The 144,179-nt window shown below is 33.5% G+C and overlaps 6 protein-coding genes and 2 pseudogenes across 8 annotated transcripts in view; 2 read left to right on the plus strand and 6 right to left on the minus strand.

Annotated features, from left to right (window-relative positions):
• Window positions 1–10,264: 10,264 nt before the first annotated feature.
• On the plus strand, window positions 10,265–13,998 carry LOC114410299 (ubiquitin carboxyl-terminal hydrolase 36-like). The gene is made up of 4 exons (XM_028374191.1): window positions 10,265–10,859; window positions 12,114–12,321; window positions 13,084–13,584; window positions 13,673–13,998. Exons 1-4 carry the CDS (start codon window positions 10,313–10,315, stop codon window positions 13,755–13,757), a joined length of 1,341 nt encoding a protein of 446 aa, XP_028229992.1. The 5' UTR covers window positions 10,265–10,312; the 3' UTR covers window positions 13,758–13,998.
• A 13,047-nt stretch (window positions 13,999–27,045) lies between these two features.
• Window positions 27,046–35,755, plus strand: LOC114410306 (annotated as a pseudogene).
• Window positions 35,756–42,782: 7,027 nt separating this feature from the next.
• Window positions 42,783–45,014, minus strand: LOC114410312 (UDP-glycosyltransferase 74B1-like). The gene is made up of 2 exons (XM_028374217.1): window positions 44,309–45,014; window positions 42,783–43,738 (listed from the first exon to the last, which is right to left on the minus strand). Exons 1-2 carry the CDS (start codon window positions 44,954–44,956, stop codon window positions 42,989–42,991), a joined length of 1,398 nt encoding a protein of 465 aa, XP_028230018.1. The 5' UTR covers window positions 44,957–45,014; the 3' UTR covers window positions 42,783–42,988.
• Window positions 45,015–59,435: 14,421 nt separating this feature from the next.
• On the minus strand, window positions 59,436–62,816 carry LOC114410316 (annotated as a pseudogene).
• A 289-nt stretch (window positions 62,817–63,105) lies between these two features.
• LOC114410324 (protein NLRC3-like) lies at window positions 63,106–83,523 on the minus strand. The gene is made up of 18 exons (XM_028374240.1): window positions 83,295–83,523; window positions 82,924–83,200; window positions 80,389–80,607; window positions 79,532–79,590; window positions 67,071–67,208; window positions 66,436–66,510; window positions 66,278–66,361; window positions 66,128–66,189; window positions 65,843–65,912; window positions 65,432–65,507; window positions 65,194–65,324; window positions 64,696–64,755; window positions 64,454–64,528; window positions 64,269–64,373; window positions 64,099–64,194; window positions 63,916–63,996; window positions 63,731–63,832; window positions 63,106–63,651 (listed from the first exon to the last, which is right to left on the minus strand). Exons 1-18 carry the CDS (start codon window positions 83,334–83,336, stop codon window positions 63,583–63,585), a joined length of 1,821 nt encoding a protein of 606 aa, XP_028230041.1. The 5' UTR covers window positions 83,337–83,523; the 3' UTR covers window positions 63,106–63,582.
• Window positions 83,524–93,300: 9,777 nt separating this feature from the next.
• Window positions 93,301–97,796, minus strand: LOC114410335 (chaperone protein dnaJ 16-like). 3 transcript variants are annotated; one of them, XM_028374259.1, is made up of 12 exons: window positions 97,293–97,796; window positions 96,342–96,465; window positions 96,094–96,176; window positions 95,836–95,947; window positions 95,629–95,733; window positions 94,909–94,959; window positions 94,623–94,712; window positions 94,421–94,529; window positions 94,174–94,322; window positions 94,044–94,097; window positions 93,735–93,948; window positions 93,301–93,595 (listed from the first exon to the last, which is right to left on the minus strand). In XM_028374259.1, exons 1-11 carry the CDS (start codon window positions 97,433–97,435, stop codon window positions 93,736–93,738), a joined length of 1,233 nt encoding a protein of 410 aa, XP_028230060.1. In that variant the 5' UTR covers window positions 97,436–97,796; the 3' UTR covers window positions 93,301–93,595; window position 93,735. The 3 variants fall into 3 exon arrangements, with proteins under 3 accessions (XP_028230060.1, XP_028230052.1, XP_028230069.1); XM_028374251.1 differs by having other exon boundaries at window positions 93,301–93,622; XM_028374268.1 differs by lacking the exon at window positions 97,293–97,796 and adding an exon at window positions 96,571–96,668 and having other exon boundaries at window positions 93,301–93,948.
• Window positions 97,797–132,031: 34,235 nt separating this feature from the next.
• On the minus strand, window positions 132,032–133,106 carry LOC114410353 (zinc finger protein 5-like). The gene has a single exon (XM_028374278.1). The coding sequence runs from the start codon at window positions 133,036–133,038 to the stop codon at window positions 132,313–132,315; it is 726 nt and encodes a 241-aa protein (XP_028230079.1). The 5' UTR covers window positions 133,039–133,106; the 3' UTR covers window positions 132,032–132,312.
• A 3,791-nt stretch (window positions 133,107–136,897) lies between these two features.
• The window catches only part of LOC114410363, a 7,299-nt gene continuing 17 nt past the window's right edge, over window positions 136,898–144,179 (minus strand). Inside the window, exons 1-7 of the mRNA XM_028374288.1 lie at window positions 143,765–144,179; window positions 143,143–143,288; window positions 142,982–143,022; window positions 142,322–142,869; window positions 139,065–139,166; window positions 138,240–138,302; window positions 136,898–137,236 (exon numbers count right to left, since the gene is read on the minus strand). The exon at window positions 143,765–144,179 is cut by the window's right edge and continues 17 nt beyond it. Coding sequence (XP_028230089.1) covers window positions 137,180–137,236; window positions 138,240–138,302; window positions 139,065–139,166; window positions 142,322–142,869; window positions 142,982–143,022; window positions 143,143–143,288; window positions 143,765–143,818 — 1,011 coding nt within the window. The 5' untranslated portion in view covers window positions 143,819–144,179 and the 3' untranslated portion in view covers window positions 136,898–137,179. The remainder of the gene's footprint in view (window positions 137,237–138,239; window positions 138,303–139,064; window positions 139,167–142,321; window positions 142,870–142,981; window positions 143,023–143,142; window positions 143,289–143,764) is intronic.

Consider the following 144,179-nt stretch of genomic DNA (forward strand, 5'->3'; position numbering starts at 1 on the left):
TAGCAAACATATGAAATAAATAGATGTTTTTTGCTCCTATTTATTCGTGGACTCGCAAGAGTGGATAACAAGGTAAAGGTACCCCGTGTTTCCAGACGTAACTTTGAATGGCCATAATTATCTATAAAATATATTGTCCTAAATTACTCAATATAATTATATGTTTTAAAATTATTTATTTTTTAATTAATATAAATATATTTCAAAATTATATAGTTTTACTTTTTGTCTTATTTTTCTTTACTTTTTAAAAATTTTATGTTTAAATTAGCAAATATCTACATATACTCACTATTATTTATAAAATCCATCAATACTCCACTTCATAGATTTCGTATGAAACGAGTATACAATGAATTTTCATCCAACGAAACAAATATCAGGAGGTTAGGTTACCACTCAAATCCACACAAATATCATTAACTTCTCGTCCCAAATATGTCAATTGTTAGTGATCCATTACGCGTTCTGCCTTCTCGCCTATTACATGCCGTCCTATTGCATTTATATCCTTTGCTAAATCTTTAACGGTTTAAATATAATGTAATGTATATCCCCTTTCATTTCTGTGAACGCGTTGTTTTACGGACTAAAAAATTAAAATATAACTTTTTTTTTGAAAAAATTAAATTATATTAAACTCAAAATGATACAATAATGGAACATCTTAACTATTTAGTACGTGTCTGAAAAAAATCAATGTGGATTACTGTTCTCTCTCCACGTTCATTTGAAGTAATAAACACCAATTTCTGGATCATTGAGGCCTTTGAATGTGAATTTTCTAGCAGATGTGATTGTGGTTAGTTTAATTTTTTTTGCACATAATAAAAGTCTATGAACACAATAACACTTTATATTATTGTACCAATCATTTAAATTTTTAGCTTTTTTAAGTTATAGTGATGTTTGAAATCATGTTAAGCTGTATTATATTTTTTAAAAAATTGGATTTAAAATCTTTTGTAAATAAATTTGCCATTGACCTTTAAATAATTCCATGATTTTCAATCAATTACGGGGGATCCTTAACTTTACAAATTAGTTTTGTATGATTTAATTATACCTATATAATTCACATACTAAGATGATATCAAAGTTTATCTAATGATTGTTTGTTGGACTAATTGTGTCACATGCTATCGGCCCATTATTAGACCATTCCTAAATGTTCAATCTTGCATATTTTACATTTGAGATGTCCAATCCTTAGTGTGTGGGGTTAGACATGGCAATGAGGCCTGAACCCGCGAGACCCGCCCCGATTTTGACGAGTAAAACTCAAGTTGACTTGGGTCGGATTCGGAATTTTCCCAACAGCCAAAGTCGAATTTGGAGTCGAGGATGAGATTATTAATACCCGATCCGAACCTGTCCTACTAATAATTAATTTACAAAAATATCATTACATATATATATATATATATGTAACACATTAAAACATGAAACTATTGGATTGGATTTTATACTACTTTGGATTGAATTTTATGTTGTCATGTACAATCTAAAAATATGTTATAATTATTATTTAAAATTGTAATTTTCATTTTATGAAAAATTATATTTATATAGAATTTTATAAACATGTCGAGGGTGCGGAACAGGGCAGCAAAAACCCGACCTCATCAGGGGCAGAGATAAGAGATAAATCTACACCCCCGTTGAGTTTCAGGAATAAGGGTAGGGGAGATGGGAAGTCAGGGCAGGAGCGGAGTAAGCAAAACCTGATCCCGATTCGTCCCGTTGTCATACCTATGTAAGATGTATTGGAGATTTCAAATCAACTAATAATAAACCAAATTAATATAATAAACAAAATAATTTTCACCTTCCAAGTAAGTTTTACAAGTTAAGTTGAAATCCACTTTCTTTTAAAAATTCCCAAGTACCAGATTATATTAGCATTACCTTGATTGTATGCAAGGAATATGTGACATAAATTAACCACGGGAAGCAGAGTGCAAATTGGCATATCGGTACGGCAAGAGCCGTGTTTGATTTCTCTAAGATAATGAAATGCGTGGCCACACAACACAGTTCTCACAATTGAGAATAAAATTAAAAATTAACCAAAAGGCTAGTAGCTGTAAAGAAGATCAACAAAATGATGGCACAAATTTAAAATGTCGCTAAAATATATTATAATAAATTTGATTTAGCGATAATTTTAAATTTAATTTATTATTAATTTTTCAATAAATAAAATGTTGTAATAGTAAATTTTTGTGGATTTATAATATGTTCTGACAAGGCTCAGACATGAGTGATCCAAGTGTAATTCAACTCATGCTGCAAGCTACCATCCTTGACTAATAATTAAGCAATTAAATGTTAGAGAATACATTTTGAGCATTTTGTTTTTTTGTATTTAGGTAAAATTAATTTTTATAGAATTAGTTTTGAATGGATGTATTTAATTAATACGTGTATCCAAATTAATTTTATATATAAATTTAAATTAAATGTATATTTTTATATTAGAAAAATACAAGAATTGATTTGTAAAAGGAGGACTTTGTCTATTAAAAAATATAACTTAATACAAAGTTCATACTAATTCTGTATTATATAGATGGTTATTAAATATTATAAGTACAAAAGTGTTGATACTTGGTATCAATTGATCCTATATATCAGTCCCATACACATTAAAACACATGTCATATGAGTTTCTAAAATATTATTTTTTTATGTTATCATGTGTTACTTTTGAATTTTTTAAATCTTAGTTGTATGACTCAAATATGTTCTGTTAGTACCTCTAAACCCTAAAAGTACTACTCACAATAATATATATGTTCGTATATGTATATGTATATTCACTTTTTGCTTTGGTGATGGTGGTAGTTGTTATATTTGAAGTGAAGTGAATCATTAGTAAAGCTACTAAACAGGGTAGTTAGGCCAAATAAATAATACACTATAGATAAGAAGCATTTATATTATTTATCAATATGAAAAATAAACGTGTTGTTAATAATTAATTAACTAGTTCACTATACGATCTGCTAGCTTGCAATAATCTACCCTATGGCATTATATATAAACATTGTAATGATTTTTACTCGATACAAATTTCTCAAATTTCATCATTAGATGTTAGCCCAATTTGATTGGGGAAATATATAAATAGAAAATGAATAGTCTTTCTTGTATATATAATAATTGCGTCAAGGTGATGTCATGGGCTTTTCATTATTTTTCCTCTTGTCATTTATTTGTTTGTTTGTTTTTGGTGTTATCAAAGTCAATATTCACGAGATATTGAAAAGTTTTTCATAAAGTTTGATTAAGCATTTAAAAATGTTGTACAATCAGTAGTGCTCGCCTAACCCAAAATAGAGTCAGCAACTCATGAGCATATTGCAGCCTATTCCTGGAGTAGATAATTGGGGATATGTTCCAATCCAACAAATCTCACATTTTTTTTATTTTTTATTTTTTATTTATTAAGGATATCAATTTCTTTGCAGTTTACAATGTATATTTTTCTCAGAAAATTGCCCTTGATCGAGTCTTTAACAGCTTCTAGCTAAGCCTGCCCCATACATATAGACTTTCACATATATGGATATCCATGGCACCACCTCTCTCTATAAATCATAAGTTTTTTTTTTTAAAAAAAAATTCTTTCCTTTTGCGTATTTTATGGTAATAAATATAGAAGTTTAAGAAAATTGAAAATTGAAATTGATCTTGACAGATGTTATCATGTTAAGATGAGTGCAATTGAGTCTGAAATAAGTGCTATGGGATTATGTTATTAGTTCCTATAGGGGCTAGAAAAAATATCCATACATAGGACCCGTTAATGTATGCTTTAAACTGATGGTGGGTGACATGGGATTGAGACAGTACTACTCTTCTTCAGCTATCTCTTATAATTCTAATTTGGATGCTAGATAATTAATGAGTTTGTGGGGTTTAATTAATTGTGTATAATTACCAATCTAAGGCTAAGCGTAATTTAGACATTACTAGGCTATTGAATGCCGAACTCATATTATATGATTCTCTTTAGCACGATTTAAGGTTTGTCCATTATGAAAATATGAATGTTTTCATAAATAAGAAGAATGATGTTCTAACTTGTCATTGATGAATATACACACACGTTTCAATGAGTCTAGATACGTGAAGGTAAAGTGCACAAATCGTAACTTTTCATAATAATGCACCGTTCAGATTGATATACTTTAATTAAAAGTATCACATAAAAATTTTATTTTTAACAAAATAAAAATATTTAAGTAAATTAGAAAATATAAAAAAAATATTTGTGTTTTCGCATAATAATTTTCATCCTTGTAGAAGAAAAATACCTAATCCAAATTGTTGTAGTATTGTTCTTCTCAATCACCCTCACACTCAATGTATCTTAGTAATAAACTTTCCTAATCCTAATTTGCATCTTGAATGTGAAGTCTCGTATCGAATAGAAATGAAAAGGTTGAGTACCATATAAATAACCATTAATAATTGCTATGCATATATACTTATTTTGTGCATTTAAATTACATAACAATTATCTAAGATGTATGAGAAATTGGAACAACACGTTCAAAGCGTTAGGGCACTCTCAATGCGAGAAGCCTAGCTAGAAGTCAACTATATCATGCATGTATGCTAAGCGTGCATTTGAAGGTCTAGTGTGGTGTCACTTAAGCCATCTATGCTATGCATGTGCACGCTTTTTGGAAAACAACAATGCATCGTTTTGAAGGATATAAAAGGAGGCAATGTGCTTTTTGGAGGGAATTTGTCTAGGGCATGCTTTGAAGCAAAAATATTCACTTGAGAGTTCTTTTCTTCCATTTCTTTGTTTCATTTTCTTGTTTTAAGTCTCTCATGATTATGAGAGACTAACTTACCCATTATTGGGGGTTTGGGTACTAAAGACTCTGAGATATAATAATTTTTAGTATTTATTTAATGTTATTTCAGTATTATTACTTCCTTTTCATGTTTATTGTTTTGTTTATGATTTGATCACTCATATATATATATATATATATATATATATATATATATATATATATATATATATATATATAAGTTATATTGTTTTAATCATTGAGAAATATTTTTACTTTAAGAACTAGAAGTAACTTCTAAGTAATCCATGTCTAGGAATAGAATGATGTTAGTTAGTCTTATTTATGCATCTTTATTCTTAAAGCAAGTACCTAGTTTAGCTTTCTAAGGGATCAAGAGTGAAATCAAGTGATTTAGACTTTTTTAAATGAGAGATCATTGTTAGAGCAATTTAGTTGATGAAAGTAATAGTTAGAATAATTTTAAATGGTGAAAAATCCTTAACATTACATCACGAATACTTTCAGTAGACCAAACACCTAACACTCCTACAAATCTGCACCAAGTATCATTTTTCACAGCCAAGTGTTTGTTTTTCTCGCCTTTTAGATTTTACTCAGTTTCTATGTCCTTTATTATTGTTGAATTTTACTTTTCTGCTTTATTAGTCTAAATATACTCGTTTTTAGTCATTTCATTGCTTAAAATTTGATATATACAAACTCTGAGTACAATCAAAGTTCCTGTGAAGTAGACACTTGGTCTTACAGTTTAGTATTGTTGGGACAAATTGATACACTTGCCAAGGAGTTAACAATGGTAAGTCCCACAAACCCGAACCTTAAGGTTTTGGGTTAAGGTGAAATGTTGAGTTCACTTATGTGATTGCTCATAGCACATTGGTGAAAATCTCCTTGATGTTTATCCCTTTGGTTTCACAACAATTAGTAGTTTTTGCTCGAGGGAAGACTATCATGTGGAAGAGGAAAGACCCATAAACATGAGTCTTAAGGTTTTTGGTTAAAATATGATGTTAGACTCACTTATATGGTTTGCTTATGACCCATTGGTTAAATTTTCCCTGTGTTTATCCCTTTGATTGTCCAACAATTGGTATCAGAGTCAATGGTTCAACTTAGTGACTGACTCAGACAAGTAAGATGAATTGGCGGTGGATCCATGGACATGAAAGTCCTTTGTATCAAAAGTTTTCCTGACAAGTGAGTTTATGTAAGGAGGCCAGACAGTGGGTCTCGTTGGTATTGCGGCGGTGCAAGGTAATAGGACATGTTGGCTACAATGGCTAGGCAAGCGGAGGCAACAACTGTTAAGCTCCGGCACCATTGGATATTATTGGATTGAAAATGGCTTCCGCTTGAGAGAAAAACTACCATATGGACAAGACTCACACTTGAGGAAAAAATTGTTGAAATACAAATGTGAATATAAAGCTCTACTTTTAGTGAGAATGAATAAGTTGAATACTATATAAGTGAGGATAAGATCAATAATTCTAAACTTTAAGGTTTTATGTTAAAATGTGCTATTAAATTTATTTATGTGATTACTCATGACCCATTGATAAATATCACTTCAATATATATTTATCCCATTTGCTTTCAAACAATTTCCCGCTCTCTATTTCTAAGGTCGATTGCCTTTTCTGATTGATGCCAAACTCCAGGAAAAAAAATAAAATAGAGGCGTCACATAAGTATTGATTAAGCAAATTACATGAAATTTGGAAATCCAAATGACAAATGACAGTGTGATCAAATTAAAGATATAATGTTGCAACAGTTTGTATTAGGCATTTTTCTTCTTCTGCAGGGACGAAGATGATTATGGTGAATGCGAGAATAATATGTTTTTATGTTTATATTTTAATTGGAAAAGTTATTTTGTTAAATTTAAAAATCTGATGTGACAATTTTAATTGAAAATTTTCAATTTAAATCATTTATTATTATAAAGGATTGAGATTTATGCAAGTACAGGTTGCACTTTAGAAAAGCCCGCCATATATATATGTATGCATGCATGCATGATATTTTTAAGGTTTCTATTCAACATATTATCTGGTATATATTTATAAAATCTTTGACATTTAAAATTAAAATATGTTATTAATTAAATTGTTAAATATTATTTTTAAATATTTTTCACATTATTTTTGGAGCGTATGTATATTGAGAGAGAGAAAATTAATAAATGTAATAAGCAATATGGTCAAAAGAAAACAATAAACAAACTTTAAGAAAAATCCAAGATAGTGATAAAAAGTCATTAGTATAGGAAATATCCTTTAACTAAATTAGAGTTTGGTGAATCTAATTAAAAATTATTTTTGTCAAAGATAAATCTAAATTTATCTGAACGATTCAATGTTAATCTTAATACATTAATTACTTGTATCAATTACTTAATTTGTTGAGAATTTAAAATAACATTAATAATACATTTAAAAAGTGTGTTAGTTATTACCAAATGATCCGATCATAATTTATATGACACGGCAAAAGGTTTCAAGGATAGAGTTGACAGCAAATAAATATGCTTTACTAATGCCTTCTTCTATATTTTTTTAGTGAAGTCAAGGTATCCTTTATTGAGAGCTTAAGACTAATTAATTTTTTTGAAATGAAAAAATTTATTTGAGGTTGATATCTTCTAATAGATATACTTTCATTGTCCTCTTTTACTATATATATATATATATATATATATATATATATATATATATATATATATATATATATATATATATATATTCGTGGCATTGGCACAGTGAACATGTAATGATTGCACATAAAAAGATGAATTGACTCCACCATATCTTCAATTTTTTTAACAAAAATTAAAAGAAAAAAAAAATATGACATAAACAACTTCAGAAGATCCGCAGTATGGGCTGCTACTGACTAGTGCATATGGATAGAATCTTTTTAAACTCTCATGAAAGTAAATTATATTAAGTTGAAGTATTTTACTAAAAAAAACATAGTAATATTGCATATGCCACATACCATAACCAATCTGGATGGATAAGGGAAACTTGGATAATAAATTCAAAGCTTGCATCATCTACAATTTGAGTAAAAGGTTGGGGTTTTGCTAAAAGGTACATATGGAATTGTCTAGCAGTACTACCAAACCAAGCCCAAGTGGGCTCACTATTTGATGGGTTTCTTAATATCTACCATTGACCCATACCATGCAGCAATATAATTCAACTAATTAAATAAAAATTATCAAACAGTTGATGTAAAACTCCACCAAACTGAAATTTATATATCCATGAATACATGAATAATAGCACCAACGCCCCCACAAACGTGCATAATTTGCGTGTATATATGGTGTCACGTATACATGTCGCTGTTTAACGTGCGTAAAGGGTAAGTGTCCAACTTTTTATTCATTAATTTTGATGAATGTGTTTAGGTTTCCTAAGATGATGACAGCTTCGGATAATGCATGGAAAGCCCTCTAAGGAATTATTACTAGCCTAATGTGTGATGAATCAAATCATGATAAAGGAGAGTTCATTATTAATTCGAGCAAGACACGAGACACCGACCAGGATAGTATTTGGTAGGGAGCAGAAAATTGTAAGTGAAATCGTATGGTATCAGCCGACAGAGATGCATGGCTGTTAAGTACTGATAAAATGTTATAAGAGGGTATAATCAGAAAATGGTAAATTGCAGACATGTGCGAAGGTACAAACTTATAGGTCGACTCAACCGTGAGTGACACTTATAAATTTTTTTAAATAAGAGAGTTATATGTTAAATCTTTTTACTAATATATGTAGTTTTAAATTATAATTGTGGTTACCATAGGATTGCGGCGAGTAAAAAAATCTCTACCTTGCTGATGCAATTATATTCGCAATCATGCCAACACATACAACCTTTTTGCTTTATGAAGTTTAATAACAAATGATATTTTTTATGGGTGAACTTAAAGCTAGAGATGCATTCAATTCCATAAGTAGCTAGAGTTAGATTTAGCTAGCTGGTGTGGTAATGGGCCTGTGATCAAAAGGGGTAGGCTATGAGGTTGGCAAAGGTGTGGAAGTCAAGATGGTGGTTATTGGGAGCACAGAAGGACATGGGTGAAATAATTAATGGCCTTATCACTTCCAAGTTGATGAAATGTAGGGTGTGTGATTATTTGTGGAAATAATTGTGCTGGCATCACTGAAACAATCCTTGGTGGTTCATATTTTGTCCAGCTTCAAAAAAACCCAAAGATTGATTTCTGGCCAATTATATTTGTTATTAGTGTTTGGAGAGTGTTGCTAGGTGCACCCAGCATGCACCAACAATAATGCTGGATGCACCTAACAACACTCGTGTTCGGGTGATTTAGCTGTCATAACAAGCCCACCTCTAAGGTTTTTGATTTAGTATGACCCAGTCCAGATTTAAATTGCTATATAATGGGCTTTTGGAAAATGATAAAAAAATACTTTAAATCAAAATAAAATACCAGAGCCCATCCTTCAATAATAAATCTATTTCTACTATTTTTTTCTACTATTTTTTTTATATAAATAAAGAAAAAATATTCATTAGGTTCTTATGACCGCACAAACTTTATCTCTTAGCTTCTATATTTAAAAATCACCCTCTTTGATCCTTCTACAAGTACTTTAAAAATTCCTTTTAGTTTTTACTGTTACATAAATATTATCTTGTAATTCTTGTCATTATGTAACGAGACCAAAAGAGATTTGAAAATACAAAGATTATAAAAGACGTTTTTTTCGTATAAAGGACTAAAAAATAAAATTTATACAGCTATAAAGTTATAAAAATTAAATGAGTAATGTTTAGAGAACTCTCTCACTCCTTTAATTAGTTCATTATTTGTATTTTTTTTCTGATTTTCATTTCATAATGATTGAGTATAAAAGTTTTCTCTTACTCCTTATTTTTGCATGACTTTTTTAAAGAAAATAATTTTAAATTATAAAAGATTATAATAAAAAATTATTAATGAGTTAGAAAAGTTCTTATTAATACAAAAATTAAATTTATCTTTATCCAGTATTATTCATCTCAATTTTTTATTTAAAATATATTAAAACAATAAACAATTTCTTAACATTATAAACATTTTATTTCCCTTTTATCTAAGACTATCCACTCATTTTTTTATTTTAATTTATAATAAATCTAAAATCTACTATAGTTTGAATGATTTTATTTAAAATTTAAACTAACATTATCTTTTAAATTTTTTATTTTTTATCTATAATTATTAATAAACACAATTATCTCATAAAAATCACCCATAATAATAATAAGTAATTACTAACTAATAACTTTTCAATATGATATTGACAGTTATTACAATCAATTCAAACAAAAAAAAGGAAGAGAGTAAAGACACGATATTTTTCAACATTTTTATATAATAACTAAACATCATTAAAGAGTTATACACACTTTTTGTAAGTGACTGTGGTGTGGGTAACAGCAGAAGAATGCTCCGTTCAACTCCAATTCCGGCACCGTACAATTCGGTGCCAGTTCTCTCTCGCGCCCGCACGTGTCACTCTCTAGCACCTGCACGTGCCGTTCATTCCCATTCCTCTTTCGTTTCGCGGCTCGTGTTCCCACAATTCCGGCAATACATCGTAAATGTTCCCGGCCGAGTGTTTGTCGCGGCAGCCGCAAAGAAGCAACGGCGCGGCGGCGCTGAACTCGCTGTAACGGACGACGGTTTCGACGATGACGAGGAGTACGACGACGACGATTTTTATGATGAGTACGATGATGATGATGATGATGAAGAAGAAGAGTTTGATGATGATGAAGATGATGAGGGGATGCTTTCATTGGAGAAGATGAATAAATGGTTTGAGAAGAAGCCGAGGGGTTTTGGCGAAGGGAAAGTTTACGACACTTCGGTTGAGGATAAGCTGCTCGAGGAAATGCGCCAGAGTAGAATAGCGCAGGCTGAGAACTTGAAGAAGCTTATGAGCAACCCAGTAAAACATGCTTCCAATGAAAGTGTTCAAAAGAAGAAAGGTTAGCCACCAAAAATCTTTTTTTTTTTTTATTTGGGTTGCGCCTGTCGTGTTGAAATTAGTTCGAATAAATGACCATTTTGGTCTGAATGTGTAAGCCGGTGATGATTTAATCCTTGAAAGAAAATTCTTATTTAGTCCTGAACGTGTAAAAAGTAAGACAATTGTTACGTAGTTGTTGCACCGTTTACATACTAAATTGTCTCCACTTTACACATTCAGGGACATTTACACATTTAGTTCCGAGTTGATTTGTTCGGTGAAATTATTCTGTAATTGACGTTGGGGTTCCGTTCAAAGAGTCATGTATTGTGTTTCTTTCCCGTGTATGTGTGAAGTGTTTTTCTTGTCAAGGGTGAAGTGGGTAATGGAGGTCTCTTTTCGTTAGTACATATCAGCATATGCAAGTATAACTGCTATAGTTTTGTCGAGTGACTACATTAGACAAGAGTCATGTAATTACTCAGGTGTTTTCGGGGCTTTTCTCCAATTAGAATTGAAGTTTAATCTCGATAACTTATGCTGACTTTTTAATGCAAACCTCTATAAGGTAGATTATCGAGGTGAAACTCAAATTTTGATTGGAGAATAATGTTAAAGTACTTAAGGAACTATATCCAAAACAACGTAAGCCTCTATCCCATGCAATTGGCTACATTAGTAAGTATATGCATGGAGGAATGCTACCAACAAATTCTTTTTAACACTGATTTTGGTGTAGGTCCCACTGATCTTGCTATTTATTTAGTGAGACTTAGGTGGAATAGGATCATTTGCAGTGGAAAAAAAAACATGACTTCTTGTAGTGTTTTAATCGCACCATTAATTTTTTAAAACTTCCATTTTATAATAAAACTTGTCATATTAAAAATATTTAATGAATGGATTCTCTGCCGTACCTAATGGGATCCTAGATCTTCAATAAATATTGTCAATAGATTAATATATTTCTATTAAAAACTTGAAAAGCGGTAAGATCATCACAGTTGACTCTCAAGTTTTTTGTTCCCACTTTAGAGAATATATTCCCTTCATTGAGGAGTTCACTTTCCAGTGATCGAAAAAAATTTAAAGACTTGTGAAAATAAATGTTAGGGTCCAATATCATATATTCTTCTTGTTGTTGTCTGTCTTACTTTTGGATGAATATGAAACCAATGTCAAAGACTATTGAGTTGCAAAGTATTTGCTTTCCATTTATACTGAGCCCATTATTTGAAATCTGACTCTTATCTATTGCCGTGCAACTTTGCAGATGCAGAACTTGTTCCAATTGGAGGTCGAGTGTGCTTGGTGAACCTACCAAAGAAAAAGAACATCCATAAAGATCTGAAATCAGCTTTGCAAGGGATTCCTGGCATAATTAATATAGTCCCAGCTGTTACTGGAAACAAGAAGACGAGGGACCCAATCTGCAAGGGTTTTGCATATGTTGATTTCAAGCGTGAAGAAGATGCAGTTAGGTGTGTTCTAACCTCAATCTTGTGTCTGCTTCGAATCTACAACCCCAAGAAAAATAATAATGAAAAAAAGGGAAGAGTAAGTTTAGCCTGAGATTGATAGGTTCAGAATTTAGAATAAACTAGAAATAAACAAGAATTCAAAATACAAGAGAGGGAGATCAAGAATGAATTATTATTTCAGAGTAATTGCTCTGCCAATGGACAAAATCCACTCTACATCTGAATGACCAGCTAGTTACAAATCAAACCCTATGCTCAGCTGTGACATAAGTTTTGCTGCAAGCTTCTTCAAATATTTCATTGAAGTCTCCAAAGTATACCCACTTGACTGCTAACCCACTTCGCTGCTTCTTTTTGGTATACATCTTCAATACCTTCTTCCCCTGGTCCCTAACTGATACATGCAGTGCATGACATCACTGTAATAAGAAATTATCAGGATTGGAGATTTTTTTTCATGAATTTTGAGGTTCGAGTCTTTTGACACAGAGGAATCCTTAGTTTAGCATTCCTTAAAAGTGTTTCCTTTGATTGGATCATGAAAATATGTGAAACAAGTACATGATAGTTTCTTTGCTTGGATAATTGATTCAAGCTTCTTCATGTTATTTTAATTGGCTTAAGTGAAATGAGTGCATGTATAGGATCTGTGCAATTTGATTATTGTGCTTTTGTTATTGAAAAAGTTTGCTGCTGGTACACACTGTTTAAATTGTTTTGACTGTGCTAGTATCTTACTATTTCCATTGTTCTCTCCCTTAGGTTCGTAGAGTTATACACTGGACAAACTATTACTTTTGGTAAAATTCAGAAGCAGATAAAATGTGAGCTTCTAAATGTACAGTCTTCATCTTCTCTGAAATTAAGCAAAAACCTTAGTGCTGCTCCGCAACTTGTGGCCGCTGCCTTTGAAGAAGATTCAAATGAGGATTCTAACTTGGATGGTTCTGCCCGTAGTTCCTGGGATGAGACCAATTCTTCAGATGATTTGGATGACCTGGACTATCAGATGAATGGAGAAGAACAGGAAGATGATGAGGATAATCAAGAGTCTGTCACTGCTTTGGGGGTAGATCATGATGATAATGTGGAAATGAGGATCGATCCTGAAAATATTTCACTTCCCTCAGAGCAGGTTGACAGAAACCCCGCAGCTGTGCAGAAGTCGTCTGCCAAGGTTAAACAGGAGAATGCCCGTAAGAAAAAACCAATTTCCAAAGAGAAAACCAAAAAAGTTTTAGATGTTCCTGGATCCTCAAGAAGGTGATTTCCCTGTTCATTTTATATAGCTTTAGCATGAATTGCATGCTTTGTGTTATTTTCTCAGTGTACTTGTTTGATTCTGGTGCAGGTTAAAGATCAGGGAGAAAGCTGTATTAAGTGAGGTTTTCTCCAAGTACGGATTAAAAGCTACACTTGCTTCAAAAGATAATTAGTAAATTGCTAATAGCTTGCCAGTGCAAATCATCACCCAGCACGTAGGTTCTACAATCTAAAATGTCATAGTACATGCAATGGGACCTTGTAATTGCCCATTGATGTCAGTTTTTGATTTAGTGAGCAATCAAATTGTAGCATAGTATTGCCAAAAAATTGATTATCCTATATTATTATTTTTATGAATATCAAAGCATTCTTTGTTGGCATCTCAATGCATTGGTGGAAATTGAGAGGTTTTACTATATAGTTTCATGTATGAGTTTAAATGTAAAGGGGAAGTATGAGTAAAGTATTCAAGTTTGACTTGGTAAATATCTAACCAAAATTGTTTTCTATAAGCCTACCCAAATTTGTTTAATTAAACAAACAAGTTTTAGCTTGAATTTAAGTTTAATTATATACATGAGTAAAAAGTTAATTTCATCATCGATAGCTTGTCCCTAATATTATATATACTAGATTATGGACCCGTTAAATATAAAAATTAAAAATATTAAAGTACTTTAAGATAAATTAAGAATACAAAGAGACACATGCAAATAAATAGTTATATTTTTCATAGTAATAAATAATATTAAAAGAATTAATATCAATGCATCGATTTTTATAGAAAACTACTAACCATAATAGTAATAAAAAACAATTTAAAGATAAAGCATGCAAAGAAACACACACAAATGAAATAATTAAAATCAACAAAGTTGAAATTACTAATTTAATACCGTACTATTTTTAGTTTTAAGAAAATATTAAATTTTTCACATTTTCTTAAAGATTTAAAATTTTAAGAAAGAATTTGCATGATTAAAAAAAATATTAAAATTAATAAATTTGAATTTAATTTTTTAATATCAATTGTTTCTGGTTTAAAAAAAAAATCATTTATAACATTTTTTAACAGTTAAAATTTCAAGACAAAATTTATTATAATGTATAAATAGTTAAAATTAACAAAATTAAAATTGCTAATTTAATCCCCATCTAACCTAATTTCTAGAAAAGTTTGTAATATTTTATTAAGAGTTTATTTTTTTTAAAAAATATAACTTTTTACAATTAAAATTAATAAATTTGAATTTAATTATTTAAATTTAGTTTTTTTTGTTTCAATTTTTTAATGTCTTTAAAATTTAAAATATCAAGAATTTAAATAATTAAAATTTGAAAATTGAAAATATAATTTAATCCCTAACTATTCCTAAAATTCAAGTATCAAGAAAGCATTATAACATTTTGTTAAAGTTAAAATTAAAAAAAAAAGGCATTTATAATAACTTTTAATTAATTAAAACCAACAAATTTTAAATGACTAATTGTTTGAGTTAAAATTATATAATTGTCTAAGATGAAATAATTATGATAGAATGAAGCATATTGGTATAGGGTTCATTAGTTTCTCAAATGGTTCTAATTTCCTTCAATCAAAACATTACCAATCTGAAACTGATATGGCACCCCACTTGTTGGTGTTTATGGCTACATAGAAATTCTATTATTTTTCAGAACAAGGCTCCTGATTTTGATGCTGTGGTGGAGCATGTCAAGCAAATATCTTGGTCCTGGTTTCCATGCAGGGGTCCTATTTCAAGTGGTCTAGCTTTCGTTAATTGCTCCCTTAACCCGCAAGCAAACATCTTCTGTGAAAACCATATTTAAGCAAGACTTGTTACATGAATGGTCATTCTAACATGTCATAGGCCTTGGATATATCCAATTTTATGATCACCTGGTCACTGCCATGGGCATTCTTTTTCTTCAATGCATGGCAGATTTCCTTGACAAACCGAGGAGAGAGTAAATGCTGTTGTGGATGAGGTGTTACTTAATTTATTTATGTTTTTGGTGATGCAGTAGAATGGGAATAGGGTTAAAGCTAGTGCATAAAATATATAAAATTGCAGCAAAAATGATTAATGCTTTCAGAGGTCACCTCCCAATGATTCTGGTAGAAAAAACCATTCAAACCATCTGGTCCAGAAGCTTGCAAAGACCCAGAGTTGTCCGTTGCAGCTTTGATCTTTGTATTTGAATCAATTGCTAACAAATTGTTGTTCATATATATCTTGTAACACTAGCTTAGGAACACTCTAACCTCTATACACTGTTGAACTGCATAAGTTCCTTCTGAGTATCTTCTTTCCATATATAGTTTTGGAAAATCAGAACACCATTGTCATAGGTGGCACCTCAGAGAATACCTGGCTAAGGTAACTTAAACTTTGTTCTGCAGATTCCACTTAATTTTCAAATGGAGATGCAAAGATCTAGCTTCCCTAGGCCTAAGGCACATAGGCCACAAAGGTTGAAATTCAACTTAAGTCAACTAGAAAAACACAACACCAAGATTGATTCAAGCACTGATAACGAGGGAATCCTTTTTGGGCCATGAAAGTGTGAAGTTGGTAGACCATTCGAGAACCTAGTAAAAGTTTCCTACTTAGAATTGACTGGGGTCTATATTCTCAATAGCTAGATAATTTAAAGAAATTATAATGTCCTAAAATTAAAATATAAAAAATAAATAAAAATGCTGTAATAAAAAAATAATTTAAGGAAACCCATGGTTCTTCTCCATCTAATTAATTATATATGTTACTGTAAAAATAATTCAACATTTTTAAATTAGATGAATTTATTTTTACTACATTTCTCCCTTTTCAAAGTCTCATAGGAAAATGCTGTAATAGTGTCATATATGCATTTTTGCTTTCGACGCAGATTCTATGATAACAAATTTAATACCATATGAAAAAAGAATATACAATTACGTAGATGTATTGAAGAATCGTGGATTTTCTTTTTTCTTTTATATATTAGATTCTTTTTTATTTTTATATTTTTATTTATTACGTGTAAATTTATAATTGGTTATGTGCAAAGATGAAGTGTTAGGATTGGCCTCTGGCAAAAAATTTCACATCATTCATAGAAGTAAACATCATATCATACAATAACTTTTAACTTCCAATATCATATTATATAATATTTTTCTTTCAATTGGTCGTTATTTGACTCATAAGTTATATTATCTTTTCATTATAATAAAGAACAATTAATTATAAAATCAATAAATAAAATAAAATATAATCCAATATTCATTCTTAAATAATTTATCGAAAATCTTAGAATAAATTTAATTAAACAAAAAGAAACAGTTTACTTTATTCTCAAGTATTTTTAAAATTTCAAAGATCACAAAAGAATATATTTTGAAGTTTAGTTGTTTCTCCTAAAAGAATTTAAAAAATAATGCCGCTGGTAGATTAACTACTCACTCTAAGAAAAGAAGACAATCAATGTCTTACAATGTCATTGAAACGATTAACCACCATATTTTTTTACAGGATTTATGTATTTAGAATAAAAAGAACAAGAGATTAGACAAAATTTCCAAATATAACATACATACGATTTTGAGGAAACCGCAATAATTCCTAATACTTAGTTTTCTAACCTTTCTCACACAACCCATTACTAAACTATGCTATAAAATACTCTTATAACATAATGGGTTATAAATTTACCTTAAAGAGATCAAATAAAAATTTTAAGAAAATGAGTGGGGTTCTATTTTACTCTAATCACCTTTCTATCCTTGAGGGTGACACAAAGATACAATAAACTTAAAGAATTTTGGAACAATTGAGGAAAATGAATGGAAGGTTAAGAGATGAAAAAATGGAAAAGAAGATGAAGGATTTGAGAAATGGGGTGGGTTATTGAAAAGACGAGAATTAGGAGAGGGAGGGGAGGGCTCTTGTGTTTAAAACAGAGGAGGGGAGAATTGTTTTTATTATTATTATTATATTAAGTGAAAGGGAGCGTTTCAGATTCAAGCACGGGTAACAAGGGAAGCCTTTTTTGGGCAACCAAAGTGTGAAGTTGGTAGACCATTCACCAAGCATGTTGGGCATGGTAACCAAGGTTCAACATAAAGAAAGTTTGACCCATTTTATGACCGAAGCCATCATAATTGCACAGATTCATTTTAATACTGTGTTCCAAACAAATATAAAAACTTACCATATATATGTGGTGGCAAACTAATAATAAAAATTTCCAAATGTCCCATATGCATATAAATACATGTGCATGTACATGCATTAAACTAAACAATAAATTAATTTCCAAATTTGATGTTTCCCACTGGCCGTGTTTGAAAATTTCAGTGCTTCTTCCTTTCAGTTAAGTTCACAATGAAGTATGAAGTATAATCAAGGTTTTACAAACATGTAACATTACAATGTTCAGAAATTTGTATTGTTTGCTACCCCCTTTTCAGCATAAAAATGTTGAGGTCTTGTGTTTGCATAATTTGAACGGTCAACTTCACCAAGACCGCTTTTTCTTCTTGGTAATGAGAATTATATTTACTCTTCAATGCTTTCAACAGTTACAACTTTCATATTCTCAAAAGTTGATTTGATCTTCTTACTCAGTAACTTCTAAGTATGGCTGAAATGATCAAATTAGTTTGCTCACGGACCACACTTGAGTATTTTCAATCACTAAACAAGAAAAAATTTCTAGCTATCCTGCAGCCATTGGTAAACAAAAACTTTCTACGGCAAGCATCACTAAACAAGAAAAAGAACAAGCATCTAAAAATGCATCTGTTTCTGGTAACATCTAAAAGCACATTTTGAACTTAAGTTAAAACAGAAAGCTAGCTTATACATTCCAAATGTGACTATAACACAGACCAAAACATTATATGTAGGTACAAATTTACAAAGCTCATTTTTAAACCACATTTTTTTGTAATTTATTTTATCTTAGAAATCACATAGAAAGATATTTTTGATCATATCTTCAATTATTTTTCTATTATTAATCTATTTTGTAATTCATTTTACATAGGAAATTACGTCCATCAATCTTTTTTGATTTGGGTGTTGGTAAATCAAAACCGTCATCACCAACTTGAAGTTGCTCATATATAAGAATGGTACTCCAAAACCCCTGCACATTTAAAAGGCGTGTCAGTACATATGCTGCTTTGACCTTGGCATGCTTACAAATTGTTCCAATAGTACCTTATTAATAGACCACGCTTTAACATGTTAAGTTCACACAAAACTTGTCCTTGTTAATCTTCTTGCTTCATACAATCCCTTTTACATTTCCATCTTGCTGAGGCTGTCCTTGAAATTGTGCTTAAGAATTTGAACTCACTAATTCAAAAGGAGTTGTGACTATTTTTGGGTTTTGATCAAGACATGAAAAGGCTTGTCAGCTTGCTCACTACAGTACAGTCAAGGCTATATGATACGTGTCTAAGAGGGGAAGATAAAATGAAAGCCAAATCAAAAGCTAAGTAAACTATTCTTACTGAAATAATTTTCTCTGCCACTCCATTTATTCATTAATGCTTATATAATAGCTTTTGCCTACAAGATATTTTGCTCGAGTTTGTTATAACAAAATTTTGAATTTAACAGCTGAAGGAACACGTGAGGAAATAAAACTAAGGAGTAGGTTCTAGAATGGCGCCAATGCTTCACACGAAGTCTTCCAGGTATGTGGGTCTGTGGGTCACCCTTTTGGGCCTGTTAGTGCTGTTATTGTTGTTGATATTGGGTGCCTTATTCTGCATAATGCTATCAACACCCGCGCCTCCAAAAACAACCTCGTCCTCAAGGTTGTAGGTTGCTTGCAACTCAGTCCAAGGTTCCCAAGACGTGTCCTCTGGGGGTAAACCTGTCCATTGGACCAGAACCATGTGCAGTGGCGGGTTGACTGAAGTGTCCCACTTCCAGTCCAAGATGGTGAGAGGGCTGACCACAGGATGATGGTCGACGGCCAGGGGGGGGAAGAGGAGCTTCGGTGGTGGGTGACGGGCCCTGATGGAGCTTCAAAAGCGACACGTGGAAGACATTATGGATGTGTGAGGTGTCAGGAAGTGCAAGTTTATAAGCTATGGGGCCGATACGATCAATTACTTGGTATGGGCCATAAAAGCGCTTAGCAAGCTTGGTGTATGACGGGGCCATCGATTTCTGGCGATAAGGGCGGAGGCGGAGGTATGCCCAATCGCCAACTGAGAATTGTGTGTCGTGGCGGTGCTTGTCGGCGTTGGCCTTCATAGAGGATTGAGCTTTAAGGAGGCGCCGCTGAAGGAGGGTGTGAAGCTCCGTTCGGTCAGATAAGAGGGTGTCGACGGCGTCAATGGAAGAAGAGCCGTGAATGTAGTCAATCGTGGTAGGGGGTGGACAGCCATAGATGATCTCGAATGGAGTGAAACCCGTGCTGGAATGAACCGTGGTATTGTAAGACCACTCCGCGAGGTGCAAATAACGATACCACTAACTGGGTTTGTGATGAACGTAAGCTCTGAGATATTGTTCCAAGGTCCGATTAACGACCTCAGTCTGTCCGTCGAACTGAGGGTGATAGGCGGTGGTCATGCGCAATTGTGTGCCACTGAGACGGAAGAGTTCCTTCCAGAAATGGTTGAGGAACAAGGCGTCTCTGTCGGAGACGAGACTTCGGGGAAAGCCGTGAAGTTTGTAGACGAGGTTGAGGAAATGGACTGCAACTTGGTGAGCTGTGTGATGGGTGGGGAGTGCTCCAAAATGAGCCCCTTTGGAATACCTGTCGACAACCACCATGATGACCGTGTGACCTTGTGATGGCGGGAGGCCGGTGATGAAGTCAATAGACATTTCTTCCCAAATTCTGGCTGGTATCGATAAAGGTTGTAGCAGACCGGAGGGCTTCTTTGTTTCATACTTTGTCTGTTGGCAGACAAGGCAATGGGATACGAAATGCTGAACATCAGACTTGATGGTTGGCCAGTCGAAACTCTGCTGGAGACGATGGAGTGTTTTTGCAACCCCGGTGTGGCCGCCGAGAGGAGAGGTATGAAATTCCTCGAGTAACGTTGATGTGAGTGGGGTAGGAACGGTTATCCATATGCGACGTTCCTTGAAGATGAGTCCATTACGGACCAAGAGAGCAGGATGGTCCGCGGGGGTCGTCTGAATTGCCTGGAGTAAATCACGATATTGAGTGTCGGCCATTAATGCTCGTCGGAGAGTGTCCAGGAAGTCACAGTGAGGTACTGTGAGAGATAGAAAGTCTCCGGTAGGGATGCGAGATAGAGCATCTGCGACAGTGTTGGTGGGGCTTGGTTTGTAGCGAATATTGTAATCGTATCCCAAAAGCTTGACTAAGTAAGTCTGTTGCTCCGACGTCTGTATGACCTGCGACATGAGCTCCTTAAGACTCTTATGGTCTGTAAGGATGGTGAAGGAAGCGCCCAGAAGATAATGCCTCCATTTGCGGACCGCTGAGGTAATCGCGTGCAACTCCCTGACGTAGGCGGAGGCGCGTTGCAATCGTGGACAGAGCACCTTGCTATAGTATGCAATTGGGTGGTCCTGTTGGACCAAAACAGCTCCGATAGCAACCGCGGATGCATCCGTCTCTACGATGAAGGGGAGTGTGAAGTCAGGGGTGGCCAAGACTGGGGTGCAGGTCATGTGGGTCTTTAATTGGAGGAAAGCAGAGGTGGCAGCAGGGGACTAAGTGAATTGGTCCTTGCGGAGGAGAGTGGTGAGGGGAGCAGCGATATGAGCGTAGCCTTTGATGAACTTTCTGTAAAAGCCTGTGAGGCCGAGAAACCCACGGAGGCTAGTGGTGGATGTCGGGGTGGGCCAATCCACCATAGCTTGAATTTTATCAGGATCAGAGGCTATACCTGCCGAGGAGATGATGTGGCCCAGGTAATTCAGCTTGGATTAGGCGAAGACATATTTGGATTCTTTCAGGTAGAATTGATAGGTGGTGAGTGTCGAGAGGACCGTGTCCAGGTGAGAGACATGAGAAGGAAGGTCGCGGCTATAGACGAGAATGTCGTCAAAAAACACTGCAACAAATTTCCGTAAGTATGGCCGGAGAGTGTCATTCATGGCTGATTGGAAGGTTGAGGGCGCGTTGCAGAGACCGAAGGGCATTATGCGAAACTCGTAATGGCCCTGGTGTGTGCAAAACGCAGTCTTCGGGATGTCGGAAGTTGCCATGCGAATTTGATGGAAGCCCTGTCGGAGATCGAGCTTCGTAAACCAAGATGCTTTGCCGAAATCATCGAGAATTTATCCACAGTAGGCATGGGAAATTTGTCCTTCACCGTAATGGTATTTAGTGCCCGATAATCAATACAACAACGCCAAGAGCCATCTTTCTTTTTCACAAGTAAAATTGGGGAAGAGAAAGGACTTTGGCTAGGTTGAATGAGACCAGAATTGAGCATGGCTGTGATCTGGGACTCGATTTCGGCCTTTTAGTAGTGCGAGTAGCGATAAGGGCGGACGTTGACGGGGGACGCATTGGGAAGGAGGTGAATGTGGTGCTGGATGGTTCGCGGTGGTGGTAGTTGGGTGGGTTCGGAAAAAATGGTGGAATAACGGGTGAGCAAGGCGGTGATGGGCTCAGGAAGGGAATGGGGGTGCTGGTCTAAGGGAAGGGGGTGTGATTGGGCCGGTAAGGGGGTTATGTGGAAAAGGGCTGAGATACTGTGGGTGTTGGCGATGCGTTTTAGTTGATGGGCTGAAGCAGGAGAAGGTGAGGGGGGTACATCAGCAAATAACGTTATTGGGCGACCCAAGGAATTAAAGGTCATGGTTAGGGTTGCAAAGTCTGTCGTGACTAGGCCAAGGAGTTTAAGCCACTGCACTCCTAGCACGATATCGACGCCGCAGATGGGGAGGTGAAGGAGGTCCAGGGTGAAAGGGTGGGTTTGAATGGTGAGGGTGATCTGAGGGGATACGGTGTCACAGTCAAGGGTGTGGCCGTTGCCGACCATGACGCGGAGAGGGGTGGTGGGGGCAGTGGGGAGGTTGAGGAAGCGGGCAATCCGTGTTTGGATGAAGTTATGGGAACTTCCTCCATCCACGAGGATGATGACACGGTGGTGGCCAATGGAACCGTAGAGGCGGAATGTTTGTGGGGTGGGAGAGCCTTCCATGGCGTTGAGGCTTATCTGGGAAATGAGGGTATGATTAGGGTCGTTGTCGGGGAAGGTGTCAGGGGTGAGGACGTCTTCGTCCACGATGAACATGTGAAGACGTGACTTGCATCTATGGCCAGGGGACCATTTGTTGTCACACTGGTAACAGAGCCCCTGGTCACGGCGGACGGCAAGCTCTTCGGCTGAGAGGCGCTTGATAGGGAGTCTCGAGGATGGCAGGGGAAGAAGGGAAGGGGATTTCGGGATGAGGGTACTCGAGGTGGCTGGGGAGGGGAAAGAAGAGGTGGGGTTTGGGGATGGTGGGTGAGGCGGAGGCCGGGGACCGCGGCGGCGGTCCAGCATTTTGTCTTCCTGGAGGCGGGCAAGTTCGATGGCTTGCGGGAGAGAGATAGGCCGCAGTGCCTGTACTTCGCGGCGGAGCTCCAGGACCAAGCCCGAGATGAAACAACTCAGCAGGGAGGATGGGGCAATTCCGATGGTGCGGTTGGCCAAGCGCTCAAAAGCAATGAGGTAATCTATGACTGAGCCTGTCTACTGAAGCTTGAACAGGTTTCCTTGGGGGTCATCGTAGAAAGAAGGCGCGAAGCGAGACTCCAAGGCCTACAACATCGCCGGCCACGAGGAGAAGAACCCATTCCGGTGCATCCACTGATACCAGGAAAGGGTCGGGCCGTCCATATAAAAAGAAGCGATGGTGAGACGCTCGAGCTCCGGGATACCCTGGTAGTCAAAGAACTGGGATATTTTAAATATCCAGCCTAGCGGGTCATGGCCGTCGAATCGTGGGACGTCCAGCTTGAGGTGATGGTGGCGAGAAGCAGGGGAAAGAGGTACATGTGTGGCGGTGTTTGGGGAAGGGGAATTGTTGGTTTGCAGGGTGATGGCAGCAAGGCGATCGAAGAGGGATTCGATTTGGGATGTGAGGGAGGAGTGAATAGTGTCTATCTTGGAATTGAGGGACTGATGGCCTTGGGATAGGGGCGTGTGGCTCTCCGAGAGGCGGTGGACAGCTTCTTCAAGCTTGTCGGTGGTGGTCTGGCGGGTATGGTGGTCGGGCATGGTGTTGAGGTGCAGGTCGGACCAGTTTGATACGTGTCTAAGAGGGGAAGATAAAATGAAAGTCAAATCAAAAGCTAAGTAAACTATTCTTACTGAAATAATCTTCTCTGCCACTCCATTTATTCATTAATGCTTATATAATAGTTTTTGCCTACAAGATATTTTGCTCGAGTTTGTTATAACAGAATTTTGAATTTAACAGCTGAAGGAACACGTGAGGAAATAAGACTAAGGAGTAGCTTCTAGAATGGCGCCAATGCTTCACACGAAGTCTTCCAGGTATGTGGGTCTGTGGGTCACCCTTTTGGGCCTGTTAGTGCTGTTATTGTTGTTGATATTGGGTGTCTTATTCTGCATAATGCTATCACTATACCTGAAGTTGCCTAGGAGAAACAATTCTCCAACAGAGCTATAAAAGCTCGATCACATCCTTTATGACATCATGGAAGAGTGTGGCACTGAAGCATTGGAGATGGAATATCAAGGAGTCAAATGTGGGGATTGGCTTTTGCAGCAGTAGCATTAGGAAGTTTTTTTCACTTTACAAGAGTGGAACAGGATTGGCTCTATGTCAGGGAAAGCAAGCTATGGAGTTTACAGCATGGGAATTCAGTCATGCCTGCCTTGAGATTAAATTATTTGAACTTACCAAGAAAATTGAGACAATGTTTTGCCATCTGTACATCATTGTACAAGGACAAGGGAAGTGTCAAGGACAACATACTGAATTTTGAAACAGGACTCAAAAGCCGTGGAATTCTGAAGTGTCTCCTGCAGCCATTGGTGAAGGAGAACTTTCTACAACATGCATTACTGAACAAGAAATAAGAATAAGGCATCTAGAATGGCAATTTTTTTTTTTCTGGTAACATCTAAACGCACATTTTGAACATAAGTAAAAACAGAATCCCAGCTTACACATTACAGATAATGTCATTGTAACACAGACAAAAAATATTATATAAAGGTCATAAATTACAAAGCTCATTAAACCACCTTTTTTTGTTGTTTATTTTATCTGAGACAGCACACAGAAAATTATTTATGTTCCTTAATTCTTCTTCTATTGTTAATTTTTTTTAATTTATAATTAATTTTAGATAAAAAATTACGATAACCAAACTTATTTTATTTGGGTGATTGGTACCATCATCACCATCATGGAATTGCTGATATATAAAAATGGTACTCTATACCCTTTAGACATTTAATACACATGTCAGTGCCTATGCTGCTTTGTGCATGCAGCTGCTTCCACACCTATGTATAAACTGTACCAATATTGCTTCATAGGTGATCCCTGCCTCAACTGTCAACTGTACCATGACAGCATGTTGATGAAAAGAGCACATTTTCTTTTGCCCAAATGATCTATTTGTCCTTTATTTTATTTTACTTTATTTTATTTATTTATTTAGTTATCTTTTATTTTAAAAAAAGTTTAATTTGGTGTCCTTTATCTTATTTTTTGTTCAATTTAATTTTTTATCTTTTAAAAAAATTATTTTGATTATTTTTTTTTTTCTAATTAATCCTTTGATCTACATTTAAGATTGACATCGTTAATTATTTAAGAATGAATTATTTTTATTAAAAATAAAGTGGAGGAGAAGAGAAAAAAATTGAACTAAAAAAGCTTATTTTTAAATAATTAACGACAATAGATGAAAGATCAAATTAATAAATTTTTAAGCAGATACAGGATTAAATTGGAAAAAAAAATAATAATTAAATTAAATTTTTAAAAAGATAAATAATTAAATTAAACTAAAAGAAAATAAAAGAACAAATAGGTTATGTGAGCTTTTCTTTTCTATCCCCATTACTTTTATGATTTACAACTTTCTATCCTGAGAAGATAATTTGATCTTTTCCATCTAATTTATAAGTTATGAAGCACGGACATTTCAGTCCCTTGTTGTGTCTGGTGTCCGACACGCGTCCGTGTTAGTGTCCGACACCGACATGACACCCGTACTACGTTCTATATTTTGGACATTACAGGTGTTCACGTGTTCGTGTCCGGTGTCCGTATCCGTGTCGATGCTTCATAGTTTCTAAGGATTGCTAGAAGTTCTTCAATTATATGTTCACCTGATTTAAAGCGTCATCCAACCATCGATAAAGGAGAACTCTATGAACAAAACATCATTGATCCAAAAATAATTAAATAAAGGCATGTAAAAATACATTCTGAACACAAAAACAGAAACACACAGCATACAAAATAATCAAGAATGTCGGTCTACATGAATCAAAGTACAACATAACAATTCTTAAAATAGAGCAGCTCAAAACATATTACTGATTAATGATTAAGACCCTTCAAATACCATTAGTAGATATCAACTTTGGTTCTTGAAAGATATACACAACCTGAGATTATATTAACATATACATCTTGTTAGTTGTTAGCCCTCTAAAGGTGTATAATGCCCTTAAGAAAGTGCTATTGAAACACCAATCAATAATGCTGATGAATGGATGGCCAGTAGAAATTAGGAGGGCCAAAATGGATGTTTTATGGATACTATTGTTATCTTTTCATCCCCATGGAAACAACAGTAAACTCAAGCACTCATAAATTACAGAAAGTTGAAAAATGATAACCCCTTTAAATGACCTAGATTTTGCAACATTGTGACAAGAGTGAGTAAAGTGTAGACGAATTACGTCGGAAAAAGACAATATATTACTATCGAATGGTACAAGGGGTACCAAAAAACCCATATACATGAGATTCAGAGGCAAGCTAAAGGCAGCACAAACAGAATAGTCCACATGCTTATAGAGTATTTATGCTCCACAAACAGCAAAAATTAAGTATAACCAAAGCTTATTTTATTTTATTTTGATGGCTTTTTTAATTATCATTGAATTCAATTGTTACTTCATCGTTTAAGAAATGGAAAGACCATATATATCATCTAATCAATTGGTTGTTGACTTCTTGTCATTTATTTATTTTTTGAAAAATATTTCAACTTATCATTATTATCATCCCAAATTATAGTTTAGATATTAATTTAAGTGACAAATTTTCCTTTATGAATTTCATGAAATGGACCTGAACTGTGTTTCCTTACTTTATTCCACTTCACGTGGAAAGTCCACACCAACAGTTGCCACTTTTGCCAGCCCGACGTGTGGATATATATAGGATTCGTAACCCAAATACGTGTACCCTATAGTCACCAGTCATACATATCCATTTTGTTTTTATTTGACTAATTACATAAGTTACATTTCAGCACTTAGATTTCAGCTTGTTGCATTTCGTGTGCCTAGTCCAACAATACAATTATTGTGGGTTCGTTGTTGACTTCCAGAGTCTATGCAAAACACTTCTCCTTTTTCATTGCCATTTCTGAACCTTCGAACATCTCTTGTATTTTCATTTTGAGGATGGCTGAGGCTGTTCTTGAGACTGTGCTTGAGAATTTGAACTCACTCATTCAAAAGGAATTGGGACTATTTCTGGGTTTTGACCAAGACGTGAAAAGGCTGGTCAGCTTGTTCACTACAATCAAGGCTACGCTTGCAGATGCTGAATAGAGACAATTCTCAGACAGATCTATAAAGGATTGGCTGCAAAAGCTTAAAGATGCAGCTCACGTCCTGGATGACATCTTGGATGAGTGTGCCTATGAAGCATGGAGGTTGGAGTACCAAGGAGTCAAGTGTTGTCTATCAGACAAGGTACAATGCTCTTGCCTGTCCTCTTTTCATCCCGAGCATGTTGTTTTCCGTTACAAACTTGCTAAGAAAATGAAAAGGATAAGTGAGAGATTAGAAGAAATTGCTGATGAAAGGACTAAGTTTCATTTTACTGAGATGGTTACTGACAAAAGAAATGGAGTCTTGGAGTGGCGCCAAACTACCTCATTCATCACTGAACCAGAAGTTTATGGAAGAGAAGAAGACCAGGATAAAATTATAGACTTTTTGGTTGGTGATGCTTCTCATTCAGAGGATTTATCAGTCTATCCAATTATAGGTCTAGGTGGACTTGGAAAAACAACACTTGCCCAACTCATCTTCAATCATGAGAGGGTAGTCAACAACTTTGAGCCGAGAATTTGGGTATGTGTTTCAGAAGATTTCAGTCTTAAGAGAATGACAAAAGCTATCATTGAAGTAGCATCGGGGCGTGCCTGTGAGGATTTGCTTTTAGAGATACTACAGAGAAGACTTCAAGATCTACTTCAAAGTAAAAGATATTTGCTTGTTTTAGATGATGTGTGGGATGATGAGCAAGAGAATTGGCAGAAGTTGAAATCTATATTGGCTTGTGGGGCACAGGGGGCTTCCGTTTTAGTCACTACTCGCCTTTCAAAGGTTGCTGCAATCATGGGAACAATGCCTCCTCACGAATTAGCAATGTTATCCGACAATGATTGTTGGAAATTGTTTAAACACCGAGCCTTTGGACCTAATGAGGTAGAACAAGAGAAACTTGTGATATTAGGGAAGGAGATAGTAAAGAAATGTGGGGGAGTGCCTCTTGCAGCAAAAGCACTAGGAGGTCTTCTACGCTTCAAAAGAGAGGAAAGAGAGTGGCTCAAAATTAAGGAAAGCAACCTTTGGAGTTTGCCACACAATATAATGCCTGCCTTGAGATTAAGCTACTTGAACTTACCAATAAAATTTAGACAATGTTTTGCTTACTGTGCAATATTTCCCAAAGATGAAAAAATAGAAAAGCAATATTTAATTGAACTTTGGATAGCTAATGGTTTCTTTTCATCTAATGATAAGTTAGATGCTGAAGATTGTTGACTCGTTGGCAAGTGTACCAAATCGTCACAAGTAGTAAAGTTCTCGGAAGTCCGAGTGTCGAATCCACAGGGACTTTGTTTGTACTTAGACTAATACAAACCCAATTTACAAGCAAGAGATAATAAATTTAAAATAAAAAAAATAGAAAAAGATAGAAGATAAGAAAAGATAAAATTAGAAGATAAAAGAAAAAAATAAAAGAATTAAAGATAAAATTAAAAGATAAAGAAAAAGGAAGAAGATTAGAAAAGTGAAAGATAAGAAAGATAAAAGATTTTGATAAAAAAAGATAAATTCAAGATAAGATAATGTTGGGAACTGACTTGCCTAGCCTGCCTAGGATGTATGAGTTTATGATTTTTTCTTTACCAATTCAGGTGATTTTATCCCACCAACATCTATTCATTTACTTGCCCCTGATGCCTCACGATGACAAGCTTATTTTACCTATCTATCCCCCAAATGTCTTTGCAAAGACTCAATAGATAAAATGCATGGAGTTCTAATTCTAGATGTTTGCTTTGACGCATGGGCATAATACAATCACTCTATGTCTTGCAATGATTATGATATCTTTTCTTCTTGTTCTATTAAGAGTTATCCTCTCCCGAGCGTCTAACTCCTAAAACTAATGCATGCATATCTTCTTTAAATCTTATTTAGGAGTTACCCTCTCCCGAGCATCTAACCCCTAACAGAATATAAATATGAGTATGCAAGGTAAAAACAGAAAAGAAAATAGGAAAGAAAAACCTGGTATTGCATTGATAAATAGTGAAGAGTACATCATGCATCACATTGGCTTCTAGGCCTGCCAGACCTTAACTAAGGGTTTAGCCACTCATGGCCATTGAGGGCTTTACAATGAGAAGGGGGTGAAAGAAAGAAAGGGAGTAAGTGAAACCCCTAGGAGAGGGGGTTCTGTCGTGGTGTGTTCTGTCCCTTGGACTGGCTCTCTATTTATAGCTGCTGAAGTGGGCTTTGGGCCTTCGTAGGCGCGCTCAGCGTGACACCCCCTCGCTCAGCGCGTGTAGATCGCGCGCTTAACGCGCATGTTGCAGGCTTAGCGCGTGCTTCTGTTAGATCGCGGGCTTAGCGCGCGTGTTGCAGGCTTAGCGCGCGCTTCTGTTGGATCATGGGCTTAGCGCGTGACGCGCGCTCAGCGCGCGTATTGGCTGGGCCTGCTTCAGATTTTCTTCTTTTCTTCAAATTTTCTGGCCTTTTTGCTTGTTACACCTCCAGTTTTTATATCTACAGCCAAAATTCAACAAAACATCAATTCTTTAATATTTAAGCGCAAATAACTGCTAAATAATTATTTTTAAAGACAATTTTGCCTTATTTTCTATTATCAAAATACAATTATTTAGCAGTTATCAAAATCCCCCAAATTAAAACTTTGCTTGTCCCTAAGCAAATCAAATTAAAAGCAGGCTTCGAATGCTTCAACACTTTCAATGGCTACAATTTCTCAGATTCCTCCAACTGGTCCTTTCCGCATTTGTCATAATCCCACAATGGAAGCATAAATTACATCAAGATGAAATTGGTTAGTATCGGAAATCAATCAAGTTGGTTTGCCTCACTTTCCTCACAAGGTTAGTGTTTATCTCTATGCATAAGTGTCTGGGGTGAGTGTTTAAAATTTATACGACCTGCAATTAAGATTCCCAAATTTTGCACTTCATCTCAATTAAAGTTATTCTTACTTACATTTGGTGGATCACTAAGGACTTTTATTGGCTTGTAATGGGGCCTGGCTAGACAAGAAATCATGGTTTTTTTGGGATTTCAAACTTAAGGTTATAAGAGAGCATTCATCCTAGAAAAACTTATACTTAGCCTAGGCTTTATTTGTTTTTCAGCCTTAACACATATGCAATCTATTTTTCTTATTTCCAACCTTAGCACTTATGGCACCTCTTTTTTTTTTCTGCCCTTATTTATTTTTTTATTTTTTTTTTTATTTTTTGGAAAGAGACTTTGGGCTTACAAGCTCTTTTTTTTTTTTGGTGCCTTATTATGTGCTACTTTTACATTCCCAAGACCATCTTCATTCTACCCATCCCCCAAATTAGGGGTTTATTATGACTAAAACCTTTATGCTCTCTTAGAACCCTAAAATAAGGTTAGAGATATCACAATTAGGCTCAGGGGTTTTTTTTTTAAAAAATAATTACTAATTTTGGCTCAACAAGGGTGCAAGGGATAAATTTCATCATAGGTTGGCTTTTTGGCTATGTGGCAAAAATAAAAAAAAAAACATGGCCTTGATCATATCCACCTTATGTAAATAATCTAACAGTCTAAGAATGATGCAAAATTAGGAATTTAAAAACAGACGTTCTCTCATAATTAAGTTCACACAGCTCTCCGGGACAAGATAAAGTTATCGGCTTACCGGAACGTGATCTCTTTCCATCAAGCTAACCTTTTCTCTCTTTGTGATTCATGTCTCATTGGTTGACTCACTTTTGCTTCCAGGAAACCAGTATTTTCACAATTGTCATGTAGCATTTCAAGTGTTGAATCCTTCAGAAAAAGCCTAAATAGTGACTTCACAAATATCATGCAATTTTTATTCAATGACTAAATTTAAACTACTGAAATTAAAATGCATAAAATCAAAATGCACAAATTCAAAATAAAGAAAAGAAATAACACAACTATCCTAAAAGAAACAAATTGCAATTAACTAAAAGAGATAAAGTTAGAAATCTTGGGTTGCCTCCCAGTAAGCGCTTCTTTAACGTCATTAGCTTGACGGGTCAAATGCCTTCAAGGTGGCATGAAGGTCACAAAGAACACATCTTCCTTGCATTTCCGTCTCTTAGCTAGAGACGCCATGAAACTCATGTATGCTGGAAACACCTTCCATATTGTAGCAAGAAAAGTGTTGGTGGTCAAGGAGAGAAGGACACTTAAGGGTTTATCATGTTTTCCATGTCTTTCTTCCTTGACAATCAATTGATGAGGAGTGGTATTGACTTGGAGAATACTTTCTTGTTGAATTTCTACTTGTGAGTATTTCTCCCATTGTTGTGCTTTCTCCTCATTTCTTTCTATCTCTTCCTTCTTTTCTTCTTCCACATCTTCCTCAGTTAAAATTACCTTGCACTCATTTTTGGGCTTCATCTCAGTATTTACCGTAAAGGTTTCGGTGGGCCTTTCAGCAACTAGCTTAGCTAATTGTACTTCTAGATTTCTGATTGCTGCATCAGTGCTCTTCTGATGTGACCTTGTTTCCTGCATGAATTGTACCAGCAATTCTTCTAGCCTACTCCTTTCTTCCTGTGGCCTGGGCTCTTGGTCACGTAGAATGACATAATCATTGGCCGCCATATTCTTTATTAGCTCAATAGCTTCTTCTGGAGTCTTTAACTCGATCTTCCCACCGGCTGAGGCGTCAAGGAGCTGCTTGGAATGGGGTTGCAAGCCATCCATAAAGATGTTGAGCTGGACTGGCTCACTAAACCCATGTGTAGGAGTCTTCCAAAGTAACCCATGAAAGCGATCAAGGGCTTCACTCAATGATTCATGAGGGTGTTGGTGGAAGGATGAGATTTCCACCTTTCCCTCAATGGTCTTGGACTCTGGGAAATATTTCTTCAAGAACTTCTCCACCACCTCGTCCCATGTCCGCAGGCTATTCCCTTTAAACGAGCGAAGCCATGTTTTTGCTTCACCGGCCAAGGAAAAGCAAAATAAGTCAAGGCGGATGGCATCTTCAGGCACTCCTACTATCTTCACTGTGTTGCAAATGTCGACGTATGTGGCCAGGTGTGCGTATGGATCTTCACTTGGTAGGCCGTAAAATAGATTCCCTTGAATCAGCTGGATCAAGGAATATGGACATGAGAAGTTGGCCGTCTGCACCTCTGGTCTAGCTATGCTGGTGAAGTACTGAGGTATAATAGGACTAGAGTAATCCTCTACTTGCCTAGCCTGCCTAGGATGTATGAGTTTATGATTTTTTCTTTACCAATTCAGGTGATTTTATCCCACCCACATCTATTCATTTACTTGCCCCTGATGCCTCACGATGACAAGCTTATTTTACCTATCTATCCCCCAAATGCCTTTGCAAAGACTCAATAGATAAAATGCATGGAGTTCTAATTCTAGATGTTTGCTTTGACGCATGGGCATAATACAATCACTCTATGTCTTGTAATGATTATGATATCTTTTCTTCTTGTTCTATTAAGAGTTATCCTCTCCCGAGCGTCTAACTCCTAAAACTAATGCATGCATATCTTCTTTAAATCTTATTTAGGAGTTACCCTCTCCCGAGCATCTAACCCCTAACAGAATATAAATATGAGTATGCAAGGTAAAAACAGAAAAGAAAATAGGAAAGAAAAACCTGGTATTGCATTGATAAATAGTGAAGAGTACATCATGCATCACATTGGCTTCTAGGCCTGCCAGACCTTAACTAAGGGTTTAGCCACTCATGGCCATTGAGGGCTTTACAATGAGAAGGGGGTGAAAGAAAGAAAGGGAGTAAGTGAAACCCCTAGGAGAGGGGGTTCTGTCGTGGTGTGTTCTGTCCCTTGGACTGGCTCTCTATTTATAGCTGCTGAAGTGGGCTTTGGGCCTTCGTAGGCGCGCTCAGCGTGACACCCCCTCGCTCAGCGCGTGTAGATCCCGCGCTTAGCGCGCATGTTGCAGGCTTAGCGCGTGCTTCTGTTAGATCGCGGGCTTAGCGTGCGTGTTGCAGGCTTAGCGCGCGCTTCTGTTGGATCATGGGCTTAGCGCGTGACGCGCGCTCAGCGTGCGTATTGGGCTGGGCCTGCTTCAGATTTTTTTCTTTTCTTCAATTTTTCTGGCCTTTTTGCTTGTTACACCTCCAATTTTTATATTTGCAGCCAAAATTCAACAAAACATAAATTCTTTAATATTTAAGCGTAAATAACTGCTAAATTATTATTTTTAAAGACAATTTTGCCTTATTTTCTATTATCAAAATACAATTATTTAGCAGTTATCAAAGATGATGGTGATGATGCGTGGAAGGAATTATATTGGAGATCATTTTTTCAAGATATTGAAAAAGATGAATTTGGCAAAGTTACATGTTTCAAGATGCATGATCTTGTTCATGATCTAGCACAATTTGTGGCAGAAGAGGTTTGTTGCATTACAAATGATGATTACGTAACTACTTCTTTTGAAAGAATCCACCACCTTTCAGATCGTAGGTTCACATGGAATACAAAAGCCAATTCAATTAAGTTGTATCAAGTCAAATCTTTAAGAACCTATATCTTGCCAGATTGCTATGGTGACCAACTTTCTCCTCATATGTTGAAATGTTATTCTTTACGGGTGATTGACTGTAAATAGAGAAAAATTGTCATCTTCAATTGGTCATTTAAAACATCTAAAGTACTTGAATCTTTCTGGAGGTGACTTCAAAACTCTTCCAGAATCTCTATGTAAATTGTGGAATTTACAGATATTGAAATTAGATCATTGTGAACGTCTCCAAAAGTTACCTAATAGTTTGATACACTTAAAAGCTCTACAAAAACTATCATTGAATGGTTGCCACAGACTATCAAGCTTGCCTACTCATATAGGGAAGTTGACTTCCCTAAGGAGTTTAACCACGTACGTTGTTGGCAAGGAAAGAAGATTATTTTTGGGAGAATTGAGACCACTAAAGCTTAAAGGAGATCTACATATCAAGCATATAGGGAGAGTGAAAAGTTCAATAGATGCCAGAGATGCCAATATGTCTAGTAAGCAACTGAACCAGTTGTGGTTGTCATGGGATGGAGATGAAGATTTTGAATTACAACAAAATGTTGAGGAGATTCTTGAAGTGCTTCAACCTGATATCCAACAACTTCAGAATTTGAGCGTAGTAGGATATAAAGGTGTCTATTTCCCACAGTGGATGTCTTGTCCTTCTCTAAAAAAATTATTAGTTAAGGGGTGTCGTAATTTCAATGTGTTGGTGGGTTTTCAATTCCTTGAGGAATTGTCAATTAGTGAATGCAACGAGGTGGAAGGTTTGCATGAGACTTTACAACATATGAGTTTCTTGAAGGAGTTAACATTGGAAAATCTTCCAAACCTAGAATCCTTGCCTGACTGCTTTGGAAACCTTCCCTTACTTCATGACTTGACAATTCATTACTGCTCCAAGTTGTCATGTCTTCCAAAGAGCCTAAGCCTTAGCAGTCTGGAAACCTTGTGGATTTTGGGTTGTCCTGAGTTAGAGAAGCGATGCCAAAAGGAAACAGGAGAGGACTGGACAAAAATAGCACACATTCCACATATTGAAGTAAGGCCAAGGCGATGGCTTTTATAATTACTGTGCAAGTGCAGGTAAACTATGGATCCTACTCCTTCCTTCCTATATATATCTACAAATCATGTTCCCCTTCAAAGTGTATATCCAGTTTATTTACAGGAAGAACAATGTTTTAAAATTAAAAAGAACAGTCTAGTTATTGTCACCAAAGTTTACAATTTTAATCATTCAAACAAAAATAATTTAGTACTTCTCTGTTTCATTCCTTATTATATATCTCATTTATCAATCAAAACTTAATAATCGCCTAGTGCTTTTCAATTAAGAATTTAAAATACTTTTTTCCTAGAATTGAGCTTCTTCCTTTTGTTTGTTTAAAAATAATCGCTTCAATTGATGTCATTAAGAAGTGAGAGGATTTGGGGAAAATTTCATTGTCTGCAGATTTCAGAATTTCATCTAATTCTGTTGTACTGCACAATGTTTTCTATTCTAAAACTGAAAATTATATACTTCATTGTAATCAGAACTCTTGCCACATTGAGATCCAAATTTGATTCTTCCTGCGGGCATATTTGGGGATTTCATTGCTTCTTCCTTTCATTTAAGTTCACAAGGAAATTTACTGTAATAAGCTTTCATAAACATATAGTTGTACAATGTTCAGATATCTCCATTGTTTATTTGACCTCCTACAGTCTTTTAATCAATGTATTAAAAAGTGGATATGCATTATTTACTGCTTTATTTATTTGATTTCTCATTTCTGCTTATCAATGTGTATGAAACTGTTCATTGAAGTTTGTTAACAACTTATAGGAGCTGGGACATGTAGTAAAGTGACAAGGTTTGATGTACACCCCCCATTCCTGGGCACCATTATAGGCCTTCCTTCTGCTAAGCACTTATAATGTAGTTCATATGCCTTAATGTATCATTTTTGCAGTGTAACGAATTGAACTTTTCTCCAACACGCACTTCAATGTTGTAGAAGTGAGCTTAAACTGCTATTTACAACGCAACAAACTTTGTATTGTTTTCTCCTTTGTTTATTTGACCTCATATGGTCTTTTTATCAATGTATTACACAGATTTTTGTTGTCTCCATTTCAGCATAAAAAAAGTTGAGCCCGGTGCGGCTGTGCTTGTGTAATTTAAGTTGTCAACTTCACAAGACTTACCTCTACATATGTTCAACAGTTTCCCAAATATGGGTTATGCTCATGTTTAGATCAGGTAGACAGGATGACATGGATGACTGCAAAGTGCACCCCATGTTAGCAGTGTTTCAACTTCCAACAAGAAGGAACAAATCTCGAAAATAAACTTATATATAATTGATAAGCACACTTGCATGTATGAATGTAAAATTAGACAGTTATATCGACTCGAAGTTAAAAAAAAAAGATATTGATTTTATTTCTGTTAGAAGCTTATTCTTAACAGGGGTATCTAAGGAAAATGCTTGTTGTGGAAGAAAAATATTGTTACAACCATAGGCAAGGCACAAAACAACACATAGGAACCAAAGGCAATAGCAGAACCACATTCAGAAACAATTCAAGGAATAGAATTAAGGCCAAAGAGGGCAATTGTCAAGCCTCCGTACCTAAGGGATTTCGTGGAAAAGTGAGTGGAGGCAGGGTGCCCTGCACTGACACGCAGCATGATCCTCAAATCCTCAAATTCTGTTTGTCTGCTGAGGTGGCACGTATCCGTTAAAATGCAGAATTCGTTTTGTTTGTTTTGTTTGTCTTTTTCCTCCAAGGCAAATTGCCAAAAGCACCATTAGGATTGTTAGAATCAGAGAAAAACTCTATATAAAGAGTAGCAATGTAACTAATGGAAGCAAGCAAATAATACAAATTTTCCCTTCTTACCTTGTTTCTGGAGACACCTAGGTCTCGAAAGCTAGGTTCTTTTCGTAGCACATAACATTTATGGTGCTTTCATTCACTTCTCCTCCCATGGCTTCGCACGATAAGTCAACCCTGGATCGTATTGAAGATGCAATAGCAAAACTCGTAGCCAGCCAAATCCAGGTCACTGATAAGCTGGAGGACTTGCTCCTCCACGTCGCGAACCTGGAACACACCGCCACCACCCACTCCCCTTCATCTTCTTCGGCCAACCCCCACCACACAAACAGCATCATCACCCCACCCAAAATGAAACTAGATGTTCCCCGTTTCGATGGCTCGGACCCCTCGGGGTGGATTTTTAAAATTTCCCAATTTTTTGCTTACCACTCAACCCCAGAATCCGAGAGACTCACCATAGCCTCCTTCTACATGGAAGGGCCAGCTTTAGCCTGGTTCCAATGGCTTTCCCGCAACCACCAACTCACAACCTGGGCTAGTTTTCTCGAAGCCATTGAGGCTCACTTTTCTCACTCCCCGTATGAAGACCCAACTGGGATTCTCTTCAAATTAACCCAAAAGGGCACCGTCTCTCAGTACCTTCAGCAATTCGAAGCCCTTGCAAACCGAATCGTCGGCCTCTCACCCTCCCTTCTCCTAAGTTGCTTCTTTTCGGGCCTCGACCACGACATTCGATGGGAGGTGCAAGCCCTCCAACCACTAACCCTTGTCCACGCCGCAGGACTAGCCAGACTTCAGGAGGAAAAGTTAGCCGACAACCGCCGCGCGTTTCGTGGCCGTGCCACCCTGACCACTGGACCTCCTCCACCTCAACCCCAACCACCCCCTACCTTACTCTCTTCCACAACCTCACCACATCCCCCGCCTCTCCCTCTGCTACCCACTCCACCCAAGCCCCCTCCCTTGCCTCTCAAGCGCCTTACTCCGACCGAAATGGCTCTCCGCCGTGAGCAAGGACTTTGCTTTAACTGCGATGACAAATTCACCAAGGGACACCGCCGTGCCTCCCGTTTCTCCCTTCTAATCGCGGACGAAGATAACCCTCCAGAACCCTCAGACCCTTTTATATCCAACCCTAACCCGAGCCCCGAAAACCCGAACCCACCCAACTCAAACCAACCCGAACAACCCCAGGCCCAAATAAGTTTTTGTGCCCTGTTGGGCCACTCTCCACCGGAAACACTCCGCCTCCTCGGCCAGGTGTCTCACCACGCCGTTGTCATCCTCGTAGACAGCGGCAGTACGCACAATTTCGTGCAGAATCGCCTTATTCATCATCTGGGCCTAACTCCACAACCAACCTTCCCCTTGCGCGTTCTTGTTGGGAATGGTAATGAGATTGAATGTCACACGATTTGCCCCAACACCATGATTCAAATCCAAGGATATACATTCACCACTGACTTGCATGTCCTGCCTATATGTGGGGCCGATATCGTTCTCGGCGTCCATTGGTTAAAGTCTCTCGGACCAATTTTAACTTATTGCACCAATTTGACGATGAAATTTGTTCATCAGGGAGCACTTATCGAACTCCGGGGTGACTCAGTCCAAGATCTTGAAGTGGTCTCTCCCCCGCAGCTCCGTCGTATGATTCAGACGGATGGTGTCAGTGACTTCTTCCACATCCGGGTCTGTTCCCCTATACACACTTCTCCCACCACACCCCCAGAAATTCAATCCCTCTTACACAAATTTGAGCCCCTGTTCCAACTACCATCTTCCCTACCCCCATCCCGGCCGACAAACCACTGCATCCACCTTACCTCAGCCTCATCCCCTGTAAACGTAAGACCATATAGATACCCTTATTATCAAAAATATGAAATAGAAGCCCAAGTTTCAGCAATGCTTCAGACCGGCATCATCCGCCCAAGTAACAGCCCGTTCTCTTCACCTGTGCTTCTTGTTAAAAAGCGTGATGGGTCCTGGCGATTCTACGTTGATTACCGTGCCCTCAACGCACTAACAATCAAAGACCGCTTCCCTATTCCCACAATCAATGAGCTGTTGGACGAGCTCGGTGGCGCCACATGGTTCTCAAAGCTGGACCTCATGCAAGGCTACCACCAAATCTTGATTAACGAAGCAGACATCAGCAAAACGACGTTCAGGATGCACCAAGGACACTACGAGTTCCTGGTGATGCCTTTCGGCTTATGTAACGCCCCCTCAACTTTCCAAGCTACGATGAACAACACCTTTGGACCTTATTTGCGTAAATTCATTATCATCTTCTTCGATGATATACTAATTTATAGCAAGTCCTTCTTGGAGCACCTGAACCACTTGAACACCGCCTTCGAGGTCCTTCGTGACAATCAATTCCTCCTTAAACTTTCCAAATGCTCCTTCGCTACTCAGCAGGTTGAGTACTTGGGGCACATCGTGTCTCCTCGCGGCGTAGAACCAATGGCAGCTAAGATTGAAGCGGTCCATCAATGGCCCACCCCTAACTCTGTTAGAGCCTTAAGGGGTTTTCTAGGACTATCGGGATTTTATAGATGATTTATCAGAGGATATTCGTCAATTGCGGCTCCACTGACCCTCCTTTTGACCAAGGATGCATTCCAATGGAATGAAGCAGCTGATAAAGCTTTCAATCAACTTAAGGAAGCCTTATGTCGCGCCCCAGTCCTCCGCCTGCCGGATTTCTCCATTCCCTTCGTCGTCGAAACTGACGCGTCCGGCGAAGGCATGGGGGCAGTATTGTCTCAACAAAACCACCCAATTGCATTCTTCAGTCAGCAATTTTCCCCCAAACTTCTCCGCGCGTCCACGTATGTCAGGGAGCTTGCCGCCATTACCGCCACCGTTAAAAAGTGGCGGCAATATCTTCTCGGCCACCCTTTTATGATCTTAACCGATCATCACAGTCTTAAGGACCTGATGACACAAGCGGTGCAAACGCTAGAGCAACATCGTTATTTGGCGCGTCTCTTAGGCTTTGACTACACCATTCAGTACCGTTCTGGGCATTCAAACACAGTGGCTGATAACCTGTCCCGGCGGTCGAAAAATTCCCAAAACACATTTTTTCTGCTAACAATTCCGAATTTCATTTTCTTGCAGGAACTACGAAAGGAACTTAACACCAACACTGAATTCTTGGCTCTACGCGACCAAATTCTCACTACGCCAGAGAAATATCCAGATTATTCAATTCATAGTGAGCTTATTTTGCAGAAGGGTCGCATATGGCTCCCCCGGGAGTTTCCATTCATCTCCGCTGTCCTCGAGGAATTTCATTCCACCCCCACATGTGGTCATATGGGCATTGCGAAGACCCTGGCCGAATTAGTGAGAATTTCGTTTGGCACTCAATGAAGAAAGATGTTCAGCTCTTCATCTCCTCATGCTTGGTGTGTCAATAAACAAAGAATGATCACAAGAAGAGCTCAGGTCTTCTGTGCCCACTTCCGGTTCCGGCGAGACCCTGGGAAGATCTTTCCCTGGATTTCATTGTCATCCTTCCCCCGTACAAGGGCCACTCTGCACTATTAGTCGTGGTAGATAGATTCTCGAAGGGTGTACACTTGGGGTCTCTTCCAGCTCATTACACGGCATTTGAAGTCGCCCGCCTGTTCATGGAGATTTCTGGGAAAATCCATGGTCCACCACGAAGCCTCGTTTCAGATCGAGACCCCCTCTTCATCAGCCACTTTTGGCAGGAGTTGTTTAAACTCAGCGGCACGACCCTCCGCATGAGTACTGCCTACCATCCACAGACGGATGGGCAGACGGAAGTGATGAACAGGATACTTAAGCAATATCTCCGAGCATTCGTGCACACTTCAGTCCACTCAACCATGGGCATGTCACCATATGAGGTCACCTTCGGTAAGAAACCCCCAAACTTCCCACAATACCTCATCGGAGATTCCAACGTTGATGTTGTGGATACATGGCTTATTGATCGCGACACGATGATTCAAAGTTTGACCAAAAAGTTACATAAGGCACAAGCCCGTATGAAGGAAATTGCAGATAAGAAAAGCTTGGACCTTCAGGAGGTAACTACACCAAGCCGGCAAAGCGATTCTACGGCCTCTTTTAGATTGTCCAAAAGCTTGGACCTGTCGCTTACAAGCTCGCACTTCCGGAATCATCAAGAATCCTTCTTGTCTTTCACTGTTCATTACTACGGCCCTACCACACACCAGTCACATCCACGATCACCCCTGCAATTCTCCCTGATTCAGCTGAGGATAATCAACCCCTTATAACTCCTTTCACCATCTTAGACACCAAATGGGAAGGCCAAGAACCCGAAAGACAGTTGTTTGTACTAGTCCAATGGGCGGGCCTTTTACCGGAAGACACGTCCTGGGAGCCATGGATGACATTGAAGGAGACTTACAACCTTGAGGACAAGGTTGTTCTTGATGCAGGAGGGAATGTTACAACCATAGGCAAGGCACGAAACAACACAGAGGAACCAAAGGCAATAGCAGAACTACATTCAGAAACAATTCAAGGAATAGAATTAAGGCCAAAGAGGGCAATTGTCAAGCCTTCGTACCTAAGGGATTTCGTGGAAAAGTGAGTGGAGGCAGGGTGCCCTGCAGTGACACGCAGCATGATCCTCAAATCCTCAAATTCTGTTTGTCTGCTGAGGTGGCACGTATCCGTTAAAATGCAGAATTCCTTTTGTTTGTTTTGTTTGTCTTTTTCCTCCAAGGCAAATTGCCAAAAGCACCATTAGGATTGTTAGAATCAGAGAAAAACTCTATATAAAGAGTAGCAATGTAACTAATGGAAGCAAGCAAATAATACAAATTTTCCCTTCTTATCTTGTTTCTGGAGACACCTAGGTCTCGAAAGCTAGGTTCTTTTCGTAGCACATAACAAATATTTTCACAAAATCTTCAGCCTTTGGCATATAGATCTTAATACTTGCTGCCTCATTTTCAGCACCAAGATGTTGAGGTCTTGTGTTTTCATAACCTCAACTGTCAACTTCGCAATGACTGCGTCTTGATGAAAAGAGGGCATTTTCGCTTCTATCATCATTTCTTTCATGATTTACGATTTCTGTATCCTCAGAAGATAAGTCTATATTTTTTTTATCTAATTGCCGAGGATTGCTAAAAGTGCTTCAATTAGTTGGTTCAGGGTCTAAATATTTCTCAGTTATTTATTCACCTTGAGGATCCAACTTCAGTACCAGCAAAAAGTATCATTAACCCAAAAATATGTAAATAAATATATAAAAGGCATGTAAAACCATATTCTGAATACAAAAACAGAAACCCACATTATGCTCTTCAAAGGTGATTATTGTACAAACTAAATAATCAAGTACCAATGTCGGTCTACATAAGTCATAGCACAACAAAACAATTCTTAAAAAGAGCAGCTCAAAACATGATTTAAGACTCTTCAAATACTATTTGTAGATATCTACTTTGGTCCTTGAAAGATATACACAAACAGAGATTATATTAATATATACATCTTGTTAGCCCTCTAAAATATAATGTCCTTAAGAAAACGCTATGAAACATCAACCAATATTGCTGATGAATGTAGAGCAAGTATAAATTAGGAGGGCCAAAATGGATGTTTTATGGATACTATTGTTGTATTTTCATCCTCATGGAAACAACAGTGAACTCAACCACTCATAAATTAAAGAAATTTACAAAAGATAATCCCTTTGGATGACCCTGATTCTGCAGTACTGTGTGTGAGACTGCGAGTCAAGTGTTATTTTATTTTCATCGCTCTTTTAGTTATCATTTAATTCAATTGTTACTTCATCATTTAAGAAATGGAAATACCGTATATATAATTTTTTTCAAGACTACAAGTATCCTCCACATAAGCAATCATGATTGAGTCTGGTAGAATATATCATTTAATCAATTAGTTCTTGTCATCTTTTTATTTTTTTTCAGTGTTATAGCTGATTATTTGCACACAAAGATTTTACAGTGTTATAGCTGATCATTTTGTAAAGTGAATTGCTTTGAAGTTTTATTATTACTTTTACTGTAAGGCTGTAATAAGTTAAGCGAATGAGTAGATTTCTTTACTCTGGACTGCCATATGTGATATACTGATATGAATGAAGTGATACATTTTTTAAATCAAGAATTTGTAACAAATACATGAGAAATTAGAAGAGAAAGGTATAATTGGTTGGCAAGAATGAAACTGAAAAAGGATGTCATACATTCACATAAATTTTCATGTTGAAAAAATGAACACAAATGCACCCAGAATACATGCTTCCACTAACAAATAACAACTTATGATGAGCATAGGCACTCAGTATACATTCAAACTTCCATTTTTATCTGCATTCATCAAATGATCCACAAATTGATTAATGTGCTTATCAGAGCTGCCTCCTTCACCAACTGCTTCCCTAGCCAACTTCTTCCATTTATTGGCATTCCTTCTAATCTCTTGGCTTCTTTGACCCTCCATCACATCCTTCAAACTCTGGACAAATTCTTGCTTCCTCACAATTCCTTTCTCATCCTCCTTAGGCCACACACCAACCTCCCAGATTTCATCCAAAAATTTAGCATCAGGCAACTGGTCAGCCCACTGTGGCAAACACACCACCGGAACGCCGAGGCTAAGACTTTCGAGGGTGGAATTCCAGCCACAATGAGTCACAAAGCAGCCAGTGGCTTGGTGAGCCAGCAATTCAAGTTGGTTACACCATGTCACAATTAGACCCTTATCTTTTACCGACTCTCTGTACCCACAGGGCAATTTTCCATGCTCAGATTCTCTTAAAACCCACAAGAAACTCACCCCACTTTCTTTCAATCCCCAAGCCACCTCTTCCATCTGTTCTTCTGTCAATGACACCATGCTTCCAAAGGAGATGTACACTACAGACTGAGGAGGCTTTGATTCCAACCAATTGCTGCACTCTTCAGTTAGCGGCTTCCATAGACTTGCTCCATACCCTTTGTCCCCTTTAATCCTCCCATCCAAGTAACCAGAAGGGACCATTGGTCCTATCATCTTTGCCGGAAAGAGCTCCGTTAAGCCTTTCAACACCTTTTTGAAAGGAAACCATCACCAACAATGTCAACAACTCATAATGAATCAGGCAAAGCAAAATATATTAAATCAACAAAGACAAAATAGTTAACCAATAATTTCTAATAAACCATTAAGCCGCGCCACAAACAAATAAAAAGACACTTAATACAACTCTCTATGCAGATGCAGAGTCAGAGAATAGATCTTAACTTTTTGCACCTCGTTGTTTGGGTTCTGTTCCACTTTTTCTCCCTTCATCACATTCTTTTTTTTAAAAAAAAAAAAAATTGTTTCCTCCTCTAAATTTAAAAGTTCCACTTTGATCCTTGAAGCGTTTCTCTTAGACCAAATTAACCATTCCGTCAATTTACCACACTAACGGTGTTAACACGTGTCAAACGTTTAGCACACCTTGATCTCTCACAATTTGTCACGTGTCATGGAATTAACCAAGTTAGTATGGTAAACTGATAGAAAAACCAACTTTAGTCTATCACAGACATTTCAAGAGATCAATAAAAGTGAAACATTTTAAAAAGTTTAAGATACCAAACCAAGACTATATGAACTAAATTAAATTCGTACCTCGCTTTCCAATGCTTCAAAGGTGTTGACGAACATCCAATCCGCATTGTTCAAGTTGGAGAATTGGCTCAATTTCATGGCCATGTAAGCAGGGTAGCTTTCGGGGAACCTGACGAAACTGGGGAGAGCGCGGGAATCCAAGGGAGGAAGCCCCGGAACACGAAGGGGAAGGTGTTCCATCTTAACAGGGAGCTGAATGAAACCATGGTGTAGGCGACAGAATATGTTGCAGACCGCAGCAGAGTTGGTGAAAAAGGCGGCTCCGTAAATGCCATGCTGCTTCGCCACGTCGAGAACCCAGGGGAAAAATGAGTCATAGACAATGCAGGTGACGGGGGAGGGAGTTTGTTGGTGTTTTCTGATGAGCTCAGACAAGGTCCTGGAGCCGTTTGTTCTGAAGGAGGCAAGGAAGAGTTGCACGTTGTTGTTGGTCTGGGCGAAGCCGGCTTGGTCGAAACCATCGGAGATGGCTTCGACCGTGATGTTGGGTGCATTGATGGAGTTGGCAGTGTAGTGGGTGGTGGCAACTGTGGCTTTGACACCCTTTGAAGCTAATCTTTTTGCGAATTGGACAAGGGGGTTGATGTGGCCTTGGGCAGGGTATGGAAGAACAAGAACATGGATGTTGTTTTGCCTCTGATGAACCATCTTTTGTTTCTGTTTTTGTTTTTTTTGAGTGATATCAAATGTTTTGGTGAGTAATGGTCTTCTCAAAGAGTCTTATTTATAGGGCAAAGCGAATTTGTGGGGGGTTTGGTTTGCTGGTAGATTAGATACACGGAATTGGAAGTCGGCTGGTTTTGGAAACTCTTTCTATATTTAGGGGGGGAATTAGTTTTCTGAGATACGGGAAAAAAGTTACTTTTCAGAATAAGTGTTATGGTTTGCTTTTTAATGTCACATTAATTATTTTTTTTATAAATATTTTTTATTAATGTCACATTAATTTTTGAATTTAATATTAAAATTAATTTTATTTAATAAGATTATTTTTGTAAGTTTATTATTTTATTTTCATTTATTTATTAGTTTTTCTTTTTATATGAAATAATTTAGGACAATACTGAGATAAGATGATGATATATATTATATTAATATTTAAGTTCAATTTCTTTTAAGAATTATTTAAAAAAATTTAATTTAATCTTTAAATTCAAACTTAAAAAGAAATTCTTTTACTATGATGACACTGTGGAGTAAAATTAGTGATTCCTCTATACCAAGAAATTCAATCGATCATCTTTAGTAATGTTTTTTTTAATTATATTTTTTCTTCCATAATATTTAAACCTGCAATCTTATTTAAGAAATTCAATCCAATTTTACTATGACTAGCAATTTATTGGTAAATGAAAGGAATTTGTAGTTAAATCTTTCGTCTATTTGGATTTTTCTAATTAAGTCTTTGGAATTGTAAAATCATAACAAAATTGCACTTTTTGATAATTTAAGTCACAATAATCTAATAATCTAACTCCATAGACTCAATTACAAAAGCTTTACAAAATTAAGGGTCCAATTATTAAATTTGTTTAATTTCGAACCTAATCATTTTTTAAAAAAAAGTCCAACAACCTACTAATATATTAAATCTTCTTTTCTTAAATTTGAATCATTTATCCATAAGAAATGTTAACAACGCATTTTTTTAATAACTTTTAAAAATTATAAAATGTATAATGGTCAAATCTTATTTAATAACTTTTATCATGATTTTATACATTTTAAATAAATTTTAACAAATAATGTAATAAAAAGAATGATGTATTAAGAAGTGTCTTTTTTATTAAAGAAAAAGGAAAATTCACGAGACAAATTTGCCTTTGTGGGACACTAGAGTGCACGCAGGGATGGCCGACAAGCACGAGAAAAACATTGTTATGAATTTGTCTTTGTATACTTTTAATATTTATTATGAATTTATTTATGTAAAAAAATATTTTCTTACACAATACCCAACCTAAATTTTTTTTTTATTTGAATTGGATTACATTTTCTACAATTTTAATATTTAATTTTTAATCCTTTTTTAGGTTGATTAATTACTTATTTTTGAAATTAAATACACTTAGTCATGTCGTAAATTTTAAATTTATATTTAAAGTTTATTGAAATTGAATTGATTAAATTTTTTTATTTAAAATTCAATAATTAAAAAATAAATATATTTTTGCTTCTTAAAATTATAATCTAATATCGTATATAACTCTCCAAGTTTAATTAAATTTTCACGCAAAAAACACTTTTTTAAATTATTTCGTATTTCAAAATTATTGTAAATTCATACATATATATATATATATATATATATATATATATATATATATATATATATATATAATTAAAAGGTCTACCTAGAAAAATTAATGTTTAAGTGAATTCGTTTAATTTTAAAATAGAAATATTTAATTAAATAAAAAATTGAAAGAAAAACTAAAATAATTCAAAGTAAATGGATGAAAAGTATATATAAACTTATTATAAGAATTAGACTAAAAGTGTATTAAGAATATTAATTATAAATACTTCATATATTGTAATAAAAGAAAAAATATGCAGTAACAATGTATAATTATTATGTATAATAAATATGTTAAATTTTATAATTAATTTAAAATTATTTTATACTATCAATTCATAACCAAAAAACTTTTGTAATAATTAAATACATTAATATTTTTGAAAAAGTATTAAGTTGTTTTATTTGATATAATATTTTTTGTTCTAAATCCAACGTTAATAAAGTTATTAACATTAACGTTTTCTTTAAATTCTAACATAACCTTCTATAAAATTCTCTAAATTTCTAAAAAAGAATCAAATTTTAAACTTCTAAAAATCATTTCATATATTAAGTACATCATAAAATTTCGAATATTTGAATAAAATAATAATTTAAAATTTTTCGAAGTTAAAATGTCACTCAAATTAAATCAAAATACTTAAAAAATTAATTAATTAAAAAAATCAAAAGGCTAATATGTATGTGTTTACATATGATCAAAATCTACTTTTAAAAAATATGAAAAACATGTACTAATCAGAGTGCTCGCGATTGGAATCAAATATGAAAATAGTATTTGTGAGAATTTTTTACTTTTTTAGTGAGACTTATACCTTTTTAGTTCAAAATTTCTCTTTTATTTTCATCTTTTAAATCAAATGCATCATACTACTTACAACCTTTCAATTTTATTCTTTCCAACTTAAAAGAAAAAGAATCATAACGTGATATTGATCCCACAAAATAAGATAGCCGACAGTGATACATTGCAGGAGTCGCTGTCGTTCAAGGTAGTCAATATTAGAGCCGTAGAGGTGAAGATTCTTGTAATTTCTTTGATTGGTATTATGGTTTTAGAGAAATACATGATGATTTTTACAGAAAAAATGGGTTTTTAATTTTTATATATTTTCAGTCAAATATGATTACAATCTCCGTTATTTAACATAAGATGAATTTGAACCTCAAATTTTAAAAAGTATCTTGCATGAGTCCATATTTTAAGTATTTTTTTAAAATTTCTCAAATAATCAATTAGAGACTAACTTAATGTGTTTTTTAAAGTTTGAAAATTAAATTTATCTGTATAAAAATACAGAAACAAATACGTTAGACAGAAAGTATAAAAAAATACACAATATAAACAAAATATAATTTTCCTACTTTTTGTTATGTGTGTGTGTATATATATATATATATATATATATATATATATATATATAATTATATTATATGATTTTACTTTTTCTGTAATGATTTTTTCATGAATACTTTTTTCTGTAATGATTTCTATGGAATTAACAAGTATTCTACGTATTATATGGATATTTTTTAATTAATCAAATAAAAATCATTATTACTGTGAAATAATAATAAGTTATATATTTTAAGAAAGATAAAAACATAAGAAGATACATATCCATCAACAATGATGAGATTTTTATTACATATGTAAAAAATTATAGTAAAAATGAAACTTTAAAAATTGCAAAGAAAATTATAAAAATAAACTATTTAAACAGAAACACATTATTTCAATGTCTGTTAATTTTATATTATGCATCAAATATTTAATTTTAAATTTAAAGAAGAATTAACTAAATTTAAGTAATAATAACTTACAAAATTAAAATAATATAAAAAGTATTATATTATTAAATATTTGATAAGAGAAATTCATCATGTAACTTATAACTCAATAAAAAAAGAGTTACATAATTTTTTAGTCCCTTAACTATTTTAAATTTTAAATTTTAATTTTTAATCACTCTTAAACTTTTTACCCAATTGTAGTTCCAGTCGAATTTTAGATAACTTTAGTTTCTCTAAAAAATTTGCTCAGTTTAATCTCTTATTTACATTTATTACTCAAATTTGGTTTCAGGAATACTAAAATTAGGAGGCAAAAAAGGATAAAATTCAGCCTCAAAATAATTATTTTTGAATAATAAGAATAAATAAGGAATTAAAAATATACAGAAATTTTAGAGAGACTAAAACTAGTTATCATCTGAATTATAACAGACAGTAAAAATGAACAATTTTTTTAAAAGAGGACTAAAAATTAAAATTTGAAATAGTTAAGAGATAAAAGCTCACTTAACCCAAAAAAAAAAAATACTAAAACATAAAATTAAGTTTCGTTAGTTCCGTCAGGGACTTTAATGATAATAAGTTATAATAAAAGTTAAAGACATGTAATGGTAATAAGTTGTTGTATATACCTAGTATTAAAATGAAACTACTCAATAGCGACTACGTTTGAATAGTATTGAGTTGCTTTCCATAAGTAATGTTTTAAATTTGAGTTTAGTTTAGGTATGAAAAAAATATGACTAAAAGGAAAATTATATTAAAAGTGATCATTTATAATAAGATTCTTCAGCCGATATGAATATTTCACACACTAATGTTATGATACCAAAAAAATGGAATTTTAAAGAATTATTTAATTTTTTGTTAATTTGAAAAACTATTATGAGAATGTCACTTTATAAATTAAAATGATAGTTTATTCATGCATAATTAAGGATAAAGTCAGATGCATTATTTTATGTAGAAAGGTCAAGTGCTTGAAATTGTTTATTTGCTGGATTAGCAGCACACATCAGTGTCGGCTAAAAGGTGTTTGATTATTCAAGCCAGTTACTTGAATTTGAATTCCTTTAAGTGTGTAATTAATGGTATCTACTTTCCGATTTCAATTTTGTAAGCCCCACATGATTACGTTCCACTTATGTCTATTCATTTTAAATATTTCAAACTCCAAAAGTTTCAGATCATTAGAGTTTCTTTTACGTTTTACCTACGCATGTTGTATAAATAAGGTAGTATTTTCTATATTAATTAGGAATTAAAGACTCAATTGAACACTAACATAATATTAAAAAAAACTGAACCATAATGATTGGTTCAATTAATAATGAGCGAACCCATATGAGTGCTACAAAAATGACTTCGATGCATTAATAAATATTAAATACAAATATTTTCAACAAACTCAAACAAATAGAAGCGATAAATTATTATTTTTCTCAAATAATAATTTATCACTTCTAAAAAAAAGTTTAGTTAGTAATTAAATTTACCTATCATTTTCTCTAAGGCAAGTTACTTGTCCACCTAAAGGTCAAAGCACCATCAAGATTAACACGGCATGTTATTTTTATGTGCATTTGTCAATTGTATATTTCATGCAAGTCTTATAGGTACATCTCGCACTCTTTTATTTAATCAATATATTTTATTTTTTCTGATAAAAAAAGTTGGATTATTAAATTTAACGTGTCTATTTAGTTTAAAGTTTGGTATAATAAATACTAATATTTTAACATTAAATATGATTGAGATGTGTGTTTAATTAACCTGAATCAAATATTTATATTAAAATGTAATGTATGTTTTTTCATCAAAATTATCAAGATTAATTTTCTAATTTTATAACAATTAATTATGCTTTGAATTGTTGTATGTAAGGAGTTTCATATTTTCCCAAATACTATAACTGACTAGCTCAGTCTAATGAAAAAAGGTTTGAATAGTTTGTATTTATAAGGTTTTAAATTTAAATTTTATTGTCTCTGTTGTACACACCAAAATAATACCTTTCCCTGTGCTTTTAAAAATCATCGTCAATTAATTGCTCGTTTAAACTTTAGAGTATATAATTATGTATTATAACTTATTTTCAATATTGTTTTGGTAATGTCAAGTTTCTTTTGATAATGTATTTTAAATATAAATAAAAATTAAGTTACACATATACTTATTATTCAATGAGAAAAAACCATTCCATATCCTAGTAAATTAAGCGTCTACAGTAATTCTTTTATAATTAGCTTTTTCTTTGATGGGTGAAGTGTATACATTCTCTGAAATAGAGATAAAAAAAAGTTGAATTAATCTATAGATATCTCTGAATTATTTGATAATTTTTTTAGGTTATTATTATTTTTTAATTGGGTTATTGAACTTGTTTTTATTTTTCAATTAGGTCATTGTCGTTAACAACATGATTTAATTATAAAAAAAATTAAGTTCAGGTACTCAGTTAAAAAATAATTAAATAACCCAAATATTTACAGTTTTTTTAAAACAATACTGATCAATATAATTTGTGATGAAATAAACTAGAGACAAATTAAATATTCAATTATTCATGAACCTAGCATGCAACTGAGGGAGCAGATCCACGTTATTGTACGTAAAGAACTAACAGAGAAATGATATATAGATTTTTGTACATTAGAATTTACTATGTAAACTTAATTATTATTATTATTATTATTATTATTATTATTATTATTATTTATTCTTTATTCTATTTCTATACCAACATAATTTATTATCACATGCATACGTGTATACATCATTCCGTGAAAATTATATTCTGCATAATTTGTGGCAGCAACAACTCGAGAGAACAGAACAATGTACGAAAAGGGTAATTAGAAGCAACTTTTGTGTGATGAATAATTGCTTTTAGGAATTGACGGTGATGACCAGTGGCCACATTTATTTGATGCAAATCTTTGAATGTGGTGTCGACTGGTTTACGTTGCCAGAATCGATCAAAAGGGGCCCCTTGACTATTATAGGACATTACCTACTTTTCTTTTTATTTTATGTCTCTCTGTTTATATTGTGGCTTAATTTTGGAGAAAAGGAAAAAGGGAAACTTTTCTGTGTACTACAAAAATTATGAATTATCACACTAATTCTTTGCAAAATTATAAAAATATAATGGTGTTGCCATAGGCCATTATACACCAGAAAATATATGCTTCGTTTGCTTCAAAAGACTGTCGAAAGATAATTATCATTTGTTGGGATTGAACAAGACCCATACATTATAAAACTGATGAGACATCGTGCCTAAAAAAATAAAGGAATTGCACCTCAATGTCGGTTTGTTTGTTAATTTGTTTGAGATTGAAGATATACTTAGAAAAAATGTAATTATGCAATTGCTATCTATTCCTATTCCTATATCATATTAAAAATAATATATTAGTATATATAGGATTGCTATATATGCATGTCCGGAAAAAATCCTTTAAAACTCACAATATATATATATATATATATATATATATATATATATGAGAATGCAATATTTTCAAGTTCATTCCAGAAAATAATTTTATAAAACTTGAAATAAACTCTTATAATCCTCCTGGAATTTTTTTAAAAAAAAATCACATAGTGAAGCAAAATAAACTCATAATCAAAATTATAAATTTTTTGAATCTCAACTCTTGAATCATTTCTCTATTCAGAATCAAATTTAAATATTTGCCATTTGCTTTATTTGATTTTTCCCATTCAATAAACCAATCCACGTTCACATCCTTCTAATTATTAACTTGCAACCATTTTTGGTATTACAAGTCAAAGACACAAAAGGTTAAATCTATTGACATCTATGCTGATCCTTTCAGTTGCCAGACAAGCTTGTTTCTAAGATGATCAACTTGCACTTTTGTGCTTAATTCCAGCACGGCAGTTGTCGTGTCAAATGTTCAAAATCAAAATCACTTCGATTTCATTGACTATTGTTCTTAGGCTGAGCTGTTTTATAAGGTAGATAAATTCACTTCTTAATTTATTTAATTAGTTTAAAAGGTTGGCTGATTTTATAAAATTGTTTGAATAATAAGTTTGTTTGACTAATTTATGTTTAACATGTTATTTAAATATGTTTGACGAGATAAATAAATAATTAACCTCAAACTTTTTGCTTTTCAAAATAGAGCTGTTTTTTTCTTAGTCGTAACTTTATGAGTTTTTAACTTTTTATTTTCACCATTTATTTAGAATTCTTCCTTTATGTTTTTATTGTATTGGCGTCATAATAAAAATAAAATGAAACAAAAAAACGAGAGACTAAAAATAGAAATCAAGATATAAGTAAAGACAAAAAAATATATTTTATGCTAAAATATAAAAAAAATCATTTAAAAAATATTAAATTAACATATTTCAAGTAATTAAAAAGTTTAAAAAATAGTGTGTTTTATATTATTTATATTTATTATTTAAAATTATTAAAAATTAATATTTAACGCCATCTATATACATAATGTTATATTTTAAAGAACAATTTCATTTTTTTTAACTTAATAGCCTTTATTTTAAAATACTGATATCAAAACACCAAATCTGGACTGCGGATTGCCTTTATCATTGTTTGGTTTAAACTTAGAGTTTAGACTTTAGACAAAAAAGGAAAAAAGTAAAAATGAAACACTTCAAATTGAAAGAGAGTTGATGACGTATATGCTGAGGCAAATAGCTGACGACATAAGAGTGAGGTGTATATTACATTATTACCTACGCGTATGGATTGGGTCACGATGATGAGTTGTCATATCAACATTCCATGTTATTATTTTTTTTTTCTTCTAATTATTTCATGTTGTTAACTTTTATATATAAACAAGAGGTTTAATCCTATCCCACTATGTCAACTCCTTTTCAGGTAAAATAATACCTTTAATTTTAACTTAATGTCCAAATCAGGAATCAAACATAAATCATAATTAAGTGATTTAAGTGTTAAATCACTTGTACGGATAACTTTTAATTATTTCATGTTGTTATTACTATCAATGTTAGTGCTTCTCTATATATAAATTATGGTTTATCAAGAATAAAAAAAACATTTTAAAATATTAATTCATTGTTAAAGATGACTTAAAATTAATAATTTATTATTTAATGAACTTTTTTTATCCTAATACTCTATCCGATAGTTATTAATATTTATCAAATTTCTTAGCCCTATTAAATCAAATGAAAAAAAGTAGAAAAACATATTTCTTATCCATTTCTCTCTTGTCAAACCGGTGAAATATCTTGAGAATCTGAATTTTTTTCCTCTTCATCTCTCTTCTTTGCTACTTCTTTAGTTTCAAACATAACCTTAATAGAAAAAGTTAAATTAAGATTTCTAAAAATTTATTTGAATAAATAGATGAATTTAAATATTTTAAGAAAGTCTATTTCACCAAATAAAATCAACTCCCTAATTATTAAATTTTAAATGTTTGAGTTAGACCTAAAATTATAATCCTTAAAGTAAATAACATATTTCTTTATCTTATATTTATATGATCATTTAAATATTTGATGCAAAATATATTATTAATGTAAATTTTATACAAAAATAGTTTAAAATTTAAATTTATTATTTTTTAATTTATTATATTTTTATAATCTTATATATTATCTTTTAAAATATCATGTATAAGATAAAATTCTATTTTTGCATAAATTAGAATATATATAATTATATAAGCTTTATTTTTATTTTATATTTTTATAATATTATGTATTTTTATCATATTATTAAAAACATATTTTATACAGTAAAGATATAATATAAATTTTATTTTTAAAGTATATTTTTTATATAAATTATAATTTCATAAAATAATAACATTTTATTATCTTTTAAAATATTTTTATATGTGCTTTAACAACAACATTTTATTTTATCTATATTAAGATATTCTTGTTATTTTTTATAATATTATTTTTATTTATATTTAACTTTATTTAATCAAGTACGTAATTCTTTCAAAGAATTAAATTATATGGTAAAGATACATAATTAAATAAAATAATAGTATTTTTTATTTTTTAAATTATTTATGTATGTGATTTATCGACATTATTTTTATCTATATTATAATAAATAATATGAATATCTTAATATAGATAAAAAAAATTATTGTCACTTAATCACAAGTATTATTTTAAAAGATAAATATAATATATAAAATTAAAATAAAACTTATATAAATATACATATTCTAATTTTAAAAGATATATATGTTTCATGTCATGCAAATATTACTATTGTGTGTGTATATAATTCGTGAGATATGATAAATTGTTATAATGAAATTATGATTGAGAATGTGTATAAGTGATAAATTGAGTATGTGTTGAATTTTAAGATAAGTGTATTGAGTTGTGAGTTATGAACTGTGTAATATCTCATTCTTCGTAAAATAAATTAAAAATGATTTTATTTAAAATAAATAGAATTTTACAAAAATAATGAGATTTTTGTAATTAAATAAATAAGGAGACATATTTTTTATTAATTAAAATAATAATTTTAAGGTAAATAAAATAAATATATGTTATTAGAAAATAAAAATGATAATTTATTTATTCATTTGATAGAGAGTAAAATAGAGTTTTTTTTTATAAAACAATAAAATAAAGAAGAATAGATAAATAATAGGCTGAGAATACTATACTTATAAATAGAGACATACTAAGTCAGTTTTACATTTACGATACTCTATGCTCTCTCATCCTCTCAAATTCGTTTTCTCTTTCCCCTCTCCCAAAATTCTTTTTTCTTTCTCATACACTCAAACATATCTTAGTAAAATTACGATCCCAGATGTTTTAACCGTTGGATCGTCGTAAATTTAAACACCAGCTTTGGAACTCATTTTCTCACATCTGCACCGTTGAGATTTGTGAAATAATATTTTCGGTGAGAGAAATATCCCTCGCATAGAGCTCTCTTTCTTTCTCGCTTACACCCAAATCTGTTCCAATAAAACTATGATCCCAAACTTTTTAATCGTCAAATCATTGTGAAATTTGAACACCAGGTTTGAAAATAAGTTTTTCTTATCTCGACCGTTAGGATATGTGAAATAATATTTGTGGAGGGGGAAATTCTCCTTGCACGCAAACAGTGAAATGAAGGTTTCGATCCCTTTTCCTTCTCTCTAACGCTTGAAAATCCTAACAGAGCAACCCGAGGAAAAGTTTGAGGAATCTTAGGAAACCGCTAGAGACACTGCTATCACTGCCGAACTACACATGTGAGCCCGCTTAGAGGTAAGGGATGAGTTTATCGCAATTGGAGTTAGAATGAACATGTGTAGGAATCCTTAGAGGATCAAATTGAGATTTATTTTGGGATGCTTATTGTATTGTAATTCTTCATGTATGATTATATTTTTTTTTTGTTTTGGATAAGACTTACTAGATTAGCGTGATAAATTGTTATATTGGGATCATGAAATTGTGATTGAAATTATGTGTAAGTGGTAAATTGAATATGTGATGAATTGTGAGATAACATATTGATTTGAGATTATAACATTGTTATTGAGATTGAATATAAGTGCAAAGTTGAACATGTGTTAATTTGTAATATACATGTAAAATGTGATGATAGATTTTGACATTGTGAGATATTAAATTGTGGACATGATGTATGATTGTGAATAAGTGTATGGTTAGCACTTGATGTGACAATTACTTGTGTGTTGTGAGTTATGAATTATACAATAACCCGACCAGTGTTTACCTTGAGAAAAGTGTTTTATGCATGAGGTGTTAAAAGTAAAGTGTAGGGTTCCAAGTTAGGAACCTAAGGTGTTAAATTGTAGCACAATGTGCGAGGTGTTAATAGGAAAGTGTAGGGTTCCAAGTTAGGAATCAAAGGTCTTAAACTGTAGTGTAATGTGTTAAACGTGTTTAAAAACAAGTGTAAGGTCGTGGATGTTGTATAATTCATGAGCAGTGTCTGCGTGCAAAAGTTGTTTTAGGGGTTGGACCTGAATCAGGAAGGTGAAGTCCTAACGGATTCTTCAGAGTCTAGACGTTGGGGGTAAATACACTCGGTTTGAGTGCTCCTTTAAGCTTATATTGATCCCATATGGTTGGAACATTCTTGCAAAACAGAGTGACCCTAACTAGTCACTTTATGATTTTACCTAGTGAGAGTGACCTGATATACCCATTGTGTGGTGTGTATTTTTATGTACTCCTAGGCGCCCTGATATTGTTTTTCACTGATATGGTACCACATTGCATATAAGATTGAGTCTTAGTATATCTGTTGCATAATGCTTGTATAATTATCATTGTGACTTGTTGTGTGATAGCGGGTAGTGAATTGTGTAAGTGTAAGATATTATGTTGTACTTAAGATTTATTGTTCTAAACACCCAATTAATGTGAAAGTGTGAAATGTAATTTTTTGATTAAATCCTTAGGACAAGTGATGTTACGAAATGAGTGATAAAATGATGTAAATTGTGCTAAGTTAAACTTGTTATACTTATATTATATGATATGTATATCTACATGTTGTCCCGTTTCTCTCTATAATTTGGAATGTAATAACTCACTCCCTATGTGATATTTGTGTTTGGATCCTGTGATGATTTCGAACATTGTGTTCGTGAGAGCAGATGGTTAGGTAGATGGCTTTAAAGAGCCTCGCACTAAAGGACACTAAGACACAACGCTCTGATAGAATGTGACATTGGGACATGATGTTCTGAATATGTTATTTTACTTTATTTTATTTTGCTGCTTAACTTGAATTCTTTTGAAAACTTGAACAACCTTATTTTGAGCCGAAAATGTTTCTGATAAGTTTTATTTGGTAACAATGAAGTGAATGTGAACCTCCTTTTACCCACGTGAATTTGTTTAAGCGATTTGAAAAAAATTGATTTAATAAAATTTCATATTTTTATATCTTTTTCTTGATTATATGTATGTCGGGGTAGAGGGTGTCACAAACCTTACAATCACATAACTGTAGGACCCTTTAAAAGCAACAAGTTAATGCGTGACGAGTATTATGATGGGATCTACTGTGGGAACCCGCCGAGTTGAATCACTTTGAGGCACAACGAGTTAAAATGATTTTAAAAATAATTAAGTAGTTGTGTGTATTGCATAGTTTATAGGTAAAGTCTATGTTTGTGCCATGTATATATTAATATTGTGTGATGTGTATATGATTCATAAGGTGTGATAACATGTAATTTTGGGATTATAACATTGTGATTGAGATTGAGTGTATGTGATAAATTGAATGTGTTGAATTGTAAGATACATGTGTATTGAGATATTATAAGCATTGAGTTGTGAGTTATGAACCATACAATCACACGACTATAAGACCCTTTAAGGACGACGAGTTAATGCGCGACAAGTATTGTGATGGGATCCACTATGGGAACCCGACGAATTTAATCACTTTGAGGCGCGATGAATTAAAATTATTTTGATTATAATTAAGGAGTCGTGTCTTTGTATAATTCATAGATAGAGTCTATTTGTTAAAATGTTTTTTGGGTTGAACTTGAATCAAGAGGGAGAGACCTTAACGAACTCTTCAGAGTCTAGGCCTTAGGGGTAAACACACCTGATTTGAGTACTCCTTTAAGCATGTGTCGATCCCAAGTTGGAGCATTCTCGCAAAATAGCGTAACCCTGAGTAGGCTCCCTGTGATTTTACCTAGTGATAGTGACCTGACTTACTAGTGGTTTTACTCTTAGGTGCCCGACGAAGTTTTTCAGTAACATGATACCATATTGCATATAGAATCGAGTCTTAGTGTATCTATTGCATAACATTTATGTAATGATCATCGTAACTTGTTACGTGATGATGAGTAATGAATTATGAGTGTGAGATGTTGTATTGTACTTGAGATGTGTTATTTTGAAAGTGATTAATGTGAAGGTGTGAAATGTGATCTTGTGATTAAATCTTTGGCACAAGTGATGTTACACAATGAGTGATTATACTCATATTATATATATGTGTCTTCGTTTATCTCTACTTGTTTAGGAATGTGATAACTCACTCCCTATGTGTTGTTTGTCTTTGGATCCCATGATGATTTCGAACCTTGTGTTTGTTGTTTGTCTTTGAATCCCATGATGATTTCGAACCTTGTGTTCGTAGGAGCAGATGACTAGGTGGATGACTTTAAAGAATTTTGTATTAGAAGACATTGAGACACAATGCTCTAATAGAGTGTGACATTGGAGCATGAATTTCTGTTTCAATTGTATGATGTTATGAACATGTTATTTTACTTTATTTTATTCTACTGCTTAACTTGAGTTCTTTTGTAAACTTAGACAGTCTTGTTTTGAGCCAGAGATATTTTTAATAAGTTTTATTTGGTAACAGTGAAACGACCTTTTACCCATGTGAATTTGTTTACATGATTTAAATAAAATTGATTTAATTAAATTCTGCATTATTATATGTTTTTCTTATTTACATATATGTCATGGTAAAAGATGTCACAATCTCCAATACAACTCCTCCCACACCCCATCACCATCATCTTCAGCATCTAACTTTCCATTTGATGAAATTAACCCCTTAGCCATCCAAAGTTCAATTCAATATTGCTTCCTTATTTCTGCATCTTTGGGAAATATTGAACAAAAAGCAAAACATTGTCTAAGTTTTATTGGTTGGATCAAGTAACTTAATCTCAAGATAGACATTATGGAGTTTTCGTTATCTGACAACTCCAAAAGCTTGCTTTGCAAAACATTGACCATCATGTTAGAATTAAGGGTTGACAAAAAGAGAAATGTGTGTTCCAATATTTTAAATCGTAAAATTTGGGAAAAAAAATAATTTTGATTCTTTAAATTTTAAGAACTATGTTCTTCCTCTGGTTTGCAAGAAGAAGTCTGGCAATGGCATCAATCGAAATTAGAACATTCAATTCAATTCTAACATCACTTCTCTAACTCCTGAACACAAATGTCAATAACAATATATATATATATATATATAGAGAGAGAGAGAGAGAGGAAGGAGTTGGATTCACAATATACCTGGACAGCCACACCAATCATAATTCTGAAATAGCTTTTCTAACTCCTCACATGTGAATAAGGGAAATGTGAGCTATTTTTGGCCAGTCTTCTCCCGTTTTCTTCTCAGATCGCTTCCTTAACTTAGGACAACAACAGATAATCCACAAAATTTTCATATTGTTAAAGCTTAGGCTCTCTGAAAGACATCTCAACTTGGGACACCGCAAAATTGTCAATTTGAGAAGCAAGGGAAGGTTTTCAAAACAATCAGGAAAAGATTCTAGCTTCGGAAGATCCTTTAATGTTAAGGACTTCAACAAGGAAAGGTTTCCCAAGCAGCCAGGCAAGGATTCTAGGTTTCGAAGATCATAAACTGTTAAATTCTTCATGGCAGTCAGATGTTGTAAACCTTCCACCTCTCTGTAATTGTCAAATGTCAAATCCTCAAGACAAGTCAGGCAATGAGAACTTGCCAACACATTGAACTTCCCACACCCATAAATTTTTAATTTCTTAAGAGAGTGCAACTCTTGCACCAATACTTCCTTCGCCAAAAATTTATGACATTCAAAAATATATATTGTGGAAAAGCGTGGGAACATGTTTTCCCCATTCTCCCTTGATAACCTTGTTAGATTTAGCAGAGAAGAGAGTGAAAGATATTCTAAAGTCTTGAAAACTTCTCTACCATCATAGCACTCCTCGTATATGTATTTTATATTAATCACCTCAGATATCCTTAGACTCTTTAGAAAAGGTAGTTTATTCAACACTGGAAGTTGTACGCAACTTTTGCAGCGCCACCACCATATAAGATTAATATTTAAGAGAATGACTAGACATCCATTGTGGGAAATGGGCACCTTTATATCCTTCCACGCTCAAACTTTGAAGTTGTTGGGCTTAGATTCAAGCACTTCAAGAACCCCTCCTCAATATTTTCTTGTAATTCCCACTCTTTTTTATTATATATTTGCCATGACAACGTCAACTTATTGAGTTGATTCATCGACATATTGGCTTCTTTGGCATCCATTACACTTTTTACTTTCTCCATATTCTCAATATGAAGATCTCCTTTTAGCTTCAATGGTCCCAATTCTGCCAAAAGGAACCCTTCTTTATTGCCAACTATGTAATATCTTAAAATCCTTAGGGAAGTCAACTTTCCTATACGAGGAGGCAAGCTTGATAGAGCGTGGCACTTATTCAAAGATAGTTGTTGTAGAGATTTTACGCGTATCAAACTATTAGGCAACATCTTGAGACAAGTACAATAGTCTAGAAGAGTTCTGAAGCAACCATGAGAAAGATTCAAGTACCTTAAATGTTTTAAATCACCAACTGAAGATGGCAACTTTTCTCTTTCCACAAAGTCAAGTACCCACAAAGAATAACATTTCAACATATCAGAAGAAACTCGGTAAGCATAGAAAAAGTGATCTTATAATATATAGGTCCTCAAAGATTTGACTCGATGCAACTGGACTAAATAAGCTTTCTTAGATGAAACATGGTGGATTTGTTCAGACAAAGTAGTTACATCGTTGTCATTTATATTGCAACAAACATATTTTGCAACCAGTTGTGCAAGATCATGAAAAAGATCGTGCATTTTGAAGCTTTCAACTTTGCCCATCATCTTTCACAATATCCTGAAAAAAATGATCTTCGATACAGTTCATCCCACACTCCATCACCATCATCTTCAGCATCTAACAATCCATTCGATGAAATGAATCCATTAGCCATCCAAAGTTCAATTAAACATTGCTTCCCTATTTCTTTATCTTTCGGAAATATTGCACAAAAACATTGTCTATGTTTTATTGGTAGGTTCAAATAACTTAATCTCAAGACAGACATTATGGAGTTTTCGTTGTCTGATAAATTCGAAAGGTTGCTTTCCAAAACACTACGCCGCTGATTTTATTTCTTTTAGAATGTAAGAGATCTCCTATTGCTTTTGTTGCAAGAGGCACACCTCCACATCTCTTTACTATCTCCCTCCCTATGACCTCGTGCTCTTCTTGTTCTCCTTATTTGATTCAAAGGCTCAATCTTTAAGCAATTCCCAATAATCTTTGTTAGATAACTTTGTTAATTCATGAGGAGGATGCATTATTGTTCTCATGATTGTTGCAACCTCTGAAAGATGAGTAGTAACCAGTATGGAAGAACCCTTTGCCCCACAAGCCAGTACAAATTTCAACCTCTCCCAGTTATATGGCTTATCTTCCCACACATCATCCAAAACAAGCAAATATTTTTTCCTCGAAGCAGATCTTGGAGTTTACATTGTAGTGACTCCAGACCCAAGTCCTCACAAGGTTGTCGAAGCGATGCTTCGATGATAGTTTTCATTATTCTATTCAAACTGAAATTTTCCGAAACACGCACTCAACGTTTTATTTCAAAGTGGTTGACTACCTTCTCATGATGGAAGATGTGTTGGACAAGTGTTGTTTTTCCAAGTCCACCTACTCGGAAAATAGGATAGACTAATAAATTCTCAGAGCAAGGAAAATTTGCATCACCAATCAAAAAGTCTACAATTCTTTTTGTATCTTCTTCTCTTCCATAGACTTTTTGATCAGTGATGGACAAGATGGTTTGGTGCCACTCAGGGACTCCAGTGATTCTCTCTTGAAATATGGAAGTCAAACCAAGCTGGTCCTTTTCTTTAGCGATTTGATCTAATCTCTCACTTATACTTTTCATTCTCGTTTTGCAATTTTGTAACGGAAACAAAGATGCATGGCTTGAAAAGAGGATAAGGAAGAGCTTAGTACCATTTCAGATAGACAACACTTGACTTCATATTCCAACCACAATTCTTCATAGGCACATTCCTCCAACACGTCATCCAGCTCATAAGATGCATCTGTTAGCTTTCCCAGCCAATCCTTGATAGCTTCATTTGAGAATTGTTTCTCCTCAGCATCTTGAAACTTGGCCTTGATTGCAGTGAACATGTTGTGAAGCTTTTTCTTTTCTCCATTGAAACCCAGAAGTGTTCCCAGCTCTGTTGCTGCGAGGGAGCTCAAATTTTCAAGCACAACTTTGAATACAGCCTCAGCCATCTTCCAAGTTGTATCTCACAAAATGAAAATGCAAGAGAGATTGTGTTGTGTGCTTCAGAAATAGAATGGTATGGTCAAGTAAGAGATAGCACTGCAGAGAAGACGTTTTGGATACACTTGGAAAGTCAACAATGCACCCAACCCGAGAAGAAATGTATTATTAGATTTTTTAATGTGGTGGGCCAACCGGCATGGCAGAAGAGTGGACATTGATTAGAAATTTATTTGAAATTTTATGTTTAAGTATTAGTTGAAATTACAAGTATAGGAAAAAAATATTATAGATATGGATTAAATAAACATACACAAACTAACATGTTACAAATACACCTAAAAAAACGTTACAAATGAAATGAAAACATATATGAAAATATTATAAATTTTAAGCTTAAATAATTTTTTTTCCTTGAAATATAATTGTATTTTGCTTTGGCCTCTAATATTTTGTTTGAATTTTAGTTCCTGTAAAAAAAAATCTTTCTGCTTTATTCCTTGTCAGTTTGTTTTAGCCATTCTAATATTGTTTTGGGTACTCAATAGTGTTTTAAAGAGTAACCAATATGAACAATGTGTCAGATAATGCATTCCTGAAATTTCATGTGTACAATAAAATTTGCCACATAATAAAATAATAATACAAAGTCTTCTCAAAACACCCATTAGACAATTCTATATAACTTGGCAACAAAAGGTCCAAAAGAAAAAATCTACCATTAGCAAAGGCAAACTACATGTGATGCCTCTTTGCTGACAAGCTATCATGCTTGTAACTTATAAAAACTATACCAAGAATGATAACAATAATCTTAACAAATTCACTTTTGTGGATGAGCTATATCATCCAAGAGATCAATAGAATATGCAACTGTTAACGGTTTCAACATCAACAATTTAAGGCTACAGTACACGAATTTCTATACTTCACTCACTGAATGGTCAGAACTCAAAAAAATTATGTGAACGAGCTCTTACCACTACCAGTACTTGCCGGCAGCTTATATGCAATAATAATAAACCTGCTCTAGTTTATATCAAGAATTTATCGCAGAATATAGTGTCTTCTAGAGGAAGATGTTGATTTCCTTTTCGGTCATCTCCAAAACATGGTCTCTCGCATCAGCCAAAGCACCCTGAATGTGAAGTATATTCAGATCCATGAAAACAAAATAAAAGGAGAGGTAAACTAAGCAATAGCACAAAATACATCACCTGCCCAAATTTTGTTAGGAAGTTACTGGCAATGTTTAGTGATGTGACAGCTACATCATCATTAGACTTGAGTGCTTGAGCAATAGCAAAAGCTCCATCATCCTGTGAATCAGACAACTATGGCATTAGAGATGATATAATTTCCATGGGTTATGAACCAAAAACACAAAAGAACACATTCATACCCTTATTTCATTAAATCCTAAATCTAGAGAGGTTAAAGCTTCATTAACCACTTTCAAGCTGCGAGCCAGGCTCTGTGCACCCTGCAATAGTTGATTCATAAAACAATAACATCCTAAGATTGACTGATGAAGATTTGAAAAAATGATTAAAGGGTAAAATGACTCAAGGTACGGATAACAAACTTCATCTCTTAGACCGTTTGCTCGCAAGTCCAAAATCGATATGGTGGTATTGTATTTTAAAGCATCTGCAATGCACTCTGCCCCTTTTGCTCCTATCTATAAAGTTATCCAATGTTACAAATAAAAGTTATTACAAACAATTTACAGGTAATTCATGGTGAAAAGGTTACCTGGCACCAACCAAGCTTAAGGGTTTTTATGTTCCCATGAAACTTGAGAACTTCAGCCAAGGCCTTGGCTCCATCTGGTCCAATGGGATTATAACTAAGTTCTAACTAAGAATGAGATAAAATCTGTCAGTGTATAGAAAAGACAAACAACAGAACAAAGATGAGAAACTAAAGTAGAGGCTTACAGTGGTAATAACTAAGTTATCTTTTAAAACTTGAGCAATGGCATTAACGCCATCAACGTGAATGTTATTTCCCCCCTGCAATATCAACTCAGGCAAGTCATGTCCCAAGCAATAGTATTACTGCCTCCATGTTTTAGTTCTTTCTTTAGTTAATGGCCAGAGCAAGGGCAGTGACATGGCAGGGAACGTACAGAATACAAACTAAAAGGTAAAAAAAAAAAAAAAAAAAGAGATCTTGTTACCAGATCCAACGTTGATATTGACCGATTTTCCTTTAAAGCAACTGCAATTTTTTCGGCTCCCTGACATGTTATACACAATCAGTTTAATGACTATAATCAAAACTCATTGTCCTCTTAAGAATCTATCTCTGCAGAACTATTAAATTTGTTGCAGTAGTTGTTACTGTTAATATAAAGGGAAAACGAAAAAGTAAGTTTTCTAAGGTACAACTACCAGCCATCAATCCTCCCTGACTACTTGTACACTTAAATGAGACAAAAGAGTGCACACATGGTTATTTCTGAGTATAGTATACACATCAATTTACTATTCAACTTGTTGCAGATACACAAAACTAGTTTAAACATCATATTCTAGATTACTGATAATAAATATCATGTATCTATTCTTAAGCATCTTAAGGATCCTATTCATTGCATGACTTCACACTGAAAATTTTGATAAGATTTATGATAATCACACTATGTGAAATAGGGGACAAGTTTGAGATAGAATACCTCATCACCAATGTCATTCATGTAAAGGTTCAACCATAAAAGGTTTCTGCTCTTCCTAATATACTCAGCGACATGGAATGAACCTTTAGCTGTTAATGAGTTGTTGCCTATGTCTAGAAGTGTAAGTTTCCCTTGAGAACAAATATTGCTTGTCAGTTAATAGTAAAATATTAAAGTGGAACATTACAAGCATAAATGACACATGATCAGTCAATATCAGAAATTAGTACAAGTTAACCTTTATGTGAAGATAACCCTGTCATCAAAGAACAGATTCCTTCATCTCCAATAGAATTCCCATGCAAATGAAGTTCCTGTCCATATACTGAGGTTCAGGGTAAATCATGCTTGTTTAAGGCTGCATACAACCAGATATGCTTCTAGTGGATGCAGCAGCATTGTCATTGTGATAAGAGAATACATCTTGAAAGGTTATTGCTCAATTTTTCTTAGATATGCTACAGAATTTGAGGTGTTCTGTAAGGAAATACATAATAAGTTAATAACACTGCTATATGAAACGTGTTTTGGAACTGGATAAGATAACAAGATCTAATGGCCAAGGTGGGAATTCTGAAAGCGATACCAAGAACTTAAAGGGATGAATGTAATGTTGGGCATTTAATTCAAAAGAAAATAAGAATAGTACCCTTATTGACTTGTTGCTCTCAAGTGCTTTAGCTAATGCATTAGCCCCCAAAGCCCCACCATAATTGCCACTAGAATAGTGATGATGTCAAAAGAATTCACAAAAGAGGAAAAGATTAAGTAATGAGCTGTTAAAGATTTACTCATGAAACAATTCCTAGGGTAAATGCAACATCAAAAGCATGAACATCATAAATCAAACTATCATTCCCTCAAAATTTCCCACAGGGAGAATTGGGGGAGAATTTTTTTGAAGAGAATACTTAATGTGACAATTCTTACTCACTTGAGATGTATATTTCGTATACTGTTATTCTCAAGAAGTGCCCCGGCCAGACTTGAAAATCCCTGCCTCCATTTCCAAGAAACAAATCAAAATAAGATTTAGACACTCAGGCAACTATGGCCTTAGAATAAGCTTAGGTAAATTGCATACAGAATATTCAATCATGTTATTGTTAAGTTCAAGAACCCGCAAACTTGAATTTTTCTTCAACATTTCAGCAATTGCTTTTGCACCCTGCATAACACAGTAAGCATTTCTTAGTGCCATATGGGAGGCATTATATGAAAAATACGGATCAGCAAGCTAACCACATCACCCAAGTCAGCACTGTTTAGCTGGAGCTTCTCAATGCTAGAGTTATTCACCAATATGTCACATAAGCACTGTAAAGAATGAATAGGATATTGATAGTCAATAGTTGAATACAATAGTTAAACCTAAGTGTATGAGAAAGATCAGCAGTAACTGTTAACAAATTTATTTTCTTTTATCTGTTTGAGAGAGGATGGAGGTGGGTTATAAACATATCTACATAATTCTAATAATCATCATGGTTAGTTAAGCCATAAGCTTCTTCGTCGTTGTTCTTTACGGCATAAAAAATGAATATATTTTAGCAAATACAGTATTATAGAGAGAGGAACATTGTGTAATAGCTATTCCAGTCATCCTGTATATGCTTGATATAGGATAGCCGATAATTAAACAAGCTGAAACAGTGAACAAATAAGCCTATAATAATCAATTGTACTCCTCATCTGCACTACCCCATCACCCAAACAGATAAAAGTGTATATACACACACGGCCTTTATAAAAATCATCCAAAAATATATTATAAGGACCTTTCAATAATTAGATAAAATAGAGGAATCCCAACAGTAATTAACTCAAATCTTGAATTCATAGAAGTGCGTAATACATCTAAACCCCTTGGAACTGACCTTAGCACCTTCATCTCCAACAAGGTTTCCTGAAAGATCAAGAGTCTTCAATGTGATGTTTGATTGAAGAACACCATCAAAAGCTCTCAATCCAGCTGCAGTTATACCATTTGCAGCAAAACTCACTTCCTCTGCAATCTTTATAACAATTTATATTTAGGATGTGCTCACAGACAGAACACAAATGGTAGTATTTTTTTTTTTTTCCTAATTATAAGAAACATATGATCACTTTTAATGTATTAAATAATAATTTTCTTTTATACAGTAAATTTATTGTGAAGTCTATTAATCAGATATTAATCATTTCCCATGCATTTATTGAGCTATTAAGAATATAACTCATACATTGGTTGAAAAATTATTCCTTGTGTTAACCAATTCTCTCTGTTGGAAATAGGAATATTTTAGGAGATAAGAGCTTCTTTAATGATTATTTTTCCAAGTATTAGCGTACGTAATTGTGCAACTGTGAAAACAGTTTTGTAAAATGATTGTAAGGGCTGTTAGCTTTTGCTAACAACACCCCTCTAGTGTTAGACAGCAGACTATATGTTTGTAAGGGCTGTTAGCTTTGACTAACTGCACCTCGCTAGGATTAGGGAGTCAGAATCTGTTAGTGTTAGTTTAGTAGGTCAGAGGTCTATATATACCTTTATTGTAACTAACTCTAACTAACATTTCAGATCACAACAATATCAGTTACATTTTTCTTTAGTTTTCTCTCCTTCTCTTTCTCATTTTATCGAAAATGGTATCTAAAGCCATTTTATTGTAATCATCGTCCCTTCGCAAGGTCTAGTTCATTGCTTTCATGGCTTCCGCTCCTTCGAACTTTGTTTCTCAGTCGTTTCCCAACTCCATTGCCAAAAAACTTGATGACTTGAATTATCTTCACTGATGTCAACATGTTGAACCAGTTATCAAATCATACAAGTTGCAGCGTTTCGCCGTCAATCCCATCATTCCACCTCGCTATCTCACGGAGGACGATCAAATTGTTGATTGCGTCAACCCTGACTATGAAGCCCGGGAGGTTCAAGATCAAACACTCCTTGTTTGGCTACAATCGACTCTTTCGAAATCTATATTATCATGTGTTCTTGGCTCGAATCACTCTTATCAAGTTTAGGAGAAGATTCATGAGTGCTTTAGCCTTCATACAAAGTCCCGTGCGCGTCAGCTTTGCACTGCGATGCGTGCTTTTACTCTTGACGGCAAATCGATGGATGAGTACTTGTGCAAAATCAAAGGATATGTTGATGAACTTGCCGACGTCGGAGTTCCTATTCGTCACGAGGAGTATGTTGATTTTTGGACAAATGGCCTCGGTTATCTTAAGAAGGGGGTGAATTAATTTCCCACAAACAAACTTTTGACCCCCCTTCTGAATGATAGGCTCAGAATGCAGAAGAAGAAGCAACAATCAATTTAATAATGTTCTTTAAACATGCAAGACAAAATTGATTGCAATAAAATAAATGAAATAAGGGAAGAGAAAAATACAAACTGGTTCAGCTACTTTCCGTGCCTACATCCAGTCCTCAAGCAACCCACTTGAGATTTTCCACTCTCTTTGTAAAAACCCTTTTACAAAGTTTGAACCACACAGGGACAACCCATCCCTTGTGTTCAGGAATCCTTACAACTTAAGAGATCCTCAATTCCTTAATCAATCTCTTTGAATAAGAAGAAGAAGAAGAAGAATTCTCTCTTTAAGAGAAGGATATTACAATTGAAGTTCCTGGATGAATTCTTAATAAATTTTCAAGTATTTGTCCAAGAGTTGTTGAGAGAGCATTTGACAATGAAGTTCTCTTGAAATATTTTTCCCTTGCTTTTTGAAGTCATACACACACATATATATTGACCCTTCGTGCCTTTTCAAAATGGTTTGAAGAGATGTGTCTTTTCAAAAAGTTTTTTCTGAATTTTTTCACTTGTAATCGATTCAGTAATGACTGTATAAAGAAGGGTCTGCTAGCAATTAAATCTCGTGACTCAATAATGGATGTATAAAGAAGGGTCTACTAGTAGTTAAATCTCGTGATTCAGTAATGGTTGTTACCTTAGGTTGTCATTCTCTGCTTAAACATCTCAATACTTTAAGCAATATCGAGGTATGATCGGATCCCTTTTTTATTTATCTGCTAGCAGACCTGATATAATGTTGTGTGTGTATGTGTGCTAGATTTCAATCAAATCCCAAACAATCACATTTTAGTGTCGTTAAAAGAATCATAAGATATTTGTTAGACACTATGAATATAGGTTTATGGTATCCTAAGAATTTCACATGCACTTTAATAGGTTATTCTGATTCAGACTTTGCCGGTTCTATAACGGATAGAAAGAGCACTAGTGAAACTTGTCAGTTCATTGGTTCTGCTCTAGTATCTTGGCATAGTAAGAAACAAAATAGTGTTACTCTATCTACTGTAGAAGCGAAATATATTTCTGTTGGTAGTAGTTGTGCTCAAATTCTTTGGATGAAGCAACAACTCTCTAACTATGAAATATTACTTGACCATATTCCTATAAGATGTGATAATACGAGTGTTATAAATCTTTCCAAGAATCCTGTTCAGCACTCTAGCACTAAACATATAGAAATTAGACATCACTTCTTAAGAGACCATGTTCAAAAGGGAGATTGTGTTTTAGAATTTGTTGATACAAAGAATCAGCTTGCTGATATCTTTACAAATTCTCTCCCTAAGGAATCATTCTTTGCTATTAGGAGAGAATTAGGTCTCTTAGATATCAATGATCTAGATAATAGGTAATCTACTAAGTTTTTATCCTCATCATGATAAATAGGATTACCTTGAGCCAAATTTCGTGTGTGTTATTAGTGGTTATTTATAATTGTTAATTTAATTAGTAGTATTTGTGTTTGATGATTGATTGATTGTAAGTTTTTGATTGTGTTTGATTGATGTGTTATTGTGTGATTGATTTTTGCTTGGATGAATTGAATGATTATCATTATTGTTGACTGATATAGTTAGATGATTTTTTAAGCATAGACATAGGTAATTTTAAAAGAAATGACTATTATGATGTTCTAGTAATCGATTACCATCACATTACCATCACATGTAATCGATTACATAAGAATAGGTGGCCTGTAATCGATTACCAGCAAGCTGTGTGCACCTATAATCGATTACAGCGTGTCATTCTCTATGTATATCTCACACTTCAGAAGTTGCAGACCACGACAGCCTCGAACGTGACGGCGCCCTTCTCCCAAATTCTTCAAATCTTCATAACTTCCTCAATTCTTAACCAAATCCCGTCCCACAAAGCTCAATCTTCATCTTTTTCAACCCTCTTTCGATTCCACCAATTGAAATTCGTCAAAAACTCATCAAATGGCAGAATCGTCTAAAAAGCGAAAGGGAACGTCCTCCACCACCGCCGCTGCTGGCCATCGATGCCACGGACCACCTAAAGCACCCACAGTACCAGTTCCTCCTCCCTTGTCATCTCCACGATCATCTACTTTATTTTCTTCAGATGATCAACGTCTACGGTACTCTTCTCAATTTTCTACTAAAATCATATTAGAGCTTTCTTTGATGATGAGACATTTGACTGCTATCAAGTGTTTCAAAATTCTGGATTAGTTGATTTTATGTTCTTAAAATTGCCTTATTATCCTGAACTAGTTAGAGTCTTTTACAGTAATTTAAAAATCCAGGATGGTACGATTCACTCTGAGGTGCATGGTATTTCTATGATCATTGATCAATCTCTGTTCTTTTTATTAACTAAATTACCCAGTCAAGGTGCACGTTTTGAGGATACCATTGTTGATGACTGGAAGTTCGATTATTCTAATCATGATGCTCGCCGTATGGTCTGTAATGACCAGGCTGATATGACCGGTAGATTGCTTGCCGGATGATTAACTCTTCATTGTTGCATCATCCACTACATCATAGTTAGAATTTTGTTTCCCCGTTCTTCTAATCTGGCTCAAGCCTCTGAGGAGGATTTGATTTTGATGTTGGCTTTCCTTATCGGTCGTCAGATCGACTGAGCTCACTTGGTTAGGTACCGAATGCATAAGGCATTACGGGCCAATGCACCTCTTCCATATCCTCAGTGGATCACCCTTTTTCTTCGTTATTTTCAAATTCCTCTAGATGATGAACCTTTTGTTCAAGTCAAAAGGTCTTTTGCCATTGGTGCTGGTGTAGTTCCTTCATTTGATTACTGTAAGGATCGTGATGGACAATGGCTTAGGAAACAAGACTTACCACATGAGCGTACTCCGTCACCTCCGCCACAGAAAGATGCTTCCTCTGCTCTGAAGTCCTTTCTGAACTTCGTGGGCTTCGAACATTCGTCGGTGACCGTTTCGATGCCATGGATAGTCGTCTGGATGCCATGAATGCACGTTTCGTAGTAATGGACACTCGTATTACTTAGCTTGAAGATGACATGGGTTTCATTCGCCGTTGCTTTGATCCACCAGCCGACCCATAGTTCTTCTTACTATTACTCGCAATTCTTTATTTCAGCCGTGTATTCTGGCTTTTATTGCTTTAGTTATAATTCTGTTGGATTTTATTATGGATGGTTATTTTTAGATTGTGTTTGCTTACTCTTAGATTTTGAATTGGTTGTTTACAACTTTGTGTGGTTTGCTTTGATTTATGAATGACTTTGTTTGATATTGATTGCATTACATAGTTCTTTTCACGTTTTTGGCTTTCTGATGTTGCCAAAGGGGGAGAGAACAAGAACATGGGTTGTTAGAAATTATTAGAATTTATCCACTTTATCAACTTAGGCACAAATTCTAAAAGATAGGGGGAGAAAGGGTTGTGTGTACGCATTATCAAAAAGTATGTTAGCTTATCTTGATTTCAGAATGTTGTCATCATCAAAAAGGGGAAGATTGAAGAAGCAAAGCTATCCTAATGTTTTGATGATGCCAAAGGAATGCGTTTTTCAAGTTTTATTCAAGACAAGAATCCAAGATATCCAAGAAATATGATCAAGATAATTTCTAGAGTTTTACTTAAAATGTTTTTGAAAGAGTTTTACTCTCTGGTAATCGATTACCAAAAGATGTAATCGATTACAAGTGGCCAATATGCTTTTTGAAAGGGTTTTAAATGGTTTCAAATATTTTTGAAAGCATGTAATCGATTACACAAGGCTTGTATTCGATTACCAGAGGTTTTGAACGTTTTAAAACAGCCTTAAGAAATTTGAGTTTAAATTTCAAATTATGTAATTGATTACAATGAGTTGGTAATTGATTACCAGTGTTTAAAAATTCAAATTTCAAAAGAGAAGAGTCATAACTCATCAGAAATAACGGTGTAATCAATTACACCATTATGGTAATCGATTACTAGTGGAGAATTTTCTGAAATAACTCTCAACAGTCACATCTTTTCAAATGTTTTTGAATGGCCATCAAAGGCCTATATATAAGTGACTAGGGATACGAAAATTCTTCAGAGTTTTCACTGACCAAAAAGTCTTATCCTCTCAAAAGAACAAATTGTCTTATCTTCCAAAAATTCTTTGGCTAAAACACTTGCAATTCGATAAGGAATTATTTGAATGTTTCATTGTACAATCTGTCTCTTACAAGAGAGATATCTTTTTCTCTTTCTTCTTACTCAAGAAAAGTGATTAAGGGACCGAGGGTCTCTTATTGTAAAGTGATCTGAACACAAAGGAAGGATTGTCCTTGTATGGTTCAGAGATTGTAAAAGGATTTTACAAGATAGTGGAAATCTCAAGCGGGTTGTTTGGGGACTGGACGTCGGCACAGGGTGTGACCGAACCAGTATAAACTAAGTTTGCACTTTCTCTTCCCTTAAACTTCTTTATTTATTGTCATTTATCTTTTGCATTAAGGAAGTTTAGTTTGAATTGTCTTATAATAACTCATAATAAGGGTGCATTGAAATTTTCATTAAAGAAGAGTAAAATTTTTAATTGGGAAAATAGCTTGTGATATCTTAATTCAACCCCCCCTTCTTAAGATATCTGAGGTCACTTGTCTAACATTGATGCACTTCTCGAAGGACTACCGTCAGATTACACGCTGGTGATCTCTGTAATCGAGAGTAAGAAGCACACTTCATCTTTCATACCTTAATTTTGTCCGGGAACTATCATTTGAGCAAGGTTACTTCAGGTTGAAGCAACAGCTCACCTGGGCGAGCTGCCATGACCCCAAATGTCATCTTTTGCTATAAATAGGCGTTAGGGAGACTGAGTGAATGGTTTCAAGGTCCAACATTGAGAGAAATTAGAGAGAAGAAAAAGAAAGAAGAGAAAAACGAGACTGAGGCGCTACCGAATTGCAACCGTAATCGACTTCTGCATCATTCTTTGTTCATTCGTCATCCGGTTAGTTTTTGTTTTAAGGATTTGAATGTGATCTATACACCCTTAGGGGTCCTCTTTCTTGTTTTGTGCATCTTCATCTCCTTCTTCTATGATCAGTAATTTCATTTTCTTCTTGTAAAGTAAGTTTTAACCGTTCATTAGTATCGTAAGTTATCTTTAAAAAAGGATTGAAGGTTAATAAGCAAAACCAAAATAAAACCAACTCATAAATTTCTTCATTTCATCAAAATATATCACTTGAGATCGTTTCAAGGTTCAACGCCTTAACGATTCTCTCCGCTTTTCATCAAGCATCACTTGAGATCGTTTCAAGGTCCAACGCCTTAAACGACTTTTGTTCGCAATTAAAATCAATCTTTCAAAAAACATAAAATCCATTTAACACACAAAACTTTCAGACTTAAAGAACTATATAGGTCTGAATTCCTCATCGCATCTAAGGATACATAGGAGCAAGGGCAACACCCCTTGTTGTCCCAAAAAAAATAAACAATATAAAAAGAAAAAATACATAATTTCAAAGTCACGCTTTTGCACACTCGATTAAAGGTTGCCATCCCTTGTAACGGATATAAAAAAAAAATACATAATTTTGAAGTCACGTTTTTGCACACTCGATTAAAGGTTGTCGTCCCTTGTAACGGGCGCGTGGGGTGCTAATACCTTCCCCGTGCGTAAACAACTCCCGAACCCTTATTTTCAAAATTTGCAAACCTTCGTCTTTTTTGGTTTTTCTAATGTTTTTCCTCAAATAAGTGTTGGTGGCGACTCCACGCATTTCCTTCATGAGAAGACGCACTTTTTTATTTCTCTTCGCCCTCTTGCCGAAGGGTAGGTTGCGACACCATCCATTGCAGAGATAGAAGTTTTACTCTATGATCATGAAACTCGACTTACACGTTACAACAGAGATGCACCGGTGATAAGTTTTGCGTCATTGAACTACACTCAAGCCTATTCGCACCAAAACTCTTCTAAAACTGGTGATTTTGGTGGTTCTCGAAGTTCATATGGTCGTGGTGGCGGTCGTGGTGATTTTTCTGATCGAGGTGTCGGACACGGTGGTGGTGGCTCCAGCAGAGGACGCAACGATGCTCGATTCGCTAACTTCTAGTGTCAAATTTGTCTTAAATATGGACACACTATCAATGTTTGTCATTTTAAGACTGATATGAATTTTCAGCCCCTTGAATCTCTAACCTTTGATCCTACCACACTTCAACCCGTTCCTAACTCCACTGGTTCAGCCAGAACCTCCAATACCTGAGTTAATCTCAATTCTAAGACTATTGTTCTAGGCCCCAGCCAACCAAGTGCCATGCACACAAATTCTTCATCTCGTGGAAATGGTCCTACTGGCTCCACCTAGATTCCAGACTCTAGAGCCAGTTTTCATGTGACTGGTGATTCGTAGAATATTAAACAGTTCACCCATTTTGATGGACCCGATCAGATTTTCATAGGCAATGATGAAGTTTAAGTATCTCTAATATTGGTTCCTCATCCTTTGTGTCCCCTAATGATGTTGGCATAACATTTAAACTTCACAAACTATTACACGTTCCTTCAATTTCAAAAGATTTGTTTAGTGTGAGTCAATTTGCCAAAGATAATTTTGTTTTCTTTGAATTTCATCCTCATTTATGACTTGTGAAATGTTAGGAGACCAATAAGACCCTTCCTCCAAGAGTTGTTGGTGATGACGGGCTTTTACTCCATTCATAATATCAAGCTTCAAGACAACCCCTCTCTGCTGATGTCTACCTCAACCTTTGTTTCAAACACTGGCTTCTCTAGTTCAACTGCTACTGTTAATAATAACTCTAGTATAGTTTCCAGTTCTGTTGTTTCTTCTTCCAGTGTTGCTAATCTCTGGCATGCTAGGTTAGGCCACTCTAATGGTCATGTAATGAAAACTGTTTTCACTCATTGTAACATTTCTCCATCGAATAAAAATGTCATAGTTTTGTTCTTCTTGCTGTATGGGCAAATCTCATAGATTACTATCTCACAATTCTGCTTCTGTTTACTCCCCTTTAGAGCTTATTTACACAAATTTGTGGGGACCTTCTCATGTTACCTCATGCTGGTTATAAATATTATGTCTCCTTTATTGATGCCTTCTCTAGGTACACCTGGATATTTCCCATAAAGTCCAAGGCTGAAACTATTTCTGTTTTTCAAGCTTTCAAGTCAATGGTTGAACTACAACTTAACACCAAAATCAAGAGTATTCAATCTGATTGAGGGGGTGAATACAGACCTTTTTCTACTCTTCTAACCTTTTATGGCATCTCTCACAAATTAATTTGTCCCCACACTCATTACCAAAATGGTTTGGTTGAAAGAAAACACACACATACAGTTGATTTGGGACTTACATTGTTGCATCATGCCTTTTTACCCTTGCAGTTTTGGGATTATACCTTTACTACAGCTGTCTATCTAATTAACAGGCTTCCCACTACTTCCATCAACTTTGCTATTCCTTTTGTTACCCTGTTTAATAAGGATCCTGATTATCATTTTCTTAAAACATTTGGCTGTGCCTGTTTTCCTTTACTGAGACCATACCATACACACAAACTGAAGTTTTGATCTCAAGAATGTTTATTTTTGGGATATTCCTCTTCCCACAAGGGTTACAAATGTTTGTCCTCATCTGACAGAATTTACATTTCCAAAGATGTTTTGTTTAATGAATTAAGATTTCCCTATTCTGATATGTTTCCCTCTTCCTCTAACTCCACTAAAAATCTTGATTCCTACTTTAGTCTCAATCCTAACCTTTCTCCACCTTCTGTTACCTCTATCCCTCGGTCATCTCAAATGTCACCTTCTAATTCAGCTTTTGTTCCTCTTGTTCCCCCTGATTTTTCTCCTATACCAGCTCATTCCCCCATCACCTCTATTTCTGTACCTCAACCATCCACTTCTGCACCTACCTTTATTCAGCCTCAAATTTCAGAGTCTACTACCCCTGCTGCATCCACCTCAAAGTCTATTTCATCACCTAGTTCAATATCAATAAATATACACCCTATTCAAACAAGGTCTAAATCTGGAATTCACAATCCTAAACTACATCCTTCCTTATTCCTTACCCATTCTAAGCCTAAAACTATGAAACAAGCTCTGGAAAATACAGACTGGCTTACAGCTATGCAGCAAGAGTATGATGCCTTGCTGAATAACAATACCTGGGACTTAGTTCCCTTACCTCCTAATAGACAGGCCATTGGTTGTAAATGGGTTTTCAGGGTAAAGAAAAATGTTGATGGTTCCATTAACATGTTCAAAGCAAGACTGGTAGCCAAGGGATTTCATCAAATTCATGGTTTTGATTTTGATAAGACATTTTCTCCTGTGATCAAGCCTGTCACCATTCGAATTGTTCTCACTCTTGCTCTGTCCCATGGGTGAAAATTGTTCCAGCTTGATGTGAACAATGCTTTTCTAAATGGCTCTCTTGAAGAATCTGTTTTAATGATACAACCTCCTGGTTTTGAAGTTGAAGATAAGTCTCTAGTCTGCAAGCTCAACAAAGCTCTCTATGGCTTGAAACAGGCCCCAAGGCAATGATTTGACAGACTGAAATCTACTCTGCTGCAGTTTGGTTTTGTTGGGAGCAAAAGTGATTCATCCCTATTTATCTATTGGAAACAAATGCATATTGTTTACCTTTTGGTCTATGTAGATGATATAATTCTCACAGGTAACTCAACCTCTCTAATTCAGCAGCTCACAAATAAACTACACACTGCATTCTCCCTCAAGCAACTTGGTCATTTGGATTATTTCTTAGGTCTGGAAATCAAGTATTTGTCCAATAATTCTATCTTGATGACTTATAGAGTAAATACATTCATGATTTTCTTCTCCAATGGTCTCCAACTGCAAGTTATCTCGACATGGTGCGGATGTTTTCTATGATCCAACTCTATACAGATATGCAGTTGGTGCATTACAATATGCTACCCTTACCAAACCCGAAATCAGCTTTGATGTCAATAAGGTTTGTCAATTTATGGCTGCCCCTCTAGACTCTCGTTGGGCAGTGGTGAAAAGGATGTTGAAGTATCTCAAAGGCACTTTGTTTCATGGCCTACTTCTTCAGTCTACTTCTGTTACAAAGCCCTTGGTTATTTGCGCATTCTGTGATGCTGACTGGGCATTTGATGTCGATGACAGGCGCTGCTATATATTTCTTGGTCCAAATTTAATATCTTGGTGGTCTTGCAAACAAAAAGTTACTTTCAAATCCAGTACTGAAGCTGAATATCGCAGCATTGCTCAAACTTCCACTGAGTTAACTTGGATTCATGCTCTACTGACAGAATTACAAGTTCCATTCACCACTCTTGGGATCTTTTGTGATAACCGGAGTGTTGTCTCTATTGCTCACAATTCAATATTTCACAGTCGTACAAAACACATGGAAATTGATGCATTTTTTGTAAAGGAAAAGATTATGGCCAAGTAGCTCTCTATTGTCCATATTCCATCTTTGGATCAGAGGGCTAATGTATTGACTAAGCCTTTTTCTGCATCAAGATTTGAAGTTCTTAGAGGCAAACTCAATGTGAAGAGTGTTTCTTCTGAAAACTCTTCCCCTTGAGTTTGAGGAGGGGCATTAGAGTATGTAATTGTACAGCTGTGAAAACAGTTTTGTAAAATGATTGAAAGGGCTGTTAGCTTTTGCTAACAGCACCACTCTAGTGTTAGACAGAAAACTATATGTTTGTAAGAGTTGTTAGCTTCGACTAACTGCACCTCACTAGGATTAGGGAGTCAGAATCTGTTAGTGTTAGTTTAGTAGGTCAGAGGTCTATATATGTTGTAACTAACTCTAACTAACTTTTCAGATCACAACAATATCAGTTACATTTTTCTTTAGTTTTCTCTCCTCTTTCTCAGTTTATTGAAAACCAAGTAGCCTAGATACTTGATATAGCTGCTCATTGCATCATTGCATCTTAGGAAGTAGCAGTATCTTAATTGTTCTCCTGTAACTTTTTTTTTGGCATTAATTATCTTTGTAATACTCTTGAATAAAAAAGTCCATTCTACTGGGTGGATAATACAGTCGAGCAAATTCAGAAAATATTTAATTCTCTTTTCTCAAACTCATTTTGGAGCATATTTCATAGACCAAAAATGGAACCTGTGTCCAATCTCATTAAGTGGGTGCTGCTGATACTATTAACTGACCATCTAACCCAATGCATTCAATCATAAAAACACTTGCCCTTGAAAGGTTACAACTTACAAGGTTACATCAGTAATAAAAATTGGTTAAGCATTTAGGTAGAATAATTCATTCTCACAAAAACAGATGCCATGCCCAGCCATTGTAAGTTGCATAGTGGTTTCACTAACTGGTATCTCAACTTTCAACATATTTGGTTGGACTTATTAGCCCTACTGACCTTTACAGATACACTCTCATGCACTATCTAATCACACACCCTTTTACTTCATATTACCTGCAGACCAACTAGCTAAAGGTCATAGATGGATTTATTTTAAAGTAAATGTTGAAATATTCCACGTTAATTACATTGATTAAGCCATGATGGCATTCTGATTTAAGTTATACTTTGAGAATAGATATACTTAATAATTTAATGTGTTAAAAGGATAAAAAAAAAAGTATGGGATTTTCCATCATGTCATTGTGTAAATGTGCCATTTTTAAAGCAAGTTGTTATGTTCCACATATCCATACTTGCACTTCATGACTAGTAGCTGATAACAAAACATTTAAATTTACAATTATAACTAACAAGAATATACTTGCTACCACTATTATTATGTTTCGATGAGGGGAGAAAATTGTTACATTAACACTTATGTTTGGCTTTCAAAGATGTTAAAATTGATTCAACTGTTCAGTAGATTTCTTCCATTAAGTAACTGAAGGAATGAACACTCAATAATTTCGGCATATGCCTGTACAGAAGGTAACATCACAACATATCTTTCAATAACAGTATCAAAACTGGCAGCTCCTCTATAATCAGTAAATATACAAGAAAATATGAAAGCAATGATAAATGAAGGATATTTGTTACCTGGTTGAATGCCAAGCTCTCAGCAAGGAAGAATAATCCTTCATCTCCAAAGTTGCGCCCTGCCAAATTAATGTAAGATAATTATTTTTCCTTTTATTTATCCATTCACTTCAAAAGTACCCACACTTTAAATAGTCATGTCAATAGAGTCTGCAATAAAGCAAGAAATATGTTATGTTAGGAATGATTAAAATATGGAATTGATTTGCTTTGTTTAGGATAGAAATAATTGGATTTACCAATCAAATCATATGTTGTGATCCTAATATAAAAATATGGGTTAAATTGATTTACAAATCAAATACATGTTTGGAATACATTAGCAATAAAAGAAATTCATTTAGTTAAGTAATTTACTTTATTATCCGTATTAAGATTGTGGTAAAGTGGGTAAACAAATACAAGGTAGATTGTCAATCAAACAATTAAAACTAAAATGACATCAAACCCAATCAAAAATTGATACAAATCGAAAGGATTTCAAAATTAAATCATTTTGTATTTCATAAATTTCCAAACAAAGAATTTCATTTACAAATTAAATCAATTCCTACAAATTTGAAAGGAAAATTAAGTTGAAAAGAAAGAAAACATAATGAACAGACCTTGAACTGAAAGCATATTAGATTAAGTTGGAAGGATATCATAGATCAAGGGAAGTACAATATCAAATAGATTATTGTCCTGTAAAAATGTTGGTATTCAAGAAAAAATGGATCAGGTTTAGTCCACAAATGATAAAATAATGGTTATTTTGAAAAATTATCAATGGAGAATCTTTACTATGAAATTTGAAGTGTATTAAATTACTGTAAATATCTTTTTCATTTATCAAATTATCAATCCAGTCAGCATACCTGACATATCAATACTAGGAAATGACCTCAGTTCCCGTGCAAACTCATTGAGCTTCTGTCTAGATTGTCTCTCAATCTTCTCCCCAAGCTGGGATAACAAATTTGTACCAGCAGCAAAAGACCATTTCAGTCCTTGTGAAGGGGATTGACTCTCCCCAGTTGAATATTTCAATTGCTTTGGAGTTGGAACAAGAAGTTTCTCCACTAATTTCCAGATAACTGTAAGCTGAAAACAAATTAGTACAGCCACTATTATGAAATCTAACAAATAACACATGCTTGCAATCACAACAAAAATAAAGAAAAAGACAAACCATACTAATAGTGGTGAAACACTGCTTAATTAAGAAGCATCAATATTTCAAAATGTCTACCAAACTAGAGTTACATATATCGGATACCCAGTAGCAGAGCAAGACATGAGGATTTTCGGTGTTTAAGTCATGAGAGCAGGGGTTACAGGAAAAATACTACAGAAAATAAAGTGTATGAGTTTCAAAACTTTAAAGGGAACAAGGGCTCTCCAGGTAAACAAGGGGCGCCCAAACTCAGGAAGACTTGGGCAAACACACATAGGCTCCCAAAATGCCCAAAACAGCACTGTTTTTTTTAGTGTTCCTTGATTTTTTTTCCTCCATTCTGTGTTTTCCCAATCACCTTCATGACACATTTCTCATTTGCCTCATTCACAACCAGCCCCCACCATTAATCTTTTGCATTTGCTTCTTGTGACCCACCTCTGGCGAACACAACAACTCTTTCAGTGAGCCTCAAGGCAGAGGTGAACCTATGACAACCACGATCTAAGGATGAACCTGCAAGATGCAGCCACCACGACCTGCAAAAGATGCTTGTGTGCCAGGTTGGAGCTGCCTGTGTAGTCTGAAACTGCAATGAGTGAAGAAGGTAGCCTCTTCTCAAACAGCCCTCTGCATGAACATGATGGCATTCCCATCGGATGCTCTTTTATTCTTCGTCTGAACTTGCAATATTAGTTGAGAACTTCATAATTTGAGATCATTGTAAATGGAAATCACTTGTGTATTGTGACAATAGATCACTATGAAGTAGGAATGTTGGATATTTTTATGGTATAATATTTTGTTGGATACTATCATTATGTTTTTTTAATATTATTATTTTATTAGGTAAACTATTAGGGAAGGGGAGAAATTTTTTCCTGTCCAGGAATGAATAAAATTTGTTTGGTTGGTCATTGAGGATCTTTAGATAAGTTTTCTAGGAATAAAAAAGTTACATGTATTTTTACCTATTATTTAATTATTTACCACATTATATAATTTAATAAAGTATAACATGATGTTTTTAATGTAGTAAAAGAAAAACTAAACTCAGGAGAGTAAAATTTCCACCTCTCCCGTTGGAAAGTTTCCGTGGCAAACTGATCAAAAAACATTCCCGGGAAACATCCTTTCCCAAGAATATTATTTTTTTGAAATGAATACCAAACATGGGAAAATAAGGGGGTGTTTGGTTTGGTTGTTTTCTGTTTTCATTTTTACTGAAAACATTTTCAGTGAAAATGAAAACAGGAAACAACTAGAAAATGAAAACAATAAATTCTCGTTTTCAGTGTTTTTAGTTGAAAACAGAAACCTCATTTCGGGTAAAATGAAATTGCGGTGACAATGAATGTAATTTTAAACAAATCTAAAAATACAAAAAGACAAGAAGTTAATATATCATAAATTTTTAGTATTTTTATTTCATGAAAACATAAAACAAGAAGTCAAACCAAACATGTTTTGAGAATTCTAATCTTTTGAAAATGAAAACAGTTTTCAAAAAATGAAAACAGAAAATGAAAATGCAAACCAAACACACCCTAAGTTTTTCAACCTATGATTCCCAGAAAGCAAAAACTTCTCTCCTACCAAACACCCCCTTAAGTTTATGGAGCCTTCACAAGCTTACATAAGCTCTCAAGTTTGACTCATGACATTAAATTAAATTTCCCTATCATGAAATATCTTAAACTATACTATCCTTCCCTCTAATTTATATGCTTAAATTATACTATTCTTCCCTCTAATTTTAAAAATTACACTGTGTTCCCTTAACAGATTAATATGTGCTCAGTTTGGTGCATATTAATGTCAAGGAGTTTTCCAGGAAAATTTTATGTTTTTTTTCATTGTTACGATTAGAAGAATTATCGACTGCTGGTTTTGAACCTCAACTATCGAAATTAAGCGGTAAGAAGATGAAATAAAATTTTTAGATAAAGTTTCAAAGCTTATATTACAGGTGTTTAAAACTTCATTTAATCTTTTTAAAGTCCTAAAATCAATAACAGAATGCTCAAAATTCTCAATCATTGATACTGAAAGTCGTGTAGAAAGTAAAAAAAAAAAAAAAAACATCCTTCAAGGGTTCGTACATAACTGGGACGTACCAGTATCCATGCATCATAGAGTAGACTAAAATGCAGGCAACGATACGAACAAACAACTAAAGAGAAATCTATTTAAAATAGCGAAAATATAAAAAAAATGAAAATTAAGCATTGGATACCAAAAGTGAGGGCGAAGAACGCGGCGACGGGAGCAACAACGTTGGCAATCTGTTTCACCGGCGCACTGGATAGCGGCGCGTTGGCCTGAGACTGGCGATAGACTCTGCGAGAACCACCGGCACGCGCGCGACTTCCTTCCACGCTCGAAGAAGCCCTAACCACGAAGCTTCTCGGAGAACACGTTCTCCGGCAGTTCAGAGGCGGAAGCGGCGCAAATTGAGCGACGCCGGCGGCGGTGAAGGCCAGCGATTGCAGCCGCTGGCAGCGGAGGCGAACCTGCACCGAGAACGAGAAGACGTTAGGGTTTCCAAGATGAAGAACGAAAAAGAGGAACGGTTGTTAGTTAGCGGTTTCCGAGGGAGTTAGTTACCTGCGGGTGAGAGTAGAGAGAGAGAGTGGAAGTGAAGGCCATGGCTTATTATCGATGAAGGAGCATAGAACAATGGATAGGTGAATGAAGGAATCAGAGATATGAATAAGGAAATGGCTTTGTGTGCGGATTTTGGCGGAGAGTGAGAGAATTGAATGCAGAGAAGAATGGAGGAGCTAGCTATGAAGTCTCGGTGGTTCTATTCCCTTCTATTCTATCAACTAACAACTCTACTACGACTATTGCTGCCAGGGGCAGTGTGTGTCTGAGGGGATCAATGGGTTCGTAAGGCCCAATTGAAGGGCTCTAGGCCCAAAGCTCGATTAATTTTTGATGAGTGTTGCTAGGTGCAGCCAGCATTATTGCTGGTGCACCCAGCAAAGCTCTTAAATGGCATATATCAAAATTGCTTTTTGCCCCTTCAAAATTGCTTTTTGCCCCTATCATCAATGTGCAAATATCAAAATATCCTTTGTCTCATTTCCTCTAATATTGGCACCCACTATTTCCCACCTACAATGTCGATAAGATTTCATTGTATTACACAAATTACACACCACAAAATCATGATTCTGTTATGCTATAGAAATTGTGACGCAATGAAATCATAATTCCGTTAGGTTACAAATTATGCAATTATTACCTAAGTTATTTTTATCTTTCAAACAATAAAAAAAAAAAATATATATATATATATATATATATATATATATATATATATATATATATATAATAAAAATATGATTCCGTTGTACAATGGGCAACGAAACATGTTAATTTTCATTCTACATTTTTTGTTAACTCCCACTTAGACAACGAAATCATGATTCTGTTATGCATTTTTGTTATGCAATTATTACCTAAGTTATTTTTATCTTTCAAACAATAAAAAGAAAATGTACAATGGAATTTTTGTCACACCGATTAGTACAAAAGGAATCATGATTTTATTATACATTTTTCACATCTTATTATATATAAGTGTATTTTCGTTGTGTATTGTGAAAAAATATATTTTTGAAATTTTTATAAGATGATAAGAACCAATGATAATTGTGTTAGGACTATGGATTTTGGATTTTCTATTACACATAGTCACCTACCATTTTAAAAAAAAGTTGTTATCGAAGGTAATTATGGATCAACTTGTTTAAATATATTTGTTGAAAAAAATACTTATTTTAGAAAAATAAGTAATTTTTTATTTTTATTTTTAGTGTCTACTTTAAAAAAATAATTTTCTGTTTATTTTAAACTACAAATCATGTATGTTTATTAAAAAAATTTAATTATCAAGTGTCTCTAACTACATATAATTAAAATACTTAAAATATTGTATTAATAATTAAACAAATACTAGTATATTTTATTTATTCAACGGATATATCTGCATCTACATATTCCGAGAAAAAATCTATCCTTTGATCACGTGTCGTGCTCTCTTCCTCTCATTTTTTTTAACATTTTCATTTAATCATAAATTATTGTTTAAATAAATTAACAAACTTATTATCTTATTAAGTAATTATATAAAATTTTACTTTTTATATTTTTCTTGCATAACCATTTTTCTAAGTAACCCCTCAAGTATCGGAAACCAGGTTTAATAGTCCCTATGGAACAAACCTTCAAATAGTTCCCTTAATGTTAGCAAATTATTGTACTTCGCACAAATTAGTTGTACTATGTAGTACTGCATGTCATTGACCATGTCTCTTCTTTTGCGTACTTCACCAACGTCTATATTTTAATAATTATTTTTTTTCTTTGTACAGTTAACCTTGCAATTTTTTATTTGTCAAATTAATGGTTCCTAACTTTCGTTCAATATATAATTACAACAAATCAAGCCACGGACATTGACGAAACATTTTCTTTGGGTGGAAAACATGTGTTTTGTAGAAATTTATCATTTAGAAAGCAATGTTTCTTCTTCCGTTTAAACGACAATTTAATTTAGCACAACTGTACAAGTATAGTAAACACATAAAATATTTAAGAGCCATTAATGGCATGGGTTACTTTCGTTGAAAATATTTAAGATCATACAAGGAGTATTAATTATATAAACATCAATTATTATTATACAAACTATAAACATATAGTACAAACAGTTGACAAAAATAATGATAAATAATGGTAACTTATATTCTTTAACTAATTTGTTAGGGTTTGAATTCTAATTATATCTCTTGTATGAAATAGATTTTGTTAGGAGAAAAATATCTATCTTATATGTCTCCAACAAAATTAATTGTTGCTTTTAATAAAGATTATTTCATGTATGATAAAAAAAAAAAAAACAAATTTAGTAGTTACAACTCTTGAATTGTAAAAGTCAACTGGCCATGCTACTATATAACATAGCCCATTTAAACCAATTATGTTGAAGGCAGAAGCAACTAAAGAATTATATAGCTTCAATCATCTGATCGAGGGCATTGCTAGTATGGCTTCAGGAGTCAAATTCTCATTCTTCATAGCTCTTTTCATTGTTTTGGTTGCAGTTGGAGCTGCTCACGAGGGGCATGATCACATGGCTCCAGCAGAACCACCTTCTAATCATGCAAGCAGCCTCAAAAACCATGCAGTGGTTGGTGGACTCTTTCCCCTTCTGCTTACACTTCTCATTGCCAGAGAGAGGCTTTGAAAACTCTCAGTTTGCCTTAACAGTTCCTTGTTTTGTTTGTGCTTGTTAACTTTATTATTGATATATGCCATTTACACTTTTGTCTTATTATATTCTTCTTGTATGTTGGTTGGATTTTTGTATTAATAAGCTGTGTTCTGCCGGATGTTATAATACACACGCAGTATTTTTCATTGTTCACGTGAGAATCTACTTGTGATTATGCATGAGTTTTCATGTACTTAATAATCGGAAGACATACACAAATGTTAAACTATTTAACGGTGCTTGTTTACAAAGTCAAATTCCACTTATAGCGACGAGCTTCTCAGATTAAATATAATTATTTTTCCTCTTATTTGTATCTTGCACACTTGGCAAAATTGGGGCATGCTAAAAGCCTTAGATGTTTTTCATTGTGGCATAAGGGGGAATTGTTCTTTGTACCGGTGGCAGTGTGGCACCACTTAGTGATTGATGGTTTTGTCCCTAAACTTGTGGCAGTGCACCACTTTGTTATATGAAACTTGAACCCTGGCTTCTTTTAGTGTTTGGTGAGGCAAAATGAGTAAACTTTTCACATGTTGACCATTTTTTTAATAAGAATACAATTGAGGCAACTTAGCAATGGTGGGTTCTTGTTTTGGAAAGAATAAGACAAGAAAATTGGGATTTTGATGCCTTTTTGTGTAGATTTAGAGAATGTGAGAGCCATCGTGCGTCGTCACTTAATCCCCGACTCTCTTTTTTTTTACAAGTTGCTCAATAATTTACATAAATGAAGTTTTATTCATTTTACTTTACTTTTTTATTTTATTATTTTGTAAGTTTTTATTGATAAATATATTCAAATTCAGTCTTACTCTAAATCCAAAAGTTTGAGCCAAAAAATAAAACTGTCCTTTAATATCCTTACTATTACAGAAATTATTAAATGAGGGCATAGTTCAATATCTTTCAATCTTTCTACTAATCATTCTACTTCCTTTGCATAATATTGAATCCTTTTTATATCTTCAAGACATTAAATACATTTATTTTTAATTTAATATTTTTTTATATAAAAGGAGAGGAGGAATTGTACAACGATTTATTAGAACAGTGTTAAGTTACTTAACTGAGCTTTTGGTAGGTCCTACACACCACACATGTATGATGCTAGCTTAAGAACTTTTACTATTTTTTTTCAAGGCGATGAGTTGCTTAAATGGATCCAATTGAAATTATTTGTTATTAAGAAAATGCTAAGCAACATTATTTAAATAAGCAATTTTATCAAAATAAGCATGGACAACTCATTTGCTTCAATAATAAAACCAGTTAAACACAATTGCTTAACTCAAACAAACTAATTTTGAAAAGCATTACTCAAGTGAAGTTGCTCTTAGAGGATATAACATTACTCATTTGTTGTAAAACATTGATAATTTTGAAAGAAAAAAACATAAATAAATATGAAATATTTTACACTTATCTCAATAAATATATTTTTATTTAAAGTTCTTGAACGAGTGCCTTAAAACACTAGTTATTATTTACCTATTTTATAATGGACTAAACATATGTTTGTGCCATGGAATGCATTTTAACATCCCATCCATTTTTGGCAATTGCTTCTTGTATCCTTTTTTTAATTCTTGCACCTACAAAAAGACTCAAACAAACAACAATATCCCTTCACCCAACCACCCAACACCATCGCATCCCACCTCCACCCAACCACTCAACACCACGGCTACAGGTAAACACTGAGGTGTGGTGTTGAGTGGTTGGGTAGTTAAATATTTTGGTCTGTTTGGAGGTGAGGAAGGTGTTGCTTCCATTTTGTTTAGGATATTTAACTCATTCTTGGCAATTGAATTCTACACCTACCTTATTGCATCTTGCTCCTTCCAATTTTTAAAAAACTCCAACCTACCCATTCTATCTCCTTTTGATCATTTGCTTCCCTTCTTTCTCTTCTTTCTTCCATAGTCAGGACAAGTCCAAACCTTTCCCTTTCCTATTCTTCTCCAACTCAAATGTTATTCTCGACTCAACTCAACTCTTCTTTCTAGAATTGGCATTTCTATTTTGAGCTTTGGATATGTTTTTAGAATCGGTGTTCCATAAGGATATAAATACTTTTACAGAATGACCCTTTTGAAAGGAAAAATCTTATGAAACACCTTTTTTATAAGCAAAAATAATACTTTTGGAACAACCATTTTAGAAGATACAAAATGCACTTTCCGGAAAGGGCATTCTGGATTGCAATTTTTGCTTCCAAAATGGTTCTTCTATAAGCTAAAATAGTATTTTCTAGAACAGTTTTTTTTTAAAAGATATAAAATACACTTCTAGAAAGGCTACTCCGTATTGCAGTTGTTGCTTTTGAAATGGATTTTCCATAAGCACAATAATAATTTTTGGAACCCCCTTTTTGGAATAAACAAAATATATTTCCAAAAAAGGTTGCTCTAGATTTATAAAAGTTGTTTTGAAATGACCTTTCTATAAACAAAAATGCTTCCAAAACAATCGAATATAAGCATTTTTTACTTATGAAAATACTATTTTGGAAGCATTTTTTGCTTACAAAAAGGTCATTCTAAAAGCTTTTTATAGTTAATTAAATTTGATAAATAGAGAAGGAGGAAGAAAAGAAAAGGAAAGAGGAGGATGAAGGAGTCACTTTCCTAAAGGAGGAAAGAGAATGAGGGGATACAAAAGGAAGAGTCATCGCAAGAAGGAGGGGTGTCGTCTCTGTAGGTGTGCCGTCAAAGGAGGGATGTTGTAGCAGGTTGAGCGAAGAGAGAAGGAAGGTGTTAGGATTGAGAGATGAAAAATAAAAATTTCTTTAAGAGTATTATTATATTTTTACTTAATAATGAAAGGTGCATAATACATATTGGGAGGCACGGGATTCTAGTCCTCTGGCTCTTCTGACCAGAGGCCACAATACATGTTTGGGCTTCACAATGGCCAGCAAATTATATATGATTGGGCTTCCATAGTATCAATCTCTTGCTAATGATGCAACGGTGTCTCGTTAATTATTTTATTCGGGCCATTATCTATAGTTTGTGTCCAAACATGATAGGGAAGATGTAATTAACTTGCAACGTTAAAATGTACACCAATTCATCAATCAATCATCATCACGATAAGCAATGCACAACGATTAAAACAAAGCACCCCTTTGTTGAATTCAATTCATAATTCATCGATTACATACTTTCCATTTTAAACAAGAAATAACAGGAGCCAAGTCCAAGACCACCTTTGTTCATAACCAACTGGCCGAAGCAGTGCACCACCCTCAACTGTTCACTATTTATATCCAAAAAAAACATAACAAATCTTCAAGTGCAATCAGCAAGAGCAAGAAGGGTACCTTAATTAGATATGGCTTCACCACTCAAGTTCACTGTGTTCTCAGCTTGTGTTTTGGTTTTGTGTGTGGTGGTTGCTGCTCAATATGATGGGCCTGGCAATGGCTCTGACATGCCCAAGGACATGCCTATGGGTCCTGCACCACATTCCAATGCTTCTCTTACTTGTCCTGCAATCATAACTATTCTCCTTCCCTTTATGCTTGCCTTTCTTGCTGCTAAGGAGAGAATTTAATTAACTACCTTCAATTGTAATAAAGATTGCCTTGGCTTCCTATTTTTTATGTTCTCGTTTTAGTGAGCACTACTTGTTGTGTCTATGTTGGTTGTACTAATGTGTTAAGTTTGTGTTGTGTACTTGAAGCTATACTCATGTAATAATACAAATCTTTATCTTGATAGCCACCGTGCTGTATCTATATCAATAATAACTTGGATTTGGTTAATTATAATTTTCATTCTTGTTTTATATGTATTGGTGGAAGGAGATTATTGATATAAAACAAGGGATAAATAGTTAACCAAATCCAAGTTATTATTGATATAAGATATAAGATGAGTTAAATAGTTAAAAAATAAAGAAATAAGATAAAGGTTGCAAGTTTGATCCATTCAATTAAGGAAACTAACATTTCACTAGATTAACATTTGTTAATGAAAAAAAAATAAGGAATTAAGTCCACATGATAAGCAAGTCAAACAGCCTAAAACTTAAATTTTGGAAGATGGGTGTGATAAGCATTTAAGCAAGTCACACTCGTCTCAAGCTCAAATTCTGTACAAGACAATGTTTAAAGGACTTCATGGTGGTAACAAGCCAACAATGTCCGAGAATCTAGTGTCTCTCAAGGACCAAAAGAACAGATTTCTCGTTTGAAGTCCGCAAAAATTCCAATTAGTCAATTGCTTATATATAGTTCGAGTGGATGGAAAAAATTAGAGACTCTTCCATGAGTTTAATTTTCATATATTTTTTGTTGTCAACCAATTAAAAATCAATATATATATATATATATATATATATATATATATATATATATATATATATATTCTTTTTTTACCCTGTACTTGTAATTATAAGTATGAAAGTTTCACTAATTTTATAAATAATTAATTTTTAAAAAAAATCTAATTGATTGCTCTTAATAGGGTCTCTTTTTAATTATATTTTTTTATTTATAAAACTCAAACCTTAGACCTTTTAAGGAATTTGATTTAGTTCTATTAAGACAAAAATACAGTTGATATTTTATATATAATTTTCAAAACAGTTGATATGAAAGTTAATAAATTTGATGAAAATCTTGGATAATAATATAAAAAGTTAATGTTTACATTTTCAATGTAATTCAATTAAATTCCCCTTCTATATTCAATGGAACAATTGTTTGTTTTTCAGTCTGCATACAGCATGTGTTAACACCAGCGAAATCCATTCAGTAATTTATAGTCATTTTCACCTTTGCATATGCCCCATATATTGCACAGCAAATAGGAAGGTGTGTATAACCGAAAGTAGAAGAATGCAGGGTCACACACACAAGACTCTACATTAATAACTGTCACCTCCCTCTGTAAAAAGTGAATTCTCTCTTTCACAGTCCACTGTTCCACAATAATAACAACTGTACCTGACCCTCCAATTCTTTAGATACTTCAACATTAACTTCACCATTAGGAGATATAAGATTGATTAGTTAGTCAAGAAAAAAAAAGTTACGAATTCTATTCCTCCTGTTAAGAAAAACTAATAAATTAATAATTAATATTTACTGATAAAAAAAAATCATTCATTTCTCATAGACTTGACTCGAGTCAGTCCCTGCACAAAAAATCATCTAGTATATATGCTTTTTTTTTTTCTCAATTGTTTTCTTTTTCTCATACCAAAATGGATTATCTATAAACCCTGCTTATCAAAGAACTCGTGAATCACAATGACAGTGTCTCAATTCATACTCATAGCAAAAAAGTTCTAACTCCAAAGTGTTCTCTGAGCAAGAAATGGTAGTTCTGGTTGGTGAACACTCCTTTGGGTTCTCTCACCGCAGATTTTTTAACCACACATGCTCTTCAACTGCAATTCAGCTACATATATCTCACTCTGAAGTTCACAACATGTATTATTATCGGAACTTGTAGAGAAAGCTAGGGTGCCGTTGGCCACAGACAGTGCCTTGTAGGTATTGTGTTATACAAATGTTGAGTTATATTGTATAATACAAACTTTTCTACAATACTTTATAATAGCATTGTTTTTCTCAGTACCTCCATCACATCATTATCTTATTCTACACTTCTTTCTCTTTTTACATTGTACATAAACTTTATAAACTAGTACAAGTACAATTTCTCAAAATTAAGTGTTTGCTTTCAACGTTAGCATCTCCTTTCATATTTGTTCATGCCAAGCATGTGTTTTGTTTTCAACGTGAGCATGTCCTTTCGTATTAGTTTTTAGTTTTGCAGGTCAAGTCGGACATGAGGTGAGGTAAGGCAATGCCATTCTTTTCTTCTTTTTTTATCATTGATTTGCAAAAATGACATTCTTTCAACAAGATTAATATTTTTTTAACAGATCACATATATTATTATCCATTTGAGACAATCTTATTACTCTTCCCACTTAAAAAATCTACAACATAATATATTTTTTTTTTTTTAGAGAAACAAGCTTATTACATTTCATTCATAATCAACTATAAACCAATACAGCCTGGAACATTAGAAAAACATAGAGAATGGAGTCACTTTTACAAGTGCACGATCAACTCTTTCATATATATATATATATGAATGACAACTTTTTTATCAATTAAAACCTTAGTTTTTACCAATATTTTTAGTTAATTTACACATTTATCATGAAAGTCAAAATAAAGAACTGATATGTATATTTATAGTGGAGTAGAAATTAAAAAACATACAATAAGAAATTGATAACTATTTTATCAGAAGGAAAATTATTATATTTCTTAGTTCTTCTATTAAAAAAAACCTTAAAGCTACGGAGAGAATATAAGAAAGGATTATGCAATACCTTGTATTATACCATTAATTTTTCAATACTTATAATTATAGTCATACATAGTAGTACTGCCTAACATAATTTATTTAAATAAAAAAATACAGCCAAGTTACATTACGTTTAACGGGCCCCTCTTTAAATTTGAAATTGAAACAACAAATGGCAACAATTAAGAAAAACCTTGCCAGCTAATGATCTGGCTCTTAGTATCGGGGACAGTAGTATTAAGTCTCTTTTTAGTTGTCGCTTCCAGTTTGGCTGCATCCTTTTTCAAGTTATTAAATACGGTGTCCAAATAACATAAACACCTTTTCTATTGTTGCACCCAGTTAGGTAATAGGTTGATTCTTCACCTCATTGGGTTATTATTAACAACCGCTCGATTGCAATAGGTTTTAAAATTAATCATTATGATAATGCATCATTATCAATACCGTAAAGCCAAGCTTAAACTTGAATGTCAGTTAGAATAACATCTCTCTACTTGGTTTTGTTGCAATTTTACAATGGTTTAAGGGAAGCATTGCTATTCACAATGTTAGCTGTAAATTGTCTTCTAGAGACATCATTAGATGTTTGCAATGCTGAGGTAAGAGGGGTCAATATTTAATTCAAGCTATCTTTTGGGTATTAAAATAATTAACGAGATCAAACCACCAAAGCTCCAGCTTGGCACTTGTCCACCAAGAATAACGACAATAAATAAATAAAATAATAAAATAAATAGGCCCAGCTGCCAATCATTGCACTAGCAAGTTATAATTTCAAGCAGAAGTCAAGGTTCTAAGAAAGAATCGAATGCTTCTTAAGCATACGAGATGAATCATTATGCGAATTTGTGATGGCAGGTACAAAACATAAAAGTAAAATAAAAGGCTAACGTGAGAGATACAAGGTTATAGGTTAAAAGGTATGCTGCAATAATTAGATTTAGCCCAACTTCAGCAATTAAAATTTAGAAAAATGAAAGTACCATTAAGCAAGAAATTACCTGACCCTACTATCCTCCAATACTTTGCCATTACTTGTAAACAAAAATTACAACCCGCGCAGAGTTAATCATGCTTCATCAATAAATCAAACAATTTACAAGTACGAATTCTGAAGATGAGCTACTTAGAGACAAATAAAAAAGGGGGGAAGGGATTATACATAAACAATGAGGACTTGTCATTTTTGGCATGCTTGAGTGACAGACATAAACGAAATCTTCCAACATCATTTGGTTGTTGTTGCTTTGGCAAAGCCTTCCTCTTAACTTGCACAAGTGCTAAACAATCAAAAGGGTGCTGATCAACTGGTAATAGTTTTACCGTGGAATTCAGAGTTGACAACCAAATGATAAAAAAATTCATTACTTATATCAATACATGAGTGACAGAAGAACTTCTTAATTCTCCAATTCTCACCTTAGCAAGCCTTTCTCTTATCAACTCTTAAGTGGAGGTTATACCATTTCTTCTTCTTTGGCCGTTCTCTTGTACTCCTCTTTTCCTTTGCTTGGCCATCTTCTTTTGCCTCCTTGGCAGAATTTTTACTTCTGCTCCTACTTGTAGTCCGTTTTAAAGGAGCACTGGTGTATGATGCCTGTATTTCATTTCTATTCTTCAGTAGCTCATCAATCTGCACAAGAATAAATAGCACAAATTCAGTGGCTTCCATTTGATGAATTTTTTAGGGGGGGGTTGCTTAGAAACCATTGTAATATAAGAACTCACTGCTTGCATTTCATGTGCATATCTGTTTGTCATATCTGAGAATTGTGCCAGAACCTACAAAGACCCAGCATGAGAACTGATGAAAAGTAATGTAATTATAGCCATACAAATGTTGTATCAAAGTGCACACCTCTCGATATTCTGCCTCAAACTTTGATATTTCTGCCCTTTTAGACAAAATTTGAGCTTCTATGTTTCTTAAATTTTCTTTTTCTTCACTAAAAGGTGCAGCACACAGGGCTTCTATTGTATAGTTTGCACTTTTGAAAAAGTTGTCACCTAGAAGAAATTTGGCAGTCAACTCCTATGAAGCATAATTACAGCATACAAACATAACAAGCAGCACTGGACAACTGGGCATAAGTGTAAGCATTTACCATAAACAGCAAATACATGGGTACCAGCCTTCAATTCTGTTAATTCACAGGGCTGAAACGCATCCAGCTTTCTGAAAAATGACGTATCTGGATCCTTAGCAGCAGCTATCTGTAGATAGAAATAATTCCACAACCAAATTTTCAAATGAAAATAGATAGACAATATTAAATTAAATACTATCCTTTTACAGTAGCTACTCACAGAGTTCATTGTTTGATCTAATCGATAAACAGGAAACCCAAGAAAATACATCCCAGCAGAGGTAACCTTCCCTGTTTTTGCACTGTCTTCCTACAACAACAATTAGTAATGTACTAATGTCATAGAATGTTCAAAAGTCAAAATATATATAAAAAAGTATGAATATGAAACAATTACCAGAGAGCCATTAACATCCAATGAATAAACATTACATCATAAATAATTAATTCCTCCGGGAAAAATAAATCATTACTTTCACACATATACAGGAGAAAAAGTATAATACCTGGAGTGCAAGACTTAAACCACTGTTGTCTTCCTGATCGAAATACAATAACTGTTGAGAGATAATCAAATATCAAACACCATACAAAAAAAAATCATTTATAAACCTGACAGATTAATGTTTTTTAAATATAAAAGTTATATGAAAATCAGCTAGAACAATAGTATAAACCCACACATCAATGTTTTACAATATACAAGGAAAAATAATATTTTTAAACTGTACAAACAGAGCACAAATTACACAGCCAAGGGATAGTTCATTATTTTGCAGTGAAGTAGGAAACAGAATTATTTTGCTAAGAGTTCAAGTTCAAAGTTCCTTAAGAACAAATCAGTGTAGTGAAATAGAATCCATTAGACCTTGCTAATTGAGTGCATCTTAGAATCTCAAGTAAACCTCAGCTTTCTAACATGCCTTAAATTAGAAACAACTTCAAAAACCAATTAGTCTTGTAGTTGCATAGAGAAAAAATTGAAATTCTCGGATAGCATTATGTATCAACGCCCAATTTTTCTTTAATTTTCTTAAAAGAACTATTGATGTGTCGAAAACATCCACTCCCAAAAAACTAATCTTACAAGAAATCAAATATTTTAAGAGAATTCCGTGAAGAAATCAGTGTCTATAAGGCATAAACAAAAATCTAAAAATCATCCAGTTGAGCATAACCAGTATGCATTATGCAATCTTTATTGAATGATCGATTTAAATTCTAACCTTGAACTTGCTTTTGTCTGGCGATTGTACTCGACAAACAAAACCAGCTTGTGCTTCCTCTTCTGTTATTGTAACTGAATAGAAGTGTGCACATTGCTTCTCAACCTGTAAGATGAAGGCACCAAAACAAAAATAAATACAAGAAAATTATGACTAAAAAGGGATCAACAAATTAAAAAAAATAAAGAAGAAGAAGAAGAAGCTCACCCTTTTAGCTATATTATGTCCCAATGGAAGTGGTCGAATGGTCACTAAACCATTGAGTGCCTCTTCCAAAACAGTTGCAGATACAGTTGTCTTAATTGGAACACCAAGTTTACTGTCACGCATGGAGAAAGTAAATGATGAAAGGGAAAAGGGAAGAATTAAAATAACACAAGGAAATATCTACTAATGTTCTAAGCATTCAACATAAGAAAAGGACTTGAAAGTGGAGAGCAAGTGAAGCACATTCAATCTTGCTACCTAAAAAGTGCTGCAAACATTGTATTGACAGCACCTAAACTTGAAAGATCTAACTCCAACTCTTGGTTGTCTGATTCAACAGCCTACACGCAAACAGGACATAGTTCATTATTGATGATCCCCGTATAGAGGTTCAAGATTGGGGACAAAATTGGAATCTTCAAAAAGCAATGACAAATGCAAATCAGAAGGATTGACAACCCTCCTAAAGTCTTAATGATTCTTAATAATAACAAATCTTATATCACCTCAAAGCCAGCTGAGTCGTACTGACGCCGTTTATCAGGATCTGACAGGATATTATAAGAGAAGGTAGCCTCTTTAAACATATCAGCTGCTTTAGGATCATTTGCATTCTTGTCCGGATGATATCTGAAATCAAATTGATTTAGCTAATTAATAAATTAATCAATCCTGTTCAGAACTTCAGATGAAAACAAAACAGCAAGAACAGTCAATTAGAGTAACCCGGTGCACCTGAAAGAGTACTAAATCATTCAAGTAAAACACCTTTAATACATTAAGTTTTACTGTAAGCTGTTATGTGCTTTGTATCAGATGCATGATGGCATGATCAGTGATTCAGAGGCTTCATTCCTACATTATTTTTGGAGGGTTATTTGGGCTTTATATAGATGAACAATTTGCAAGTATGAAAAAAAATGAAAAAACAAACAGGTGCCCAGGATAAAATCAAATCAAATGAATGTAAAATTGAATTTTTTTTCCAAAGTTCTAGTCTATGATGCTTAAGAGCCCTTTCTCTTTCCTTTCATCAGATCAAATAAAACGACCTTTGGTGCACCTTCTTCCACATACAATAGAATTACCACCAAGCAGATATCATTTAACACTTACAATTAAGTATAAGTAAACAATATCAAGCACTGACTACTTCTGTCAACGCCCAGCCACAACATGAAAGTTAAGAAGACTAATTTCTCCTATCATCTACACCACAATCCCTTGAATACAATAGATTATAGCATATATAATTTTGAGGGGTGAAAAGAAACATATAACTTATATGTTATATAATTATATATAACATTTTTCAAACACGGTAATCTCAATATTGAAAAAACTCAATCCAATATATGGCAGCAGAGACTCCACTACAATCTTTCCTTCTTCAACACCGCAAACTATAAAAAAAAAAATACAGAAAGCAACACGGCAAGAGGAGAATCGAAACGCACTTGAGCGCCATTTTGCGGTAGGCGGTTTTGATTTCCTGATCCGTGGAGTTGCGCGAGATGCCGAGGACCTCGTAGGGGTCCCGCCGGAGCGGCTTCTCGCCGCCGCCGCCATGCTTCTCCGATTTCGAGCGGTGCCCCGGCATCTTGCGCCGCCCTCAAATCAAACGACGCCGTGTAAGTGTGTTATCCTTCTATCCGCAAAACCCTAGAACTCGGACACAGAGAGAGAGAGAGAGAGAGAGAGAGAGAGAGGAGTATCAGGGAGAATGGAGATCGAAATGAATGGGTTGGGGAGGGAGTGATATCTTCCCGCGCGGGTGAGTCACGGGGAAGGAGAAAGAATGAAGGAGGAGCATTGAGAAGAAGGTGTGGCGGTGACGGTGAGATCCAGAAAGTGGACCATGGACCCTCCTCCAAGCTGGAGCTGAGCTTCGAGGGAGGAGAGAGAAACGAGAAGAGACAACAAAGAGGATCAGAAATTGAAATTGGAGGGGAAATTAAATTAAAAAAATATATATATATTAATTTAGCTTTTTCTTAAAATTCTTAAATTTGGATGTGAGTTTTGAAAACGAATGGCGTTGCTGGTAGCGGTCGACGTTTGACAACTCGGTTTCAACTGACATGGACTTCTGCAGCTGTGGATTTGGATTGGGTTGCCCAGAGATTCATTTCTGGCATTAATTAAATAAATTTTGTATGTAAAAAGCATTTAATAAGGTGGTGTTATTAAGTTCAAAAATTGATGCTGTCATAATTGGCCTTCTATTTTTACACACTGTCGTGACCTCTTTTCTTATCTTCATTTTCTTTAGCAAATAGAAATTTAAAAAGGTTGCTAATCTAATCCACTTTAATCTAAAATTTAAAAAGTTTTTGATTTAGGAATTAATATTAACATATTTTTAAATACTAAAATGAGTGTGTAAAAAAAACACTAAAATGATAATAAGGAGTAGCTCAATTGATTTGCTGTAAATCCCATGATATTTATCTTCAATTTTTACGTATTAAAAATATTAAAATGATAAAAAAACAGATAAATTTAGAAAATAAAGTGACAATATGAAGATTTATTTCAAATTGTCTTACTTTCATATACTAAAATGATAACGTTTTACATCATGAGAACCTAAAATAATAATTTAACGTTTTATTTTTCTATTTGAAAAGGAATACATGGAAGAGTATTTATCTTTGATTATAATTGAACTTAATTAGTAAAATAGATATACATTTATATAAGTTTTTAAATTGTTATCTAATTATATAATGTTGCATGTGGATAAAAGTATTTGATTTTGAAAAAATACTTTAAAATTTATATTTAAAATAATTTTTAATTGTTTAATAATAGTATAATATTAAACTCATTATAAAATTTGTGCTTTAATTTTAAATAAGAGTATTTATAAGAATTATTATCATTTTTATTAAGTCAAATAAATTTCCTTGAATTGAACAATTAATTTATATTTTTCATTTATAACTTTTATCTTTTCAAATATTATTTCTAAAATTTAATTTAACTTTTAAATTTTGATATACTATTTCAATTTAAAGATATGTTTAGTATTTTCACAAAAGAGTTTAATAGGCATACACAAACAATATACAAGATTGTATACTTTGATTCATTTACAAACAATTATTGATATGATAATTTTTAAAGTAATTATTATTAAAATTAACAAACTTATCATACATGATGAGTTATGATTTGATGAATAATAATATAAAATTATTTAACATTATCGGTGTATGATTTATTTTTTCTTTTGATGAACTAAATTTAGGACTATAACAAAATTAATTAAATTATAATTTGAATTTGACTTTTAAATTGTCAATTATTTTTTTAAAAAAAAATATAGATATAGCCCCTCTAAAATGAGTAAATGTATCCATTGTAGATTAAAAAAAGTCAATAAAATAGTTCTCAACACTATATTCATGATTTATTATGCTTTTTTTTTTTTTGCTAAATGGGTTGGGTGTTAACTCATGAACAAGTACATCAAATTATCTCAAATAGTAAAATAAAGAGGTGATGATAAAAAGATAATTCAGAATGCAAATATGTTTGGACCTAGCATGCCAAAACTACTTGTGATGCAATGTTAATAATTTTCTCCATCTAATGATATCTCTATTTCCACCCACATGTACTAAGACACTCTATCTTTGATTTCCCGCATGAAGAGTCTACTTTATCTATTCTTTTCTCCCAAATTTCATTACAAAGATAAAAATAATAAATCACATTAAGATTAGATATTCATGAAATAGACTAAATGAATATCAATCTATTTCTAGCAATGATTTCATTTAAATACTCTTTCTCAGTTCTTTAGAAAATAATCATTTTTCAATGCATTATCCCCTAAACAATATATGGATGGACAAACCATAATAAACAATTAAGCACACAAAATAGCAATAGAAACAGGATTGCATTAAATGGATAATAAGAAAGAGTTACATTACAAGAGTTGCCTTGGGAAACTCCCAACAATGAGGTTTAGCCTCTCATTGTCACGAGAGGTTGTACACTCTAGGGACTGATGTGGATAGAAGAAGAGGGATGAATAGAGGAAGAGAGAGGGATAATGGACATAAATAGAGGGTTTTCCTATTAAAAATGTTCAGGCTTAAGATGTATTCATTAGAGAGCTCTGAGTCTCTATGTCCCGATGTGTAGGGAATGATGTCTTTCTCCTTTGCTTCCTACTCTTATAGGTCTAAGGTAGCTTAATTTTCTTCTTTTAACTTATGCTAATAAAAAATTGCAAAGATATTAATTTTTTTATTATTTCATTAAAAACAACGGTAAAGTAAAGAAATTATAATCATTTTTAGCCAAAATTGACTATCAAATTAACTCAAATTTCGCAGTTATCACTGTGGCAAGCACCCCTAAACCATAAAGCAATTAATGATTATTAGAAACAAACACACATAAGCTATCACGCACTCCACTATGATGTGCTTGTTTGGAAATCAAGGGGGACAAACATCGGAGAAATTTATATCAGTGATTCATGAACAATCACATAAGTGAACCTGACACTTTAACTCAAAACCTTAAGGCTTAATTTTATGTCTCTATCATTCACTTATATAGAGTTCAACCTTCTCATTCTTGCACGATGTGAGACTTCACCTCACACTTGTACTCTAATAATCTCCCCCCTCAACTGTGGGTCTTATCCACATGATAGTCTCCCCTTAAGCGGAGGCCATTTTCATTCACGAGTATTTCCATAATGGTCATTAAAGCTCGCATGCTCTAGATACTTGCACCACTGCTCCACCCACGAGACACGCCGCCTGGACCCACTACTAGGAAGACTTTCGTACAAGGGATCCTTAGGCCAAGGATCCATCGCCACCATCCTACTCGTCGGTCACCAAGTCGAATCAATCATTGGCTCTTATAACAATTGTTGGGGAAAAAAAACACTCATATCTTTATTACACAAAAATCACACAATCAAAAACAAGAGACAACACCATAAACAAAATAGAAAAATATTCACAAATTTATTTAACATGGTTCAGATCCTCACCCCTGCATCCATAACCTTGACCTCAATTTTTTTAACTTCGGACTCTCATCCATACATCCACTATCTCCTCAGAACAAGTTTTTAGGACAAGTTGGACAAACTTGCAAACCTTTCTTTAACATGATCCTCCTCTCTCGCCTAGAGTGGTGACCCCTCTTCAGGTTGGATAATTCTTCTCATCTTAAGAACCTTTATATATAGACCTAGCATCATAATCTTAAAAAAGGAAACAAAACTCTAATTTAACAAATCTTTAATTCTAAAGAGCATCCTAGGAATAAGACAATATCTTTTTTTAAAAAAATCTAAACAATATCCTAAAGATTTAAAATTACAAATTTGAATTGTTTTGTAATAATCCTTCCCTCAATTAAAATTTAATTTCATCTTCAATCTTGTTGGATGCTCGTCATGCTTTAGCTTTGCTTGCACAAAATCTGGTATGCTTTCCGATTTACTTCACAAGTATTGAATGGTAACACTTTCGGACTTGTACCACCAACTACCTTCATTGAAACACGCCACTTCACTATCACATTGTCAAGTAGACTTTCAACACAAAGACCCCACACAGATCCACTATCAGTTTTCGCTTTCTCAAACTTCTTCAATACTCTTCTCTCTCTGGACACCAAGCTCGAAGATCATTCAGTTCTGATACCAATTGTTAGAAAATCGGGCGGGGTGAACACTTGAAACATTCATACCAATGAGTCATGAGCAATCACATAAGTGAACATGATATCACATTTTAATCCAAAACATTAAGACTCAAATTTATGGGTTTATCCTTTACTTATATGATGTTCAACATTTTCATTCTTACACAATGTGAAATTTCAGCTCACACTTGTACTCAACAATACTACTGAACCCCACAATCTTTGGCAAGTTTCATTCCATACAAAGTGAGACTCATTAGACATTAAGATGAAGAGTGAGACTCGATTTTTCTCTCTTTTAGGATGCAATTCATTAAGATGAACAAAATGAGGGACATGTACGTGTATGAAGTAGCAATGTTCTTAACTTGTCAAACGAGGAAAAGGACAATTTAACCTCATATTTTACCTTTTGAAAAGTGAGACTCATTTTTGCGCTCTCTCTCTCTCTTTTTTTTTTTTTTCTCAATTAGACATTTCCAATATCTAGTCCTATTTGGACATGCATTTCACAAAGTATCCTGCCTACCCGTCAAAACAAAAACTCTCAATTCTTTCTAATTATTGTTTTTTATTATTTGTATATTTGATCTCTTTAATTGCACATCTCTATCTATTTATCATTTTTTATATCTTTATCTCTAATTTTATCCAAAACATAATTTTTAATATTTGAAGATATTTTTTGTTGTAATTTTTAATAATAATATAATTTACATTTTAGAAAATATTTACAATATATTTACTGATATATAATAAATAGGATGTTTATATTTAGTGTCTGACATATCTTAAAAGCAATTTCCTTTTGAAAGAAAATATTTACGAAAAAAATTACAAAATGATTTTTTAAACAGTAACATTATTTTAAAAAATTATCACAATATATTTAAAATAAATATAAAATAAGAAAAACGTCTAAAATATAATAAATAGGATAATAAGTTTAATTTTAATGATATCACTATGAATATTTTTATACTGTCATTAATATAAAATTATTTGGATATGATTTTAAAGTAACTATTAAAAAGCAATAAACTCATTATATATAATATTTTAATTAAATTCTATAAAAGCTGTATGAAAATTTGGTATTGATGCTATTGGACCGTCCCTTTCCACTTTTGGACATCCAATTAATTAAAAGCATATAATATATTGGATTTAATATAGAATAGCAATTATTTAATCCTCCAAAAATATTAAATATTATTATTTAATTTAATTATTAATTCAAATCAATATTATTGTATTAGGTAAATAGATTCTATTTTATTAGAGTTATATTCAATTATTATTCTATTAAATACAAATAATTCTATTTTAGATTTTTTATTCTTAATCAATTAATTCATTCTTCTTTTAATATTTTAATAATAATTCTAATATTTTTTTAATAATATATTACAAATAATGATGATCAATTTATTTTATTCTTTTTAGTATTTTTTTAGTTAACATTATATAATTTTTGGACAATAAGTGTTAAATTATATCCATTTTGCAGAGAGTAAGAATAAACTCATAATTTTGTATCATGTAATTAAAAATTATGAGAATGAAATATAAAAAAAGAAATATTAAATTCATCAACTATATTTAAACATTAATTGATAAAAATATATTCAAACATTAATTGATAAAAATATATTCAAATGTTAAAGAACATTTGAAGTAATAACATTCACCCATTTGAAATAAATTTTTAGTTCAAATCAAACTTTCCCTTATATGTTCCATTAAATAAGTTTTTTATATTTTAAATTAATTTATTTGATTAATGTTCAAATTTATTCGATTAACAATAATATATAAATTTATTAATATAAAAATATAGAAAATATATATTAATACAAAATAAAATTCATCAGATACAATTTTTTATGAAGTATGAAATTTTATAAAAACACAAATTTGATGCATGTATATGAAAATATAATATATAACATACAAAATTTTGGTGTGATTTTTATAACAATTAGCATTTTATTGTATATTAATATTGTTAACTATTGTGTATATATATAGTAATATATATATATATATATATATATTTATTCATATATTTTTTATTATTTAAAACATAATGTTTGTTAAAATTATTTTTTCAAGAAAATATTAAAATAAATAAAAATTACAATAAAAATGTTTGTTAAAATATTTTAAACTATTTTTATTTTTGCAAAAATATTCATGGATACCTGCGGATATCCTGAATATTAAAAAATCTATAGGTATTTGATTAACAGATATCATACAAATAATGAGCGATCACATGATAAATATTTATATGACGAAACGACTAAAAGATGACTACTACATGCATTTGTCTCGTCCATTGTCATCCGTATGCATAATTTCATATGCATTTTTTTAGAAAAATAATTTAATATCGTAAAACTATTTATATATATATATATATATATATATATATGTGTGTGTGTGTGTGTGTGTGTGTGAGAATATTCATAATTATCTTATATATATTTTTTACATATATAACAAGTATAAAATTTTAAAAAGAATTGATAAATATATTATAAAAAATATAAACAAATCCTAATTATAAACTCAACAGCGGTGCAGAGCATAAGGTATTATGCTAATTTTTTAAAATATGTCTTTTAAAAATAGTACAATTAAGTTACAAAATAACATTCGTTCTCATATTACGAGAAGCTATATATTTATATTTAATATTTTTTTAAAAAAATTATATTGAATATGACTATATGAGAATATTGTATATCTAAATTCATTTTTAAAAAAGTAAATTGACGATTCTTAGTTCTTACATCAAAAGCACCTTTCGTAATTGGTGTATTGGTTTCTTGTTCCATATAATAAGGTGCGTAGCGTGCACCCGGTGAATGGAAAGATTTCTTCGGTGTTGTTAAAATCATTTTGCTCCACCATCAAACTTTCAAGCTTAAGCCTGTAATGAGATGGCTGAAAAATGATTAGCAATTGGCTAATAGCCATAATTGGTGTTACGAAGCTAAGCAATTGAGAAAACAATAAGTATTGCGGGACTCGTAATGGACACAACGATATTCACCATTTTTACTATGATTCTTAATTAATTAATTAATTAATTTGCCTTTCCAAGGTGTAATTGAAGGAGATATATACACCTTTTGAGCATTCGACAGATATGAAAGACCTTCAATTTTGAGAACATTTATCTGATATTATCTTATATCAATGGTGGACACCATATGTAAGTGACATTATTGGAGTCCCCACTTTGGTAAGGTAAACTGAGTATATATGATTGGGATGATGCTAAAGAAGACAAGCTAGTGAAGCTATGGGCACAAACTGGTTGCAAATCTGAAAAGGTAACTTTTAAAAGTTTTCTTTTGTGGGTTCAAGAAATGACATAAAAGCTATATTTGAAACATTTGTTGTTGTCACGTATAAAATTTGTGATTTACTATTGTCCAAATTATTAATTTATTAAAGCTATTTTTTTTAAAAATATTACAGCTAATTAGTGTGATGTTACATAAACTGTACTAAAATAGTTTCATGCATATCTATTAAAATATTATTTTTTTGTGGCATAGATTTTTTAAATTTTAAGAGGGTATCATTCCTTTCCATTGTGAACCAATAAAACTTAATTATATGTGCATTAAAATATATAACATTATAAATAAGTTAGAATTTATTTTCAATGATGTTTTAAATTTTGTAATTGTAAATAATTTAATCAAAGTTTGTTTTAATTTTTTAAAAATTTAATATTAATTAATGATGGAAAAAATACAAATGTAGTTCGAATGGCTAATAAAAGTAACCTTTCGGATCATTTAACAGTTAAAAAAGATTTAAATATATTTTAGTTTAATGTAAGTTAGTATTTTCTTTATTTTTGTCTCTGTAAGTTAATTTTTTAATTTAATCCTTGTAAGTTGATATATTTTTTTAATTTTGATTTCAGTAAATTTTTTGTTCATTTTTAGTTCTTATAAATGTATGTTTTTTCAATTTTTATTTCTTTTAAGATTTTATTTTTTTCATTAATTTTATTGTTCTCATAAGTTTATTTTTATGAGGACCAAAAATTTAAAAAATATAAACTTGTAAAAACTAAACTAAAAAATAAAAGACAAAAAAATGTTAACTTAGAGAACGAAAAACATTGTTAAACCTTAAAAAAAATACCAAGATCCTGAAAAATGATTCATATTATTAGTTTCATGTTACCTGTACTTTGAATATTACAAGTGCATACATATATTTATAATTTATTAGTCTAAGGGTATTGATACCCTTTAAAATATGCAAGCAAAATTTGTCATTTTTTTAGAAAAATATAGGATGGCAAAATGTTGTCTCAGTTCAAGATATATAAGAAAGACTTCATAGTCAAAAATGATATATTTACAAAGGTCACATTTATCTCCCCCAGAGAGATGAGTGAAAACTTGAATCTATAACTTGTTGCAATCCTCTATCAACATATTTTATTTAAATTAAATTCTAAAATAAAATTACTTATTTTTTATTTTTTATAATATAAAAATTAGAAAATAAATAATCATTTCAATAAGTTAAACCAAACGTGTCCATATATTTTATTTAACTGTAGGAAACCTACGTCATGTTCAGATTGACGACTTAAAAGAAATTATATTTGAATATTTAAAGAAGAATGAAATTATAAAATATTTTATAGCAAAATATAATAAATTATTATTTGATTATGTAAAATTTTATGATGAAAGGACAAGAAAAAATTCTATTATTTCACACTCTTAACTTAAAAAGAAATAAAGAAAAATATTCGATGAGTGTAGCCCAGTGAGCTATATATGTTAGATTTGTGGAAGAATGACTTGAATTTGATTTACATATAATATAATATACTCATAAAGAAAAATAGTAAATTTTAAGTGTGATTAAATTTTAAAACAAAAATTAATTTTATAGTCAATCTATTTAGATTAAAACTTTTCTGATAAACTTTAGGATCCCATCGAGCCAAAAATTCTAGTGGTGATTAAAAAAAATTGTATGGACTCAAATTAGTAAATATTTTATGCATTGCATGAATTATATAAGTTTTGATATCTGCATCAAATTAGAGAAAACTTTCTATTAGTATGATATCATTCCACTGCCTTTAGTCGTTATAAATCCATGAAAATTAAGTAAAATATGTGAATTATTGTAAAGTACTTTTATAGAAAAAAAAACGTAATGCATAATTTTTATTCTCTTTCTTGTATGGAGAATATAACATAAAATAAAGACAACTTTGAATAGTTTAACCTACTTAAATTTTGAAATTATTCACTTGAAATCAAATTTGAAAACGTAATTCAATATTTAAAGAAGTATTTAATTGTCCATTGAAGCAACCTGAGTGTTTACAAATAATAATTAATTATGGTGAATTTGGCTTTATTATGATGTCTCCTTATCTCTGTCATTAATTCGTTAACTATTATTTTAATAATTTTTCAACCACATGACTGGTTAATCAGATCAGTAACCTAACTAATGGATGTTTTAATTAAATTTATTTAAAGTGACAATGCAGAATGATGGAAATGATATTTCAACAAATAAGTAAAAAGAAGACCTCAATTACTGAAGAGTTTTGGTGGAATAAACTTTATTCTTTTTTTGTTTGGATTTGAATGAATATTTATTCTTGAAATTAAGTATATTTTGAGATGCTAAAACAAGAACAAAAATTGCCCCCTAATTTAGAGGTAGGCTCCATTTGAGTCTGTTCTAATGGAAGCATGGAAACTTCAAACAAAAACTAGACATCAATCATTATCTTCAACACTATCTTTCTTTGTTTGAAGCTCATGTACGGTTCTCTAATTAGTCACCTAAATGGACAGCACATCCTTAATTTCTTAAAGCATATCTGAAACTAAAAATAAAACAATAAAATACTTAACAAAAGTTGAACTGCATCGGAAAAAGATTGAACTCAACAAAGTGGAGCATAGTATAATAATGGTGAGATCCACTTTCTCTATTGCACTTATCAAGTTATCAGTTTTGTAAACATGTTGGTTAACGTATTCAAATTCAATAATCAACAAAAATGAATCTGAATAAATGAATTTGTTAGACTGTTACAATCGATTGATCCTAATAATAAATACAGAGTCAAGACATGAAACAGGATCATCAGGTGTTAGACTTAGATATGTTACCGACATTTTCCTAATTGTGTTACTTTCTATCTTTTTAGCACAGTCTGATTTACTGTTTCTAAAAAAGGCATGGTGTCAATCTTTAGAAAGTTCTTCAACAAGAACTCAATGGCCATAAGCTTGCCTTTGTGTCTGCCGATATTGATTCCATTATCTAAAATGATTCTTGTGAATAGCACCCCATAAAGAACATTTGCTTTCTTTATCTTTGAAACATTTAATCATGTATTGTAGAATAAGACATGAAAGATGGATCAATTGGTATGAAATTATCATAAATTATCGATAGTTTTGAATTTGAATCTTGAATATGCATGTGTTAAATATTCAAAGAAAAAACTTTTGATCCACAATGATGGTTCAAACAGCATTGCCTCGAGTAGAAGATACGGGAGCTTTATAAAAAAAAAAGGAAAAAGAAAATAAGGCATGACAAATTCACTTATTCCTTGTAAACAGATGGTATATAACAAGTATTTCTTTGCCTTGGTCACATTATCCTTAGATCTTACTTTGAGAAAGAACATATGCACAAGTAGAGTGTGCAAAATATTGTCGTGTACAGTCAACTTGAAGGCAAATTAAGGACTTTGGTTTTTCACTTTTTCAGAAATCGTAGAGGGGTTCTATCAATTTCCATAATTCCCACCATATTTTCCCACGTGTTAAGAAATAATAACTTGCATTCCTATGTCTTTACAACCCGTTGTATTCTATACTGAACTTAGGGAGACAATGATCGATGTTCCTTCCTTAAATATGGTTCCAATGACTATGTTTTCCACCTTGTGGGCCAAGTTGCAGAATTCTAAAAGCAACTTAAGAAAGTTCTTGTGCAAATCAAAGAACTTTACCGAAATAGCAGCTTGTACTTCTGATCCCACCTTTTTTTCATGTTCTACATCAATTACCCTCTCTAGACACAAGAGATTAAGTTCTATCAGTGAATTGACAAACAAAAAACACATTATAACTAGTTCCAGATAACATTTTCTTCGATTAAAGCAACATGCTAACCAACATTTCTTAGGACATGCTAAATTTGTAGCAAAGAAATGAGCAAAACTACCCAATTCCCAAAACATGAAGCAGAATCAGACTATAAAATATTAGAAGCTCTAAATTGTCATCAGATGGATTTAGGAAGCTCATGACCTGTTTAGATTAAAGAAATGTTTTCCTTTTTGTCTATAATTATAAAATGCCACTTGAAAATTACTTTTTGATAAAATTATTAATTTAATTTTCAAATATTTGCATGACATTGATTTTTTGTTACAAACTTCTGTGATATTCAATGAGGAATTTGAACATGAAAAACAAAAAAAAAATAACTTTTTTAGTTTCCAATAGATATCTTTATAAGTTAATCTCAAAAATTGATTAGAAATTAAATGTATATGAAGCATACTGCCTTTTGGACTGAAATATAAGAAGAAGAAAAACTCGAATCATACCCATAAAAAATTTAGTTAATATCATTTAATTTTAAAACTCTCAACACAAAAATTAATTAATTTTCTAAAGTACTCTCTATATTATTTGCATAAGACAAAAAAAGAGAAAATTGTTGGGAATAAAATTTCAATTAAGCAAAGGGTATTTAAAAAATACTATCATTAAATAGGAGATAATTAGTTAAAATTTATTTATATTTTAATCCAACACATTGAGTGTTTTTTCTTATATTTTTATATTTTAGTTCAGAGGAAATATCTCTTGATAATAGTAATTCCTTTGTTCATTATAATTATAGTCTCTGCTTGTTTTATAAAACAAAAAAAAAGAATAATAATTTTATAAAATAAATCTCATCATCATTAATTCCTTTTTTATTTTTTAACTCATGTGATTAATATTTAGGGGACATATATAAAGAAAAAAATAATTACTATTACATTGAAAAATTAAAATAACATTTATTTTACTATAAATTATTTCTTCTTACACAATGATTATTATGAAAGGACTGGAGTATTAAATTTGTGATGAGTTATTTTATGAGCAATTAATCCTTCTTATTAAGCTTAACTCGGACACAAAAATTTATTTATTAATAAAATAAAAAATTAAATCAAACACATTCTTAATCGAGAAGATCACGTGTTAAAATCCCTACATTTCCCCAAAGAAATGGACCACGATATGACATGTGCCCTTACCTCCACAAACAAACGAGGTAGCATACACCATGAAAGTAGCACCAATTGTCTTCCCCAAACGACAAAGGAAACAACTATTGTAGTACTTACTCTTCTGGTGACTACGAATGTGAACTCAATGGCAATCTTCCTAGTGTCGGCATACAAGTCAAAATGAAAAAAAAATGTAATTTTATTATAATGCACTTAAATTAAATTTAACACAAATATATGATAATTAAAATTATTCTTACGTACGCACTCATATTTATATTACGTACTAACTTTTAGTTTTTTGTTTTTTATTACAAACTTTTAGGTTTAAATATAGTTTTGATTTCTTTATTATGATTAATGTATAATTTTTAATTGAAATTTAGTCTTTAATGATTTTCAATAATAATAAAGTTATTTATTTTTTAAAAACTCAGTGATAGTAATTAACATGTCCAATGGTCCATGATTTACCAATTAGTTTAACACAATTGATACATAATTGAGTTTTTTAACCATTTTGACACTGATTTGATTTCTTGATGGTGTATATGAAAAAAAAATTATTGACAAATATAAAATTTACTTCAATGATAACTTATTTATTGATTAGTTTCATGAGGGTGATTAAAGGAATATCTAGCTTTAGAAAAAAAAAAAAAACACCCATGATTTCGTCATCATACCTTACGTGGGCTTTAGGCAAGAAGTCTTCTACAATTAGTAATTAGCACAGTGACTTAAGCCTTAATATATGGTCAAGTCTTCCTTCCTCTTCTTCTGTATCTGAACCAGAATTCTCAACACACACATTAATTTTGTTATCCCCACCATCGTTTTCGCTAAATTAGAATCTTGCTCATAATGGTTTGAAGTTTGAAGAAACTCTCACTGAGGATAAAAGTAAGAGAACCTCAATGTACAGAAAATTGTTTAAGGGTTTTTCGTCAACTCCTAAAAATAAAATAGCCTCTTTCTCCATGTGCGAATCATCACGATTCACGACCATTTTTTACTCACTTTCAATTTCTTGTTTCTTTGCTCTAATTGATCTTTCTCGCAAGAAATTAACCTCATATGGGCTAGTTTCATTATTTGTGATCCTCTCTATACGCCATACATATATACACAAATGTCAGTATATCTTTTGTGAATGTTAACTTTCATCAATAAAAAATCATTGTTCATTTAAAGTTCTCATTAATTAATTATATTAATCATAAAAAGAATTTATACAATTTAAAGACTATTTGCTGTACTTCATCAATTAATTTTACTTTTATATATAATATTTTTTACACATTAATAAATGTCCATTATAAAAAAAATATACTTATAAATATTTATTTTATTTAAAATTTTATATACAATCACTGAAATAATATCACACAATTTGAAGATTAGATTTATTAAATTCATGAATTTGATTCACAAGAATCGAGTAATTAGTTGTTTTGAAAATATTTTTTGAAATCAATTCCATAATACTTAACAATAAATTTCTCATTCAAAATCTACTATGTTTTGCAAATTATTTCCAAAAAAAAGTGTTTTATAAACAAAAATAAAAAACGAGATGCTATTTTTTATCTTCTTCTTTTTTCTCTTTAAGTGCTTTGTTCAAGTTTTCAGGAAACAAATGTTTACAAAACAGAAATCTGCTCAGAGAATAGATACTTTTAAATATATGCTCAAAGAACAAACAAATTTTAGAAAATAAAAAATTAATTTTGAAAACATTGAACACACTAGACCTGAGTTTTTAAAACTTTGTCTTAATAAAGTATAATATATTATTTTTTTCGTTTTTTAATTAAATTTAAAGCTTTATCTAGATAACTTGCACAATTTTATCCCAACTTATATGCATTAAACAAGTAAAATAATAAATAAAACCGTATCTCACAAAATGAAAATAAAAAATGAATGATGTGTTGATGTTTTGGAAAATTAAATGAAAGGGGGATTTCAATCTACAAACTAGCTTTTGGAGGAAATGAGGCCGTTCACTTTTGACTTTCAAGTTTCAACACATCTAACACTTCCCTAAATTATAAATGAGGATTATGATAAAAAAAAAATTATAAAGGAGGATTTGAATCACTTTCAACTAAGATGTTTTTGAAATTAACGGACGAGACATGTGTGTTTTTGACATCAGAAAATGTTTTAACTTAAAAATATTGGAGATTTTATTCAGAATGGTACTAGCTACCTAAGGAAGCACTAAAATCCTCTCTTCCATACTAGCCATCACATCCGACAGACAAGGAAGCAACACCTTAATTAATATCCATTTTATACAAAAAAAAAATGACAAATGCTCTTGATTATGCATTTTTTTAATCAACAAAATGTGCTATATATTAATATGAGTAAGTAGAAAAGATACCCAACCCTATATACACAGTAAATAACCGTAAGAGGTATACCAATCCTAAATCCCGGTTACCAAATATTAATACACAATGCTATAAATATTAGGTAACCAAGAGTATTCCCAAAAGAAATGATAATCACCAGCAACCAATTAATTCTTAAGATCCACCATGAATTTTAGAAAACGATATAGATTGAAAGAGTCATCACTCTAACATTTGATATTGCACTCTTCAGAATTATCCTTTGCTTATAAGGTGGAAAAATACAATTTTGATAAATGGAAAAATATGAATAGAAAAACCATGTGGAAAAAAATTATGTATATAGTGATTTATTTAAGATGGGTTGAGTCACTTGTCCGAGATGTATTGTTCACAGGGAGCAAACTCAGGTACAAATTGGAATATTGTTGAGTTGGTTGAGATTAGAAAGTCTTCAGATGGTAAGAAGCTTTTCAATATGGATGAGACTCTGAAAATGAATTAAGGATGAATATCATCGAAAGACACTTTGATGTTAAAGTTGGTAAAGATTTAACTAGAGTGACGATATATAATAAATGCTTACCTATATGGCTACAACAGTTACATTAATTGTCTTTACAGAGGTTTGTTATAGGTTTGATTTTTTGGTTCCAAAACCATGCCATGATTAAAAGGAGAAGTCGCAATATCAAATTATTTGAATTAAGTCCATTTTGGAAGGCTATTATCTTTAAGTGTGTCTCACAAACTCAGCTTGATTTTAGGTTTAACTGTATTTTCTATACCTAATTTTTTAATTTTTGGTGAATTTTACTCTAAACTTTTAAGGAATTTGTGAATTTTACTTCAATCATTTATCTATTAATAAGCACAAAAATTGAGGGTTAAATTTGTCAAATAAAAATTAAGGGCAAGAAGTGCAATTATATTAGAAATAAAATAATATATGATAAAATTTGTAAGTTGATGATAAAATACGTCAAATTAATTTATTTGGGATAAAATTTGCAAAAAATTATTAAATTAAGGGGAAAAATACAATTAAGCATGATTTTATCATATGTCTTTCTTAAATTTATCTTAACTAGAAACTTAAACACCCATTTTTGGTTGCTCAAAGATTAAAAAGTTGAAGATAAAAAGTGTAATCAAGCCTGATTTTATCACATGCCTTTCTTAAATTTATTTTAACTGGAAATTTAAACACTCATTTTTTATTGCTCATAAATATTTTTCTACTAGGTTTTTTAAACTCATTTTCATAAAATAAAAATGGGCTCCACTAATATAGCCCAGATCACATCCAATGTCCAATGATCATCCAATAAAGTCCAAATCCAATATGGGCCAGAAGTTACCAGTCTAATTGCGAAGGTTAATGGATCCGTAGCCTTTCAGTTGGACCTTAAAAACCAGGCATCCAGTATGAATTTGATATTTGAATCCTCCACTCCCTTATGAGTAGGGAGTTGCTACGTGCACCCAGCATTATTGCTAGGGCACCCAGCAAACAGTGAAGTGGCGAAACTGCCCTTCAGCAATTATTCTTCCGGAAGAAGGTTCTTCCGGAAACTTTCCGGAAAAATTTTTTCCGGAACTTTTCCGGAAGAACCTTCTTCCGGAAGAATATTTTGTGTCTTCCGGAAATACTCACAGACAATTTCCGGAAGAACGTCATCCGGAATGTTTCCGGAAGAAGCTTCTTCCGGAAGAATTCCATTGTCTTCCGGAAGAAGCTTCTTCCGGAAGTTAGTTTTTTTTTTAATGCGTATGTAATGACGATTTTGCCCTTGTGTAAATTTCTTTAAATTAACGTCTTCAGGCTGTGTTTTACTGCGCTTTCTTTGTTTCTTCTTCCGTTTGCTTTGTTTCTTCTTCAGTTTGTTTTGTTTGTTTCTTCCGTTTGCTGTTGTTTCGGTGGTGGTCCCTTCAGCAGTCTGTTGGTGGTCCCGTGAAGTGAAGTATTTGAAGATTTGGTGGTCCCGTGTTCCGTATTTGAAGTTTTATTAGTGGCTGTTGTTCCTATTTTGTCGGAGGTACGCGTTTATTTCGTTTTCCGGTTAGCTTTTAGAGAAGAAAAACGGTAAAAAATGTATCCGGAAGAAATTTTAGCCACAGAAGGAGGAAGGTCCAGAATGACCACGTCCGAATGAAGGTCTTCCGGAAGTTACGAAGGCCAATTCCGGAAGAAGGTCTTCCGGAAGTAGTTTCTGGAAGGACTTCTTCCGGAATTGGCCTTCGTAACTTCCGGAAGACCTTCATCCGGAAGTGGTGAAGGCCAATTGCGGAAGAAGTTCTTCCGGAATTGGCCTTCGTAATTATTAGTAATTTATTTTAATTTCTGTTTTATAATTTTTTTAATTTCTGTTTTATATATATTTCTGTTAGTTAATAATGAATTATTGGTTTAATTAGGTATAATGATATATATTGTGGATTAGAATTTTTTTGTTTTATAATGGTATATATATATATATATATATTTCTGTTTTATAATTTTTTTTTTATTTCTGGTTTATATATGTTGTGGATTATTGATTTAATTAGGTATAATGGTATAATATTAAATGATTTAGGTAACTTAAATGTATAATGGTACAAAAATGTTTTATTAGTTGTTTATTATAGTGATAAGTTTAGTTTAAGTAAATAATGTAGTTATAAATTTAGAATATAGTGATAATTTTAATATAGTCGTGTATGATGCATATATGTTTGTTATTTAAGGTGTAGTAAATTTTTGGATGTGGTTATATGATAATTTGAATGTACTTGTGTATGATGCATATGTCCTTAAGATGGACGAAGATCAATGGAGGTATGACTTTGCGATGTCACAAGAAGTTCATATGGATTATGATTATGATAATCAAGAAGAATGTGGAGTGAATGAACGACATGTCGATTGTTCAAATGCTTTTAATACATCTCAGGTAATCATAGATAATTTGAGTCATTGGTTGAATTGATGGTTTGTACGAAAATTAATGTGTTAGGGTTGCGTTGTAGGTATTCGCTACTCGAGATGATGTTTTGCAATGGGCTCGAACAGTTGCCCATGAAAATGGATTTGTTGCAGTGATTATGAGATCTGACACAGAGACCGGTAGCAGAGGAAGAAGTTCATTTGTGTTAATTGGGTGTGAAAGGAGTGGTACGTACAAGTGTAGAAATAAAGAATTCGTTAGAAAAGACACCGGGAGTAGGAAATGTGGTTGTCCCTTCAGGCTTTGTGGGAAACCAGTGCGTGGAGGGGAAGGTTGGATGGTGAAGTTGATCTGTGGGATTCATAATCATGAATTGGCGAAGTCCTTAGTTGGACATCCATACGCCGGGCGATTGACTAAGGAAGAAAAGAAAATTATTGCTGATATGACAAAGTCGATGGTGAAACCGAAAAACATCTTGCTAACGTTGAAGGAACACAATGCCGACAGTTACACCACGATAAAGCAAATTTACAATGCAAGAAGTGCATATCGTTCTTCAATAAGAGGAGCTGATACCGAAATGCAGCATCTGATGAAGCTTCTCGAACGTGATCAATACATTCATTGGCATAGATTGAAGGATGAAGTTGTGGTGCGTGATCTGTTTTGGTGTCACCCAGATGCAGTAAAGTTATGCAATGCATGTCATCTGGTGTTTTTTATAGACAGTACCTACAAAACAAACAGGTACAGACTCCCACTACTTGACTTTGTTGGAGTGACACCAACGGCGATGACATTCTCTGCTGGGTTTGCATATCTGGAGGCTGAGCGTGTTAATAATATTGTATGGGCTTTGGAACGATTTCGAGGCCTATTTTTAAGACACGATCGCCTCCCTCTTGTTATTGTCACTGACAGAGACCTAGCACTGATGAATGCAGTGAAAACTGTGTTTCCCGAGTCTACTAATTTGTTGTGCAGGTTTCATATCGATAAGAATGTGAAGGCGAAGTGCAAATCTTTAATCGGGGAAAAAAATGCGTGGGACTATGTAATGGATAACTGGGGTACTTTGGTTGATTGTCCGTCCGAATACGAGTTCCATGAGTCATATCAGAAGTTTCAAGTTGCTTGTTCGACTTGGCCGATGTTCGTTGACTATGTTAACGACACATGGATTATCCCTCACAAGGAAAAATTTATTACAGCATGGACGAATAAGGTCATGCACCTAGGCAACACAACAACAAACAGGTATTAACAACTGATTTTATTTGTTAGTAACGATTAATATTAAATGGTATTTAATTGTTGTATATTTTCATGTTTGTTGTGTATTTTAAATGTAGGGTTGAATCAGCTCATTGGGCTCTCAAAAGAGTACTACAAAATAGCGTTGGAGACCTATGTAGTGTTTGGGATGCCATGAACAACATGATCACGCTGCAACACGTCGAAATTAAAGCATCCTTTGAAACAAGTACGCATGTGGTTGACCATGTATATAAAAAAACCTTATACAAGAGGCTTCTTGGGATGGTTTCGAGGGATGCTTTAAATCAGATTGCTTCTGAGATTGACCGTCTACGTTATCTCGGCAACAATCTCTCTTCTTGTGGTTGTGTGATGAGAAGCACGCACGGGCTTCCTTGTGCATGTGAGCTTTCTAGGTATACTGCTAGCAGCATCCCATTGGAGTCAGTCCATCTTTTTTGGAGGAGACTTTGCTTTTCAGACCAAGGGTTATGTGAGACGGAAGTCACCATCAAGGAAGAAATAGAGGTCATATCTAAAAGGTTTGATGAACTTGATGTGGCTGGCAAAGTAAATCTGAAGAGTAAACTTCGAGAAATCGCATACCCTGATCATAACTCTATGTGCCCTCCTCCATCAAAGGTGAACACTAAAGGTGCACCGAAGAAACCGATGAAAAGAAGTCAAACATCCACAAAGCGTGATCCGTCTTACTGGGAGTATGTTGATGCTTTTCATTCTGTTCAAAGCAGCAACTCTCCAGTGAAACGAAGTGCATCATGTTCTCAACCGCGTCAGCCAACAAGGATCATCCCGATGTTGGATCAATTTGCGTCATTCTTTCAAGGTTTCATTCGTGACGTTGTGGATGTGAAAGCGGACGGTAACTGTGGATATCGGTCCATTGGCGCTTTATTAGGTATGGGGGAAGATTCGTGGCCGTTAGTGCGTAATGAATTGCTTAAAGAACTTGGCAGGTGGTCGCATGAGTACATGAACCTCTTCGGTGGCACAGAGAGATTTGAACAATTAAAGTTGTCCCTACTTGTTGATGGATTTTCAAAGGTATGTTTTTAGGTTAATTTTTTTTAATAACAATGTTTAAATTACTTACATGTGTATGTTTGGTTCATTCAGGTTAGTGTGGACAAGTGGATGGATATAACAGACATGGGATATATGATTGCTTCACGGTATAACGTAATCCTTGTATCGTTGTCCCAACAACAAAGCATGACATTTTTCCCTCTTAGAAGTCAACCACCACCTGACTCTTCTGGCCACCGCATCATATGTGTCGGTCACGTGTTTGGAAATCATTTTGTTCAGGTACATTGAATATAGTTAGTGTAACAATTATGCAATGACTTCGCTTGTTCGTTTGGCACGGTCAGCGCATGATATAATGTTTGTTCATGTACAACAGGTTTATTTGAAAGACCATTGTCCGTTGCCGCCCCCAGCGCTGTTGTGGTCAACCAATTGTTATTCTCAGGCAAAGCAATGGGCAATTCCATATATTAGTAGAATGCAGGAATACACAAGCTTGATGTCATTCAAAACACACTATGTAGACCTAAATGAAGACTAAACCTTCATTGTTTATTTATTTGTATTCATTATGCGATATAATTCGTTGTAACCCGTCACTAACCAATTAATATTATCAACTACTCGTTTGGTTAAGCAAGGAAATTGTTGGTCCAACAAAAATCATTTACGCGTACAGCATACATCATTGTCATAATTGACAACACATAATGACATGCATGCGTGTTACAGTTTGAGCGTGACAACACATTGGTTGACTTCAGTACACATTTTGAAACTAGCAGTCGCTCAACAACACATTGGTTGACTTGACTACACATTAGCGACAACACATTGGCTGACTTGACTACACATTTACGCGTGTCTATTTTTTTGTAAACAAAGTTAAACAAAGGCTCGATCACAACCATCTATATATATGGCAGACTAGGCTACTAAATCACACATTATCTTGCTTTCAAATAATCTCCCAACTGATACACAAACTATGGCATTTCTAGGAGAAACTAGCAGTCAGACGATTGTCAACTCAAGGTTGGCTTTCATTTATCCAAATGGATCGATTATTCACAATGATACTGGGGTTTACTTCCAAAGTTCAACTCCGGTGCCCATTCGAGTACCAAATAGGTGTGATTTTGCAAGCCTAAAAACCAGAATACACAATACCCTTCAGCTATCCGACAAACAATTTTTGGATGAAATTCACTACCGGAAGCCATTCACCGATACAGGTAACCAAATTCACTTTGAGTGTATCAAATTGATAAATGATGACGATGTCAACACAATGTTAATGTGTAATGATCAATTTTCTTGTGTTGGTCCGATTGAGTTATTATGCACCGTTGGAAGAACACCAGATGGAATAATAAACTTACTTGAACGCACTATGCCTCGTATTCATGACGCGATCCTGTATTACAACGGCAAATGGAACATGCCACCGCAGAACAAATTTGTTGGTTGCGCGTTCACAGGAAAAAATCCTAAGAAATTTCAAATTCCTTCAACATGTACCATCGATGAACTGAAGAATTTAATCAAGCAAGTTGCACCTAAAGGGATCCCCCCTCTTGGAATTCACGAATCACAAACGGTAAGACGATTGTTTTTCCGCCAACCAGCTCGGTTTGAGTATTCAGATACGGTTATAAAATATGAAATAAATGAGCTGATCACCAACGAAGAACTGCTGAAGGTGTTAGTACAATCTAACTACTGGAAAAAATATGGACCAATAGAAATTTTAGCTGTCTTTACTAAATATGTTGAAGACGAGGTCAGTGGGACGTCGCTAAACAACTGAATGTCATGTTTAATTTTTTGTTTTTTTGTTGATGTAACCTTTATATGTTTACGGCGTGTTTAATTCCCATAATAAAGTTGAATGCGTTGTTTCAGTGGTCCAAAAATTTAATTGTTAAAAGGGTTCATTTCGTAGTTTTTTGGATTTTGAGACTTTGTTTTGACGTGTTAGTTGACGGAACTGGGGAACGGGACTATTTTTTTTGGATTCTTTGACGTCCAAACATGAGAAATGGCCGCCCTCCATTGTCTCAGAGCACAGACACACCCACGCAAAAAAATCCCAAACATGGGTACTTGAACATGGAAAAAGGGTTCATTTCCTATTTTTTTGGATTTTGAGGCTTTGTTTTGACGTGTTAGTTGATGGAACTGGGGAACGGGACTATTTTTTTTGGATTCTTTGACGTCCAAACATGAGAAATGGCCGCCCTCCATTGTCTCAGGGCACAGACACACCCACGCAAAAAAATCCCAAACATGGGTACTTGAACATGGAAAAAGGGTTCATTTCCTATTTTTTTGGATTTTGAGGCTTTGTTTTGACGTGTTAGTTGACGGAACTGGGGAACGGGACTATTTTTTTTGGATTCTTTGACGTCCAAACATGAGAAATGGCCGCCCTCCATTGTCTCAGGGCACAGACACACCCACGCAAAAAAATCCCAAACATGGGTACTTGAACATGGAAAAAGGGTTCATTTCCTATTTTTTTGGATTTTGAGGCTTTGTTTTGACGTGTTAGTTGACGGAACTGGGGAACGGGACTATTTTTTTGGATTCTTAGACGTCCAAACATGAGAAATGGCCGCCCTCCATTGTCTCAGGGCACAGACACACCCACGCAAAAAAATCCCAAACATGGGTACTTGAACATGGAAAAAAGGTTCATTTCCTATTTTTTTGGATTTTGAGGCTTTGTTTTGACGTGTTAGTTGACGGAACTGGGGAACGGGACTATTGTTTTTGGATTCTTTGACGTCCAAACATGAGAAATGGCCGCCCTCCATTGTCTCAGGGCACAGACACACCCACGCAAAAAAATCCCAAACATGGGTACTTGAACATGGAAAAAGGGTTCATTTCCTATTTTTTTGGATTTTGAGGCTTTGTTTTGACGTGTTAGTTGACGGAACTGGGGAACGGGACTATTTTTTTTGGATTCTTTGACGTCCAAACATGAGAAATGGCCGCCCTCCATTGTCTCAGGGCACAGACACACCCACGCAAAAAAATCCCAAACATGGGTACTTGAACATGGAAAAAAGATTCATTTATGTAATTCTTACAAACAAAACTCATGATTCTAAAAACTTATGTTTTTTATGTAATTCTTACAAACATGGAAAAAGGGTTCATTTATGTAATTCTTACAAACATGGGTACTTGAACATGGAAAAAGGGTTCACTTATGAATTATTAATCATTTTAAAAACTTTTATTTTTTATGTAATTCTTACAAACAAAACTCATGATTCTAGGTTCCCTTTTTTTAAAAATAAATTTAAAACAACCGTAAACTTCGCTTAAGGACCACAAACAATCGGAATAACAAACTATATTATAAAATAATAAACTGTGCAAAACACGTCAACTATATTAAACAAAAACTGTAATAATTACAAATATTCATGTCAACTACAACACAACAAAATAAATACAATGATCAATGGTCCGTGCGGCGTCTCTGACGAGCCCTGATCGTCCCATCAGCACTGGGTCTCCCTCTCGCGATCGTCAGGCAGTCCTGCATAATGTCATATAACTCTGTGCCTGCAGTGACTATCCTAAGGTTGAGCACACGCTCCAACCTCTGTGCAATCGCCTCATATCCCTCGTAATCATCCTGTCAAAGTCAGTAAAAACATTTATTATGAAATTCAAAATAAACAACAACTCATAAAACATTAAACGCGCAAATAATCTTACCACATATGGAGGGGGGTCAAATGCTACTGGAACCTGGGGGCTGGGCGGCTGTATGTAGTCCTCAGGGTCTGCAGCTGGTGCATCCCTCTGCTGGTCAGCTGCCTGGGTCGGTGTCATGAAAGGGTGAGATATGCGGAAAAACCACTCAATGTAATCCGCAGATACCTGCCCAGGCACTAAACAAGGCTGACCCGCAGGTAGTAAGTGATCCGCAAACTCCATCCACCTGTCATCTATCTGATCCTGTGACAATCGTGCACTAACAGGCGGCGGAGGGATGCTCTGGATGTAACCGAACTGGCGTACCACCCTCTCCGGTCGAACTGCGACGATCATAGGACCCCATCTGAGCTGACCCTGGAACGATGAAATCTCCTGAAACGCCCTAACACCCCGATGCTCCGTGTACGGCAACCAGGACACATCTGTGACGGTCAAACCATCACAACGTGCCCTGTAGGGTGCTCCTGTGATGCCCTTCATGTGCGCCTTCGACGTCAACCACCGGGAAGCACGTGGGGACGTCTCCTGGTATGTGTCGTCAGTCACGCACTGATGCACACTAGGGAAGTGCTCATAGATCCAGCACTACACAATAATTGAGGTTAACATAACATAAAAACATGTTTAAATCATAATCGAACCTAACATATTAATAAACACAAAATTTACCTGAAATAGCGTCAAGTACCCCGCAAGCTGTCGGGTGGTGGTCCTACAAGCCTCATCTAACTGGTCGTACATATGAACCAGCGCGGCAACCCCCCAAGCGTAACCACCACTATGAGCGAGGTCCCGGAAAGCGTCAAGGTGGACCACATGCACGTATGTTGCACTCTTATTAGCAAAAAGAGTGCAACCGACAAGGTGCAGCAAATAAGCGCGAGCTGCGACAATCCACCGCCGGGCCTGACATCTGGTCTCATAAATGTCACGAACCCATCCTAATCGTACATATGCTCCACGTGTGAGTGCTGTCTCGGCTCTGGCCTCCTCCGCAGACACTTCCAGCAACTCCGTGAGCAAGAATCTGGCCTCCTCCGTAGAAAGAGCGTGGAAACTGTGCAAGGCGCCAGTGATGGGCAAATGTAGAATGGACGACACATCATCCAATGTGATCGTCAGCTCTCCTACTGGAAGGTGGAAGGTGCTAGTCTCACTGTGCCACCTCTCCACAAATGCGGATATAAGTCCAGGATCGCCAGTAATAACTGAACAATCTATCAGTGGACTTAATCCTGTGGCAGCCACCAGGCCTTCAATCTCAGGCACTGGCCTCCCAATCAGTGTCAGTTTCCTCCCATGTGACACTAACTTCAAATCAGGACGTTCCTGATTTGAAGTACAAATTATACAATTATTAAAAAAAAAATTAATCATAAACAAATAAATAAACAATGACAAATAATTAACAAATTAAAATACCTGTCCACTCCACACGGCATGTGCAACATGCTCGGCAAATGATGTGAGCACTGACGGGTCACGTGGACCACCAGGGAATCCCTCTGCAGCATCATCACCATCTGACCCCTCACCACTATCAGCACCCTGTGCATCCGCACGCATCTCAGGTGCCTCCGTAGGCTGCTCAAGGACATCATCAGTCATGTCAGCGACGTCCTCAGCCATATCACGTCCCTCCGTAGTCATCTGATGAACGCGTAGCCTACGGGCTGAGGCAGTAGGCCTACGCCTCTCGGGAACATCGCCAGCATCCTCGTCAGCAGCTATATCTCTGCCTACAACTCTACCTATGGCACGACCTAAACCTCGTGTTCTGGCCATGATCTGTAAATCATGTCGAACACGTATTTTTTTCGGTCAAAATATACACAATTTTCTTTATAAAAAATCAACTTTATTTATAAACAAATAAGACTAACTTAAATCAAATTATTTTCACACATACACGACCTAATTTTAAAAAAAAATTAAACAACTTCATTTATATAAAAAAAAACAACTAATGTAAAATAAAATTATTAATAAACATGCACAAGTTAATTTTTTTTAAAAAAAATTAAACAACTTCATTTATAAAAAAAAAACACAACTAATATAAAAATAATTCATTACTAAACATCCACAACTTAATTTTTTAAAAAAAATAAACAACTTCATTTATAAAAAAAACACAACTAATGTAAAAAAAATTAATTAGTAAACATCCAACTCTTAATTTAAAAAAAAATAAGAAACTTCATTTCTAAAAAAAAACACAACTAAATTACTTAGTAAACATCAACAAGTTAATTTTTTTAAAAAAAAAATAAACAACTTCATTTATAAAAACAAAACACAACTAATATAAAAATAATTCATTACTAAACATCCACAACTTAATTTTTAAAAAAAATTAAACAACTAATGTAAAAAAAAAATTATTTAGTAAACATCCACAATTTTTTTAGTAAATAAAATACTTCATTTATAATAAAATAAACTAATTAATTATAAAAAATTAGTATTTTTATAAAACTTCCAAAACACACAACTTTAATTATAAAAATAGACAACTTCATTTTTAAAGAAAAAACACTAATTTAAACAAAAAACAATAAACAAAAACAAACACAACTACTTTTATAAAAAAAAATTAATTTACAAATTAATATTTAGTAAAAATACACAATTTAAATTATAAAAAAAATATGACATCAAAAACCCAAACTTCATTTTTCATAAAATCTAAAAAACAAAATAACCAAAATAAATAAAATAATTCATTTAAAAAAAAAAAACAATTTCTGTTTAAAAAAAATTTTAAAAAAAAAACACAAAAAAAAAACAAAAAAACCACTTCCGGAAGAAGTGGTTCTTCCGGAAACATTCCGGAAGAAGGGTTCTTCCGGAAAGGTCTTCCGGAATTTTGGAAGATCTTCCGGAAGTGCGCGTCTTCCGGAATTCTTCCGGAAGAACCACTTCTTCCGGAAAGTTCCCGGAAGACGTTTTCCGGAAGACGTTCGGTTACTTCCGGAAGAACACTTCTTCCGGAAACTTTCCAGAAAAGGTTCTTCCGGAACTTCCGGAAGAACCCCTAACGGGTCTTCCGGAAGACTTCTCCGTCAGCCTTTTCCGCCATTTTTTCCGGCGTACTCTCGTCTTCTCCCCGCTCGTCTTCTACCCTAAGGTTACTACCTTAAGGTTACTATCCTAAGGTTCCACGCTGAATCAATACTGGATAGTAAAAGCAATGGAGAGTTAGGGAGACTAACCTCGAAGGCTGTTCGCGGAGAAGACGGAGAAGAAGAAGAAGCTTGGCTCGTGGTGTCCGGAAGAAGACGAAAGCTTGGCTCGCGGTGTCACGGAGGATCAACAGGAATGGAAGAAGAAAAGAAGTAGCAGTGGTCTTCCGAGAAGAGGAGCGCGTTTTTAAATTTTTAACTTAAAGGGTAAAATGGCCATTCACTAAAATTGCTGGGTGCACCAACAATATTGCTGGGTGCACCTAGCAACTCCCTTATGAGTATCCTACACCCCCATTTCTGTTTAAAAATATAAAATTATACTTTTATTATTGTGAAATACTTATTTTAAAAATTATTTTTTACTGTTATATATGTCTATTTTTAAAGTTATTTTTTTATTGTTATAAAACACTTATTTTAAAAGAAAATTATTTTTTATTATAGAACATTTATTATGATTTTTTTTTACTGTGAAATACGTATTCTGAAATGGTATAATATGAAAAGAATAATTTTGAAATTTTAAAAAATTTGGGACTTGCTGGATTCAATATGAGAGGTACATGACTGAAATCCGTATGAATTTTCGTCTCGGAACTTAGTATTGAATTATTTTATTCAGCAGTTCTTTAACTTTTTGTGTTTTACAGTGTGAATTTCAAGTTTAAATCTAAGGCATACGATAAATTACTTAATATTTTTTTTATGATTTTTATTATTCCTTTTTTTAATCTATCGATTGATTCAGTAAGATTTACTTATTTTAAAAGAACGTAATATTTTTTTTTATCTGAACCCCAGATATTATCCAAAAAAATAATTCTATTTGAACTAGTAAACACACATAAATAAATAAATAAGAAAAAAAAAATGTAACACGCTTTAATGGACAAACATTAATTTGTAAACTCGAGTCATGCATATCTCTCCAATTCTTAAAAGTACGCACATGTATTAGTATACTACAAAGTCATTAGTTATTTCAATATTTTAGTTATGTAAAAGAAAACTAAAAGTACATGCACTTCATTATATTTCTATCCTGTTATTATATATAATTTATTAAAAATTGTGATCAAACATTCAAATTTCAAACAGAGACGTTATTTATTGAAAAAAAAAAAAGAAACGAAAAAGCCATAACTCTAGCTTGCATTGGGTCATATTATATTGTTCCTATAGGTGGAATCAAAACTGAGACTGAATTTGTCAATTCAATTTGTGCATACTAATACTAATATTTTTTGTTACAACATACTAATACTAATATAATTACACGAAACCTCATTTTCGTTCAAATGAGTCTGGAACTGATTGAGTATTAAAATTAAAATAGAAATATTTTTAATGCATTATCTTCATAAAAAGTTACATGACTAATGATATAATATCATATTTAATAAATTAAATTCTTTTGTAATTCTTAACACAATCATATTTATTAAATAATATGCCTTTCAAAAAAAATATTTATTAAATAATATTTCAATAAGAAATCAGATAAAAGATTAAGAGAATTACATTAATCCCTCAAATACACTCGTGTATATATTTATTTTAAAAATATTCGACGATGACTATCTCAGTAGGATAGCTTAGGTCATGATATAATTGGTCTACAATTATATACAATAGCTTTATTCTGCAATAATATTGTGAACTACGAATATTATATTGTAATTATTCAAGTAAATCATCAAAATATACTTAACTAGATACGCCACTTAGTTTTGTCTTACTTCTCCCTTGAATTATTTTTCTTCGTAGATAAAGATTCTCATAATTATCCTATAATACGTACATTGTACTCTCTATTCACGTAAGAATTTTATTTCCAAACTTCATTTTCTTTTCAATTTTTTAAGGATGCATATGTCATGTGTTATTGGATTAGTATTTACAACAAACGTAGGCAAAGATAAACATATAAGAATCGTTAAAATAATTGCTTAGTGCTGGCATGGAAGGGGAGTGCTTGCCATAAGATAAATAAATAACATATAATCTTTTAATAGAAGTTAGCATTCAAATATGAATGATTGGTAAAGCCATCAAGGAATCAATATTAATTTGGGCACCAATCCAATTACGACCAATCAAATGACGAGGGCTTCATTGGACCGACTAACGCTATATATAGTTTACATAATAGTTTAGTGGATGATAATACTCCTAATCAAGTTGTTTTTTTTTCTATTATGTATTTTGTTTTATCCTGAAAAGGGTCTAGAATGATGAGGTGGGAAAGAATTCGTAAAAAATGTGACTAAAATTGGAAAGCAACTTAATGGATTTATTTTTTTTAAAGCCACTCTAGCTAGCTGTAGTTAGGAGGAGAATAATTCAAACAAAGTATAAAATAGAGTTATCTAGCAGAGAATACTTACATATAAGCCATAATAAAAACTGTTTATATATAATGATTTGTTAACGTGTATTCACTTATGCTTTAGAAAGAAATATGATAATAATTCATTATTAAGATTATTTTAAAACACTTAAGATATAACTTGTTTATATATATATATATATATATATATATATATATATATATATAATAGATAAATAAAAAAATATGCATGGATATGTCTAATTTAGTGACATTTGGGACCTCGTCCATTTAGATAAGTGGGTTATTATACTATGAAAAGAGAATCCACGAATTAATTCCGTCGTGACCCAGCATAAATATTTAATTCACAAAGACAACCTTGACCCGTTTCATTTGTCCAAACTCTAACCATTTAGAAATTAAAAAAAAAAATGGTTAAAAAAGAGAGAAAACAGAGTTCCCAAAGAAACAATACTTTGGAAGCATTTATACGACCATGCATCAAAACTTATAAAAGTCGTCACCAGTATGTATTTAGGTAAAATTAATTGCGTTGTTTATAGGTGTCTACATTTAAAAGTATACGTTATCGAGAGCAATTTAATATTACTTAATACAAAACATAACACGAGAATATATTCTTACTATAAGAAGAAAAATAATGAGTTATATTTTTCTAGTTGATAGGACCTTTCATACCTGATAGTAGACTATTCCTCCTCTGAAGTGAGAAAACTAAATATATCCTAATAAACACGTATAGTTTTTAATCATGAACTCATACCAATACCTTCTTCAATTCATATATTCTAATAAACACGTATAGTTTTCCACATCATCATGAACTCAAGCCAATATATACTAATAAGATATGATTATAAATCTTTTTTTTATAAGATTTAACTTTTGTATTAAATTAATACAAAAATTCAAAATAATTTTAAAATACATATTAGAAGCATCTCAATTTATTAAAAAAATATGATATACATATGTCACTATTTTAAAATATCAGTATTTAATGAAACCAAATGAATACTTTTTTTGTTAATGCTATCAAACTTCTCCCACTTTAAAACATTATATACTGTTACTATATATATATATATATATATATATATATATATATATATATATATATATATATATATATATATATATATATATATATATATATATATATGCTTATCATTAAATTATTTTTATTATAATAATTAATGATTAATTTGAATTCTCAGCTGAAGCTCATTAAAGAGGAATTTGGCTATGATGATGGATTCAACTACAATAAGGAATCAGATTTTGATGCCGCTTTAAGCAAGTAATTTTAAAAAAAAAAATTACTGAGAAATTGAGAGTTTTCTCAATTTTCATATATTATATATCCTTTAATTCCCCTCTACAAAAGCTCTTAATCGATGTTGGAGGATGTTGATTGTTGAAGTTAACATAAGTTTATTATTGATGTAAATATATGGTTTATATATTGTTGTGTGAGCTTGAATTTAGTAAGAAAATTATTTGTAAAAATGATTTATGATGTATAAAACCTGTCTTTTACATACAAAACATTTATAATTTAATTTTGATACAATTAATTAATATAAATTAGCTTATAAGTTACACATATTATCATAAAGACAAAAACTAATAGATAACATGAATTGATTTTATATATATATATATTACTCATTTAATCATATATCATGAATTAGTAAAAAAGAGTTTATTTTTTGTATTGCGTAGGATCCACCCACAAAATACACACTCTATACATGTGTTAACTCTCCATGTCGAGCACGAATACTTAACCCTTAATTGAATATATTTAAATACATTTATCTATTAACAGATAGTTAATTATCTATAAAGTCACACATTATTGATAAGGTATAATTATCTTCTAACTTTTATTTATAAGTTATTGTTTATCTCTAACATTATCTATACGCTTTTAGCTATTATCTAAGCTGGGAATTATCTGCAAAGGTCATAACCACTTCTACAAATAAGGATCCAACTACGCTTCACTCCTATAAATATCAGGTTTCATCGAATCTTCTACACATCCTTCACACACTTGAGCATAGGAGTCACAAGCTTACCTCTCTCTTACTTGAACCTCATTTAAATATATATTTGTTTTATCTCCTATCTCATATTTTTAGTTGAGCATTCTTTTGTTTTGCAAGTTTCTTTTTTATCCTGTAAATCAAGATCATCCTCAAAACCGATATGTAAAATCTTGAAACTTACTTTTACCACGTCTATCCTAATGTGTTCTAGCTCTAAATTTTGATAAATACAATTTTCATATATGTAAGTAATTAAACAAATAAATAAATTATACTATAAATCAATAAAATATTCTAAATATGTTTTTTAAAATCGTTATTATTAGAGTAAACATATTTATAATATATAATAGCATCATAATATAAAGAAACTTTAATTCTGTCATTCTGCCAATATTTTAATTAAATTCTTATTAAAAATGTTATCATTACAACCACATGCCGAAGACTAACATTTTAATGATGTACGTTAATACTATAACTAGACTAATTAAACAACTTCGCAAGTTTAAACTCCAAATCTAAACGTACAGTTGCTTGTACTGTGACTGCAACCCGTTTTGTTTTTCTGTTTCGGTTTTTTCATCTTGTAGAAATATACTATATCACGCGCGCGAATGAAATTTTAGTAAAACTAAAGAAATGAAAAGCAAAAAGATCTACAGTATTTTTAAAATTCTTTTCAAAAGTATATATAGTAAGAACTTTGTAACCTTACCTGCAGATAATTTCTATAGTTTCCTTAGTAATACGAGGACTTTTCAGACGTTTTATACATTCATTTTAATCTATTTGTAATAAAATTTTATTACAAAGAAGGGAGTTAAAACTTTTTTGCAGTTATATAATAGTATTATTGAAGACTTATATGCTTTGCAATATTATTAATAAACAACTGTTCACTCTACCCTTCCCCCTACCTCAAAAGAAAAATAAAAAAGAAAGAAATTCTGTGCAGTCAAGCAATTTTTTTTTAATTAACCCATGAACAAAATTTTCTGATATAAATTAAATTCAACTATCCCGTATTGAAATGTCATTAGAAGGAATGGACATTGTTGACTTTGTTTTTCTCCCCGAATCTCCAAGATCTTCATTTAAAAATTCTCTTTAATTAATCATAAACTAATAAATATTAAGAAATAATTGCATTCAAGCATGTGTCCGGCGGCTGGTTACAAAAAGGATTAATTAAAGAAAGATAATTAAAAAGGAGCTTTATTTCGTCTTCTAGTGTTTGACAATAAAAAAAGTGCGGGATATAAATATATATTTTTATCATATGTGAGTGTGATGTGTAATTTATAAATAAAAATCAATTTATATAGATAAGAGTTAGGAGAGCGTCTTAGTATTTAATTAAAATGCTGACTGATTAAATTAAGGATGTAATAGGTTACTAGGTTAGGTTTGTTCTGTAACAAACATATATAAATGCTTCCAAATTAATCAAATCAAATTCTACAGTAAAACCTTAGACTTGGTTTCATGTTCTAGTGGCACATGGAACCTCAAAACAAGGCATCTGGTTGATTTGCTGCACCTATGTAGCCAGACTGATATATAGCCCCAATTACACTTTTGTTTGTGATAGTTAATTAATTGATGATGAATGGGGAGGAGGAGGAAGCATTAAAATATTAAGAGATTAAAGAAAGGAAGATATGGTAAGCAAAAAAGAGAAGCCAATATAGGTTAGATGGGGATAAGCACCATGACAAAAAGAAAATGATACTTTAGAGCCTATCAAAAACAGTAAAGTCAAATTAACAGTAACGATTTTAAGTATTTTATTTCTTGTATTTTTCAAAATATCAAAGTTAATGGAAGTACTTTACAATGGAGTGAAATTAATCTCCTCTTGGACGTGATAATGAAGCTTATCATAACTCTTTGGTCAAAATGGAGTGCAATTAATCCAGTAGGATATATACTAACTCTTTGATTACATGTAAAGCACTAATTTACTATACCTTTATGATAGCTGAAAGTTACCGAGTTATACCTGCCGATGACTTGACTTGTATAAATAGGGTGAGGAAAAATTTCAAAGGGGTTGTTGTAACAACATTTTTTATCTTCTTCAAAAACAACATCACTTTTTATCTTCTAAAATAAGAATTTAATGTTAGTTTCTTTAATAAAGGATAATGCTAATAAGTACCTTTAAATTATTGATTAAAGAATTAAAAGTATTTTTTTTAAAACAAACATGCTATTAATAATACACTTCTACCATAATTTATAATGGAACCTTACCGTGATAATTTTTTATTTATTTATTGATTTGTTAACTAGTTTGCTTGGACATTGGCTAGCGAAACCCCTTTAGATAATCAGTCAGCAAAAAAAAAACTTTAGAGAGTTACAACATTTAAGACACTAAAAAGGTTGGATATTTTGCCCAAGTTATAATTTGATGTTCAAATATCAACACCTATGTTTGTCCCCACTTGTAAGCCAACTCTAGCTTGTGTACATATTTACGGTTTTCTGTAAGAGATTGAGATTAACACTTGTTCCAAAAGTCAAAACACGGGATTGAGAAATTTAATTTCATTCATTGGTGAACTTATTTTAGTTATACAAGCAATTACACATGTGGAAATTATATCTTAAATAAGACGAGATTAGGACATAGGTAATGATACAAGTACCTTGTCACCGAATTAATAGAAAAATATTTTCAGATAAAAAACAAATATTACCATTACAATTTTATTAGTCTTTATCATCTTCCTATACCTCATCGATATACAGTAATGGTGAAACCCAAGTTTTTGCCCCAGGTTTTATGACCATATTCCAGCTTGAAATTACACAGCTTTCAAATTGACAGCCTTATAATTTCATTCTGCATACCCCTTTCAGGTTCCCTCTGGAGTTTGTTTCACTCTTGACATGCAACATTACAACTAGGCCTTTAGAAAGATAAATTTACCCTCACAATTTTATATAATCAGTACTCTCTTCTCCCAATCCATCAGCATGTGTTGTACATGATTCTATTCTATGAATATAATAAATTGGGTAAATAGCTTGTATGAACTGACATTGTGAAGAATTTTTATAGGGTGATTCAATCGCTTGTTAATTTTTATAATAATTATCATAAAACGCATATCAATGACAATTTTTTTTATTGATTGTAATTTTTTTACAATGATACTTCAAATTAAACTCATAATTGGTGTCTTACAGAAATAGATAACTGAAATGAAAGAGAACGTTCTCTAAGCATGTATGTACTGAGAATGTAAAGAAGTGTATGTAATATATATCAAAGGGCTACAACATGCTATAATAAATACATCGTATGAATTCTATATGCTGTCTGAATTCTGAAAGGTGGTCATTGTCAGACTCTTCTTGGCTCTGCAGTGGCCAAGGCCAACTAACTCTAATGAATTGTAATTATTTTTTTTTTACCTTTTCTCATTTCCTTTTTCCAGATGTTTGAGAATTGATGCATTAAAATAATTCAAGGAAACTGTTAATTTAACTTATGTGTCCTATATATACTTAAATTACATCCTTCTTAAGGAACTTCTTGTATTTGACTGCAAGTTGAGGCCTAGTTGAAGATCTAGGGCTTTACTTTTATGGCTCTGATTTGAAGCAGGGAAGTGGCAAGGCTTGAAGATGAAAGGACTATTATTACTTGCATTGGAGAAAGTAAACATGCAAGTATCTTGTTGGGAATTAGAAGGGTGAGATGCAAGAGAATACCAACTAGATTTCTGGTCACAAGAAAAGTTGGCATCTAAAACATTTGAATTGAAGCTAATCTGAGGTTCTTCACTAAGGGTGAACTCAGAGTTATTATAGGTAGAGGGGTCATAGAACCAAGGAGTATCAGAAGGGTGAGCAAAGCCATGCTTGGATTGGAAAGGGTGTTGTAGGTAGCGGTTTATGGATTGAAGCTGCAACCTCTTCTTCTTCATTCTCTCTTTCTTGTGAGCATTTTGGTGGCCTCCTAGGGCTTGTGAGTTTGCAAATTCCTTGTAACAATATTGGCACTCAAACTTTCTCTCATCAGAGTCTTTGGCAGAGGGTTTCTCTTGCACAGTTTTGTCTCCTCCAGAAGAAACTGAGTTAGAGGAGTTCACACTTTCATCTCCTTCACCAGATTCTTTGGCATAACCATCTTTAGAAGGGTTTAGCTCAAAACCAAATAGCCTGAGCCTTTTCTCAGTGGAATTGCCATTGTCACCATCCCATGTTGGAGAAAGATGAATGATATCCTTTTCCATGATCTCTCTTGTGGGGAAAGAAATATATTAATATTGAGGTGGGAAATGCAGTGATTAGTTGTTAGGCTTCTCTTCCTTTTATAGTAAACTCTTAAGTCCCCAGCATGCATTGTATCTATTAAAATAACTAGTTTTATAGTACATGGACAGCACAAGGGGTACCCCAGGGTCAATAGAATAAAAGATCAAAACGAAAAGTAAGATTAAGAGAAAGCCGTCTCTCATGCAATGTTTGTTAATAAAGAAAAACTCTTTTTTGGCATTGTAGAAGATGCACCTCAAACTTCTCAATCAAAGAGGATTCACTGTAGTTTAATTTATTTAAGGTGGAATCAGATGGTCTATAAGCACTTAATAATATTAATAGTTTCCACTTGGGTTTCTCTCCCTTGTTAAAAAAAGAGACATATTCCATGCTTAGGACATGATTGAAGTTATTAAACTAACTGTAGCTGCACAAAGTCAAAGAAAGAGGAGGCACTAACTTTATAACATATCTACTACTGTACTAAAATGCATATCTAGTTGTTTTACTGACCAGCCAATAACTTTGTTGCTTCATGTACTGTCCTCTACCTAGGCTAGGCTAATCATATATTATAAAGATTGCCAAATGAATATTACTGCAATGGATGCTAAGCCATAGCCGAGTCCTATCTTCTAGAGTTAATTCAATTGATGTTATTCATAAATTGCTGACATCTGTATAGAAATGTAATTATTCAGCACTAAATATAAAGCTTCTTTAATTTGTAATTATCCCTCCACCCACAATCACATTAAAAAGACCCTTATGATATGTTTTTCTTGACCATGTTTTATGAATTATCTTATAATATATAGAAAGAAAGAAAGAGTAGAAGCTAAAAACAAGAATAAAAGAAGTGGGCAATGATGTAAGCATATATACTAATAAGAGTCTTCCTCAAGATCTGGGCATATCTTCTTAGAGCAGGCAAATTAAAGCCTATATTTTATAAAAAAAACTTGATATTTTTCAGGTGAATCAAGTCATTAACTATAACATTATTCTACAAACAAACGCAGCATTTGCGTTGGACAGTTGTTATAGTTGGCCCCCACACTTTGTTGCTTTTGTGACAATTTAGAAAAATCATTAGATTGTGTTTTATTCCATTGTCTCTAACTAGATCTTCCATTGGTTGACTTCCTCATCCACCAATAAGCCTCTCATGCTCATCAATTTCCCACTCCTTTTTCTCTAATTTCATGCTTATTAATTAAACCTTTTTTTTCTTGCTTTAGGAGGAGAATTCCAAGTAGGCATGCTGTCATCTAGCATATATTTCACTATATATCCTAACATGTGGAATAAAAAGAGGCCAAGAGGGTGGAGAATTGGGTTATGGTGGCTAAGTGGGTGGGTACGTTGTTGGGTGTGATTGATTGATTTTAGCTAATTCCATTTCATTACACGTTGGTTTGAGAATATCAAACGGTGGTCCCTACCCTAAAAAAAAACCATTGCTCTCCCGCCACTGGGTATTGCCCTTGCTTTTGGACAAATCCAAAGTGGGGTTAGGGTTACTAATTTTTTATGAGACATGATAGAATGCCAAAACTGACTAAGGAAAAACTATGTGTATATTAGAATATGATAATGCAGTCATGTGATATCAAACGACAAAAATATGTTACTTCGGAGAAAGAACATGTTAAGTTGAAATGTCTTCTTAATATATACTGGTACATCATTCAAAACGCACTAGGATGAGCATTAGAAGTTAATGCGACAACAAGGAAGGTTCAACCTTGTTTTGCTGCTGACTTAGGTCGTAGTTCTAAGGCTAACCACTCAAACCTCTATCTTCAATATAGATCAAGGAATTCGTGTTCTAAAGTGTTTGGACTTAATTAAGTTTATAGGGTAACATAAATGTGTAAAGTGACATCAGAAACCATTGTGAATGAAAGTAGTATGTGTGAAGAACTTCATGAAATCTAATCTGACCCATGTTAGGGCTAAAAGCAGCAGATAAAGGCATCTTGGAATTGCTTTTACATTAAGCAACTTGATAATCTACACTCTACAAAGCAACACACAATAACAATGGAGAGCATTCTATTTTGCCACTTAAGAACAGCTGTTGCTAGGAGAAATAACTGTAGCTTTTTTAATTTTTTGTGAGTCTCAAAAAGATTTTAATTGTATTGTCCATAAATTTAAAAGGGTGAGATAAGTTTTGAAGTTTATTTAACAATCTTGAGTCAGTGAATTAGTGTAAAATATTTAGTTAAGTAGATTAAAGCAATAAAAATAATGAAATATATAGCATTGAAAAGTATCATAAACTATTAAATAATATTTTTAACAACTCAAGAGAATTGCTTCTTAGAGTTGCCCTAAGATACTTTAAGATTGGTTTGTTGGCATCAATATGTTACTCCTTTCAACGGTATTCAATTACGATCTAACCATAGACTGGTTTAGGTTAAAAAGCATGCAGTATCCCTAGCAAAGTGTAACATTTGTCAGAAACTGTCAGAAATGAGACTAGGTTGTTAGGTATGGAAAAACTATGTTACAGTTAGCTGTGTTAGAGCTGATGCACCGCTTGCCTTCTCAAGGTTAAGGTCCTTGTTTTTGGGTACAATGGCTTATGGCTCTATGTAAGTTCACCCTAGTCACTCATCCCATCAAACTGTTAAAGGAATCTTATCAGTGTAAAAAAAATGATTCCAATTTTATTTACTTTCATTTTTATTTGTTTATTTAAGAATATTACACATAAATAAAAAATATAATTTATATTCTTGTTCATATTAATTTTTAAACTCCTTCGTAAAACTTCTACTTTTATTTTTTCTTATTTATAATGTGTGTGAAATATTCAAAAATTAGGGGAAAATAAGAACATAATTAAAAAATTAAAATAAAGTTATAGAAATTCAGAAACTAATATTATAAAAGCAAATGTATATGTCAGGAAAGAGGAACAAACAAAAAGCCCAAAAAAGCTTTTGATATTATTATGCTAAATTGACAATTCAAACGCAAATACAAGAAATTTAGACAACCTGGGTAATAAACTGAATTATAAAAAGATCATATTTTTCAAATTATGCAAACCGCTTGAAATCTCACCTCGATTATTAAGAAATTCAAAATGTGTTATACTAGTTATTTTTAATAACTACGTATCTAATACGTAATACTTGACGATTAATATGGCAAGACTTGCAATTTCTTAAAGACGGTAATGTTTTTTTTTTTTTTTTTGCTTGCAGACTAACGTGTATTTCTCAGACAAATTAAGAATATGCCATTATAAAAATTTACTTCAACGGACAGTGACGAAAGGCAATTTGTATAGAGCCGTAACACGTGACGCACCGAAAAACACGAGCACAGTGCTTATTCTAGAAACCACATGAAATCTAATTTGATAACAACGTATCATCAACTTTACCTCCCGAAATTCACTTTTAGTATCAGGGGCCAGGAATTGGGTGCTTACCGACACAAGATGATGTCTTCAATTTAGGGAGAAAGTAAAGCATACACAGATTCGCAGCAAACGTTGAGATTCGCTGTTTAGCCCAACATTCTTTCAAGAACCAATAAATTATTAGTTAACCAGAAACACAGTTTTCGTCCCAATTCCTAAAGAAAATTGAGACCGAGAGCAAGACAAGTTTTGAACAAGTGTGTAGCTGTAAAGGTAGTAAGGGAAGCATCGAGTTCATTTTTCTCTCTAATGTCAAACTTCGGGCTTTGACGATCTTGACGCTCTACATTCGCACCATCATTACAGGGGTACACAAGTTGGGAAAATGAGGGTATGAAAGAAGTAGAACATATTTTGCTCACACAATTAACCTTGCTCAGTGCAAAAAGTTGAACATAATCTGATTCAATTTCCTATTTCTTTCAATGATAAAAAATAAGAGAAAGTATGGACACCATATATAACAGATCAATATCTCCAATAGACGAGAATGTTAACCCGAACTTGTTTTTCAAAAAAGGATACTCGAACCCTATAAGGGACAATGGGTGTGATATTCGTAAAAATTCTCAGATATGTGCTTAACCATCATCCAAATTATAAAAAAAAAAAAATGTAAAAACTGGTGTTCCAATAATGTCAGTTTCAGCATCATGCAGGATAGAAATCGATCATTGTTGACGCTTAGTACGGGGCAAGACAGCAAGAAGAATTTTTTTCCTGGGACCCTGCAACCCAAGCAACATCCATTAGGCAAATAACATCATATAGTCAACTTGTGTACTCAGCACATGCACATGAGGAAACACATTCTTCTGGAACAAACACATGCACAACGATAAGAAATGCTAGCAAACACATTGTTCCTAATATCATCTATTCACACTTCATTGTTGAGGATTAGGTGAGACCTACAAGAATTTACCCATTGATTACTGATGACTGTGTTGCTACATCTTTGTTACAAGGTACTACTGTAGCAATTTTATAGGCTCATCACAAGCAAAGGCAACAAGTACAAGAAATAAGGACAAGTAGAATATAGACTATCAACTTTCACCAGGTTCAGATTGCAAAATTTACAGGACATATTTATATTTTAGCGTTGACTGGGAAGTGAAACATTCATGCATTTTGGTAGATGTTCTCAAACCATGCAAGAAATAGAAAGCATACCCACGGGCTAAATGTGCAGGCATGAGAAAAATTCATGTATTCTAGCAAAATAGCAATTAAGCTACTAAACAAGTGAAAGAGGGTTTTCTGATACAAATCAAACACAATCTCAATACATCATTTTCTAATCAATAGTTGTAATTGCACTTTATCCTCTAAGCACACTCCTCTCACTTCAGAAGAGACAAATTTTTCAAGGGTTATTTGACATCTGAGGCATTATACTTTGTTTTACATGGCTTTAAATCAAATACTTGAGCATTGATGATAAGCCTACCAAAGGAAACATAAAGAAGATAAATGTGTGGTATTGGACAAGGCATCTAGTCTAGTTTACTGAGGAGATGGATACAAAAACAACGTTAACATCAAGATATCTTTGGACACAATTCCACTAACTGAACTCGTGCTTCATTGTCTGAAATATACATAATACAAACTATAGCAATAATGCCTAAATCCATATATTTGGTGTAATATTCACAATAGCAAGCCTCATTCTCATTGAATAAACACCGGAATATATGCCACATGAAAAGAAAGACAATTAATTACCATAGGAATCCCAAGCTCTTTGAGGTCATTTTCTCCCATCTGCTTCAATGCAGTCATATCCACCTAAATGAACACATCAGTATATAAGATAACTAGCAGTGCAAAATTTGAATTAACCTAATTCATAGCTGAAGCATACAATTTACCAAATCATACTTGATATTCCATTATTTCATACTTCTGTACTAACATATCATAATTTCATAAGACAATAATATGATTACTTGAGCACTCAACACAACAAATTCAGTTCATCCACTAGTTCAGACTTCAGAGTTAGCGTGTGGAATTATTTAAATGTCAATTGAAGCTAAAAACTTATTAATCGCTGCAGGAAAATAAGAACCAAGCTCCCATGCTGTTATTCAAGGAATCTGGGGGTAAGTTTAATCATTTCAACATTACCACCTTAGGCGAGGTTGAATGCCAACCTAAGTAGAGCATAAGAGATTAAAGATATTTACAAGGTATGATTCTTTAAGCAATGTTTCAACTGTTGACATTCATACCCAATATATAAGTAGAATTCATCCATATAATGACATAATAATGAACCAAACTATCCTGATGAAAAAGGCATGAATTAAATCAAGAGGCAAAATACTGCTTAAGACTATCTCAGAGGACAATCAATTGAAAGTTCCCTATATTTTATATATAGTCTTTTCCAATCATTTTCCCATGTAGAATTCCAATAGCAGCCAATAAGTAAGTGAATTTTGACATCTCATTGAACAAATGATGACACAAATTATCAATTAAATTTGAGAACAAAAAATACCAGGAGAATATAATTTCATTTACAGAAACAAATTAGTTACATACTTCCTCAGCCTTAAAGAGAATGGCATATTTTTGAAGTCCCAATGCATGTAATAGGCCATCCACAGTTTGGTGAGATTGTTGTACTTGTACTTGTTCATCACCCTACATGATAACCATCAAAGCCACATTAAGATGCTAACATTTCTTCACACAATGCATAGAGCAAATTTATGCATATGCAAAAACCAGAGAAGCATAAGCATTAAAGAAACAGTAATTTTGTTTATATAAAAAGGTATCCAACACTATCTATTGATGGAATATTATTTTTGCTGAATGCGTGTTTCTCTAGTATAACCTTTCCAGTTTCAAAAGTCAATATTAGGCTTGTTCATTTTTTTATCCAAAATGCCTTCATAAATCAAGAATATTAAATCATGTCAATGAATCAAATAAGGGTCATTTGAGACTGTTATTGGTAAGCACCCAAGCACTCAAGGAACCCTCGCTTAAAAGCTAGCTGTCAAGGGGGGTAACTAAATCACTTATGTACTCCATCAAGTATCTCATACTACTTGGCGTGGGGCTTATGCACCCTATAATACCCAAGTCCCTATCAGTTATTAAACACGGACCACACTGGACCAGTTGGTTTGATTGATTTAACTGAAAACTGGATCTGTAGCTTATAAAATTGGAAATACATTTAACCTATGCTGACACAATCAACTCGGCTTTGAACCAGGCAGAAATAGAAAACTCAACCTGTCATGGTCAATATGATGGCAAAACCATTCTCAACAAAAATAACAGAAAACCATTAGCTTCTCCAAGCCAGATAGCTCGTCCCTAGCAGAGGCATTCATAACTAAACCAACACTCCAGCAATAACACAATGCACCACAACACACTGAATTATTAGACCATCATATCTCCTAGAAGGGAACTAAATATAACCAGCTCCTGTATGTATTTTTGGGGGGTCAAAACAATCATTGGACATTGTGCCCCAGAATCAGATTATGACAATTAAGCTTCAATTGCAATTGGTGTCTAGACAAAAGAAACTTTTAGAAGAAAATCTGAAATCAACAGATCAAAAACAGCTAACAGTCAGCATATGCACAACTTTAGGCCATTAGACAATCCAAAGTGCACAGTCATTACGATATCACAGCACCCCTCCCCGCAGTTCTGCTTGCCATCACGGAGCCGGTTGAGTTGCAGCTGTAGCACCACTTATCATGGCTGATTTCGTGGCCATCATTGCCATTTGCGGCCACTCCTCTGCGTTGTTGCCGGATAGGCTCTACGACCTGTACCATCGCTGGACAGCCTTGGCAACCTGCGCTGTTGCTGGACAGCCTCTGTTCAGCATCTGTTCTGCAACTTTTGAAAGGAGAAATGATTGGGTGAGGAGATGGCGGCTGACAAGAGAAAGATACTAGGATTTATTTTCTTGGGTGTGAAGGGGTGACAGTTGATGGGAGAAACTAGAAAGAGGCTGGAAGTTTTTAGTTTCTTTGGTTAGAAGGGGTTGAGGAGGTTTCTTTATTGCTGTTTTTTTATTAATCATATTTTTTACTTTGTAATATTTAAAAGTATTTCAAAACATATAAAAATTAAAATAAAATACATAATTATATATTATGTATCATAATAATAATATATAAATATATAAGCAGAATATATATAAATAAAAAATAATTAAATATAATAATAAGAAATAAGATATAAGCAGGGATCAAGCTACTTCAAGAGTAACTTTAAAAGAGTTACTCCTCATCACCCTTCATTTTCTTGTAATCTAATGGTTCTAAAAAGTAACTCACATCTAACTGTTAGATTATAAGAAAATGAAAGGTGGAGATGATGAGTAACTCTTTTAAGGTTACTCTTGGAGTAACTCTTTTAAGATGTTTAATTGAGAGAGGGGGGGAGGGGGAGGAGGGGCGGCAGGCGGAGAGGAGAGAGAATAGCCGCCATCAGGCTATAGCATTTTTGGGTACTATCTGCTATCGACTACTATGAGCAGGATGGTTTTATGTAAATGATTTACACTTAAGCATATTAATGCTCAAATTATAACTTAAAATTAAAGGCATATTCAACATTAACAATCAAAAACCATAGCTTAAACAAACAATCGTAGTTAGTCAAAGGCATAACTAGCAAATTGGTGAAAAATACTAGTCATCAACTTTTTAAAAATTTCATACTTCCGTAAAAGTTCCTGATACAACAATACTGTTTGGGACAATCGCATTATGCCACAAATTCTGTGGACAGGGAAAAGGAAGACAGAAAGACAGTAGCAAGGAAACTGGCCTGAGAAGTGCACACCAAGGCCGACAAAGGAAGGTGGGAACACAAGCTGCAAACTAAAGGGTTGACCTTGGCTGGAAATGCCATAAAATGTGTGGCTGACTGGAAGAGCAACAGAAAAAAATGTGGGAGATGGCAACTACGGATTTTGAACCCCGAAATGGTTCTGAAGGAGAAGAGGATGTGGAATCATAGAAGTAGCACCAAAAAATGACTTAAGAAGGAGGCGAGCAACATGGATTGTTACATCTTGTTGGTATAGATCCTATATCCTACGCATTTCAGCCACAATTTTGGCTATTATTTATGCGATGTAAAGTTCCCAGTGGCAGATTCTCCACCACAGCACAATAGCAGCATGTGCTGCTATTGACTACTCTGGGTAAACACAGGAAAAACTCCAGGTGACAGTTAGTTTTTCAAATGATTGATAGTGCAAATTTTACAACACCATTAGCATACTGTATTAAGTTAACAAATATGACCCAATTCTACAAATCTAGCTCAGTCAGTCAATCAAGCACTTGCCTTTCATAGGAAACTAGAATTACCAGAAACAGGGCTTCAAAACTGTCACAATAAGAAGATTACAGAGTTCAAAATACCTATTGAATTCTAAGATCTGATTAACCACCCAGAATTTATAAATATCAAGCCTAGAAAAACATATCCCAATGTGGAATACCATGAATTTCTAATTGCATTTAAATCTCCCCAAGATAACTATAATTTGTCTGTCACTGTCGCTATAAAATGAATTCTTAAAGAACCTTTCCATTTATGTTTACATTTTTCTTCCTGGCTGTAGGAACAATCATGCGAATAAGTTATATTTTCATAAACAACCCCCAGGCATGTGGTATAGCCAAAAGGGAATCACAGAATCAACTTGGATATCCAACAGATGGTCGTAAGAAAATTTTCTCCAAGTACACCAACAAGAAGGGTTGAGAAAAAGGATATCTAGAGGCCAGAAGATAAGTAATACTCACCACATATGAAGGCCTTTGAGCAACACTGCCCGATGGAGGAAGTTGACCAGGATGAGATGCTACAGGCTTGACAGTTACTGGAGGCAATGTGGACATTGTGGAGCGTGACATGAAAGATTGGGGTGTACTTATTGGAGGCCTCGAAGTTTCAAGAACATCCCTACCTACATATGAAACTGATCTGACACCATCATATGTCCTGCTTACAGGCCTTCTATGTAGGTCTTGGACATCCCTTTGGGGGGAAATCCCCCTGGAAGTACTTGGAAACCCATCTGGTGATCTTCTCCTAATATGATCCAATGTCCAAGGAGAGTATGAGCTTCTCATGGATTCCATACGCAGTAATTTATCAGAACTTCTAGCTGAGGGAATTTGCCTCAAACTTGTTTCCCTTGAATCTGGCCCATGCTGCTTCGAATTATAAGTGTTAGCCAGAGGGTGACTTGCCTTTGACAGCTTTTCACGGAGGTCCATATGCCTCTTACTGCCATTGCTGTCAGCCTGCCCCAATGCACTTTTTCGCATGAGCTTCAATCGTAGATCATCTTTACCAATATGTCCACAGAAGTGAATTAAGAGAAACAAGATTAAAAACACAAAAACCATTGAGTAAGATAAAGAAGCAAGGGTGGTAAATTCACTGTCAAGGGAGCTTACTGCCATCCAGTCCATTTTGCATGCTTACATCTCCTCGGTGTCTGCAGAAGATATGAACAACAAAATTCATGAAAGCTGATTTCAATTAAATCATACAGAAAAGCAGGCAGCCTACTCTCTTTCTCTCCTGTCAGACTGTAACAATGAAACCACAGACACACCGTTTATTGCCGCTATGTCCATTTCCATGCCACCCAGAACTATCTGCATTACTTCCAATTCTGTCTCTTACAGACCGCTTAGTGCCAGCTGAATGAATAGAAGAGAAAGAAGAAACATCTACAGCAGATGCATCCCTCTTCACAACCTAAACTCAAGTGTAAAACAGAAGATCATGGACATCAATCCAAATATCCCATTCATGACAAATCACAGCAAAACTCTACTTCTCAAAAGGTAAGAAGTGGAGAAAAACGATAATTAAACCGCATTCCTTAACTCCTAATAGATACATTCAACAACAACAAAAAAGTAATAGCACAAAGTCATGCCGAATGTAGAACTAGATGTAAACAACAAACGAAATCATTTTGTATAATGTATATTCTAACAGAAAACAAACACAAACTTCAACAAAAAGGTAAAGCATCATATTCATTGATAACTTCCCGGTTACTATTTGACGAAGCAAGTAGAAACAAGTCAAATCCAAAAAAAACAGTGAACAGAACCAAAGCAGCAAAAAAACGCACACAACGAAGTTCCTTGTATAGAAAGCAATAACTACAATCTAGGCGTAAAAAGAAGAATAGAAATTTCGAATTAGACGAAATTGCAACTTACATGACCGCTACGCCCTAGAGTAATGGTAACGCGACCCCTCGAAGGATCGGACATGACGATAACCGAAACCCTAACCTATCAATTGAGCGAAAACTTCTCAACCGCGACACGACCTGTTACCGCTACAATCGCGAAGACTCACCGTAACCGTAACCCTAATCCCATTGCCGCGACTAGAAGCAGAGGCAGAGAAAAACACGTCACCACCACGGTTTGAATTCGGATTCAGCTTCGAATTAGAGAGAGAGAGAGAAGAGGGAAGGGGTTATTGGTGGAAGAGAGAGAGAGAGAGGCGATGATTTGGCGTTGAAGTGGAAACGGAGGAGCACCGAGGGAGTAGTGGTGCTGTGCGCAGGGAATATCGTGGCTGCGTGATTGAATCAGGACCGTCTCATCAACAGACCGCGGTTCCTAT

The sequence above is a fragment of the Glycine soja genome, chromosome 1 (genome assembly GCF_004193775.1).
Source record: "Glycine soja cultivar W05 chromosome 1, ASM419377v2, whole genome shotgun sequence".
Classification (NCBI taxonomy): Eukaryota; Viridiplantae; Streptophyta; class Magnoliopsida; order Fabales; family Fabaceae; genus Glycine; species Glycine soja.

Coding starts and splice junctions, on each gene's coding strand:
- LOC114410335 (XM_028374259.1), bottom strand. CDS start 97,435: ATGCCGGGGCACCGCTCGAAATCGGAGAAGCATGGCGGCGGCGGCGAG. Junction 96,177..96,341: donor ACGACTCAGCTGGCTTTGAG/GTGATATAAGAT, acceptor GTTTGCGTGTAG/GCTGTTGAATCAGACAACCA. Junction 94,530..94,622: donor TAGATCAAACAATGAACTCT/GTGAGTAGCTAC, acceptor TTCTATCTACAG/ATAGCTGCTGCTAAGGATCC.
- LOC114410324 (XM_028374240.1), bottom strand. CDS start 83,336: ATGGCCTTCACTTCCACTCTCTCTCTCTACTCTCACCCGCAG. Junction 66,190..66,277: donor ATAACATGATTGAATATTCT/GTATGCAATTTA, acceptor AAATGGAGGCAG/GGATTTTCAAGTCTGGCCGG. Junction 64,374..64,453: donor ATAACTTAGTTATTACCACT/GTAAGCCTCTAC, acceptor TCTCATTCTTAG/TTAGAACTTAGTTATAATCC.
- LOC114410353 (XM_028374278.1), bottom strand. CDS start 133,038: ATGGAAAAGGATATCATTCATCTTTCTCCAACATGGGATGGTGACAAT.
- LOC114410299 (XM_028374191.1), top strand. CDS start 10,313: ATGCTCCGTTCAACTCCAATTCCGGCACCGTACAATTCGGTGCCAGTT. Junction 10,860..12,113: donor AAGTGTTCAAAAGAAGAAAG/GTTAGCCACCAA, acceptor GCAACTTTGCAG/ATGCAGAACTTGTTCCAATT. Junction 13,585..13,672: donor GTTCCTGGATCCTCAAGAAG/GTGATTTCCCTG, acceptor ATTCTGGTGCAG/GTTAAAGATCAGGGAGAAAG.
- LOC114410312 (XM_028374217.1), bottom strand. CDS start 44,956: ATGGTTCATCAGAGGCAAAACAACATCCATGTTCTTGTTCTTCCATAC. Junction 43,739..44,308: donor TTGAAGCATTGGAAAGCGAG/GTACGAATTTAA, acceptor CCTTTCAAAAAG/GTGTTGAAAGGCTTAACGGA.